The 144,179-nt window shown below is 48.1% G+C and overlaps 2 long non-coding RNA genes across 5 annotated transcripts; one reads left to right on the forward strand and one right to left on the reverse strand.

Annotated features, from left to right (window-relative positions):
- Nucleotides 1–3,608: 3,608 nt before the first annotated feature.
- Nucleotides 3,609–103,811, reverse strand: LOC144332724 (uncharacterized). 4 transcript variants are annotated; one of them, XR_013400755.1, is made up of 5 exons: nucleotides 103,674–103,811; nucleotides 39,267–39,345; nucleotides 34,824–34,949; nucleotides 12,585–12,767; nucleotides 3,609–4,641 (listed from the first exon to the last, which is right to left on the reverse strand). It is a non-coding gene; the product is annotated as an uncharacterized LOC144332724 (long non-coding RNA). The 4 variants fall into 4 exon arrangements; XR_013400754.1 differs by lacking the exon at nucleotides 103,674–103,811 and adding an exon at nucleotides 56,380–56,512; XR_013400753.1 differs by lacking the exon at nucleotides 103,674–103,811 and having other exon boundaries at nucleotides 39,267–39,404.
- LOC114676059 (uncharacterized) lies at nucleotides 45,553–49,931 on the forward strand. The gene is made up of 3 exons (XR_013400757.1): nucleotides 45,553–45,684; nucleotides 47,080–47,251; nucleotides 48,521–49,931. It is a non-coding gene; the product is annotated as an uncharacterized LOC114676059 (long non-coding RNA).
- Nucleotides 103,812–144,179: the final 40,368 nt, after the last annotated feature.

Raw genomic sequence — 144,179 nt, forward strand, 5'->3', positions numbered from 1 at the left:
TTTACAATTCATACAATGTCATACAAGGCAAGCGTGAAACCGGGACACTACCTTAATCTGAAGATGCTGGTGCTTAGTCTTCTCCTCAAGCATTTTGTTGTCATTCTGGCGTGTGTCAGCCAAGTCATATGACGGTACCGCGTGCGTGATGCCAGCTCAGTTACCTTGGAATGGGGAACCTGAGGCTGCCAGGGAGCATCCCTCCTGCCTCCAGTCCTCGGGGGTTTCTCTCTCTCTCTCCTTTCCTCTGTCCCTCCCTATCCTCCAATCTTCCTCACCACTCCTGCTCCCCTCCCTACCCTCCTCACTTACTCTACAACAGAGGTCCAGACTTTGACAAATCCCAGCTGGGCCTATTTATCGCTTGGCTGGGAAAGCAGAGGGAAAGGGGCCCAGTTACTACAAAAATAGAGAATTGAAATAGAATGTGAGCTACTTTTGCGTCTTGTTTTTTATTTTATTCTGAATATAAAAGGCAAGTGTCAAACAAAATCGGTGCTAACTGCGCCACTCAGCTCCGAGTCTGCTTTGTCGGGGCTCCGTGGGTTCCCACGCCCTGGCCTTCTCCATGAGCGTCTGGACACGCCGTGGCTGTGAAAGGAGCATTCAGTTATGGTCCTTTGAATGTTCCAGAGTCATGTTTAATAAAAATCTTCACGTTTACCCACAGCCAAGTCTTGATTTAATAACAGGTACTGCAGGTCTCTGGGTGGGGCTGAGCCTCTGTTTTAGAAGCAGCCGCACCATCCGAGGGGCAGGTCCGTGTGGGCTGGCAGGCGGCCTGGTCCTTGGAGCACAGGGTGGACCTGACCCAGTCCTGGCAGTGGGGGGCCTTGCAGTTCTAGAATGTAGTGATGCAACCTGTGGCATAAATAAAAAGCCTCATGTGCCCCCATGAGAAGCTGGGGCTTCCCCTCAGTAGTGTGGTGTGCTGTGTTTGTGATCGTGCAGATGTAAAAGGGTGAGGGAGATGTCTAAAAACTAGGCTCCCAAAGACAGCCCTTCATTTCGGGTGCTTTCATGTGTGTATGTACACCTGTTTGACGAGTGTACACCTTCACGCGTGCACCTGTTTCACGCAGGTACACCTGTTTGTGCATGTGCCTGTTTCACACTTGTGCCTGTTTCACGTGTGTGTGTGCCTGGGCATTCCCCTTGTATTGCGTCATACGTTGTATTTTACAGATTGTTTTTTTTCAGTTTGTATCGTGAGCTTGTAACGACGTGAAGAAAAGAGGGGATCCTGGCAGCCTTTGGCTCTGAGAAACGTGATGTCACGGGAACAGATGAGACAGCCCGGGTGAGGCCGGCAGAGGCCATCGTGGCCTGGGAGTCCGTGCACATCCACTGTCTGTCGCTGTGTGACAAGTGACCACAAAACTAGGGGCTTAAGGCAAAGTACACGTACGACTTTACAGCTTCTTCAGGTTGCAAATTCAGGGCAGCCTTGCTGAGCGGCTCTGGCCCAGTCCCCCGGGGTCACCGTGAAGATGCTGTCCAGGGCTGCAGCCATCTGTAGGCTCAGCTGGGCTGGAGGTTCTGCTCCAGGATGCTGTGCTGACGTGTCTGCGGGCAGAGGCCTGGTCGTCCACACCTGGCCACTCCCCGGGGCTGCCAAGTGCATTCCTGCCCAGGGCCGCTCCTTTCCCCAGAGACGTAGCAGTGCTGATCTTATGCCCAGCGTCAAGGTGGCTGGGTCAGGAGCAAAGACTTGTTTCCCCTACTCGGCGGCTACTCCTGCAGGGCTGGGAGACAGTGGAGGTCGCGCAGGAAGGTGTTCGCTGAAGACCGTGCTCTGTGACTTGACGGGTGTTCCTCCCAGGAGAGTGAAATGGAGACTGGATGCCGGAAGCAGCATCCTGCGTGACCCCATGTGTAGTGGGGTCACAGCAGAGCTAAGTCCTTCCTTTACAGATACTTTTCAGAGTCTACCCGCCTTTAGATTCTCTGATTAACGTGTCTGAGGAGGGTCCCAGGAGTCTGCCACCTGCCAGGCCAAGGAGGTTCCCTGCATGTGGCTCTCCCCTGACACCTTGAGAAACGTGACTCGAGAGAATCACCGAAGTTTCCTAAATGAGTCACCTGCTTTCTCTTCTCTTTGCTTTCATGCCCCCCCAGGGTAGGTCAGTCCTGTCCGCCACAGCGATACCTGCATGCTGGAGTTCCAAGGAGATTGTGGGTGTGTCGGGTCCCCCAGGGAGATTCGGTGACTGAGGATGCTGTCATAGCAGCCAACATGTCCCTATCGTTTTCACTTTTAATGAAGTTCAGTTACTAGGTTTTCTGAGGCACAATGATGTCCTTGTGAAAAATTGGTGATCAGGGAAGCAAGCAAGTGTGGGAAAATGATCCTGCCCTTAAATCTAAAAACCGATGAAACAGCAAAGAGCCCTGAAGAGCCCATGAACCTCCTCATGGGGCGGTGAGGAGACATCTCAGTAATGGCTTAAAAAAAAAAGTGATAATACTGAAGAAAAGGTAAACTAAATTTTGGGTCTCCTATGGGTAAAGAGATTGTGGTTTACATTTTGGATGTATGCGTTTATATACTTATTTATTTTTCTTTGTTGGATTTAGAATTAGTTGAAATAATTGTGTTTTTTTAATTTAAAAAATTGGGGTATACGAAGTCTAATCCCTTTGTGATATTTCTGTACTGTGAGACTCCACATACAAAAGTGAAGCCCAGACTGTCTGTCTCTAATGAACCAGAGAGAGGTGGTCATCTCCTGCAGGCCGGTCTGGTCTCCAGGCATCTGGCCATCCTCCCAGTCTTGGGCACACCTGCATCACTGGTGCTTCCTGCCAGACTGTGACTCTGCCCAGGTTTCAGGAGCACCCGGAACTGTTTTCCTAGGGGCTCCTGCTTTGTCCTGGCTCCTGGAAGCACAGGCTTTTGACGAAGGACTCTCCCCACTGCCAGGTAAATTGGTGATTGCCCCACAGTCTGTATTTGTCACATGGGGCACAGAGAGTCTGGGCGTGCTGTCCTGGCCCTGGAGCCAGCTCTAGGACTGCCCGGCGGCATTGCCTCCGCCCCTCATCTGGGAACAGGGCGGTGGGGAGGAGAAGGGAAGCAGGGTCTTGACCCATCTGCGTCTCGAGAACACGGGAACACATCGTCCCACTGCCTCACACCATTCACAGCCCAAGCTTGTGTGAAGTATTATTTTATAACCTCCCCTGACAATGATGTATTTTATATAAGCAGCACATAAAGTGGTAATTTAATACCCTATCGAGCAGGATTAAACAATAAGGAGCAGATATCACTGTAGAAAAGTTACTTTATCCGGGAAACATTTATCTACTGCAGGTGGATGTGAATCATGGCTTCCTCCTCGGTGGCTCCTGATGAGCCTGTGAAATTCTGTCCTGTTCACCACTGTTAGTTATAAGCTACACCTTTCCTTCTATGACGTTAGTTACAAGCTCTACCTTTCCTTCTATGATGTTTATTTCTTGCCTGTTCAGCACTGTTAGTTACAAGCTATACCTTTTCTTCTGTGATGTATATTTCTTGAAGGCATGGACTAAATCCTAATTCCACAGTATTCGATGCACATACTCAAGAGATACTTGTTTGAATGAATGGATTAATAGAAAATAGAAGTGATGACTTCACTTTATTTCATTATGTCAAACTTTGTCTACACGGAAAATTTTATGGTCCTTTGGAAAAACAGGGCCTCTGTGCGGGGTTGTTAGAGATTGTGAGAGTGCCGCAAATGGCTCTGTGGCTCTAGGCTCACAAAGGGCTTGAGGGACTTGGTGGCGCACCTGTGTTGAAAACGGAGTTCTGCAAATCCATTGGAGTGACCTGCCAGCACCAGCACACACAGCCCTCCTTCCCAGTTGATTTCTGCACAGAGGCTTCTTCTGAATGCCCCAGGTGAACGTGGGTTCAGCCAGCACTGCTGGGCTTCCACAGCAAGCCAGGGTGCTGCAGGGACGAGAGAGAAGAGGGGCAGGGCCAGGATCTTCCTGGGCCCCAGTGCCCGTGTGGGGACGCTGCCTGGCCTGGCTTTTCTGGGGGAGGTCAGGGAAATGATGGCATGGAGGGACTGTTGGTATGAGTCGCTTGCTCAAACATAGATCCCAGGTCTGTGTGGGAGGCAAATAGAAATTTATGTGGGTATCATCAGTAACATAGCAAACATGGGCTTCTTCACTAGGGTGGCTGACCCTCTTGCTCATCTGCTGAGCAAAGGCCCGGCCCGGCCTGGCCTTCTACGCCTCCACAGTGAGCTTTTCTCAAGCTCTGTCCACTCCATGGAGATGGCCGGAGCCAGGGCAGATATGGGGTGTTTTCCACTTTTTATTTATTTTTTCTTTTTTGAGATGGAGTCTTGCTCTGTCGCCCAGGCTGGAGTGCAGTGGTGTGATCTCGGCTCAGTGCAAGCTCCACCTCCCAGGTTCACGCCATTCTCCTGCCTCAGTCTCTCGAGTAGCTGGGGCCACAGGTGTCCGCCAACACACCAGGCTAATTTCTTGCGTTTTAGTAGAGTCAGGGCTTCACCGTGTTAGCCAGGATGGTCTCAATCTCCTGACCTCGTGATCCACCAGCCTCGGCCTCCCAAAGTGCTGGGATTACAGGCGTGAGCCACTGCACCCGGCCAGGTATTTGTCAGTTTTTGAAAGCTACATTTAAAGAATGAAATAGACCGAACAGAATTACTTCCTTTTGAATATTTAATACTCAGTCTACCAGAACACTTAAATATAGTTAATGTATTCAAATAATAAGAAAGAACTTTCCCTCTGTTCCAAAGAAAAAGTATAAACAACCTTTTACTTGTCAGGGATTTCACTATGTTTCTAAAAAGCCAGCAAGCACTTTTCCTGAAATAGACCCATCTCTTCCTCTGCATAGACCCTATGAACATTTTAGCTACATTTCTGCTGTATCTTAATGTGATAGATTGTAGAAAATTCCTTGCTACTGGAACTTCACGATGCTTTCCTTTGAAACATCAAATAGAAAGTATGGATAGTAAATCTCAGACTAGTTGCAATTATCAGTCTTGGTAGAGCTGCCACCCACAGCCTCTGTCAATTACAACAGAGTGTGTCTCCCCAGCAACCCGGATTAGATTGCGGACCAAGCCAGGCTCACCCAGGATTCAGTGCAACGTCTTTCAAAGCGGTAGTCACTGCCCCTGGAGGAGACTTGAGAAGTCCTCCCTTTGATGCCTGTGCATGGCTGTTCTCAGATCACAGCAGCTGCAGCAGCATCTCAGAGGATGCCAGCAGGGGTGTCCTGGGTATTGACACCACGGTAGGGGCCTGCAGTGTCTGAATGAAATGGGCTGTGAAAGTGAGCACCCTAGAGGAGTCCACAGCCACGTTTCAAAGGTGCAGTGGCCCGAGGTGAACCCCAGAGCACTGAGGAGCCTGGAGTTGACCTGTCACGACTTCGTTGAGAGAGCTGACTGAATTCCGTACCTGTGCGGGCAAAATATGGCTGTTTGCGCTTGGCCCCTTCTCAGTCCAGGGCTAGGGAGGTTGTCTGCACAGCTAGTGGGAGCTTAACTTTGTGCACACTCGGGGTTGGGTCCCACTCCTTTCTGTGAGCCCAGGGAAGATAGACATGCCGAGCTCTCCTGGAAGAGGGCCCTGACGAGTGGAAGCTGAGCTTCAAGATGGTCGGCCTTGTGGTGTGCGTGGCGGGTTCGGAGTCGGTGTGTGCTGAGTGGGGGCCCGGCTTCTGCTGTCGCTATTGGGCTCAGCAGACGCTGCGGGGGACGTGGCTCCTGTTGTACTTGGTGGTTTTCTCCTCACAGGAGTGGGTTTCCCTGCTGTGAAGGTGTCGGGGCTGTGACAGGCAGCCTGGCAGGAGGAAGACGCTCGTGGGGTTGTGCCCCGAAGCCCCCTTCCTCTTGAGGAGCATGAAGGGGGTTTGGGACCCTGCTTCCGGCTGCGCTCCCTTGCTAGGTTCTTGGCCTAGGGGGCCAGGAGAAGCTGAGTACAGGCCTGAAACCTGGACCCCTTCCACAGCCTCCGCGGCACTTGTGGTGGTATGCGGGACATGGCCCTTGGAACTCCAAGCCCTACCCTGGCATGCCCGCCCACTGGGGCGTCTTGGGCACCTGCTGTGTGCTTGGCTCCGTGGTGGGGTGGGCGGTAGCAAGGGCTGTGGGTTAGAGTGGACACGGTACGCGGATGATGAGAAGCGTCAGGGAGGCAGTGAGAGCACAGCTGAGACCTGCAAGGAGGGGACTGGCTGTGGGTGTTGGGGCTCAGGGAGCTGCCTCTACCCAGAGCCACAGTGGCCAGTGAGGGCAGAGCAGGGGACCGAGGCCCAGGGAAGCCGTGTGTATGGTTCGCATCAGGTGTGCGGGTCTGCCGGGCTGTGCAGCCCTTCTCAGTCCTGGCTGGGCCTGGGGTCCCAGAGGGAACGGAGGGTCTTCGCATCTCCCTCCTCTTGCTTCCCTGCTGCTTCCTGGTCAAGGGATGCTTCTTTATTGCAACTCTGGCAGTTATTGTGCATATTAAGAGGAGTTTCACAAAATCGTAGGGGGGGGAGGCGGACTAGGGATTCATTTTTTTTTTCTCCCCCTGATTTTACACGGAGCCTTCTACTATCCCTTAGTGTGGAGGCAGAGTGCAGATGCTCTATAGTTATCTATCCAGGAAGAGAAGAGCTGATGGGAAGTCACAGATCTGATCATTGCAATAGCACTGACATTTTTAAGTGGGAGAATGCTGATGTCTATAATAATCAGAGTAAAACTTCAGTAGCTTCAACATAAAGATTCTGAGATGATCTTAGAACCATTTCGTCCCTAGATCCTTCTGCAGTGTGGAGTGTGACATCTCTACCAGGCGCTGGTCAGTGGCCGCCTGTGGGTAACTGAATGCTTGAAGTGTAAATGAGAACTTCTAATTTTATTTAATTTTAGTCAAATTTAAATAGCTATATGGCCCGGGCACCGTGGCTCATGCGTGTATTCCCAGCAGTTTGGGAGGTCGAGGCGGGTGGATCATGTGAGGTCAGGTGTTCAAGACCAGCCTGGCCAACAAGGTGAAATCCCATCTGTACTTAAAAATACAAATAAAGTAGTCAGGCGCGGTGACAGGCGCCTGTAATTCCAGCTACTCGGGAGGCCGAGGCAGAAGAATCACTTGAACTCGAGAGGCAGAGGTTGCAGCAAGCCGAGATCGAGCCACTGCACTCCAGCCTGGGTGACAGAGGGAGACTCTGTCTTAAGAAAAAAAAAAGATTTTAAAAAACCCTACATGCCCCTAGTTGCCTCTGTAGGAGACGGCATGGTTCCAGAAGGTAGACTTTGTGTTGAGGACTCTGCAGCGTCAGGCTGGAGACAGTCTCCCTTCCTAGCAGCGTGGGCCCCTGGGCTGTTCTTCTACCAGAAGGGATGGTGGTGTCTCTGGGAGGTATCTGTAGACTCAGATCTGTGTGGATTAGTGACTTGTGTTACTCACAGATACTTAATTTTATGGGTAAATGAATACCTGGACTGGCTGCAACTTCAGGGCGAGATTCGGGAGTAGGGAGTGAAAAGTGACGACGGAACCCTGGGCTTGTCCTGCTGCCCCCAGGAACCGGTCGGGGTGCCTTCTCGTCTGAAGTCCCAGCACGTGGTCAGGGTACCCCTTGCCTCTGAAGCCCCCAGGAAGTGATCGGGGCACCAATCCCCTCTGAAGCCCCAGCACCTGGTCGGGGCACCCCTCCCTTCTGAATCCCCCAGCCACCTGGTCGGGGAGCCCCTCCCTTCTGAATCCCCCAGTACCTGGTCGGGGCGCCCCTCCCTTCTTAAGCCCCCAGACCCTCCTGGCCTGCGGTGCTGCTTCTCCAAATGCTGTCCTTGGCTGTTTTCCAGGAGTCACCTGCACCAGAGCAGGCTGCGTGTGTCATTTCTTGTCGGATCTGGGGTGTCAGTGAAGCTCATTTATCTTGTCTTCCTCCTCATGTGCCGTATCTCACCTGTTGACTGTCTGAGTTTGTGTGAGTGCGTGTTGTGCGTTCTCAGGCTGTACTCGGTGCTTAGGTGACAAGAACGTCTTAGAGTAACGGACTGTCTGCTCCAAAGGACGCTGGGCATGAATCGAGACACAGTTTACTTGTGGGGTTTAAATTTCCTGGGTGTTGGAGGCAATTAAGGGGAAACAAGGTCTAAAAAAGCCCCTGCAGATGAGGAAGGCAATAATGAAAAAAATTACTCTATACACACTTAGCAGATGATTTACTTTGTAGGTGAATTTTGCATTTCGGGAACTACTAAAGCTACTGTTTGTAGGGATTCCTTGATGAGCTTCTTGTTTTCTGTCTAGAAAGTAAAGTGGATCGGTTTTGCCTTTAATGCTGACTGACTAGAATCTACTTCCTTTTCCCCCCATTCACGTTAGGGTGGGGATTGGACTGGAAGAGCTGTAGGATCTCTTTATTTCTGATCTTAAATGAATTTTTTCTTCAATGCCCTGTTCTTTGGTTTGGGAAATGTGCTCAATTTGTACCGTGCTTTAAATGTACACAATGGTTCGAAATTGCTACTTTTCTTTAAAGTTAGATATAACATCTTAAGTAAAATGTCATCTATAAATCAGACACAGTCTGGGGCCTGGAGACCCCCCTTGTCACTTCCTTCCAGCTGTGTCTCCTTCCCTGGCCACATTGCCCCTGGCCACATCTCCTCCCCACACCACGCCGTGTCATCCGCCCACCACCTCACCTCTGGTCACAACACCTCCCTCCCGGCCACATCACCTGTGGCCTCACTGCCTGCCTCCCTCCTTCCTGGTGGCCTCCGTGGCTCCCACTGTCTGCCCTCCCGAGGGTCTATTCAAGGCTCCTTTCCCGTTTTCCACTCCTGAGTGGGTCTCGGGGCCTAAATGTTTCACAGGATGCAAGTTTCTTCCCTTCCAGCCGTGGGTCTCTGAGCGACAAGTCCAGAGAGGGCACTAAGCTCTCTCCTTACCTACCTGGGGGGCCTTAAGCCCTGACCACCGACCACCAGGGCTTTTCTGCAGTGTGTGGGGCAGACTCATGCATGAATTGGACTAAAAAGATGCTTCCAGGAATCCTTGTTTTAAGTGCACTGGAGCAGAGATGGGGAGAGGGGACCACCGGGTTTGCTCAGAATTTGGTCCTGATCACAGCCAATGAGGCAACATAAGCACCTCCTAAATGAAGCGTTCCACAGACTGATTTTACACATGACAGAAAGGCTTCACACAATGAGTGAGTTTGAGCTGCATTTGAAGGAAGAACAGGTCCCTGTAGGTGGAAATGAAAGGTAAGCGTGACCCAAGCCATCAGCAGCAGCGGCGGTGGGGTGGTGCAGACTCCCCATGGATGGTGGGCATGGCTGAAATGCAGGAGAGGGCAGGGGTGCGAAGGAACAGCAGGGCGGCAGTAAAATTCCCCTGCAGAGAGGGGACGTGACTGAGATATTATCACATGTATACAACTGAGAGATGATTTGAGGAGGATTTCTGGGAGCCTGTGGGAAGAGCACGTGGTCATCATCAGTTCTCGGGATCTCTTTTTATGAAGTGAAAATAGTCTTGCCTCTGCCAATCTTGTGAGCTGTTGTGACGATCAAATCAGATAATCTTCAGCGAGCCTTGTAAATGCTAAAGCTTATGACAGACTGTTCCAGCCCCCTTGTCTCTACCCTCCTTTCCTCCTGAGTAACGTGAACCCTGCTGGGTACCTCACTATCTGCCTGGTTTCCTCCTCCATAACGTGAGCCTTGAGTACTTGCTGGGTACCTCGCTGTGCACCTTCCTTAGTAACGTGAGCCCTGAGTATTTGCTGGGTACCTCGCTACCTGCCGTACAGCTGGCTGTAGAATTGTCAAACGCACTTGGCTGGCACATAAGCAGAAGTGCTCGCTGGGCCTTGGGAGGGCTTTGTGACATGTGGGTGCCTTCTGTTCCCTGTTAGGCTGGAGCTGCAGGAGCCCCCCTAGACCAGATAGAGGACCAAGGCTGTGGCCTCGGGGTGGGGGCTGGGGGAGCTCCCTGGGTTTATTGTGTGGGTGAGAGCAAACTTCAGTCCCGCTGTGGCATTGGGATTCAGGGTTCCTTCTGGAATGTTCTGAGTGAGAAACAGGAAGTGTGCACAGGTGCATCTTCTGTGGATTTTATGGTTATCTCTTGGGAGAGCACTGGTGCCTCTGAGCTATGAACCTGCAGAACCACTTCTTCCACTAACGGCCGCCTTTATATAAAGAATGACTTACAAAAGATGCCACTTCAGATGGAGGTATTTGCAGGTGTGGCCTGAAAAATGAACAAAATGACTTGCATCTCAAGGAAAGTACCTTACATTTTTCCCAATGATAGACATTTGAGCTTTCCAGTGAATATTAAAACATAAAAATCTTGTGTCCACCACTTTCTCATGTGACCAATGGTGATACTGATGTGGGGTTTTTTTTTTTTTTTTTTGGACGTATAATGAAATGTGGAAGCCGCTCATAACTCTGAACCAGTATTTTCTAACCAATGTGTGATTACAAAATCGTGTGCTGGTAAAAGCCATTCAAGTGCAAGACGGACCAGTCGACTTAGAAGGAATTGGGGCAGAAAGGCCCGTCGACCAGAGCACAGACTCTGTGTTGCAGACAGCCTGTACGGAAGTGCCACTTGTTACATTTGGCAGCAGAGAATACCTAAAATGATCTGAAAACACAATGAAAATACTGCTTCCTAATTGTATATCAGTATGGGGTCGGAATTTCTTCATAAACTTCAGCCATGGCTCTGCAGCCCACTGAACGCAGATGCAGGCATGAGAATCCTGCTGTCTGAGGTACAGAGATATTAGGTGTTTTCACAGCAGCACAAACTGTTGCCACGCTGCTGCTTATTTTGGAAAATGGTTTCTTCTTTAAGACTGTGTTAAGATGTAATGACTTTATCCTTGTAAAAGAAACTAAATTATGTTCTTTTTTTTTTTTTTTTTTTTTGAGACGGAGTCTTGCTCTGCCACGCAGGCCGGAGTGCGGTGGTGTGACCTCAGCTCACTTCAACCTCTGCCTCCTGAGTTCAAGCGATTCTCCTGCCTCAGCCTCCCTAGTAGCCGGTACTACAGGTGTTCAGCACCATGCCAGGCTAATTTTTGTATTTTAGTAGAGACGGTGTTTCACCATGTTGGCCAGGCCGGTCTCGAACTCCTGACCTCAAGTGATCCACCTGTCTCTGCCTCCCAAAGTGCTGGGGTTACAGGCATGAGCAGCCACCACTCCCGGCCTGATGAGAAAGCTTTTTTGTGCTCTTTAATAAAGTGCAAAGAGTTCCTGAGACCCAAAAGTTTGAAAACCACTGGCTTAAACCGACAAAATTGTCCATGATTCTTCAGTGTATCTTCTAATCTGTTGATGGAGAGAGGACAGCAAGGGTTGCTTTACTTTTTTCCTTTCACAACTCAATGGTGCTGGGACAACTGGGGTATCCACATAGAAAAGGATGGACTGGACCCTTCCTCACCCTACACACAAAGCTCAACATGGTTCCAATGTAAGGAGCTGACTGAGACCCATTCTGTCAGTCTGCTGGGTACCATAACGGACACCACAGACCGTGCGACTTAGACAATAGCATCTTATTTCCTTTTTTCTGGAGACTGGAAGCCTGGGATCAAGGTGAGGGCAGGGTTGGATTCTCTGGGGCCTCACCCCATGCTGTGTAGACAGCTTCTTCTCTGTGTCCTCACAGGTTTCTCTTACGTGTATGCAGCACTGAGGACTGTGTCTAAATTCTCTTAAAAGAACACCAGTCATACTGGATCAGGGCCTACTTTTAAGATCTTATGGGACCTAAATTGCCAAGTTAAAGGCCCTGTATGTAAATACAGTGACATTTTGGGTTTCTGGGGTTGTGACTTTAACATGGAATCTTGGGGGAGGGGGACAGTTCAGCTCATAACACCTTTAGGGGAGAATCCTGGAGAAACTGTTAGGTTGGATTAGGCAATGTTTCCTTGGCTGAGACGTCTAGAGCTATAACAAGCAACTGAAGGGAAAAAGACGGTATCAAAATTAAAAATGTTCAATTCAGAGGATACTATTAAAGTAAAATGACAACCCACAGAACAGGATACATTATCACGATAAGGACCTGATATCAAGAATATATTCAAAAACTCTTAATAAAAATCCAATTTAAAAATGGACAAAGGATTTGAATAGACACTCTCCAAAGAAAGACATATAAATGCCTTAAAAAGCACATGAGATGTTTAGCAGAATTCGTCATCTTAGAAATGGAAATCAAAACCACCGTGAAAATAACACTTCACAACCACCGTGATGGGTGGGTAAAACCCCAGTATTGGACAGTGACATGTTGGTGAATTGGGGAAAACTGAAATCTTGATATATTGCTAGTGGGAGGGGAAGTAAAATGGTGCAGTTGATTTGGAAAAGTCCGACAGTTACTCAGAAAAGCATGAAATCACCGTACGACCCAGCAATTTCACTCCTAGCCATATGCTCAAGAAAACTGAAAACATTTTTCCAAAAAGTATGTCATGCCTGAATCTTCACAGCAGCATTATTCATAGTAGTAGAAACAGTCCAGGTGTCTGTCAACCGGTCACTCACTGAGATTCCACTCACCTTAGACGTGAAAGATGTCAGCACCGAAGGTCACACCAAAGGTCATGCACTGTACGATTCTCCTCACAACAGGTGTCCAGAATGTGCAAATCCAGAGAAAAGGAAGTTGGCTGGTGATTGCCAGGGGCTGGTAGAAGGAAGGAGCCAGGTGCTGACTCTTAATGGGTTCAAGGTTTCTTTGGCCTGTGGTGAAAAAGTCCCGGAATTACATACTAGTGGTTGATGTGCAACTTTTAGAATATGCTAAAAAGACTGAATTGTATTCTTTAATATTGGGGCTTTTGTGCTTTGTAAATTGCTTTTCAATTTAAAAAGGAATTCAAGAAGTTATTTGGTGTTGATATGATAGTATCCAAAACAAGTTACTATGTAACTCACGTCCCCAGAGTTAAACTTCATTTTCTGAGGATCTTGAAGTGTTTGAGGCTAGGAGACACAACGATCCTATACTGTATGTTACACCCCATCTTACTGATTTCTATCTCACATAACCATATTCAGGAAAAACTGACATGTAAATGTGAGCTGAATGCTATGCAGAGGCACATTCCTCTTACCCGGATGATCTTTAGTGGTACAGTAAGAGATGAGATCATAGCAACGTTAGTTTAGTTAGTTTAATTTCCATGGCAACAGGAATTTGGCACATGGGATGAGTTAGATCTCTCTGCACAGCTCCTAACGGGGTTGCCCATTTCTGTGTGGTGTCTGTGTATATTCTCGCTGTGGAAATAAGTGATAGCACCTGCACAAACACTTGTCCGGAAGCGCACACGAAGCTGGTGAAGGCAGAGGACAGGCGAGAGGGAAGCATGGCTCAGCCCTGGCAAAGAAGACCGTTATTCCAAACGCAAAATATTCAGGAACACAATCCTTGGGAAGACTGGTGATGTCTTTAGACCTCACCACTATCGGGTTGTATCTGTGCAGCCAGTTACCAGAGCCGCAGAACGGCGTGTGTTGGTATTGGTGTCATCACTCAACGATTCTGACTTTTCCTGGTGCTGAGGATGACTGCATGTGGCAGAAGCAAAGTGCTAATCTAGCACAGGTCATCATATCCAAGTTCTTTTCTATGAAGGCGGGCAGGGTTAGGAACCACCCCACCCCACCCCACTCCCCAATCCTATAAGAACTGGGATCTGATGATCTGTGCTGTCGAGAGAGGCAGGGTTAGAACACCTCATTCCTCAATCCCATTGTTGAAAATAATAGTTGGATTGGGAGGGTTTTTACTCCTAAGGTTGAAGCTGTGCATTTCTGGAGCCTGGGCTGTCAGTCATGGTGGCTGGGGAATGCTGGGGCTGTGGTTGTCTGGCTGCCGGTAGCCCTGCTGGTGGGTCCTCCCTCTTTGACACCGTTCATTTCTGAAGCTTGCTTTCCCCGGTGTTGGAAGTAGCAGCACTGGAGGAATGGCCGCCTTCCTACAGCGAAGCTCTGGCAGGAGAGGAGAAGATACGGAGCGTCTGTTCAAGGACGTGACGTTCTGGGCACCGCACCATGCGTTCTGCTTCTCAGCTGTGCCTCCTGGTTGATGTTACCATCACCTGGCATTTCCCAGGAGGTAACTCGCGAATGCCACACTGATGGAACAGTGCGGCTCGAGTCCAGGGCCGCTGGAGCACATCAGCAAGGTCAGGCTGGACGCATGTGCTTGCTGACAGGAAAATGACAGGAAATGACATGTCAGTTCAGGAAAATGACGGGAAATGACATGTCAGTTCAGGAAAATGACAGGAAATGTCATGTCAGTTCAGGAAAATGACAGGAAATGTCATGTCAGTTCAGGAAAATGACAAGAAATGTGTTTGCTGACAGAAAAATGACAGGAAGACGACAGGAAAGAGGCCCATGAGGAGAGGAACCAGTAGATTCAAGGCAGTTAACCGAAGGAGCGAGCCATCACAGGCTGGGAGGACACCCCAGCCACAGTGGATGTCAGCGGTGGTGGCTGGACTCGGGGTCCGTGAATGTTGCATGATCGAACGTGTTTGGTACATTCTCAGCTCCTGCCCAGGTGCCTCCCAAGAATCAGGTGTTGTGGCTCCCCACACCCTTCCCATCTGTGTGTAGCATGACCACCACCTTCCTACCGTGTGTTTGTCCTATCACGGCTGCTGTGCCTAACGGACGCTTTGCTTTCCAGCTACTTTCCTATAACCAAAGCCCTTGAACGACTTTGCGTTTCAGAGACGACAGGGTATTAGTTTTTCATGATTGCTCTGAGGATTTCCGAAAGCAAATGTAACTTAACAGGATGGAAGATATTGGAGACAGTAATTATAGATGACTTTTCTCAGTTTTTTGATTGTGGTAAACTTACACAGCACTCTATTTTTAAGTGTATGGTTTTGTGGCATTAAGTGTGTTCACACTGTGGTGCCACGATCACCGGCATCCATCTCCAGAACTTCCTGGTCTCCCCACGCTTGAAACTCGGTCTACCCAACACCAGCTCTCCTTCCTCCCCAGCTCTGGGAAGCACTACAGGTTGCTTACAAAATAGGCTTTTTCAGTAAGAGAAGGGGCAAGGAAAAGAGCTCTAAAGACTGTCTTGAGATTTGAGGAAGTGTTTTAGGTTTTGTTGTCTGGTTCCCGGTCTAAAGGAACTATTGAAGACGTGGGAAGTCGAAGGTCTGTGATCTCAGGAAGTGCTGGACTGGGCAGCTTTCCCGCTGTGACGGGGGCACTTGCCCTCAAACCTGCCTGAGATAATCGCGTGAGCATGGTGCTGCATTGTGACAGCTCTGAACTTGGTCTCCTTGAACGTTGCCAGGTACATAAGCTTTGGCGGTTACCGTCTAGTGTCTGTGGGAGACCTAGAATTTGAACATTGTTGACTTTAGGACACACTCATTTTATAACACTCTACCTGTTCTCATCAATAGGAAATATGCTGTGTCCTTTTTTTTTTTTTTTGAGAGGGAGTCTCGCTCTGTCGCCCAGGCTGGGGTGCAGTGGCCGGATCTCAGCTCACTGCAAGCTCCGCCTCCTGGGTTTACGCCATTCTCCTGCCTCAGCCTCCCGAGTAGCTGGGACTACAGGCGCCCGCCACCTCACCCGGTTAGTTTTTTTTTTTTTTTTTTTTTTTTTTTTTTTTTTAGTAGAGATGGGGTTTCACCGTGTTAGCCAGGATGGTCTCGATCTCCTGACCTCGTGATCCGCCCGTCTTGGCCTCCCAAAGTGCTGGGATTACAGGCTTGAGCCACAGCGCCCGGCCTTTTTTTTTTTTTTTTTTTTTTGCCTTAATATTCTGTGTTGCCGTAACAGTAGTGGCAGCGGACGCTACTTCTGGTTCATGGTCATCACCAAACACAAGCTTCAGGAAACCGTGTGAAAAATAAAGGGGAAAGTGCTTTTCTGCAAAGGGCTTTTTTGAACATCTTGTTTTTTTCTGGAATATCTGTTTTGGTGTAAAACGTTTTCATATTTAGGGGTTTGTAACGTGTTTTATACTGGTTAGCTTTGAACCCCATGTTTTTGCATGTCATGGGGCTGCTTTATCCTGTTATTCTATGATATAGCAGGTTGGCAAAACTATTGCTTATTTCACTTTAAAAACCAAAGCAGCTTACAGATTGTGATTCTTGTAAGAATTTAATTGTAAAATTGATTTGTGTTCAACAAGCTTACTGGAATGGCTAGATCCGTGGACAAAAAGATAAGAACATGTCAAGTCTCTGGGCCAGGAAGGACTTCCAAATAATACAAGTGATACACGTTAATTTCTTAACAAAAGATTAGATTTAGTACATAACTGTTTAAAACCTCCATATTTTCTATTATAGCCATTCCACAGTGCCCATGGGGGTGGGCTGCAGGACTGCCTATGGAATCCAAGGTCTTTGGGCGTTGAGGTCCCTGCAATAAAATGGCATCGTGTTTGCATATGACATATGCACATCCTCCTGCAGACAGTCATGTCAGGGTTGCTCGTAACAGCTATACCATGGACATACCATGCGAGTAGTTGTTTAATGAATAATAAAGTCTGAATGCTTAGTACAAACACATTTAAAAATATGTTGATCTATGGTTGGTTGAATCCACAGGCCTGGAACCCCGGGAGAGAGTACAAACTCTAGAAGCAAAATGAACAAAGCACTTGAGGTCAGCAGTGACGGGTGTGGGATCACACTGAATCTCATGTGTTTTGCTGTCTGTGTCACTGTGTCCCGTGTAAACGGGAATCATTTGTAGCTTAAGGTAAAATAGGTAACAGGAAACACTACAGAGTGGGCACGAAGGCGCGCCCCTCATTACCCCGTGTTACAGCCAAGCGTCTGCCTCCTAGGGAAGGATTTGTTCTGTGGGGAGACTAGATGTTGATTTCCGGATGTGTGAAGGGAAACTCCCTCCGAGAAGCGTGGCTTTGGCCGGAGCACATCAGACGAGAGTTAGCGTGGCATGGAGTTTCCACAGTGGCCCTCAGGCCTGCTGCTTCTCTCCTCTCCCCACCCCTGGCCCTGACTCTTACCAAGGGAGGCAAGTTCAGCTCCAGCTGAGCCCCGCACAGGGCTGTGGGTCTCTAGGGCAGGTGCCCACCTTCGCCTGAACAGGCTGTGTCAGAGGAGGGTCTGGCTGTACTTGAGCTGTGAGAGATGCTCTCAGAGATCCAGCATCCTGAAAACCCAGGTGCTGAAGGTTCCTCCTCTTCCACCATCCTGCGGGGAAGGGGGTCTTATCCTGCTTCCCCTCAACCCGAGCTGACTTCTTGTCTGTTCTGTACACCTAGGTTTTCAGAGCAGTTATTGTTAATCATCTAGCAGACAAACAACCATAAGGTGACAGCCTGGGAGGGTAGACGGCGCTGGAAGGTAGTTTCCTGAATAACAGCGTTCAGTTTCCTGTTTTGCCATCATTTGACCCAAGGCCCCAAGATAATTGAAATATTGTCAGCCAAACACCGATTTTTTAATCTGAGTTTTTTTTTTTCTTTTTAAGTTATGGGTGCAAACTTATAACCAGGGACCTGACAAAAGAGAAAGATTTATTTGCAAAGTGAATGTCGGGGATGGTTGGCATTTGCCAACTCTGACTAGCAGGGACCCAGGCTGCTTCCGTTCTGCTGCCCGACTCCTGATCCTCCAGCTCCTGCCCCTGTTCCCACCAGCAGGAAGAGGAGCGGGAAGGTGCCTTTTCCCCTTTAAGGGGGTGAGGTGAGAGTTGCACCTGCCACTTAGCTAGTCCCTGGGGTGATTCTCCAGCATGGGTGGGAGTTGGGTTTGGAGGCCTGAGCCTCGTGAAGCTGGGGTTGCTGTTCCCTGAGCAGCAGGAAACTGGACTCTGGGAAGTGGGGTCAGAGGGTAGCATCCTCAGGAGGGGCCTAAGTGGCATTTTGTAATTCCACATGATTTCATTGATATACTCGCAGGAGAGAATGCTTCCTGTAAACCAGAAGGATCTCTGCGACACTCCTCGGTCCATAGAGTTCATTTCCCCAAGGTTATAGACACAGCCTTAGGAGGGGTTGAGGACACACTGCGGCAGCCTCAGGAGGTCCTGGACATGTGTCCAAGGTGTTTGGGGCACAACTTGGTCTTACACATTTTAGGGAGACGTGAGACATCAATACATGTGAGACGTACGTTGGTTCAGTCTAGGAAGGATGGACGGCTCGAAGCGGGGAGGGATTTCCAGGTCACAGGTAGATCAGACAAATGCATTTCTGGTGCATCTTTCCAGAGGAGGCAGTTAGATCCGCATTTATCTCCCTGTGCAGATGGGGACTTTGAGTTCTGTCCTCTGTCCATGAGGAATTTCCTTGTGGATCGGTTGTGAGGGAGGTACGTGGCTTTTTCCCCCCACCCCCAGTAGCTGTCTCTGTTAGGAAGAGCATGGGAGGCAGGTTTGCTCTAAGCTCTTCCTCACCTTGACGTCCCTTTAGCGTAGTGATTTTGGGGTCCTGAGATGTAGTTTCAACTTCATGTTTCTGAATACACTGGCACTCTAAACAGTGTTGTAGGAGGCATCTAACTTACTTAGAAGAATCTATTTGGAAACACTTGAGCACCTTCGTCCTTGAGAGAACCAAGCCTTTGTTTAGTTTGCTTTGCCCTGAGGCTGTTACGCTGCCCCGGGCTGTGTGGCCTTAGAAAGCTGTGCCCCTGTGAGCTACTGCCTGTGGAATCTGGTGAATTTGAAATTAATCCAGCAGCTACATATTTTGGAAAGCAGATTCCCTCTTAAAGTGTTGGTGATTATGATTCTAGCACTAGAATTTCAGTGTGTATTTTCCACCCTTCTTACTTTGTCTCCTCATACACTGAGATGCTGCTGCATTTGCTCTTAGGCTTCACTGAGGGAGGGTCAGTTCTGACCCTTTCTTAGATATTGACCTTGAACGGACAGAATTGAGATTCAGGAAAACTCTTGAGCTGTGAGAGTGTGCTGATATCTATGTAAGTGGGGTTCATGTGTCAAACTCAGGTTTAAGAAAAACCAATTCTAGGCTGGGCATAGTGGCTCACACCTGTCATCCCAACACCTTGGGAGGCTGAGGTGGGCAGTTCACTTTTGAGCCCAGGAATTCAAGACCAGCCTGGGCAACATAGCAAGACCCTGACTCTACAAAAAATTTAATAGGACAGGTGATGTACACCTGTGGTCCCAGCTACTCAGGAAGCTAAGGCTGGAGGATGACCCAAGCCTGGCAGGTTGAGGCTGCAGTGAACCATGATAGCACCACTGTACTTATGGTGCACTGTGCCTGAGTGGCAGAAGAACAACCACCCCCCCACACACAAAATATCAATTCATGCAGTGGCCAGTTCTGCTGGGACCACCTGTTAAGACTACTCTGGGTCTCATGGTTTGAGAAGCGTCTGTCCGGGGTCGAGAGGGAGTAGCTTGAGGGCCTAGAAGCCAGTTCTTGTGGTTGAGCGTGATTGCGGGTGTGGAGTTGGGGGCAGGGCTCTCCACGGCATGAGTGGGTAAATGGATGGGCTTCCAGGACGAGCCCCTGTGACTTTGCCTGGTTTATATCCGTCCAATACAAATCCACAGGCTCTTACTCTAGAAGCTTCTGCAGGGGCTGATGGACTGGCCTGGGGACAGAGGGTGCCCTCAGAGCCTCATGGTGCCGTCTGGTTTAGGAAGAGCACTTAGTCACCTAGATCTAGGATTTATGGCACTACAAGGGGACTCCTCACACTCGGAGCAGCACCCATCTGCATTCTAGACTTGGTTCTAGGCAAAGTATTTTGGAGCCTGTTGGTACCCTGTGTTCTGTTTATGTGTAAAACAAGTTAGAGTTATAACTAGTTAAAACCTATTTTTAAAATTTTGTCACGGAATATGGCAGTTGTGGTGGAGCCTGGCCAGAGACCCCCACACTCAGACGCTGTTGCTTGCTGGAGTTGCAGGCGTTGCCTGCATCGGCTGCCCCTCCCAGCGTGTCTGTGTTCTTGACACGGACGCCCATCGAGGCTCGGGCTGTGGGAGTCGTGCAGCCATTTGTCTCCGTGTTCCTCTGAGGTTCCGCAGACTTCACGGTCCCGTGGCAGAGCGTACGGTATCTGCTTGCATCCTGATTTCCCCAAACCCCAGGACAGACCAAGAGTTCCTTACACACAACTGCAGAGGGCCCCGTGGCGTGGATTTGCAGAGACACAGCGTTTCCCCAGCTTGGCCTTCGTCTCCAGAGTTGGCTTTAGGGTGATAGAAGCTTCCTTCAGACTGGGGGGCCTTGAAGCTTTGGTGCTAGGAATTCGGTGACCAGCACGGATGATACCCCGTTTCTCTGCATTTGTAGCAATAGTTGTTAACATGACCACGAGATGTACAGAGGAAGGAAAAAGGAGGTTTTATTTTCAGAGTAACACTCTGTGCTTTGGGAAATGTGGTCTTGGGGGAGCTGTAAGCACACGCCCCTCAGGAGGGGAGGAGGCCGCGGCATTACACGTTCCGGGGTTTGTTGGCTGTGTGTGTTCATCGGGCTCAAGGAATGTCTGAACGTTTACAGGGAAAGTGGGGTTTGTTCATCCGGTTTGTGCAATGTCTGAACACTTACAGGGAAAGTCTAGCACACATGCAGTGAGTTAACCTGTAACATCCGTGTTCGCCTTGGGGCAAGTGTAACATTTGAAATGAGGTGGACTGGGCGTGTCATGTACAAAGGTGAGCTGTTGGGCGCAGACGTTTATGCGCAGCCTCAGTCACAGCCAGGACTGGCTCAGGGTCTGCAGCCTGTGGCAGGAAAGGACACTCATGAGGCCATTCTGTCCAGTCGGGGCTGCCGGCAGGGTCCCAGGGTGGGGCTGTCTGGTCGGCCGGCATCTGGAGTCCACCCAGGTCCAGTGGGCAGCGTTCCTCTAAACCAGGCTTCTGATTGTGGAGGAGACTTCATGCTGGTTAACACACTGTACAGGAGTAATGTTGTGGGGCTTTGGGGTCCACCTTCCCTATGATGCCGGTTACATTTCTCTCCGGACCTCACAGCCACAGAGACTGCACCTCGTCTGACAGCAGGGGGTGCCATGTTGACATAGTAGTTTATTGTATTAACCTTTATTACTATTTTAATAACCTTTTTTTTTCTTTTTAAAGAGATAGGGTATTGCTGTGTTACTCAAGCCAGTCTTGAACTCCTGGCCTCAAGCAATCCTCCTACCTCGGCCTCCCAAAGTGCTGGGCTTATAGACGTGAGCCAGTGCGCCCAGCCTACAGCCATGTTTTTAAAACTCAGCAGTTTAAAAATCCTATTCCTTTTACCCCCTCAAGCAGGCTGGTTGGCCTTGTGCAAACTGGGGTGTCACGATCTTAGCCCCCCTTTTATTTTTCCCTTTGGCCTCAAATTCTGATGAGAACAGCAGTTACAAAATGGGCTTTAGGTGATTCTTCCGTTACTAAAGCCAGAATTCTCAGCAGTTAGAGATGTTTGTCCCCAGGATTCCAGAAAGCTGTTTTGAGTCAAGCCCGTAGCAAATAAGTAAGGAACTAAACTCTTCGTCCTCTGCTTAGTACCAGGGGAATGGGTTAGTTGCTGATACCCTTTGATCTGTGCTCACGTGCTGCATCTCATCACGGGAAGCAGAGTCGCCCTGTGGAATAAAGCCCGGCTCAAGGTGGCGCGTCGAGACGCTTGGGGCTGTCAGTCCCTTATACAGCGGCAGACTTGGAGACTCAGTATCGCGTGCAGAGCCCAGGCAACCGGAGTGCATCCACCTTAGAGACCACATGGATGGTCGGCAAGGTGGATGTCCGGGCATATGGCCTTGACAGGCCCACTGCGAGGTGAATTAGGAATTCGTTAGCAAAGAAATCAAACTCGCCTTTGGGTCCCAACTACTTGGAAGGTTGAGGCGGGAGGATTGCTTGAGCCAGAAGGTCAAGGCCGCGATGAGCCATGGTTTGTAATACTGCACTCTGGACTGGGTGACACAGCGAGACTCCAAGTCAAAAAAAAAAACAAAAACAAAAACAAAAAAAAACAAACCTTACTCTTCATAGCAAGAGGGAGAATTTATCAAAGTAACTGAAACAAAATCTTAGATGATGTAATTTCAGTGGCTAAGTGAGCTGTCCATCCCACGTGGCTGGCTCACAACGCAACAGAGCCAGGTGCTGCTGCAACTGCCCCCCAACCCCGATCGCTTGTGGACATTTTCTGTTTTCCCATATCTCCCTTTTGGATACGTAGCTCGCTACTTTATAGCTAAGCATCAGTAAAACAGGTTGTCTATTTTGAAAACTAACTATTTTGTCTTTTAAGGACAGAAAATGAAGCAGGTGACAATAGCATGGCAACCTGGTGAATAGATTTAGAGGAATATTTAATACTTGGCACCACTCTGATCCCTTCTTCTCTCATGCTTAGTTACAGCTACCGCCTCCTAGGACAGAACACTTTCAGCTCTGTGAGTAGGAATTAAACATGTTCTAAATCAGAAGTTTTAGTTAAGCAGTATTTTATGTGAATGCCCAGATCCTAAGTGTTCACTGTACTGGTGTGTGGTGTTGAAGAAGGAACGAGGGCTTGGGGCCACGTCTATGGTGCAGCGTCCGGGTTCCCATATGTGAGATGAGGGCCATGAGACACGGCCTGGAAGGTTCAGACTGTGGGATTGAAGGGATCTACCCACTCCTGGAAAGCCTCAAGTCTAACTTGACTTGGGCTGGTTTTAGGGAGATGCTGGCAGCGCTGTCCACACAGGTCACTGGGAGGGGCTCTGGCACCGTCCCCGTCAGGTGTCTCATGATCAGCCAGCTTGCTCATCTCAGAAGCTGCTGGTCGTGTTCTCGTTCCTGTTGTTCGTTGCGTGTTATTTAGGTTCTGTTCATGTGGGGACCTAGGAAGTTCCACAGTGGGAGGAGAGCCGCTGAGCCGCCTTCCTGCCTGGATGCCAGCCCCACGGAGGACCGTAACTGCTTGAGGTTGGCTTCTGCCCCCGGCCTCACCTGTGGACGCATTGATGCAGTGGTACTTTCTAAGCTCCTGTTGCACACAGTGCTGTTGTGTGGATCCATTAATTCAAGGCACTGCCTAATAAAATCCCAGAAGGCTGTGTGTGAAATGGAAAGCTTATTCTCAATTTTATCTGGAAATACAAAGGACCTACAATAGCCAAAATAAATTTAAAAAAGGGAAACAATGTTGGAAAACTTCACTATCTGATTTCAAAACTTTACATAAAGTCATAGTTTTTAAGGCAGTGGTATTAGCACAAAAATAGACACATACATCAAAGGAACAGAATTAAATTGAGAAATAAAGCCTTGTATTTATGGTTAATTTATTTTTGACAAAGGTCTCAAGACAATTCAGTAAGAGAAAGGTAGGTTGTTTTTTCAACAAATGTTGCTGTGGCAACTGAGTACCCACACACCAAAAAGAAAAACCGTGGGGGAAAAAGTCCCCCAAACCAAACCAAAACAAACAAAAATCCCACTTAGATCCCTACTGCACACACAAAAATTAACTCCAAATGAGTCACAGACCTAAATGAAAGAACAGTAAGACCATGAGACTACTAAAACTTCCCAAAACACAATCCATAGAAATTAGTGAAATAGACTTCATTAAAATAGAAAACTAGTAAGTTTTAAAAGATGATTATCTCCCTATAGCTAATGTAACAAATTACTTTGATCTTAGTGGCTTATAACAAGACACGAATCTATTATCCTGTTGATGGAGAAGTCAGAAGTGTAAAATCTAAGTGTCAGCAGAACTACATTCCTTCTGGAGGCTTCAAATGAGAATCCATTTCTTTACCTTTCCCAACTTCTAGAGGCCACATGTGTCCCTGACTCCTGGCCCCTCTTCATCTTTAAAGTGCATCACTCCAGTCTCCAGTTCTTTTCTCTTGTAAGGACCTTCTTGATTACAGTGGGTCTACCTACTTAAACCAGGATAAAGGTCCCATCTCAAGATCTTAAATTAATCGAATTAATCAGCTGCAAAATCCCTTTTAACCACTTCAGACAACAGGTTCATAAGTTCTGAGGAATAGGACCTGGGTATCTTGGGGGAAGGGCTTTGTTCTGTCTGCTACATAATAGATTGTTCTTTCACTGAGACACGTTACATCTGTAAAACTCTTATATTCAGATTACATAAGGCACCTGTAACCCATAAGATGACAACCAACCCATTTAAAACCTGAGCAAAAAATCTGAACATTTTGCCAACATATACAAATGGCTATGAATAGGAATTAGCACATTAAAAGCTAATAAGCACGTTAAAAATGCTTAGCATCATTCATTGTTGCAAAGTAAATACACAATGATATACCATTTCACATCAATTAGAATGGCAGAAATAAAAATAACAGTAACTATTGCTGGTGATGTGGAGAAACTGGAATGCACATATGCTGCTGGTGGAAGTGTGAAATGGTGCAGTTATTTTGTAAATAATTTGGCAGTTTTTAAAAAGCTAAACCTAAACTTACAATAAGAGTCAATCATGCTACTTGGCATCCACTTAAGATAAAGGAAATTATATGCATACACAAAGATATATACATAAATGTCGACGGCAGCTTAATACTGGAAACAACCAACTGGTAAATGAATAAACAGAATGTCATATCTATCAAATAGAATATAAATAAATAATAAGGAATAAACTACTGGTACATGGTACAGCAAGGACTTCAAAACAGGTAAAGGAGGCATAGAGAATTGTGTACATTGTATGATTTTATATCATAAAATTATAAGATCATAAAAAAACCAAAAACCATAAAATCATAGAGTAAAATATTCTATGATATTATTTTCTAGAAAATTTAGAGTGCACTGTTATGATTTCTAGGGTTCTTTTTCGTAGAGCTAACCTTTCATCTGATATCCTTTGCAATCAGCCAAGTACATTCTTTAGCACGTTTATAGTGTATTTCTGCTGATAACACATTCTCTCAGCTTTCATATTTGGGAATGTGTTGTTTCACCCCTGTTTATAAAGGAGATTTTCCCTGGATATGAGTTGACAGGCCTTTCTCCTGCTTTTAGTGCTTTAAAAAATGTCTTTCCATGGTCTTCTGGTCTCCACTGTATCTTCACAGAAGTCACGCGTTGTTCAAATGCTTCTCTGGTGTGTAACTTGTCTTTTTCTTCTGAGTCCTTTCAGGATCTCCTCTTAATCTTGGGATTTCAGTACTTTGGCTATCATGAACTTGGATGTGATTCTTGTCATACTTGTTCTGCTTGGGATTCACTGAACTTCTCGGGGCCGGACACAGGTGTTGGACATCAATCTGAGAAAACTCTGACTCCTTTTTTCAAAGGTCCCTGCTCTTCTCTCTCTTTTCCTTCTTGTATTACAAGTATATTGACATATCACAGGATCTTGAGGTTCTGTTGGCTTTTCTTTCATTTTGTTTCTCTGGGCTTCACTTTGGTTAATTCCTTTTCATCTGCCTTCGAGCCCACAGACTTCATCTTCCTTCTCCAACCTGTTAAGCCTATCAGCGCAATTTCATCTCAGTGTCATATTTTCCAGCTTTATAGTGATGTCTCATGTATACCCTATATATGCACAGCATCTCCTGTCATCGATATTGCCTACCAGACTGGTACATTTGTCACAACTGATACTTCTACAGCAAAACATCATTACCACTCCAACTCCATCATTCACATCAGGGTTCATTCTTGGTGTTGTACAATATATGGGTCTGGACAAATGTATAACATGTATCCACCATTACAGTATCATACAGAGATCACATGATACTAAAAATTCTCCTGCTCTGCCTATTCATCCCTGCCTCCCCCCGGCCCCTGGCAACCACTGATCTTCTTTACAGTCTCCATAGTCTTGCCTTTTCTAGGATGTTGTAAAGCTGGAATCATACAACAACCTTTTCAGATTGCTTCTTTCACTTAGCAATATGCCCTTTAAGTTTCCTCCGTGTCTTTTTATGGATAGCTCATTCATTTTCAGCCTCATATAATATCCCATTGTCTGGATGTACCACAGCTCACTTATACATTCACCTACTGAGGGGCATTTTGGTTGCTTCCAAGTTTTGACAACTATGAATAAGGCTGCTCTAAATATCTACTTGCAGGCTTTTTGTGTAGACATAAGTTTTCAACTCCTTTGAGCAAATGCCAAGGAGTGTAATTGCTTTATCATATGGTAAGAGTATATTTAGTTTTGTAAGAAACCACCAATCTGTCTTCCTAAAGGCTGTTCTATTTTGCATTAAGACCCGCAATGAATGAGAGAGAATTCCCACAGCTCCACATCTTCACAGGCTTTGGTGTTGATAGTGTTCTGGATTCTGGTGTAGTGATATCTTACTGTTGCTTTCATCTGCATTTCTCTATGACACATGATGTGAAGCATGATTTCATACATCGATTTGCCATCTCTATATCTTCTTAGATGAGGTATCTGTTAGTCTTTGACCCATTAATGTGATGAATTACGTTAATTGGCTTTTCAATGTTAAACCAGCTTTGGATATGTGAAATTCCATGTGGTTTTAGTGCACAATTTTTGTTAGATTTAATTTGCTAATATTTTATTGAAGATTACTGCATCTATGTTCATGAGAGATGTTCTGTAGTTTTCTTGTAATATTTTGTTATTAAAATGGTATTTGGTATTAAAATGATGCTGGCTCTATAGAATGAGTTAAGAAGTATTCCTCAGCCTCTATGTTCTGAAAGAGATTGTAGATAATTGGTATAATTTCTTCTTAGATGTTTGGTAGAATTCACCAGTGAACCCACCTGGGCCTGGCACTTCCTGTTTTGAAAGGTTATTAACCACTGATTCAATTTAACAGATACAGGTCCATACAGATCGTTTCTTCTTGTTCAAATTTTGGCAGATTCTGTCTTTAAAGAAATTGGTTCATTTCATCCACGTTATCAAATTTGTGGCCATAGAGTTGTTCATAATATTTATTGTCCTTTTAATGTCCATGGGATCTGTAGTTATGTTCCTTATTTCATTTCTGATATTGGTAATTTATCTGCTGTATTTCTTTTTCTTGTTAGAGGCTTACAGATTTTCTCTCAAAGAACCAGCTTTTGGTTTCATTGATTTTTCTCTACTGATATTCTGTTTTCAATGTATTGATTTCTGCTCTTTCATTATTTGTCTCCTGCTTAGAATTTAATTTGATGATGTTTTTCTCGTTTTCGAAGGTGGAAGCTGATTGATTTTAGATCTTGTTTTTTTTAACGTATGCATTTAAATCTATAAATTTCCCTATAAACATTACTGTCATTGCAGCTCACAAATTTTAACAAGTTTTCATTTTCATTTACTTCAAAAATTCGAAGAAATCTTCAGATTTCTTCCTTGAACAATGTAGTATGTATAAGTGTATTGTTTAATATCCTAATATATTTTCCAGTCATCTATTATTGATTTCTACTTTACTGTGGTTGAGAACACACTTGTTTGATTCCTCTTCTTTTAAATTTGTTAAGGTGTGTTTTATGGACCACAACATGGTATGTCTTGGTGAATGTTCTGTATTCTGTTGTTGTTGGAGGATATAGTCTATAAACGTCAGTTATATACAGTTGACTGAGGATGCCGATTTCAATTTTGTCCTGATTTTCTGGCTACTGAATTGGTCCATTTCTGATAAAGGGGTGTTAACCTCTCCAACTATACTAGTGGGTTAATTACTTCTCCTTGAAGTGTATCGGTTTTTGCTTTGGCATTCTGATGCTTTGTTAGCAAAAATACATTTCAGGATTGTTACATCTTCTTGGAGAATTGACCCCTTTATTACGTAATAATCATCTCTGGTAACTTTCCTTGATGTAAAGCCAACTCTGTCTGAAATTAATATCACCACTTCCATGTTTCAAAATGAGTGTTGGCCGGGTACGGTGGCTCATGCCTGTAATCCCAGCACTTTAGGAGGCCAAGGCGGGATGATCACCTGAGGTCAGGAGTTCAAGACCGGCCTGGCCAACATGGGGAAATCCCATCTGTACAAAAATAGAAAAAAAAAAAAAAAATTACCCGGGCATGACGACAAATGCCTGTAATCCCAGCTACTCGGGAGGCTGAGGGAGAATCACTTGAACCTGGGAGGCAGAGGTTGCAGTGAGATGAGATCAGGCCATTGCACACCAAAAAATTAGTGTTAACATTTATATCTTTTTCCATCCCTTTACTGTCGATCTACATGTAGGTCTTTATATCTAAAGTGGATTTCTTATAGACAATATATAGTTCGGTGCATTTGGACTGACATTGAAAGTAATGATATACAGTTGAATTAACATCTACCATATTTGTTACTATTTTCTATTTGTTGCCCTTGTTCTTTGTTTTTGTGTTTCACTCTTTTTTTTTTCCTTGTCTTAATTGAGCATTTTCTATGATTTATTTTCTTTCCTTTCTTAGCATATCAGTTCTTTTTTTTTTTAAGTGGCTGCCTTGGAATTTGCAATATAAATTTACAAGTAACCCAAGTCCAATTTCAAACGACACTACACTGGTTTCTTGATAATGCAAGCACACTATAATAACAAAATAATCCTAATTCCTAATTGCTCTGTCCCATCCCTTGGGTATCACTGCTCTCATTCATTTCACTTATATTTAAGTGTGTGTATATGACATATTTACTGTCACTATTATGAATGAACTGTTATGTTAGATCTATTAAGAAAAATGAAAGATTTTCTTCTACCTTCACTATTTCTTCTTTAATGCTTTTTGTTTTTCTATTTACTTTTTTAAACAGACAAGGTCTTTCTCTGTTGCCCAGGCTGGAGTGGAGCAGCATCATTATAGCTCACCACAGCCTTGAACGGGATCCTGGGCTCAAGAAGTGACCCATCTCAGCCTCTCAAAGTAGCTGGCACTATAGGTGTTGGCCACCACGTTTGGCTTTTTTTTAAATGAGACAGAGTCTCACTACGTTGCCCAGGCTGGTCTCAACTAAGCGGCCTCCAGCTGTACTCCCATCTTTGCCTCCCAGAGTGTTAGGATGACAGGTGTGAGCCCTGTAAACAGACTGTGCCCTTCCTTTCTTTGTGTACAGCTGAGTTACTGACCTCTACTATTTTCTCTAAAGAACTTTGACCATTTTTTGCAAGGCAGGTCTACTGGCAACAAATTTTGCAATTTTTGTCGGAGAAGGTCTTTACTTTTTCTTCACTTTTGAAAGATAATTTCACAGAGTATAGACTTCTAGGTTAATGGAATTTTTTTCCTCTCAATAGTTTAAATACTTCACTCCACTTCTTGCTTTCATGGTGTTTGAGGGGAAGTTGAATATAATTCTTATCTTTGATCTTCCATAGGGAAGGAGATTACTCCGGTTTGCTTTTTAATCTTTGATTCACCATAGTTTGAATATTTTATGCCCAAGTAGAGTTTATTTTTGTTTTGTTTTTGTCGTCGTCGTTTTTACATTTATCCTTCTTGGTGTTTCTTGAGCTTCCTGGATCTATGGTTTGGTGTCTGGCATTAATCTGAGGAAATTCAGCTATTACTGTTACAAATAGTTCTTCTGTTCCTCTTTCTTCCCCCTTGTATTACCGTTATGCATATTTTATGCCTCTGTGGAAGTCCCATAGTGCTTGGATACTCTGTTCTTTTTTGCTTTTCAGTTCTGGAGGTTGGAGTTGGGTATTTCCCTTTCCACCAGGTCAGAAGGCTCTGATAAAATCCCACCTGTTTAGTCTCTAGTTAACAAGCTTCTCTGGAAGGTAGACCTAGTGAAGAGTGCACCTACATATTGAAAAATGATTCCTATTCTCTTTCCCCTGTAGTAAGTATGAGGGGATTTTTCTCTGATGTTTACTTCAAGAACCTGGTTGAGCTTCTGATGATACAACTCACAAAAGCATGAGACCCATATGCACAGGCCTCCCGGAGGTTTTAACTCTCAGATGTGGCCACACCTCACTGCAGCAATTTGTCAATTCCAGTTCAGGTTTTCCAATCCCAGCGTGGGTTCCTTGGAGCATTGTGCTCCAATGTATGGTAATTCTCCGCTTTACCTGTCCAGCCAATCTGGGGACAGTGGCTTGCCTGTGACCTCACGTCTCTTGCAGGTTTAAGAAGAGCAGCTGATTTTTCAGTTTGCTCAGCTTTTTACCTGTGAGGAGGGAGTGACAATTCTCAAGATTATCGTGTACGGAACCTGAAATTCCCCAACTCCATTATAGTAAAAAGTGTCTTCCCTTCCTCTGGCCCAAGAATTAAAATATTTTCGTTCTTTGACACATTGTAATTTGATTCCCTAAATATTTATAATTGTAGATTTAAAAACTCGGTCTTCTGCTGGATCAGACATCTAGACAGGCACTTTCCAACAGAATTATGAGAGTCCTGTTATAGAACTTGAAACCTTCCTTGTAGCCTCATATAAATATATAAACAGGTACAATTAATTTTACTAGTATATTTTTAACTCAAAATGCTCATACTATACTTTCAATAAGAAATACAAATAGGCCGGGTGAGGTGGCTCACATCTGTATTCCCAGCACTTTGGAAGGCTGAGGCGGGTGGATCACGAGATCAGGAGATCGAGACCATCCTGGCTAACACGGTGAAACCCCGTCTCTACTAAAAATACAAAAAATTAGCCAGACGTGGCAGCGGGCAGCTACTTGGGAGGCTGAGGCAGGAGAATGGCATGAACCCGGGAGGCAGAGATTGCAGTGAGCCGAGATCGCGCCACTGCACTCTAGCCTGGGCAACAGAGCGACACTCCATCTCAAAAAAAAAAAAAAAATACAAATACAATATTTTCTATTTTTTATATTAACTGGCATGTCTTTCACGCAGCAAATCCACTTCAGACCGGGCGCACTTCATGTGCTCAGCCGCCGCATGTGGTGAGTGACAGAGACCATCCTGCATGTGTGTGCACTTTTTACTGCCTTTTTCTTGACCACGATTCTACCTCCTGTTTCTCTGTGTATGCAGTGATTATTTGCTGAGTATTACACATTGTAGGTAACATGTTGAGCACACTCAGGATCCCTAACCTTCCTCTGAAGATTTCCAGCTCTTGTTTTAGTAGGTAGCACAGGCACTGCTGGGTCATTGTGACATGGGCAGGCTTGGATTGATTCGCTGCTGGTGTGGATCTGTGGAGAGCTCCAATCCTGCACCCACTCCGATCTCCCCCTCCTGGATGTGGTAGAGTGGCCATGCTCCGCTCACACCTGAGCTCCTTCCGAGCTCTGCATTCTGGACTTGATAGGATGGCCCTGCTCCACCCACACCTGAGCTCTCGGCGCCACAGTCTGCAGGTGTTCTCCAGAGGGCAAGTGTACTGTGGGTGCGTCTCATTCATTCTCCTGCCCTCGCCCTCAGGTTCTGGCTGGCACAGCTCTTGTCACAGACTAAAAACAGCCACCTCATTCGGTTTGTGCAGTTTTACAGTTGTTTACGGCAGATGTGTGATTTGGGTCCCTGTTCTCTGATCATGGCTAGAAATTTTGGCAAATGATTCTTATATCTTTACATTTGAAAACTAAAGGCAAGTTTCACCCAAAGAATATTAGTGTTGCAACAATCCTAATGAGTGTTTCTCCAGAAACTATAATCCAGGTCAGCAGTCCGTCATTTCATAGAAGATAAACTTCAAGAACATTCTCTGAAGGGCAATGAAACTCAGTAAGATCTTACCACTGTTACCAACAACTAAGAAAAGTAGGTAGGAAATGCAGCTAAGATTTTGATCCAGTAAGTACGGTAATAAACATGCAAACTATCGCTAAGCACAAAATAGGGAGGGAGTAAAAAATTTTTATGATATTGACATTTATGATTTTACAAAACTGCCCCATGTGATATCAAGAGGACTCCTGATGGAAATTTACAAAGGATGCTTTATGGTTTATATAAAAATGTTAGTCAAATCCAAATATTTCACAAAAATAACATTTCAAATAATATTCTTTTATATTTTGTAGACATCTGCACAGTGAGGTTATTCATCACGCATGACCCAGTAACATTTCTTAGCGGTTGGATTCAATACGAGAAATAAGCAAATAACCGCATTGCTTCTTCCATTTCAAAGTCATTTCTCTTATAAAAAGTGGTGAAGAAAAATGCCCGTTGCCTTACATACTGGTTAGTGCCAAAAATTTGGTTTAAAATATTTCAAGTGGGTTATCCTTTTACGTCCATGTTGTTAGTTACACAAAGAACACACACAAATGCAATTTTTTTACCATAAGTTTTTGCAAATTATAACCATAAACTAAAGAAACAGGATTAAGCATATTATTTTTTGAGATAGGGTCTAGCTCTGTTGCCCAGGCTGGAGTGCAGTGGCATGATCATGGCTCACCGCAGCCTCAACCTCCCCCGGCCCAGGTGATTCTCCCACCCCAGCCTCCTGAGCAGCTGGGACCACAGGCACATACCACCATGCCCGGCTGATTTCTGTATTTCTTGTAGGGATGAGCTTTGGAATGTTGCCCAGCCTAGTCTCAAACGCCAGGACTCAAGCAATCTGCCTGCCTTGGCTTCCCAAAGTGCTGAGGTTACAGGCATGAGCCACCACGCCTGGCCTAATCCTTTCTAAAGAGTCTCTATTTATTTTTCTTTTCTTTTCTTTTTTTGAGACGGAGTCTCTCTCTGTTGCTCGGGTTGGAGTGCAGTGGCCGGATCTCAGCTCACTGCAAGCTCCGCCTCCCGGGTTTACGCCATTCTCCTGCCTCAGCCTCCTGTGTAGCTAAAACTACAGGCGCCCGCCACCTTGTCCAGCTAGTTTTTTGTATTTTTTAGTAGAGACGGGGTTTTACCGTGTTAGCCAGGATGGTCTCGATCTCCTGACCTCGTGATCCACCCGTCTCGGCCTCCCAAAGTGCTAGGATTACAGGCTTGAGCCACCGCGCCCGGCCTTATTGTTATATTTTTCTAATTGAGATGGGAGTCTTGCTCTGTTGCCCCGGCTGGAGTGCAGTGGTGGCATCTCAGCTGACAGCAACCTCTGCCTCCCGGGCTCAAGTGATTCTCCCACCTCAGCCTCCCAAGTAGCTGGGACTACAGGTGTACACCACCAGGCTCAGCTAATTTTTTGTACTTTTGGTGCAGACAAGATGTACAAAAGGCATTTCTGTACATTTTGCCATGTTTTCCAGGCTGGCCTTGAACCCTTGGGCTCAAGCCATACACCTGCACTGGACTCCCAAAGTGCTGGAGTTATAGGCATGAGCTACTGTGCCCAGCCCTTAATCATGTGCTGTGACTTAATATTAAAATAAAGAAAGGGAGGAGTCCAAGGGAGCACGTAGGCAGAAAGGGCTCCTTTGCCAACAACCTTGCTAGCACGGCATTCACTCCCTTGCCTGCTGGCATTGCGCTCTTTAGATGAAGAACGCTTTATGTGTAAATGAAAAACAAGAACAACGTAGGAACACCCTGTCTCTACAAAAACTTAAAACTTAGCTGGGTGTGGTGGTGAGCACCTGTGGTCCCAGCTGCTTGAGGCTGAAGTGGGAGGACCGCTTGAGCCCAGGTGGTCACAGCTGCATTGAGCCAAGAGCTGCCATCATGATGCTGAATTCCAACCTTGGTGAGAGAGCAAGACATTGTCTCAAAACAAAAAGCAACGAAAACCCAAAATGATGTACTGTAAGTTCTGTCCTATAAATTCCACTACCTTCATTTGTAAAGGTACATAAAGGTGAAACTCAGGAGCTGCTTGCTGTAATGTGGACATATGCTTGATCTCAGCTCTGATCTGAAGCACATCCTTCTGTCTCACTGCTTCCCAAGTCTAAGCTAAACTTCAAAAGTAAAAATACTCCCCAAAATGTTGTACATTTTCAACTATTCATATTGTACCTTAAGTTTCTCTTGTATTGGAGGAAAAACACGGTGTCATTTAAAGTGATATGTAGCTTCAAAGTGGGATGTAAGGTGATTCAAGTCCTTTGAGAAGACAAGCTTGTAACAATGACATGAATAATGTTGGAATAAAAATCACAGAAACTAAACATCAAATAACGTAGGTTCAATCTGTGTCTTTAACAAGTATCCGGATAACTAAACTTTCTGCTTTCCTTGGGTGTGAAGATCATGAAATGTAGTTTATAATTATTTGGGTAGAGAAAATAGAGAATTTGGGTAGTTATGTAAAATTCAAGATTAAAGAAAAGCAGTATTATATAGCAGAAATATAAATTGGCTATTACCTTTAGTAATTTAGATCAGGGGTTGGCAGGTCTGTGCATCAAATCTGGTTCACTGTGCTTGTAAATATAGTTTTATTGGTACTCAGCCATAGGCACTTGCTATCACCCATGGCTGAGGGCAGAGTTAAGTGGTTGTAAGAGACCTTATGACCTGCAGGAACTAAAATACCAGCTGGCACCTTGCAGGCAAAGTTTATGACCTGATTCGGGTAGCTGCTTAAACTGTCCAATTCGCTTGTTCTAAAACAATCCAACAATACAGCACACTTATCTGAAGATTTGAGAACACGCATGCACCAGCCTAATCAGAAGAAAAGTCCAATTCCACCCAGAGGGCTACAACAAACTCTTCCCTTTTCCATACAAGGAATTAAATGAATAAAACTGTGTGAGATTTTACTGGTATGTATCATATGCACGAGTCTTGATGAAAAGTTAAAAACGTGTATTTATACAGATACATAATGTTACTTTTCCTTCCACGTTTAACTCATACACTGTTTTTGGAATTCTGGTTCACAAAATCTGCATTTCTGCACCATGATTTTGAAGGCAAAAACTCGAATGCTGAGCCAGTGGTCAATTCTGAGGCGCCCAGCATGTTCAGGAGGCAGTGTCAAGGAGCGTATCCCTTACCTGGAGGGGTGTAGGCATCCATGGAGGTCTGCACGACCAGGGACCTGCGTTTGGAAGGCATAGGCACCGCCATCTTCCACTCTTTGTGTTTGGCCAGAGCTGCCTGGACAGCTTCCGTGTGGACGTCTGAAACGGAGAGAGCTCAATCACTCAGGGCTCAGCTGAGGTCCCAGTGGCCAAGCTGTACCCTCCTCTCTGTCCCCGCAGCACGGTTCATCCACCTTCTCAAACTCACCAACAGATGGGTAGGTGAGGAAAGAAAATCAGTGTTTACAATTCCAGTAAAGACATTAAAATTTATTCACAGACTTTTAATTATTCATTTTATTACTGCAGAATCCATGTCCACAAGCAAACACTGGCTGTAAACTGCGCTGAGATTTTTCTTTTTAGGGTGAATGGACCTTGATCTTTGGAGATTCTTTGTAGGTCACACGTTTGAGCCTCCAAATCCTTTCACTGTACCACTGAGAGGCGTGCACACGCCTCGCACCCCAACTCACACAGCCACAGTCGCAGCTCAGCTCAATACCAGCCATGGGCCAGGACTGTGTTGGCTATGGATAAGGTATGGCTGTGTCCCCACCCAAATTTCAACTTGAATTGTACCTCCCAGAATTCCCATGTGTTGTGGGAGCGACCTAGGGAGAGGTAATTGAATCACTGGGGCCCATCTTTCCTGTGCTATTCTTGTGATAGTGAATAAGTCTCATGAGATCTCAAGGTTTATCAGGGGTTTCCGCTTTTGCTTCTACCTCGTTTTCTCTTGCTGCTGACATGTAAGAAGTGCCTTTCGCTTCCCACCATGATTCTGAGGCCTCCCCACTATGCGGAACTGCAAGGCCAACTAAATCTTTTTCTTCCCAGTCCCGGGCATGTCTTTATCGGCAGCGTGAAAAGAGACTAAAACAACCATTAACACATTTTGTGGCTATTAACCCATTACATTAATTCCACACATTCACTGAATGCCTTCTCTGTAAGTCCCTACGGGCTGGGGACGCAGTGGTGATAAGGCAGACAGTCTCATGGCATCTCACGCAGGCCACTTCTTAAGGGACGAGACAAGTGATACATGGGCTAGAGAATTAAAGCAGAGACAGATGCAGCGGCAACTCCAAACTGTGAAGCCAGGGAAGAACCCTCTTAACACAGAATCAGAACAACGGGAATGAAACATACCGGCTGTCAAGATGAGAATCTTTGAGACACAGGCAAAAACCCGCTCAAAGGCCCTAAATTGTCAGTGAGAACGGTGTTAGCAGCATAAAACCACCACCAAAAATGGCCAGCGTGAGTGAAGACGGGTTGGGGCAGTTTTCTCTGAAGCTGCGAGAATAATCCCATGAAAGGGAATTGGACGTGGCTTTCTGGCTTAAACCCCCCAAGCTGCCACCTGAGACAGGACCCAGACCCTCAGCATCACGCCCACAAGCAGCTCATCACACTGCTTGGTCTTGGTCAGCCTTTGTGCACACTTCTCTCCCTAACTAAAGAGCCTGGTCATCTGGCCACTATTTCTAATTCCCAGGTCAAAAACCACTATGTGACTGACTTGGCTCATGGCCAAAAACTGAAGGGATCAATGAAGTGACAGTCCACTCACTTCCACAAATCGCTTTTTGTTTTGCATATTCTCCCTTTTAAACTTTTTGGATGTAATTTCAAACACACAGAAAATCTGCAAGACCAGCGTAGCGAATTCCCACCCAACTTACCAGGCTCAACTTAGGCCCAAATGCTCCTATCTTACATCACTGCTTTCCCCCCTCCCCCATGAATTTTCTAAGTCAAATGAAAATAAATTTCAGATACTATGTCCTTCCATACCTAAATGTTTCAACGTATTTCCTCAACACAAGGATATGCTCTCACATTCATTTTCCTCAAGATCGGGAAATTTAACTGTCATATACAAAGTTCACTTTCAAATGGTGTCAACTGTCTCCATAATTTTTTTACTTTGTCCTCCTATTTGAAGATCCAATCCAGGATCATGAATTGATTTGTCATGTGATTTTTACCCGTCCAGAATCCAAGTTTCTCAGCTTTTGTGTTTCTTGAAATTGGAAATGTTAAAGGATACAGGTCAGTTATTTTACAGCTTGTCCTTTATTTTGGTAACTTCCGGACTAGACTCAAGAGTATGCATTTTAGCAGGGACACCGCAGACGTCTGTCCTGTGTGGCAATGTTAACATCGGCAACTCAGTGAAGGTGGTGCTTACGTGCCTCCAAAGCAAAGATGCTACTTCTCGCGTTGAAATTAAGATTTGGGAGGAGACACCCTGACACTATGTGCATATTCTGTTTTCCATCAATTCTTCACTACTAGTTTTAGCATCCACTGATTTCCTGTCATTCCTTCTAAATCATTAGATCTTCCATATTCACTGAAAAATAATTATTCTATCTTTCAGCATTCATTTACCTATGTCCATATGTACTCATGGAGTCTGGCTTGGTGGGTGATGATTCATAGTTACAATGGTTTGTTCTGTTGCTCAACTGGTCCCAGATTTGACACCGGATTCCCCAGCCCTTAGACCAGGGCTCCTTCTAGTGAAGAACCGTGTTTGGAAGCTAAGAGTGGGCACCGGGTGCTGCTGGGCATTGCCAGCAAGTAGAACACACAACACGCATGTACACGCATATGCACCCACACCCATCCACAGGCACTTCTATCCCTGTCTACATCTGTCGGGAGCCACCAGCTTATACTGGTACCTCCTGCTGCAACCGAATCCCACGTGATCCATTCCAGGCTTTGGCCTTTTCTTATTTCTACCTCTTACCAAGAAAGAAACCTGGGTCCTGTAACACTCAATATATTCACTGATTTATTAAACTTATTTGCTTAAGCCTGGAGATACAGAAATGCTTTCAGAATTGCTATCTAATACCACTGTGAAAAATCTATCGAGTTCAGTGCTCATTTGTAATTATTTTTTCATTGTTTTTTTGGAAGGGAGAGAGTACAAAGTATACACAGTGAAATGTTCAGATCTTGAGTCCACTTGGCGCATTACGATAAATGGAAATTTATTACCCGAATCAAATCTTTTGCGTCAAAGTTCCCACAAGTCCCCTCCCAGCCCTCAAGAGACAGCCACTGTTCATTCTCGAGGAGTGTTCTTGGTGCTCTTCCGTCGCCCGAGACTCGCATAGATTCTCCATCGTCACATGGACTCCACGGCGTGGTGTTCACTCTCTGCTCAATTCAAGGCTCCTGGAACTCATCCCCGTTGTCTGTTTTGGTTTCAGTATTTTGTACGTTTTTCCTGATGGGAACTAGGACAATGTATGAATATATCAGAATTTGCTCATGTTTCTCCAGATGAGAGAGATTTATGTTGTTTCCAGTTCTTGGCTCTGACAATTTACTCTGGAGATAATGTGCATTCTTTTACAAGGACACACATTTTCAGCTCTCCTTGGTGAACGTCTACAGCGTACCTGCTGGGCCATATGGTAAGTGTACATATTTTAAAGAAACTGCCACAGTTTGCTGAAGTGGCTGTGCCATTTTAAGTCTCCATCAGTCTGAGATCCAGTCTGTCTTATCTTCACCAGCACCTGCTACTGTCCTCCCTTCTCCAGTCTTGTGAAGGGGAACCTTGTGGGTTTAAGTTGTACTTACCCAATGACTCCCTGGTGAGCACCTTTCACGGGCCACTGGGCATCTGTATACATCTGTTGCGAAGTGTCCATCTTGCATGCTTGCAAAATTCACACCATTTCTGGTTGTTTGTACATTTCCTAAAATATTCTAAATAAGGCCCTATGTCTTCTGTACATCGAGCATCTCCCTGCTTCCAAGTCTTTATGCCTTTTAGTTCTCCTGACTCACTTCACGGACGAGGGCCCCAGTGCGCACCATGCGAACCTGAACCACTGAGAATGGCCATGCTCCCGACACCCCTGACTATGGGCAGAGCTCCCCCGGCTGCCACCACCGAGGAGGGGGGTCAGCTCTGGTTTTTCAGGAGTGGCCTTTATCAAATGGAGAAAGTTCCCTTCTGTTCCTGATGTGGTAGGAAATTCGTATAAGGACTATTAAATTTCAACAGATGTTTTTCAGTGTCTACCGAGAGGATAAAATAAATGGGTTTTCTGCTTTATTTTTTGTTAATGTGGTGAATTACATTGATTTTTGAATGCTAAGCCAAAATGTACAATGCAAAACTACAGATCATGAGAACAAACTCTAAGTGTTCATGGTATTCTTATATCCCTTTTACATATTTCTGGGTTTGATTTAGTAAGAATTTGTTCAAAGCTTTGGCATCTGTATGTCAACAAGAGTGAAAGACGTGAGATTTTGCCTCGCATGCAAACTAACAAAGGGAGCCAGCACCAGCCCAATGCACTGACGGAGCCGGGACATTTCCGGGCCAGAAACAAAGGGCTTGTCACACACAGTGGGGCAGCAGGACCCACTCACCCCTGTCGATATTCAGGATCACACTGTGGGGCAGCGGGACCCACTCGCCCCCGTCAATACTCAGCAACGTCCTGTATCCCTGTACAAAGACAAGATGTTATTTAGGCAAAACAAAATTAATGATCATGTAAAGAACCGCTTACATTTTTCTCTTCTGAGAAAATTTGTCTTTAGCAACCATGGCTCTCAAGGCACTCACTTGCACATTATACATAATACTGCTTGTGGCCAAAGTCATGGTACCTTCCTATTCTTAAATAATTTACCAAGAGTTCTGAAAGGCGAGTATTTTAAAGAGAAAAGTGGTATGTGGGTTACCCAGGCTAAGGAGTGAGTTAGCCGGACAATTCTTGTGAAATATGTGCTTTTTCTAATTAGAAAATCTGAGAACAAGGTAACAGTGTGAGTCTGTTATCTCCACGAAGGAGTGAAATGGGTGCTGGGAAATTGAAGGAGCTTCAGAACGGGAATCTCACAACCTCAAATGGGGAGACCGGCAATTGGGAAAGCAGTCGCTCTGATTCATGGAGTTTTCGGAGATTCACGTCCACTCCGTGCTGCATTTGAGCGACTTTTCTTCTTGTGATGTGGACACGACAGAAGAGAGGTCCCACGTGGACATTCGGCATTTGTGAGGGTCTGGCACCATGACTCACTTCCATAGATTTAACATGTTTATGTATAAATTACAATGGCTCAACTGTATAAAAACTGATAGCAGTTATAGATCAATTCCCTCATTTCTCACTTGGGCCACACTTCCTGTTTCTGCAAGAACATATCGCTTGGCTAGAAGACACGAGGTTGACATTGAAAGGAAAAAGGACCTTGTATAAAAATGATGCAGAGAATTCTTCTCAAAGGCCACTGGGACACACACTTTGTTGGTGACCAGCTGTCTACCGGCACGGCAGCGAGACAGAGCTCCATGCGTGAGCAGTCACAGCTCCCGTGACCCACACCAAGACCCCCAGGGTGACGACAGGCCAACCAGCAGCCTTGGAATGTACACTTCCTTCCTGAAATAGCTTCCCGAGAGACAACAAACAGTGATAATTGCAGGCATTTCTATGACTGGGAAGCAAGAAACCCTCCCAATCCTGTTCCTTCTACACCACATCCAGAACAGGCGTACACCCGGTGTAGAAAGCTCCCAAGGCCTGAACAGATCATTCGAATCTAATTCAGACTGACCTAATCTCTGCAGTGCAGTCCTACAAACAGACTTTCCAAAAGTTACCAAACCACTACCTCAAACCTCATGCTTTCTCTGCTTCGAAAGAGGACATGCGGCTCGGTTTATACAGCCACCAGCACACACACAGGGTATTATCTTATTGCCCTTCAGTGCCAAGAAGAATCCTGTGGTCTCTCACAGTAAAAACAAAACCACAGCCACCACAACCCAGCTTTTCAAGTTGCAGGGAGTTTTACAGTCTCTTTCTATGTCGTCTTCCTTTTTGCCCCAAACTGGATATTCTTTTTACTTTCTCCTTATTTCCTGAATATAATTTGATGAATATAATCAAAGTGCTTGTGTTAGAAGCAACTTTACTTAAAAAGAATTGAAAGAACTACATCAAAATATTAAGAGTAGCCATTTCAGGGTGACAAGAGAACAATATATTGTTTTTGTTCATTATTTTCAACATTTGCAAAGTTTTTTGCCTTGAGTGTAGTCACTTTTGCAATCAGAGGTTACAGTGCTTGATGGAATGAGGCCATGAAGCACACACACCACCGAGTTTCTAACACAGAGCAATCTGTGAGGAAGGATGGAGACACAGGAAAGGTTCATTTTAAAGCAATGCAGGTGTTTTCTTTACAAAGGCAAAAGACATTTTTTAAAGTGTTTGCATCATACACAAGTCTGCTAAATTTGGTCAAAAAACAGAGAAAACAGTAACAGAAGAACAGTTTAGCCCACAAGGAGACCAGCACACCCAGCTTGAGGCCACTCCAGATGAGGAGTGGAGAGTGGTTTCCTCACAGCTGACCCACAGGATCGGGTAACACAAGCAGAAGGGAAACATGGGGACCACAGAGACATCAGACTGTGGACTTCATAGCAAGAGACAGCAACACAAACTAGCGGAGTAATTAAAAACTATGGTAAAAAGAGGTCCACATTCTATTTTAACCTGAAATCAGTGGCACGGGGACCACCACACCACCCTGCAGTTGCCTCCTCCCTCCCCCACACACAGCAGCCTCCTGGGACAACATCCTACTTCCAACTTGCAGTTGCCTCCCATCCCACCCCCCCACAGTGGCCCCCTACAACATCATCCTACTTCCACCCTGCAGCTGCCTCCCATCCCCAACACACAGCATCCTCCTGGGACAACCTCCTACTTGCTGCCCACAGCCTGGAGCCCCCAAAGCATGGAGGGGCTTAGCGAGCCACACAGCATTCCCCCTTCACACCTGGGAAGTCAGCCCCTCACTGAAGTGGGTCCTGCGCCCACCAGCTGTGCACGATCAGAGGTGTGAGGTTACGGACCTGGTCACCAACTGTGCAGAGAGGCGTGAGGTCATGGACCTAGTCGCCCGTTGTGCACGATCAGAGGTGTGCAAGGTTCCAGACCTGGTCACCCACTATGCACAATCAGAGGTGTGAGGTGATGGACCCGGTCACTCGCTGGGTATGAATAGAGGTGTGGGTGGTTAGTGACCTGGTCACCAGCTCTGCACAATCAGAGCCATGCGAAGTTGCAGACCTGGTCACCAGCTGCACCCAATCAGAAGCTTTTGAGGTTAGGGACCTGGTCACCTGCTGTGCACAGAAGTGTGAGGTTATGGACCTCGTCACCCGCTGTGCATGATCAGAGGTGGGACAGGTTAGGGACCATGTGCGTGGTGATGGACCTGATCAGCAGCCAAGACACCTGACATTTCCAGTGTCATCCCGGCTTCTTTCAAAACTGGAAAAGTCTTCAGATATTTCCCAAAAGCTCGTCCATCTTTGAAAACGATATGCATGTGCACAGGTGATACCGATGACTGAAGATTGAAGGTTAGAGCATTCCAGCCCCATGCCCATGTCCCATCCCATCTGCGAAAACTCCCTCTCTGAAGCTCCCTGAACCCTGTGGCAGGCCTGAGACTCAGGTCCAGTGTCCTGTCAGTTATACTGAACAAAATGTAATTCAACACTGGCCATGGGCCCTGTGCTTTAAAAACCACATATAAATCTCCCAAAGAACTACAATCTATGAAAGCTTTCATGGCTAGTATTTTAGGAAGACTGATCAGTCTTGACCTAAATCAAAGCCGACACTGCCCAAATTCACTCTGACCCCAGTTTCGTGCACAGGCAGCCATCGCCTGGCCGTCAGGGTGACCAGCAGCCTGGGCACAGACAGGACCAGCGCCGGTCCCTCTATGCACCTTAAGGGGGCTTCTGAGCTGCTGTCCATGATCAGTGATGGTGACGCCCAGAGCAGCTTTCCGGGAAAGCAGTAAACCTTTCAGGTCCTCACCTCACGAGGATGGCCATGTATAAATCAACCGCCTTTGTTACTGCCCTGCCATTCTCAAAGAGGGGATGGGTTAAACTTCTTTATCCACATGCCCAACACAAGGCACACCTGCCCCAGCACGAGGCTCATCTACTTACTCCCGGGAAACTCACACAACCCACAATCAGAGGCCGCACACAATCAGAGACCGCGCACAATCTGAGACCACACACAATCAGAGGCTGCACAGAGACCACACACAATCAGAGACCACACACAGAGACCCACACAATCAGAGGCCACAATCAGAGACTATACACAATCACAGGCTGTGCACAATCAGAGGCCATGCACAATCTCTGCAACCTCATCAGAAACTGTTTCTGACCATTCACTTGAGGCCACCAAGTTTAAATAAGAGGCCCAGGTTTTAAAAGACAGCAGGAGTTCTCTGAAGGCAGACTCCGTGCATTCCACCATCAGCACCATTTGTGCCTGTCACGGTCAGGAAGAACCACAACCATGTCTCGGTGCCCTTGCAGTGCAGGGCGCTGCGTTTCTCCCCCTTTCCAAACCCGCGGCGGCTCCTGGCAACCCAGCGCCTCTGCTCAGCCACGCGCCCCCAAGGCCTTCCTCCCTCACCCCACAGGGGAGCTCCCGCAGCCGGGCTATCTGGCTCATCACTCCAATTCAGTCACTTACGCCCTCATTCCAGGCTGAAAATCTCTTCTGAAAATATCCAAATCTTACCCACGTCAGGCTCCATTTTTTCCCCAGAGCTCCTCATCCCCTCCAGAGCAGCAGCTGTGGTGCCCGTGCAGCCGGGGCCTGTGGGCAGATCCGTGGGCTCAGAGTGCCCAGCCCCTCAGGCCCTCTGTGTGTCCCCTTACTCCCTGCTCCCTGGCGTTAATGTCCTCCGTCTTCGATTTCCTGATAGGCAAAAGGGGGTTAATTCTAAGAGTGCTAACCGAACTGGATCACTTAACACCATGTCGGGCCCAGAATACCCCTTGATCAATGACAGATATTGCTGCGCTGTTACCATTGCGCTGGGTCCAGGTTTCCTGTGAGCCCTTTAGGCTCCTTGCCGTAAAGGACACTCAATGGTCCTGTCCAAGCCTGTCTGTGGCAGATGGACAGGTGAGTGGCCGATGCACACGTGTGATGCTGAATGGGATCGTGCAAAGCTGGCCCTGCGTATTTTGGTCAACGTAAGAAAAAAGTCGCCCATGCTTGCTTGCTGCCGCCCTGCGGTGTCCAGAAGGAGCCGCTTAAAGGCAACTGCGCCGCACCTACCTTCTTGGAAGGAGACGGCAAGTCCAGATTGGCTGGAGCTGGGAAGTTGTGCGCTACAGATCAGGGCTGCGTAACCCAGGGAAGGCATCACTCGAAACACGTGCTGGAGGGCGGCCAATCCGACCCGACCGTCCACCTCCAGGGTCAGCCATGGGGCTCCACTTGATGTGTCATCCTGATCACCCCTCACAGAGCAAATGAGCCTTTGACTTCAGCCTGTCCTAGGTACAACACCGACTCCCACCTCCCACGTCCTGAACCAGCCTGTTCCGGGGATTGCTGTGGAGGTAGAGGAGCAGGCCCAAGACATCTAGTGGCATTTCCTGGCAAGGACACTCACCATGCTCGACCATAAAACTCGGGTCAACTGGTTTTTCGGAGGGACTGTAATTTACTTGTGGCACGCATGGATACTGATTGACCCAGGGAGGGGCACGGAGGAGGCTGAAGGAAAACCCATGGTGACTGCGCCAGGCATTCCCGCACACACCGACATCTTCAGACTGGGGCGGCGTCCTAGTCTTACAATCAAACCGAAAGCCCAGAGAAACTAGGGACCTTGTCCAAGACCAGCAACAGGTATGTGGGCAGCTGGGATTCAACTAAGTCCTTTCCTGGATCCATCCGCGCTGCTCCCTGCCCCCACTCCCACCACCCCGCCATGGCCCCCGATAGACACAGCAGGTCTGAACATCAGGCACCCCGCACGCAGAGTACGGAGCAGAGCCGGCTTCCGCAGTGGGATCTCACACACATCCCACTCCCCTTCTTGCCGAATGCCTCGGGACTCTGTGCGGTCAAGTCTGCAGATGTGGCCTCACTCTGCTCTAGGAGATCTGGGTGGCCGGCAGCGTTTTGCAGTGCTCCTCCAGACAGGGCTCGTCGGCTGATCCATGAGACACAGGACACCTGAGAGAAGGGCCGACAAACCCCACAAAGTCGCTCCCAACATGGAGAGGACAGGACCACAGCGGGGCTCTCGCAGTCCACGCTTTGGACAGGTCTTGCTGCAAACTGTGGTGCTCGTCAGGCGCGAGGAAGTTTCCCAGGGCAGGAGCTCTAAGTGACACAGCAAAAGCGACACAGGCGATGCAGCAGGATGTACTTCAGCTCAGGGCTCAGGAACCACGGGGTGCAGCGTGGCCTGCAGCAAACCAGACACATCAGAAGCCAATGTCCCACCTTTTACATTCAGTGACATTGAACGGAGGGAGTTATCTGTAGCAATCATCTTCCTGGGGGACCCGTACAGCACGCATGACCACCGACACTGACCACGAGTCCTTCCTAGGTCCTGGGGGCTACCCCACTTTACACGCACGGTTCCATGCACAAATCTACGCGTGGCAGTTGTTAGGCCCAGCTTAGAGATGAGGAAAACGCTGCTGGAAAAGCTAAGTGAGAAAATCAGACTTCAGCACACCTGCCATCTCCAAGACCACTACTACTCTATGTGCTAGGGTCTCAAGGGTTGGGTGTGTGGCATTTTAAGTGACTAATTGTAGGTGGTTTTCTTCTCTCCTACACCTGTTTAGCCTGAACGTGCACGTACATGCTCTGCTGCAGGTGCACTGCCGTATGTAGACCAGCAATGCTCTTTCCTGCCTCGGGTTCTCGTCACTGCCTTCCGGAAAATCTCACCTGCTTTACAGCCAAGCCAGGTAGGCCTGGTCAGCCGCACAGTGAAACTCCTGCAGTGTCAGAGCTAAGTGCTGGCTGAGACTTTAACGGCGAAGACAGTGGAGTAATGGGGATAAACTGAGCAAAACTGTATTGTAACGCAGATGAACGTCTAGAAGCAAAAGAAACTGACACCCCTGAGAGCAGGCGACTGTCTCTTACTATGATGTTAATAGCAGCTTGCTGTTTCCAGTGTCTCCGTGTGCCAGGGTTTCCAGTCAGCGTTTGTGTTTATCTGCTCTTGGGCTACCTGATCAAACCTCTGCAGAGATCAGGGATATCTAAATTGACCCAGTATCTGCAGGCTGGCTGCTCAGAGGCCGTGGTGTGGAACGGCCAGGACATCGCTTAGTCATACGGGGCACAAGCACGTCACTTGCCACTCCTGTCTTTCTGTTTCATCAAACCCTCTTTTCTCCTGAATATTGACCATAGCAAAGTCATTAGCCTTTGAGATGCATTTGAAACATCAACTTGCTTTGTTCAAGAGGTTTAAGACACACGTAAGTCTTTCTTGCCATGCTCAACACACACAGCCGGCCGTTTCTGAAGTCAGTGTTTCTGGAACAAAAGCCTCGGCCTGCCCCAGTGAACATTCACACTGAGCACACTGTCGCAAGGCTGCTTGGCCAACCAGCAGGGGGCAGGAGAGAGCTGCAGGGGCCACGTGGGGTCCCTGCAAAGGCGCCTCACTCCCTCAAATCAAGAGCGGTGCCTCCTGCCAATCCAGCGGCTTCCTCCAAGGGGAAGAGGCCTCTTCAGCTGCTACTGCACTGATTTCAGACGGCTCAGCCAATGGGGCAACAGATTCAACAGAGTTCTATGTTGTTTAAGGAAAACTTCTGTTACCAGGCAACCTTAGTACCATATTCAACGTAAAATAACCAACAACATTGTTTCCAAAACAACATGCTACTAGTGCCTTATCCTTCAATGCTGCTTAAACACGGAAAAGTATGAGGAAAAAAGAGCATGGCACTTACTTCTTAAAAAATAACACCTCTTCCAGGTTCATTTTACCCCTATCATAAAGACTTAGAACTGTGGATTCCCTACAGGAATGTGGAGTGGGGTTGGATCCCCACACTGACCCAGACTCACCCCAGGTCAGTCATCCCCCCACTACGGGGTTCACACCTCTCCAGGCCCTGTCACCTCATCAAGGAAAGGTGGTGTCTCTGAGCTCTCTTCGCAGGAAGCACCCGAACGGGAGCTAGAGACACAGACACACCCACAACTACTTTGAAATCCTAAACATATTTAAGGACTTCATTATTAGCTTTTTAAAACTGTAAGAACAAAGTGACCCTGGTTTTAACCTCTCTGCCACAATAACACCGTGTACATCTGTCTTTTGCTATTTGTTCCTTCTCCAGCAGCTGCTGCCTGGCTGGCCGACTGCAGAAGAACAGCCTCTGGTACTCCCGGGAAGCCCTCGGTAAAAGCGTGAACACCACGATCACGTCTCAGGACGCTGCACATGTTAGGGTCGCCCACAGACCGCCATTCCCAGTGCCTAGAAGGCACTGAACGGGCCTCCTGCTCTTTGTAAATGTCAACTTTCCTAAGCTAAGTTTTCTTGAAAATTTTTAACTGCAGTCCACACGTACTTCTTTGTGTCTTGTTTTTATCCTAGAGGAATACTTTTATGGAAAATTAAGCTTGCAAGGTTGAAGGATTTTCTGAAAGTCGACTCCTAATCCTGGAAGAAAAAAAAAATGGGCCAAATGTGGTGCTCACGCCTGTAATCCCAGCAGTTTCGGAGGTTGAGGCCAGGAGATTGCTTGAGCCCAGGAGCTCGAGACCAGCCTGGAAAACATGGCAAAACCCTGTCTCTACTAAAAATACCAATAATAATAATAATAATAAAGCTGGGCATGGTGACGTGTGTCTAGTCACAGCAACTCAGGAAGCTGAGGTGGGAAGATCACCTGAGCCCAGGAGGTGAAGGCTGCAGTCAGCCCAGATTTGCATCACTGCACTCCAGCTTGGGCGACAGAGTGAGACACCATCTCGAAAAAACAAAAAGCAAAAACAACTGTATAAATCATTATAGAAGGGAGCTGGCCAGGCGCAGTGGCTCACGCCTGTAATCCCAGCAATTTGGGAGGTCGAGGTGGGCAGATCACCTGAGGTCAGGAGTTTGAGACCAGCCTGGACACTATGGCAAAACCCCATCTCTAATAAAAATACAAAAATTAGCGGAGCATGGTGGTGGGTACCTGTAATCCCAACTACTGGGGAGGCTGAGGCAGGAGAATCACTTCAACCCCGGAGGCGGAAGTTGCAGTGGGCCGAGATTGCGTCACTGCACTCCAGCCTGGGCAACAAGAGCGAGAGTCCACTTCAAAAAATAAAAATAAAAGTGAAGGGAGCTTATGTTTTTTATTTAAGGGAAGGGAGAAGAACATTCAGTATTTATACCTCTCAAGCACACATCTCCAGTGGTGTCCTAAAGTATTCAAGATACACATTCCTACAAATATAGCTCAAAACTACTCACCAAGTTACATGCTAAAAGCACATGCATTGTAAGAATGCTACATTATATTTTTTGAGCATCTGTATCCAATATTTTAGCATACTGGCAGTTTTCCCTTCAGGTGCTGTATGCCTAAATTATTACATGTTTAGTCATTCATTTTAGAATTTATGACTATTATGCTTTAGGCAATAAACATAAGCTACTAAATTAATGACTTAGGGGAAAAGTTACTAAGTTAACTTGGAAGTTAAACTTTGCAAACTGAATTTGTTGGACCTCATTCAAGCTAGATGATCAGTTTTTTAAATTGTTTCCTGTGTGTTTCCCTCCAGGATGGAAATAGCTTCACTCTCATCCACTGTGCACACTGCAGCCCACGCCTCTCGTCCACCGCGCCACACTGCAGCCTGCAATTCACCCTGTACCAGGCTTTCCACACCGTACCTGAAAGTCACTAAGTATAACCAAGAAGGAAATGAAAAGCAGATAAATGACCTCCACCCCTACATCCAGCATGCAAATGTTAAACATTCATCAAAGTAAAACCAAAATCCCACGTTAGCTCACGATTGTAACTGGTAGAGTTATGTGCATGGCAATTTAAAAAGTCTAGTTAAGTAAAAACCTAATTGAGACTCTCAAGAAAGACATCTGCAAAGATTGACAGTGAGGAGAGGACTTCACTCTGCATCCAGCCTGTTCTGGAAGCCACGGCCAAATATCAGGTTGTATAGATCCGAAAAGCAGGAAAAAACAAGTGTTGAAAGGTGTACAGTCTCAGCAATGTACAAATTCGATGTAGGATGCTCAGAAACCTTGAATTTCCAATCAGGAAACAGCAACATGAGCAAGTTTCCCAGCAGTGCCCACTTTCTACCTACGGCACGTGTAACAGTTACGCTGGCCACCTCCGGGGGGACAGAGGCTTCCTGGTCACATTCGCTCTGGCAGCCACACAGCTGGCCCCGCCAAACACCTGTCTAATACTGAGGAACCACTCTCTCCCTGGGCTTTGCTCACTCTAGCCAGGAGAGCATATTTACAGAGTACTTTACTGAGTCCTCGTTCAATGCGTCAAGCTTGTTGAAGGCAGGGCAACCCCATTCCTGGCCCAATTAAGTGAACTGACCAGAGCAAATGCCTCCAGTTGGACGGCACTCAGTCACAACAGCAGTGGCCACTGTTCACAGGGCGCTGGCTTCGTGCCGAGAACAGTTACAAGCGTCTTCTCTCTGTCCGAGGAATGTGCACTGCAACCCTGTGGGGCCGTTTGCAACGTCCACCAGAGTTCTGAGGCAGCCAAGTCCAGGCTGTCCGTGGGCCTTGCCACGTGGCTGTCCACGTCCCCTGCAGATCAGACCTCACTGCAGGGACCACGGGTTCCAGGGCTGCCTTGAGGCACATGCTCCCTTCACCACCTCCTCCTGGCCCCTGACATCAACCCTCACCACTGCTGCCAACACTTGATTTTCTCATGGCTCCTGAGGGGCCTGTTCTGCCCTTCCCTGCTCCCTGCGTCTGGCTTGGAGGGTACCCACATCAACGCCAACGCTCACGTAATCACCAACCTTTCCACGGGGCTTGATGACTAGGAGTCTCAATATCAGAAAGTCAGATTCCTGTGCTTGTTGGAGAATTTCTTCCCATTGTACAAGTGAAGGAGATAAAATTCTAGGTGCCTGCAATAACCTGATTTCCACAACGAAGCAACTTCAGTAGTAGCACAAAAAAAAAAAAAAAAAGCTTTTTTTTTTTTAAACTTCTTTTATACAAGCTAAATACAATTTAATTTTTACATCCACGTTCTCATCAGCTCCCACCTGGTGAGCAGGCAAATAGTAATTTTCAAAGAAACAAATTGTTGCATAATTTTAACACTTAGCATTATCACTATTAAGCAAGAAGTATCCCAAAAATACATGATGATCTTGCTCTCACGTTCAAAAATTGATTGTCACACAGTGAAATAACACTTAATGCAAAGGAAAGTTTCTTTTCAGGTATCTGTCCTGGAAAAGAAAAAAAAAAGATTTCTGGCAAAGAGATAAACATTAATTATGTAACAATCCAAAATGCCTCTGGGAAAAATGATGTCATCCAATTAGTTCTTTGAAGTGTTACAAATGCAGCTGAGTTTTAATAGTAATTTCTCCATAATTATCAAAAGAGTCTTTAAAAATCTTAGTGCTGAAATAACTATAAATGGATATAATACGCAAAGCAGAAGAGTTAACATTTGGGGTAGATTTTGGCCCATATTTTTAACATATGCATAGTTATTCACCTAGTTGAAGCTTATCCCTCTCCTCCTAGGCTCTTCAAGACTGATTTTCAAACATAGACTGGCTTTTGGTACATGAAGGCAGCTTTAAAAGATGTCAGGATCAGGCCGGGCACAGTGGCTCAAGCCTGTAATCCCAGTATTTTAGGAGGGCAAGGTGGGCCGATCATTTGAGGCAAGGAGTTCGAGACCAGCCTGACCAATATGGCAAAACCCAGCCTATATTAAATATTTTTGTAATTAGCCAAGCGTGGTGGCACACACCTATAATCCCAGCTACTTGGGAGGCTGAGGCAGGGAGAACTGCTTGAAGCCAGGAGGCGGAGGTTGCAGTGAGCCAAGATCGCACCACTGCACTCCAGCTTGGGCGACAAAGAGAGACGGTCTCAAACTAGAACTTAGCCCTCAGGAAAAGCATTGAGCACCCCCCACCCAAACCAACCCAAGGAATCACATGGCAATTGTTATCATCTGATTTCGACAAATAAAGTTCTGTTCTCCCCTCTGAACACAATGGTAAACACCTGCCATCAGCCCACAGAAACTCCCAGGACCCAGTAACACTGGACTAGCAAGATCAATGGGCCACGTATGCAGGGTTCAGCAGCAGAAAGTGATGGCACCGAGAATGGTGTGTGCTCAAACCAGATTCCTTGCTGTCGGGGTGAAGGGGCTTCCCGGGAAAATCTAGTCCAGTGGGATGGTTTCCACGTCCACCATGAGGAGGAAATGGGGGGTTTCCTGAGGGCACTGACAGGACCTGGGTCTCTGCCCCTTTGTCCTCTGTCCTGTTATGGGATGAGGGTGGGCTGAAGGCAGGTTTCCCCTACATCTTCCGGGCAGGAGAGATGGAGCTGACAAGTGGACGACGATTTTTCCAAAACATTCCCATGTTTATAACCTGTTATCAACCTGTTTTCCCTGGAGATCAGTGAAGCAGCATCATTGACTCTCTTCCATTAGGGACAACCCGGTGTTACGGGAGGCAGGAGACGACATGCGAGCTGGTCTGAGTCAGTCACTTGTGTCTGGTCCCCAGCGTGCTCATCTATCAAATGGGCGGCCCCACAGACCAGTGACTTTGAACCAGAGTTCCATGGAGGTTGCCAAAGAACAGGGAGGGGGAAGAGGGGCAAGAGGGGGAAGAGGAGGAAGAGGAGGGAGGAGGAAAGGGAGGAAGGAAGGAAGAAGGGGAGGGAGGAAGGAAGGAAGAAGGGGAGGAAGGAAGGAAGAAGGGGAGGGAGGAAGGAAGAAGGGGAGGGAGGAAGGAAGGAAGAAGGGGAGGAAGGAAGGAAGAAGGGGAGAGGAAGGAAGGAAGAAGGGGAGAGGAAGGAAGGAAGAAGGGGAGAGGAAGGAAGGAAGAAGGGAAGGGGAAGGAAGAAGGAGAGGGGGCGGAAGAGGAGTGTGGAGGGAGGAGTGTGGAGGGAGGAGTGTGGAGGGAGCACTGTGGAGGGAGCAGTGTGGAAGGAGGAGCAGAAGGGGGGGTTCTCTGAGGAGGAGGGCCAAGTTTTTGAGGTGTCTTGGAGTCAGAGGTGGCAGTGGCTTGGGCTCTAGGCCCTCTGTTGCATAGTTTTAGGCTTTAACTATTTATATTTGTGGACTCTTTAAAAGATTTAATTTGAAGGAAACCGGAGTTGGGGATACCTTGCTTCTAAAACACAATTTCTCAAGCCTGAGACTAAGTGCTAGGCATTGCTCATTCTGTTACAATCATTTCCTCCTATTTAAAATCAGCCACACACCCCCAATCTCCCTTCAGGGCAAACACCTTTTCCGAGGATCTCAAACAGCAGAGCAAGCGGCCCGTGACCCCAGCCGTGGGCACGAGGAGCGAAGAGGAGACGTGTGGAGAGGGCTGCTGATGACATGAGAGGTAGAGGCCCGGCACCTCCCTGCAGGGGCTGTGCTCCTCCAGGCCTAAAGGACATCCTCGCCTCTGGGGTGAACAAGCAGCACAAACTATCAACACTTATTCCAAAAGAATTTCTTTCTTTTGGAAGAAAGTTCAACGAAAATTCAAACGAAGTTAATACAGTTACCCCAACACAACACTGCAGCAGCCCAGAAACAGGAGGGCCATTGAGCCTGAGGTGGGCGGTTCCAATAGCAGGACAGCGACGTTGGCATTAGGGCTTTTCGGCAAAGAAAAAAAAAAAAAAAGACACAAAAGGTAACATGGGCCACCCATTATTTCCTGCCAGTGGAAAGACACCCACAGGCCCCCAGATGCCAACGGCCCCTTGGGAACGAGCTCACGCAGCACTTCAGGTCTTCGCACGAGCAGGCACGTGGTGTCCTCAGTACCCCCGCCTGTGACACACACACCACACTTGACTCCCATACCTGAGGGTCCAGGGGAATGGCGGGAAGTTCTCGGGGGACCGGGCATCCTGTGAGGGCACTGCATGACTATGTACCTCAGAGGGGTCCCCGGGCAGCTGCTCTCTCTCTCCAAAGGATGAACTGGATCCTGACCACACCCAGATTGTGCTGGCCTCCAAGCCGAGCGCCAACATCTCACATCCAAAGGGATGCACAGATGTCTGCTGCACGTGGAGCCCAAGTCCCTCGCAGAGCTCAGGACGAACCCAGTGTCCAGGCCTGGGGCCGTCACCAGCCAGGAGAGGTGTCTGGGGCACTTCCCAGCGATGGCCACAAGAAGAAACAACTCAGGACAAAGCCAGTGTCCAGGCCCAGGGCCGTCACCAGCCAGGAGAGGCGTCCGGGGCATTTCCCAGCGATGGCCATGGGAAGTAACAACTCAGGCCCATCAGGGCTTCCTCACTATGCGGGTGTTAGAAGTAGAGACAGAGGTCCAGGTCTAGTGGCACAAACAGCGACGGATCCATGGAAATGCGGGCGTGGCCCCTCCATCCCAACAGCCTGCATGGCTACTCCATTCTGCTCCCATCACACTCATCCCCACACAGCCAAGCCCCTTCTCCTTTCCCCCACTGGATTCATCAAATCAAACCTCGCTGTCCTTGGCAAATGTACCATTAATTTACTTACTGCTCAGTAAAAAAGCACACTTCCAGTTAACATGACACCCCCGCTACGATAGAACAGCCTTAATTCAGACATGACGCAGAGGAACAGAGGGAGGAGGGGTCGAGGGCCGTCCTGGAATCGGCAGCTGTTTTCTGGGGAAAGTCTCCCTCCCACCCGAGCCCGACACTCGAGCCACACTATCCCCATGGTGTCTGAAAACTCCATGACGACAGGGTCACTCTGACCCCTTCACACCCACAACGCCAAAGAGGAGCAGGTGTTCAGGAAAAGTCTCCTGCTAGTGCTGAAGACAGGAATAATCCCTCGTGGTGCCCAGAATGTCAGGAGAAAACAAGGCACCATGTGGACGCCTTCCAGGTGAATTCTGGAATGACTCTGCCGAATGCCAGTCATCCTTTTACAGAACAAAACCAATACCGGAAAACATGTGTCGCCAGCAGAGAGATGGTCCTTTTGATGGCTTACAAACACACCTACGTTACACTGAATTTATCTCAAGCCACCCTCTCTGTGCTAATGTAAAAAGTCTCCTTTATTAACCAGTAGCCTTTTTCATCTGGTGCTTTATTAACAAGCAAGACGGTCCTGTAACACTCAGGCATTGTTGAAAACGTCAAATGGAAGCCTAGAATCCTCTTCCGTGCAGCTTCACTGCAAAGTATTTTGACGTGAGCCAAATCATGCTATTCCTACATCTCCACAGGAAACTCAAGGCTTCATCAAGGAAACGCAGCATCATTTCTGCTAGGCACAGAAATTGGTGGGGTGGGCATGGGGTTGAGGGAACATTACATAGAAAGCACAACGCGATAATCACCTGCATGAGAGCCACACTGGCCGGCAAGCCCCGGTCGTCTCGGTCTCTACACAGTCACAGACGTGAGGCCTGGAGGGCAGACACCTGGCACTGCTGACTACCCCAAGGTCGTGGCCTCTGCCCCTTCTCTGCTGCTCATCAGTTCCAAGCTTCTGGCAACACCGCCTGCTGCCCCCACTGCCTCATCGACTCTTCGTGAAAAGCAAATGTTGCCAGGATAGCTTATGAGTACATTTGCCAGGAAAGCAGCTCCGATTGATGCTGAAACCCCGTTCTCACACCCCTGGCAGCTCCCTTGCCCCCGATGTGTACATGCTTGCAGCTCTGACCTTGCTCAGTGTCCACACAGGCTCTGTCCACTGGAGAGCCAAAGGCAGACTCAATGTTGAGTCAGAAATACACAAAGAGGGTGACGGTTACAAACTGCCTGCTTGCCCCTCAAAACACAGGTTGAAATCCTCAGCCTCAATGTGATGCTGTCAGGTGGTCTTTGGGAGGTAATGAGTTCCCGAGGCTGGAGACCCTTGAATGGGATTTGTGCCTCAGAAAGGGACCCAGCAAATCCCTCACCCTCCCATTGTGTCAGGGCCAGAGAGAAGGTGTGTGCCAACCAGGAAAGAGCCCACACCAGAATTCACCCGTGCGGCACCCTGATCCTGCCTTCCAGCCGCTAGAACTGTGAGAAACAAATTCCTGTTGTTCATAAGCCGCTCAGTCAATGGTGTTTCGTTACAGCAGCCTGAGCTGCCTGAGATGACGATGCTCACCGCCCTACAGAAACGGCTACTCCCCTCTCCCAGAAAGAGGGGTTTAATTAAAATCCCTGTCTCTCCTCGCGGCCACCACAGATCTCACTCCCCCACCCTGTAAGCCAGCAATTGTTAGGATTAAAGGAAAATGAGGATCGTTTTAGACCAGCCCCTCCATATCGGTCTGAAGCCTGTAACTTTGCCCACTTCCACGGTGGCCGTGTCACTGCATTGCCCATGTCAGCTCTGTGTCTGCACTGGGTCCCAGGCTCTGCACAGACTCCTCTAGCTGCCCATCAGCACAGCCATTTCCCCTTCTGCTTTGCAGGTTGTCCTTCAATATCCAACCCCCACCCCTCTGCAACCCAAGGCCTTCCGATCCAGGCATTCGGGGTGGGCTCAGCCATGTACTGCCGTCCTTGACTCAAGTAAACCAGGCCCAAGGCGTTGGCACCAATGATCTACTGGCTGTGGGGTCTGCACAGCTACTAGCTGCCCCAGCCACACCAGGGCCCGGGAGGGGAGGCAGAGGAACCTGTGAAGTTGCCAACAGCCATATGGGAACAGGGGCCCCTGGGATGAGGATGCCATGGAAGGAAATTCAGAGAAAGAAAGAGCCCCAAGGCTGGACGGGTCATGCCCAAAGCCTACACTGCTGAATTTTCCAGGTTTCTGAACTCAATCGCTGACCCACACAGCACATGTTTCCTGAGTGCTGACCCCGCGTGCCATTGGATACGGCAATAAAGTAGGACCCCCACCTCCCCCTTCCCCGACACATACACAGGGCCTCCGTCCTGGCGGGAATTCAGGCCTGGGGGCCCAGTTGGCACCGCGAGCCAGGGAAGGGGGACATTTCAGACGGATAGTGGGTGCAGCCTTGCCAAAGCCCAGCAGTCACCTGCACTGCCACAGCCAGGCTGAGTCCAGATCAGCCGCACAGAAACCTGACCCTCTCAAGGGCACGCCTGAGCTCATTAGGGACAGACACCGTCTCCTGCTTATCTCCAACACTTTCTCTGCATGTCTAGTTACATACGGACGACGCAGTCTCGGAAGCACAGCTGTGACTCTGGAGACAGATCCCAGGCCTCCCCCTGCTCCTCTCCGTGGTGCCATTGATGGGGAGGGGCCGGTATGGCCGCGAGGTCCCATACCCACAGCCACCCTGCCACGGAGACGCAGGCCTTCGACGATTATTTCTGCCAAAGAACCCTGCTGCGTCTTGGAGCACACCATGGTGGGCGGGAAGCTCCACCCGGAGAAACAGCGATGCTTCTCCCCAGAGCCAACGGAGGGCACCCCCCACCCTGCATTCAGCAGATTACTTACATTCTGGAAAACATCTGGGTTAATAGGGAACAGTAAAATGAAAAGGACACACTAGAAAGGTTAGAAGGCTGTGTGAAGTCTCAGGAGGTCCAAAGGTTTCTTAACCAAGACTGCTGCGGTCAACGAGCTTACAGGGAAAGTTTCCACACGGGCCTTCAACAAGCAACGCTCAGCAGGGAGGAGCCACGTTCTGGGCAGAACCTCAGAACAAGAACATCGGACACCACAAAGTCACATCAGAGCCAACAGCAACTGAAATACAGCGCTCTCCTAAGACGTGTGCGTCACCTGCAGAAAGTCACCACACATTAAGATGGGGGAAGAAAAGGATAAGGTTAGAAACAAATTTGAAGTAATTTCTGCATACGTAAAATTTCTACATCCACTGGCTTTCTTTCTGGGAGTAACAACTTTTACATGAGATGCACATCCCCGTTGGAAGGAGTTTGGGTTTTCCGTGGGCAGAGTCAAGGGCTCTCCAAGAAATGTGAACCTTTTCTCACTCACTGAGCCGCGTGCCCTGAGGCCGTCCTGGCCTGTCTGAGCACCTCCCTGGCTCTGCCTCCAGCCAGCTCCTTCCAGCACTCACCCCACTGCTCCCAGAGCCTGCACTGGCCCAGGATCTCCTCTTCTGCTGCTGTCAATCTTCCACTTTAGGGTAAATAAGTTGGAAACTAGAAAGTTATAAGACCCCTTAGCTTTTTAAAAATTTGTCTTCTCAGAAAACAATACTAATTCTACTTCCATGGTTTAATATGTTGCCCCCATCTGCATGTTCATGGATATGTGTTTTTATATATTTTTTAATCAGTACTTATAAAAGCATGCACTGTTGCTACATTCAGTTCAATTACATTTGATGTAAGAAGTTTTCATTTCAGTGAATTCAGGCACTCAAAATTTAAGCCCTCTGACATCTATTAATCAAATGGGAAAATGACAGGTAGATATTACAAAAATCAAGAGAAGTGTTTAATGTAAATCCTGCACTTTCAAATATTTCCACAAATGTAATGTATACATTAGTACATAACCTTGAGCATTTTCACAACTCTTTGCACTCAAATTCCATTCTTAACTTTTATAGATAAATCGACATCCATATGTGATTTTAAGCAGCTCAAACATCAGCTCTTAAAAACAATCAGAAATGTTGCGGGCAAATCCCACCGAGCAGCAAATAACGGAACTGTACCCAACAACCCAGGTACCTCCCCTGAGGCATCTGGAACTTGAGCATTACAAGCAGCCTTTGGTTTCTGAGGCACCCGAGAGTGGGGACTCCCAACTCCCCAAGTCTAAGAAGGCCTCAGCGATAAGGAAAACTGGTCAAAAAGTCATCCCTGCCGGCTCCCTGCACCACGGGCTCCTCCCTGCCCGCCCTCAGCCACGTGCTTACAAGATCTCACTTCCTCTCTGTCCCGCAAAGCCTGACTCCTGATTCCAGCCCTGTCGCTTACTGGGATGTGGCCATGGACGTCAACTGCACCTGTAAGGGGAGAAGCTGGTCAGGATACAGGATCCTGGCCATCCTGGCAGTGCTCAAGCTGATACTGTAACTTGGTAGTGAGTTACTCAATGCAAAGGTTTAACTTTGAAAAATTTAGATACGTGTATTCTAAAAGGGAAATTCTGAACGTAGAACACAGGCCACACCCTCACACTGATGTTGTCTGGCCAGCACTTTTTTGTTTGCCTTTTCAATAGACGTTTTTAAAAGCAGTTTTCGGTTCATAGCAAAATCAAGAGGAAAGTACAGAGAGTCCTCACATATCCTTTCCCAGCACAGGCACAGCCTCCATCATTCTCCTGCCCTCACCAGACCAGCATGTCTCTACGACCGACAGACCCGCATCAACACGGCACCACCACCCACAGTCCACAGCTCACACGAGGACTCGGCCTGCTGCTGCTCACTCTGTGGGTTTCACAGACGTGGAACGGCATGGATCCCCCATGAAAGCCCCACCTGGAGTTGCTGCCCCACCCTACACACCCCCTATGCTCCTCCCATTCATCTCTCCCCTCCCCAACCCCTGACAGCCGCTGATTGTTTTAGTTTCCACAGCTTTGCCTTTTCCAGACTGTCCTGTGGTTGGACTCAGACAGCAGGCAGCCTTTCCAGATTGGAGTCTCACTTAGCAACATGCGTTTATGATCCTTCTGTGTCTTTTCATGGCTTAGGGGTCCAGTTCTTTTTAGTGCTGAATAATATCCCAGTATCTGACATACCACAGTTTATCCATTCACCTACTGAAGGGCATCTTGGTTGCTTTCTGGTTTTGGCAATTATAAAGCTGCTGTCAATGTCTGTGTGCACATTTCCGCATGGAAGTAAACTTTCAGCTCTTCCGAGTAAACGTCCAGGACTGTGATTGCTTCTGTGGTCGGAGAGCTTAGTTCCACGGAAAACCGCCATGCTGCCTCCCACAGGAGCTGCCCCACTTCCCCCAGCGATGAGTGAGGGTCCTGATGCCCACACACCCACCAGCACGTGGTGGTGTCAGAGTTCAGGTTTTGGCCAGGCCGATGGGTGCACAGTGACGCCTCGCCCTATGACATAAGACGCGGGCCATCTTTCCACGTGTAGATTTGTCATCTGTGTATCTTCTTTGTTGGGGTATCTGTCCAGGTCTTTGGTCCATTTTTAATCAGGTTGTTCATTTTCTTGTTGAGTTTTGAGAGTTCTTTGCACGGTTCGGATAACAGCCTTTCTCAGACGAGTCTTTTACAGATGCGTTCTCCCCGTCTGTGGCCTCCCCTCTCATGCTCCTGAGACACTGTTTTTTATTTTAAAAAACACTTCAGACAGAAGATGGACCTCCCAGCCCACCACGGTTCTCAGTTTGGCCGTGGTCACCACCCTCCCAGCCATGGTTCCCACCTTTTCACGATCTGCTGGTCCTATAGGCATCAACCCACACCAAGTCCCTAACATATCTCCAATGATTGCAACGTCAAAGCTGGCAGTTTGCAGGTAGGAAGGAGCTGATGGAGGCTGGAGCAGAATGTGAAGGCCAGCGGATTCATCCCTCGGGGACAGGCAGGCCTCTCAAATATCCCCCTGGGTCACCTCCCAAATGAAGTACCTGCTTTGGCCGTGAGCAGGAAGCGGGACCTGGCCCAGATCTCAGCATATTTGACCTGGCACGGCATTTACAGGTGAGCCTCCATAACCGGAAACTCGACTCTCTGGGGAGAATGCATTTTCATTATCAAGGCTTTTAGGCTTTTAATTAAGAAACCAAAGAGCAGTGACTGGAGTGAGGATGCAGGGACTCTGGGTGACCCACACGCTCGTTTCCACCTGGCACGAAGGACCCTGGAGTGAGGGTGCAGTGCCTGCTCTGAGTCACCAGCACATTCATCATTTCTACATAAAGAACCCTGTGAGCCTGTCCCAGGACTTTTTAGCCTAGACCTAAAAATTCACAGCTCAGGAAACCTTCATCATTTTAGGAACCTGAGGGGTGGGCCAGGGGGATCTCACAGAGTGTGGTGCTGTCTATGGGGTCAGCAAAGTACAGCTGGGGCTTCCCGCAAGCACTTCAGGGAGGCCGTGCACTGGCCCGAGGCTGGTTCCGCCTCCTATCCTCGGTTCTCATGCCCAACCGTGAGGGGAGCCCCCCGCTTCAGGAGCGGTCCCTGGCTCCAGGCCCTAACGTCCATGTCCAGGCCCCTGGTAGGGCAGCTTCTACCCCAGGGAGGCTGGGACTGGAGACAGCCTGGAGCTCTAGGCAATCCTGGCAACCACATGTTTCCCGAAGTGGCTGCAGACAAACTCCTGCTTCCAAAACCTGGCACGGGCTGTGTGAGGCCTGGAACGCGGGAGGCGCGTTTCGCAGGGTCCCTGCTCACATACAAAAGCAAGGCTAAGAGCAGATAAATTATTTAATTACCCTCTCATGGTTATCAAGTCAAGTCATAGTCTCTTAGACTTATGTGTGACTAGAAGTATACACATTATGGAAGTGTATATAAATGTGAATACAGATATGCTTATTTTCCTTTTATATACCTTACATGTATGTGTATACGTGCATATGTATAAAACATGGAAGAAAAAACCATACTTAAGATTTCAAATCTCAGTCAAAAAGATCTCAGAAGCAAATTATTATTCTTTAACAAAGATGTAACATTTTACATTCTTACAAACAAAATGTTCTCTATTAGCATTTTATTTTAAAAACTAAGAATGCATTGCACTCTCTCAGTTTCAATTTTTAACTCAGCTCACAAAGGTCCCTGTACAAAGACCTCCGTGCCACGGCAAGGATGGCGGTGGTCACACCTGTGTCCATTTATCCTCTCTACATCTAGCTCCTCTCCCTGAGGCAACAGCACCTCCGAAGTCACAGCCTGGCCTCCCATCTCTCCCCCGTCCCGGGCTTTTTGGCATGTTGCTCTGCTGCACACACCTCAGCAAATACTGCTGATTAGCCAGAATCGCCCAGAAATCTCTTAACCTTGATTCTGGCTGCTTTTGTAATTTGTAATATCTGTACTTCTGGTGTGATTTGAGAAACAACAAATTTTAAAATTAGAGAAGATGTGGTTTTTATTCTCTCCTTTCTACTTGCAACCTTGAAAATTCAAGTAGCAGCAAGGGTTTGTTGAAAGTAACTTCCACCAAATAGAACCTATTACAAAGGTACTACAGAGTGTCAAATAACTACATAGATGTAAAATAGACATGCAGACACAGATATAAAATCCAATGGTTAAACCAAATTGAGAAATGCTTGCCAGTTTGATAGGACTTCTAAAACTTGACATAAATGTTGGCTGAGGGATACAAGATGTTATGAGATGAGTGAGATGCTTGGCCTAGAACCACAGGCTCTCTCCTCTTTACAGCAGAAAATCCATAAGGAAGTCAAATCTGAAAGAACCAGGTACCATTGAATGGCATACTCAGCCATCCTTCCCCATTCCTGGGCCAGGTGCGGTGAGTGCAGCCAGTCGTTCACCAACATCCATCATCCATCCTCCAGGCTACGGCTACACTTTACTCCCAGGCTCCCTGCCATTATGTAACTTAGGTAAATCACGGCCACTCTCACCTTAAGCCTCCCCTGCCAGCATGGCAATCGCCCAGTCCCAACCACAGCAAGGACAGCCATGTCCCTGGGAATGCAGAGCAGGGGTCGGGAAGAAACCTGGATCTCTGAATACCTCATGGAGCAGTCACCAGCCTGGAACATCCTCCCTGACGGCTTTGCAAGAGAGAAGAACTCCTTGGTTCCTCAAGCTACAATACTGCAGAGTCTCAGGTCACAGCATCCTTACCTACCCTCGTCAGGAACCGTTCATGCTCATCAAGACATGAGAACAAAACTGCAGGGGCACAGTCACACTCGACACAGACCACCTGCTGCTCACATTCATCGTATTAACACCAAAAGGCCACCCTGGTGGATATCCTGGATGTGGACACTTGGCGGCTTTTTGCTGGAGACGCGCTTTGTGCATTTATCGCACGACCATCTTGGCCTCAGGAGGGGCTGTGCAGATGGCAGCTGTGCACGTCACAGGGAGTCTCACTTGCTGGACTCTCAGCCAGCTCCCACTATCAGTGCCCGCAGAGTCCTCTCCTCCGGGAGCACGTGCTTGGACGCCACAGTGGCCTGTGGATCCACACAACAGCACTGTGTGCCCCAGGAGCTTAGAAAGTACCACTGCATCAATGCCTCCACAGGTGAGGCCGGGGGCAGAAGCCAACCTCAAGCAGTTACGGTCCTCCGTGGGGCTGGCGTCCAGGCAGGAAGGCGGCTCAGCGGCTCTCCTCTCACTGTGAAACTTCCTAGGTCCCCACATGAACAGAACCCTAAATAACACGCAACAACAACAGGAACGAGAACACGACCAGCAGCTTCTGAGATGAGCAAGCTGGCTGATCATGAGACACCTGACGGGGACGGTGCCAGAGCCCCTCCCGGTAACCTGTGAGGACAGCGCTGCCAGCATCTCCCTAAAACCAGCCCAAGTCAAGTTAGACTTGAGGCTTTCCAGGACTGGGTAGATCCATTCAATCCCACAGTCTGAACCTTCCAGGCCGTGTCTCATGGCCCTCATCTCACATATGGGAACCCGGACGCTGCACCATAAACGCAGCCCCAAGCCCTCGTTCCTTCTTCAACACCACACACCAGTACAGTGAACACTTAGGATCTGGGCATTCACGTAAAATACTGCTTAACTAAAACTTCTGATTTAGAATATGTTTAATTCCTACTCACAGAGCTGAAAGTGTTTTGTCATAGAAGGCGGTAGCTGTAACTAAGCATGAGAGAAGAAGGGTTCAGAGTGGTGCCAAGTATTAAATATTCCTCTAAATCTATTCACCAGGTTGCCATGCTATTGTCACCTGCTTCATTTTCTGTCCTTAAAAGACATAATAGTTACTTTTCAAAATAGACAACCTGTTTTACTGATGCTTAGCTATAAAGTAGCGAGCTATGTATCCAAAAGGGAGATATGGGGAAACAGAAAATGTCCACAAGCGATCGGGTGGGGAGGGGCGCAGTTGCAGCAGCACCTGGCTCTGTTGCGTTGTGAGCCAGCCACGTGGGATGGACAGCTCACTTAGCCACTGAAATTATATCATCTAAGATTTTGTTGCAGTTACTTTGACAAATTCTCCCTCCTGCTATGAAGAGTAAGGTTTGAGGGGTTTTTTTGTGTTTTTTTTTTTTGACTTGGAGTCTCGCTATGTCACCCAGGCCGGAGTGCAGTATTACAACCATGGCTCATCGCGGCCTTGACCTTCTGGCTCAAGCAATCCTCCCGCCTCAGCCTTCCAAGCAGCTGGGACCCAAAGGCGAGTTTGATTTCTTTGCTAACGAATTCCTAATTCACCTCGCAGTGGGCCTGTCAAGGCCATATGCCCGGACATCCACCTTGCCGACCGTCCATGTGGTCTCTAAGGTGGATGCACTCCGGTTGCCTGGGCTCTGCACGCGATACTGAGTCTCCAAGTCTGCCGCTGTATAAGGGACTGACAGCCCCAAGCGTCTCGACGCGCCACCTTGAGCCGGGCTTTATTCCACAGGGCGACTCTGCTTCCCGTGATGAGATGCAGCACGTGAGCACAGATCAAAGGGTATCAGCAACTAACCCATTCCCCTGGTACTAAGCAGAGGACCAAGAGTTTAGTTCCTTACTTATTTACTACGGGCTTGATTCAAAGCACAGCTTTCTGGGATCCTGGGGACAAACATCTCCAACTGGTGAGAATTCTGGCTTTAGTAACAGAAGAATCACCTAATGCCCATTTTGTAACTGCTGTTCTCATCAGAACTTGAGGCCAAAGCGAAAAATAAAAGGGGAGGCTAAGATCGTGACACCCCAGTTTGCACAAGGCCAACCAGCCTGCTTGAGGGGGTGAAAGGAGTGGGATTTTTAAACTGCTGAGTTTTAAAAACATGGCTGTAGGCTGGGTGCACTGGCTCACGTCTATAAGCCCAGCACTTTGGGAGGCCGAGGTGGGAGGATTGCTTGAGGCCAGGAGTTCAAGACTGGCTTGAGTAACACAGCAATACCCTATATCTCTTGAAAAAGAAAAAAAATGTTATTAAAATAGTAATAAAAAGTTTAATGCAATAAATTACTATATCAACATGGCACCCCCAGCTGTCAGATGAGGTACAATCTCTGTGGCTATGATGAGATCTGGAGAGAAATGTAACTGGCATCATAGGGAAGGTCAACCCCAAAGCCCCACGGCACTACTCCTGTACAGTGTGTTAACCAGCATGAAGTCTCCTCCACAATCAGAAGCCTGGTTTAGAGGAACGCTGTCCACGGGACCTGGGTGGACTCCAGACGCTGGCTGACCAGACAACCCCCCCCCCCGGGACCCTGCCGGCAGCCCCAACTGGACAGAATGACCTCGTGAATGTCCTTTCCCGCCACAAGCTGCAGACCCTGAGCCAGTCCTGGCTGTGACTGAGGCTGCGCATAAACGTCTGCGCCCAACAGCTCACCTTTGTACATGACACGCCCAGTCCACCTCATTTCAAATGTTACGCTCGCCCCAAGGCGAACATGGATGTTACAGGTTAACTCACTGCATGTGTGCTAGACTTTCCCTGTAAGTGTTCAGACATTGCACGAACCGGATGAACAAACCCCACTTTCCCTGTAAACGTTCAGACATTCCTTGAGCCCGATGAACACACACAGCCAACAAACCCCGGAACGTGTAACGCCGCGGCCTCCTCTCCTCCTGAGGGGCGTGTGCTTACAGCTCCCCCAAGACCACATTTCCCAAAGCACAGAGTGTTACTCTGAAAATAAAACCTCCTTTTTCCTTCCTCTGTACATCTCGTGGTCATGTTAACAACTATTGCTACAAATGCAGAGAAATGGGGTATCATCCGTGCTGGTCACCGAATTCCTAGCACCAAAGCTTCAGGGCCCCCCAGTCTGAAGGAAGCTTCTATCGCTCTAAAGCCAACTCTGGAGATGAAGGCCAAGCTGGGGAAAGGCTGTGTCACCGCAAATCCACACCACGGGGCCCTCTGCAGTTGTGTGTAACGAACTCTTGGCCTGTCCTGGGGTTTGGGGAAATCAGGATGCAAGCAGATACCGTACGCTCTGCCATGGGACCGTGAAGTCTGCGGAACCTCAGAGGAACACGGAGACAAACGATGGCACGATTCTCACAGGCCGAGCCTCGATGGGCGCCTGTGTCAAGAACACAGACACGCTGGGAGGGACAGCCGATGCAGTCAATGCCTGCAGCCCCAGCACACGGCAGCGTCTAAGTGTGGGGGTCTCTGGCCAGGCTCCACCACAATTGCCATATTCTGTGGCAAAACTTTAAAAATAGGTTTTAACTAGTTATAACTCTAACTTGTTTTACACATAAACAGAACACAGGGTACCAATAGGCTCCAAAATACTTCACCTAGAACCAAGTCTAGAATGCAGATGGCTGCTGCTCCGAGTGTGACGAGTCCCCTTGTAGTGTCATAAATCCTAGATCTAGGTGACTAAGTGCTCTTCCTAAACCAGACAGCACCCTGAGGCTCTGAGGGCACCCTCTGTCCCCAGGCCAGTCCATCAGCCCCGGCAGAAGCTTCTAGAGTAAGAGCCTGTGGATTTGTATTGGACGGATGCAAACCAGGCAAAGTCACAGGGGCTCGTTCTGGAAGCCCATCCGTTTACCCACTCATGCCATGGAGAGCCGCTCCCCCAACTCCACACCCGCATGTGGTTCATGCTGAACCACAGCAACTGGCTTTTAGGCCTTCAAGCCACTCCTTCTCACCGCTGGACAGACCCTTCTCACACCGTGAGGCCCAGAGTAGCCTTAACAGGTGGTCCCAGCAGAACTGGCCACTGCGTGAATTGATACTTTGTGTGTGGGGGGGTGGTTGTTCTTCTGTCACTCAGGCACAGTGCACCATAAGTACAGTGGTGCTATCATGGTTCACTGCAGCCTCAACCTGCCAGGCCTGGGTGAACCTCCAGCCTCAGCTTCCGAGTAGCTGGGACCACAGGTATACATCACCACTCCTGTTTAATTTTTTGTAGAGTCAGGGTCTTGCTATGTTCCTCAGGCTGGTCTCGAATTCCTGGGCTCAAAAGCGAACTTCCCACCTCAGCCTCCCAAGGTGCTGGGATGACAGGTGTGAGTCACTATGCCCAGCCTAGAATTGGTTTTTCTTAAACCTGAGTTTGACACATGAACCCCACTTACATAGATATCAGCGCACACTCACAGCTCGAGAGTTTTTCTGAATCTCGATTCTGTCCGTTCAAGGTCAGTATCTAAGAAAGGGTCAGAAATGACCCTCCCTCCGTGAAGCCTAAGGGCAAATGCAACAGTATCTCAGTGTATGAGGAGACAAAGTAAGAAGGTGGAAAATACACACTGAAATTCTAGTGCTAGAATCATAATCACCAACACTTTAAGAGGCAAACTGCTTTCCAAAACATGTAGCTGCTGGATTAACTTCAAAGTCACCAGATTCCACAGGCAGTAGCTCACAGGGGCACAGCTTTCTAAGGCCGCACAGCCCGGGGCAGCGTAACAGCCTCGGGGCAAAGCAAACTAAACAAAGGCTTGGTTCTCTCAAGGAGGAATGTGCTCAAGTCCTTCCAAATAGATTCTTCTTCTAAGTAAGTTAGATACCTCCTACAATACTGTTTCGAGTGCCAGTGTGTTCAGAAACATGAAGTTGAAACTACATCTCAGGACCCCAAAATCACTACGCTAAAGCGACGTCAAGGTGAGGAAGAGCTTAGAGCAAACCTGCCTCCCATGCTCTTCCGAACAGAGACAGCTACTGGGGGGAGGGGAAAAAAAAGCCACGTACCTCCCTCACAACGGATGCACAAGGAAATTCCTCATGGACAGAGGAGAGAATTCAAAGTCCCCATCTGCACACGGAGATAAATGCGGATCTGGCTGCTTCCTCTGGAAAGGTACACCAGAAACGCATTTGTCTGATCTACCTGTGACCTGGAAATCCCTCCCCGCTTGGAGCCGAGCCTCCCTTCCTGGACCGAACCAGCGTACATCTCATATATATTGATGTCTCACGTCTCCCTAAAATGTGTAAGACCAAGTTGTGTCCCAAACACCTTGGACACATGTCCAGGACTTCCTGAGGCTGTTGCAGTGTGTCCTCAACCCCGGCTGAGGCTGTGTCTTTAACCTTGGGAAAATGAACTCTCTATGGGCCGAGAACCGTCTCAGAGATCCTTCTGGTTTACAGGAAGCATTCTCTCCTGCGAGTATATCAATGAAATCATGTGGAATTACAAAATGCCACTTTAGTAAAGGCCAAAGGAATTAGGATTCGATGTGCTTAAAAAACAACACAAAAATAACGTTCTATTTGTCAATGGACCATGAAGCCCACACCCCCTTTTGCAGTGAAGATGTCAAACGGGACGAGAGGCCCCTCCTGAGGATGCTACCCTCTGACCCCACTTCCCAGAGTCCAGTTTCCTGCTGCTCAGGGAACAGCAACCCCAGCTTCACGGGGCTCAGGCCTCCAAACCCAACTCCCACCCATGCTGGAGAATCACCCCAGGGACTAGCTAAGTGGCAGGTGCAACTCTCACCTCATCCCCTTAAAGGGGAAAAGGCACCTTCCCGCTCCTCTTCCTGCTGGTGGGAACAGGGGCAGGAGCTGGAGGGTCAGGAGTCGGGCGGCAGAACGGAAGCAGCCTGGGTCCCTGCTAGTCAGAGTTGGCAAATGCCAACCATCCCCGACATTCACTTTGCAAATAAATCCTTCTCTTTTGTCAGGTCCCTGGTTATAAGTTTGCACCCATAACTTAAAAAGAAAAAAAAAAACCTCAGGTAAAAAATCGGTGTTTGGCTGACGGTATTTCAATTATCTTGGGGCCTTGGGTCAAATGACGGCAAAACAGGAAACTGAACGCTATTATTCAGGAAACTACCTTCCAGCGCCGTCTACCCTCCCAGGCTGTCACCTTATGGTTGTTTGTCTGCTAGATGATTAACAATAACTGCTCTGAAAACCTAGGTGTACAGAACAGACAAGAAGTCAGCCTGGGTTGAGGGGAAGCAGGATAAGACCCCCTTCCCCGCAGGATGGTGGAAGAGGAGGAACCTTCAGCACCTGGGTTTTCAGGATGCTGGATCTCTGAGAGCATCTCTCACAGCTCAAGTACAGCCAGACCCTCCTCTGACACAGCCTGTTCAGGCGAAGGTGGGCACCTGCCCTAGAGACCCACAGCCCTGTGCGGGGCTCAGCTGGAGCTGAACTTGCCTCCCTTGGTTAAGAGTCAGGGCCAGGGGTGGGGAGAGGAGAGAAGCAGCAGGCCTGAGAGGCACTGTGGAAACTCCATGCCGCGCTAACTCTCATCTGATGTGCTCTGGCCAAAGCCACGCTTCTCGGAGGGAGTTTCCCTTCACACATCCGGAAATCATCAACATCTAGTCTCCCCACAGAACAGATCCTTCCCCAGGAGGCAGATGCTTGGCTGTAACACGGGGTAATGAGGGGCGCGCCTTCGTGCCCATTCTGTAGTGTTTCCTGTTACCTATTTTACCTTAAGCTACAAATGATTCCCGTTTACACGGGACACAGTGACACAGACAGCAAAACACATGAGATTCAGTGTGATCCCACACCCGTCACTGCTGACCTCAAGTGCTTTGTTCGTTTTGCTTCTAGAGTTTGTACTCTCTCCCGGGGTTCCAGGCCTGTGGATTCAACCAACCATAGATCAAGATTTTTTTTTAATGTGTTTGTACTAAGCATTCAGACTTTATTATTCATTAAACAACTACTCGCATGGCATGTGCATGGTATAGCTGTTACGAGCAACCCTGACATGACTGTCTGCAGGAGGATGTGCGTATGTCATATACAAACACGATGCCATTTTATTGCAGGGACCTGAGTGCCCACAGACCTTGGATTCCATAGGCAGTCCTGCAGCCCACCCCCATGGGCACTGTGGAATGGCTATAATAGAAAATGTAGAGGTTTTAACCAGTTATATACTAAATCTAATCTTTTGTTAAGAAATTAATGTGTATCACTTGTATTATTTGGAAGTCCTTCCTGGCCCAGAGACTTGACATGTTCTTATCTTTTTGTCCACGGATCTAGCCAATCCAGTAAGCTTATTGAACACAAATCAATTTTATAATTAAATTCTTACAGGAATCACACTCAATCTGTAAGCTGCTTTGGTTTTTAAAGTGAAATAACCAATAGTTTTGCAAACCAGCTATATCATAGAATAGGATAAAGCAGCCCCATGACATGCAAAAACATGGGGTTTCAAAGCTAACCAGTATAAAACACGTTACAAACCCCTAAATATGAAAACGTTTTACACCACAACAGATATTCCAGAAAAAAACAGGATGTTCAAAAAAGCCCTTTGCAGAAAAGCACTTTCCCCTTCATTTTTCACACGGTTTCCAGAAGCTTGTGTTTGGCGATGACCATGAACCAGAACTAGCGTCCGCTGCAACTACTGCCACCGCAACACAGAATATTAAGGCATTTAAAAAAAGGACACAGCATATTTCCTATTGTTGAGAGCAGGAGAGTGTTATAAAAATGAGAGTGTTCTAAAGTCAACAATGTTCAAATTCTAGGTCTCCCGCAGACACTAGACGGTAACCGCCAAAGCTTATGTACTTGGCAACGTTCAAGGAGATCAAGTTCAGAGCTGTCACAACGCAGCACCATCCTCACGCGATTATCTCAGGCGGGTTTGAGGGCAAGTGCCCCCGTCACAGTGGGAAAGCTGCCCAGCCCAGCACTTCCTGAGATCACAGACCTTCACCTTCCCACGTCTTCAATAGTTCCTTTACACCGGGAACCAGAACAAAACCTAAAACACTTCCTCAAATCTCAAGACAGTCTTTAGAGCTCTTTTCCTTGCCCCTTCTCTTACTGAAAAAGCCTATTTTGTAAGCAACCTGTAGTGCTTCCCAGAGCTGGGGCGGAAGGAGAGCTGGTGTTGGGTAGACCGAGTTTCAAGCGTGGGGAGACCAGGAAGTTCTGGAGATGGATGCCGGTGATCGTGGCACCACAGTGTGAACACACTTAATGCCTCCAAACCATACACTTAAAAATAGAGTGCTATGTAATTTTACCGCCATCAACACACTGAGAAAACTCATCTATAATTACTGTCATTTCCAATATCTTGCACCCTGTAAGTTGCATTTGCTTTTGGAAATCCTCAGAGCAATCTTGAAAGACTAATACCCTAATCATCTCTGAAACGCAGGCAAAGTCGTTCAAGGGTTTGGTTATAGGAAAGTAGCTGGAAAGCAAAGCGCCCGTTAGACATGGCAGCCGTGGTAGCACAAACACATGGTAGGAAGATGGTCATGCTACACACAGATGGGAAGGGTGTGGGGAGCCACAGCACCGGATACTCGGGAGGCACCTGGGCAGGAGCTGAGAATGTACCAAACGCGTTCGATCATGCAACATTCACGGACCGTGAGTCCAGCCACCGCCACTGACATCCACTGTGGCCGGGGTGTCCTCTGCCACAGAGATACACACCCTGCCAAGGATAGTGTACAGATTAAACGTCAAAGCACAGACATGCTCAGGTCCCGCTGTTCACATAGAAGCAAACACAACACATTTCCCAGACCCCAGCAGCATGACTCTCCACTTGACTGCAACCCGGTCCCATTTATTCTCGAACCCATCTCTCCCGGACCCCACAGCATGACTCTCCACCTGACTGCACCCCATCCTGTGCATCCTTGCATCTGTGTCTCGGCCCTCACTCACTCCCTCACTTCCTCGTTGGGTCAGGAACCAAAAGTCCACTGTGTCCCTGGTGCACTGAGCTTTGTCAGGGGCCTCTGGGCCGCATGCTGGGACACGCAACTAGGAACTCCCAGTGCACACGTTGGTCTCCTGCAAGACGCTTGGCTCTTATGTGCGGGAGCCGGGAGCCGGCACCCACCCCTACAATTGACTGCACTCTTAGAAAAGTCACAGAAGGCCCCTCACCAACCCAGCAGCACCCTGAGGCCACATCCCACTTGCCTGCTGGCTCCTGAGCCTCCCACCCTGTGATGACTCGCTCCTTCAGTTCCCCGCCTTGAATCCACTGGTTCCTCTCCTCATGGGCCTCTTTCCTGTCGTCTTCCTGTCATTTTCCTGTCAGCAAGCACATTTCCTGTCATTTCCCTGAAATGACGTATTTCCTGTCATTTTCCTGTCAGCAAGCACATGTATCCAGCCTGACCTTGCTGATGTGCTCCAGCTGGCCCTGGACGTGAACCGCGCTGCTGCGGCTTTCCATCAGTGTGACATCTGCGAGTTACCTCCTGGGAAATGCCAGGTGATGGTAACATCAACCAAGAGGCACCGCTGAGAAGCAGAACGCATGGTGCGGTGCCCAGAACGTCACGTCCTTGAACAGACGCTCCATGTCTTCTCCTCTTCTGCCAGAGCTTCACTGTAGGAAGGCGGCCATTCTTCCAGTGCTGCTACTTCCAACACCGGGGAAAGCAAGCTTCAGAAATGAACAGTGTCAAAGAGGCAGGACCCACCAGCGGCCGGACGACCGCAGCCCCAGCATTCCCCAGCCACCATGGCTGACAGCCCAGGCTCCAGAAATGCACAGCTTCAACCTTAGGAGAAAAAACCCTCCCAAGCCAACTATTATTTTCAACAATGGGATTGGGGAGTGGGGCGTTCTAACCCTGCCTCTCTCAACAGCACAGATCATCAGATCCCAGTTCTTATAGGATTGGGGAGTGTGGGGGGGGGGCTGGTTCTAATCCTGCCCCCCTTCATAAAAAAGAACTGGGATCTGATGATCTGTGCTAGGTCAGTACTTTGCTTCCGCCACATGCAGTCATCCTCAGCACCAGGAAAAGTCAGAAGCATTGAGTGATGATACCAATACCAACACGTGCGGTTCTGACAGCTCCGGTAACTCGCTGCACAGATACAACACAACAGCAGTGAGATCCACGGACATCAGCAGTCTTCCCAACGACTGTGTTCCTGAATCTTCTGCGTTCGGAATAACGGTCTTCTTTGCCAGGGCTGAGCCATGCTTCCCTGTTGCCTGTCCTCTGCCTTCACCAGCTTCGTGCACGTTTCCGGGCAAGTGTTTGTGCAGGTGCTATCACTTATTTCCACAGCGAGAATATACACAGACACCATACAGAAATGGGCAACCCCATTAGGAGCTGTGCAGAGAGCTCTAACTCATCAGATGTGCCAAATTTCTGTTGCCATAGAAATTTAACTAAACTAACGTTGCTATGACCTCATCTCTTACTGTGCCACTAAAGATCATCCGGGTAAGAGGAGTGTGCCTCTGCATAGCATTCAGCTCACGTTTACATGTCGGTTTTCCCTGAATATGGTTATGTGAGATAGAAATCAGTAAGATGGGGTGTAACATCTAGTGTAGGATCGTTGTGTCTCCTAGGCTCACACACTTCCTTTAAGATCCTCAGAATATGAAGTTTAACTCTGTCGACGTGAGTTACATAGTAACTTCTTTTGGATACTCTCTCTTTCACCATCTAAATATCAACACCAAAGAAGTTCTTGAGTTCCTTTTTAAATTGAAAGGAATTTACAAACCATAAAAGCCCCAATATTAAAGGATACAATTCAGTCTTTTTAGCACATTCTCAAAGCTGCACATCAACCACTAGTATGTAATTCTGGGACTTTTTCACCATGGGCCAAAGAAACCTTGAACCCATTAAGAGTCAGCACCTGCTCCTTCCTTCCGCCAGCACCTGGCAATCGCCAGCCGACTTCCGTTTCTCTGGATTTGCCCATTCTGGACATCTGTTGTGAGAAGAATCGTACAGTGCATGACCTTTGGCGTGACCTTCGGTGCTGACATCTTTCACGTCCAAGGTGAGTGGAATCTCACAGTGAGTGACCTGTTGACAGACACCTGGACTGTTTCTACTACTACAAATAATGCTGCTATGAAGATTCTTGCATAAGATTTTTTTTTTTTTGTAAAAATGTTTTCAATTTTCTTGGGCATATGCCTAGGAGTGAAATTCCTGGGTCGTATGGTGATTTCATGCATAACTTTTCTGAGGAACTGCCAGACTTTTCCAAATCAACTGTACCATTTTACTTCCCTTCCCACTAGCAATATATCAAGATTTCAGTTTTCCCAAATTCACCACCAAGTCACTGTCCAATACTGGGATTTTACCCATCCAGTGGTTGTGAAGTGGTATCTCAGTGGTTTTGATTTCCATTTCTAAGATGACGAATTCTGCTAAACATCTCACGTGCTTTTTAAGGCATTTATATGTCTTTCTCTGGAGAATGTCTATTCAAATCCTTTTTCCATTTTTAAATTGGATTTTTATTAAGAGCTTTAAAATATATTCTTGATATCAGGTCCTTATCGTGATAATGTATCCTGTTCTGTGGGTTGTCTTTTTACTTTAATAGTATCCTCTGAAATGAACATTTTTAATTTTGATACCGTCTTTTTCCCTTCAGTTGCTTGTTATAGCTTTAGACGTCTCAGCCAAGGAAACATTGCCTAATCCAACCTAACAGTTTCTCGAGGATTCTCCCCTGAAGGTGTCATGGGCTGAACTGTCCCATTCCCCGCCTCCCAAGATTCCCATGTTAAAGTCACAACCCCAGAAACTTAAAATGTCACTGTATTTAGATACAGGGCCTTAGCTTGGTAATTTAGGTCCCATAAGATCTTAAAAGTAGGGCCTGATCCAGTATGACTGGTGTTCTTTTAAGAGAATTTAGACACAGTCCTTAGTGCTCCATGCACATAAGAGAAACCTGTGAAGACACAGAGAAGACGCCATCTACACAGCATGGGGTGAGGCCCCAGAGAATCCAACCTTGCCCGCACCTTGATCCCAGGCTTCCAGTCTCCAGGAAAAAGGAAATAACATGCTATTGTCTAAGTCGCACGGTCTGTGGTGTCCGTTATGGTACCCAGCAGACTGACAGAATGGGTCTCAGTCAGCTCCTTACGTTGGATTCATGTTGAGCTTTGCTTGTACGGTGAGGAAGGGTCCAGTCCATCCTTTTCCATGTGGATACCCAAGTTGTCCCGGCACCACTGAGTTGTGAAAGGCAAAAAGTAAAGCATCCCTTACCGTCCTTTCTCCATCAACAGATTAGAAGATACACTGAAGAATCGTGGACAATTTTGTCAGTTTAAGCCAGTGGTTTTCAAACTTTTGGGTCTCAGGAACCCTTTGCACTTTATTAAAGAGCACAAAAAAGCTTTCTCATCAAGCCGGGAGTGGTGGCTGCTCATGCCTGTAATCCCAGCACTTTGGGAGGCAGAGGCAGGTGGATCACTTGAGGTCAGGAGTTCGAGACCGGCCTGGCCAACATGGTGAAACCCCGTCTCTACTAAAAATACAAAAATTAGCCTGGCATGGTGCCGAACACCTGTAGTACCAGCTACTAGGGAGGCTGAGGCAGGAGAATCATTTGAACTCAGGAGGCAGAGGTTGAAGTGAGCTGAGGTCACACCACCGCACTCCGGCCTGCGTGGCAGAGCAAGACTCCGTCTCAAAAAAAAAAAAAAAAAAAAAAGTAACAATTTAGTTTATTTTACAAGGGTAAAGTCATTACATCTTAACACAGTCTTAAAGAAGAAACCATTTTCCAAAATAAGCAGCAGCGTGGCAACAGTTTGTGCTGCTGTGAAAACACCTAACATCTCTGCACCTCAGACAGCAGGGTTCTCATGCCTGCATCTGCGTTCAGTGGGCTGCAGAACCGTGACTGAAGTTAATGAAGAAAGTCCAACCCCATACTGATACACAATTAGGAAGCGGTATTTTCACTGTGTTTTCAGATCACTTTAGTTATTCTCTGCTGCCAAATGTAACAAGTGGCACTTCCGTACAGGCTGTCTGCAACACAGTCTGTGCTCTGCTTGTTGGACCTTTCTGCCCCAATTCCTTCTAAGTCGACTGGTCCGTCTTGCACTTGAATGGCTTTTACCAGCACACGATTTTGTAATCACACATTGGTTAGATAACACTGATTCAGAGTTATGAGCAGCTTCCACATTTCGTTATATGTAAAAAACCAAACCAAACCAAACCAAACCAAACCGCATCAATATCATTAATCACATGAGAAAGTGGTAGACACAAGATTTTTATATTTTAATATTCGCTGGAAAGCTCAAATGTCTATCATTGGGAATAATGTAAGGTACTTTCCTTGAGATGAAAGTCATTCTGTTCATTTTTCAGGCCACACCTGCAAATACCTCCATCTGAAGTGGCATCTTTTGTAAGTCATTCTTTATATAAAGGCGGCCGTTAGTGGAAGAAGTGGTTCTGCAGGTTCATAGTTCAGAGGCACCAGTGCTCTCCCAAGAGATAACCATAAAATCCGCAGAAGACGCACCTGTGCACACTTCCTGTTTCTCACTCAGAACATTCCAGAAGGAACCCTGAATCCCAATGCCACAGCGGGACTGAAGTTTGCTCTCACCCACACAATACACCCAGGGAGATCCCCCAGCCCCCACCCCGAGGCCCCAGCCTTGGTCCTCTGTCTGGTCTAGGAGGGCTCCTGCAGCTCCAGCCTAACAGGGAACAGAAGGCACCCACATGTCAGAAAGCCCTCCCAAGGCCCAGCGAGCACTTCTGTTTATGTGCCAGTCAAGTGCGTTTGACAATTCTACAGCCAGCTGTATGGCAGGCAGCGAGGTATCCAGCAAATACTCAGGGCTCACGTTACTGAGGAAGGAAGGTGGACAGCGAGGTACCCAGCAAGTACTCAAGGCTCACGTTATGGAGGAGAAAGCCAGGCAGATAGTGAGGTACCCAGCAGGGTTCACGTTACCGAATAGGAAAGGAGGGTGGAGACAAGCGGGCTGGAACAGTCTGTCATAACCTTTAGCATTTACAAGGCTCACTGAAGATTATCTGATTTGATCTTAACAGCTCACAAGATAGGCAGAGGCATGACTGTTTTCACTTCATAAAAAGAGATCCCGAGAACTGATGATGACCACGTGCTCTTCCCATAGGCTCCCAGAAATCATCCTCAGATCATCTCTCAGTTGTATACATGTGGTAATATCTCAGTCACGTCCCCTCTCTGCAGGGGAATTTTACTGCCGCCCTGCTGTTCCTTCGCACCCCTGCCCTCTCCTGCATTTCAGCCATGCCCACCATCCATGGGGAGTCTGCACCACCCCACCCCCGCTGCTGCTGATGGCTTGGGTCACCCTTATCTTTCATTTCCACCTACAGGGACCTGTTCTTCCTTCAAATGCAGCTCAAACTCACTCGTTGTGTGAAGCCTTTTCCAGCCATCACAACCGTCATGTGTAAAATCAGTGTGTGGAATGCTTCATTTAGGAGGTGCTTATGTTGCCTCATTGGCTGTGAGCAGGGCCCAATTCTGAGCAAACCCGGTGGTCCCCTCTCCCCATCTCTGCTCCAGTGCACTTAAAACAAGGATTCCTAGAAGCACCTTTTTTGTCCAATTCACGCATGAGTCTGCCCACACCCTGCAGAAAAGCCCTGGTGGTCGGCGGTCAGGGCTCGGGACCTCGAGGTGGGTAAGGAGAGCTTAGTGCCCTCTCTGGACTTGTCGCTCAGAGACCCGCGGCTGGAAGGGAAGAAACTTGCATCCTGTGAAACGTCCAGGCCCTGAGACCCACTCAGGAGTGGAAAACGGGGAAGGAGCCTTGAACAGACCCACGGGAGGGTAGACAGCAGGAGTCACAGAGGCTACCAGGGAGAGAGGGAGGCAGGCAGTGAGGCCAGAGGTGTTGTGGCCGGGAGGGAGTTGATGTGACCAGAGGTGACGTGGTGGGGGGATGACACGGCGTGGTGGGGGGATGACACGGCGTGGTGGGGGGAGGAGATGTGGCCAGGGGCAACGTGGCCAGAGAAGGAGACACGGCTGGAAGGAAGTGACAAGAGGGGTCTCCAGACCTCAGACTGTGCCTCAATTATGGATGACATTTCAATTAAGATGTTGTATCTAACTTTAACGAAAAGTAGCAATTTAGAACCATTGTGTACATTTAAAGCACGGTACAAATAGAGCCCGTTTTCCAAACCAAAGAACAGTGCATTGAAGGAAAAAGTAATAGCTCACCGAAAACAAAACAAAACAAAACAAAACAAACAAAAAAACTAATTAAAGAAAAAATTCATTTAAGATCAGAAATAAAGAGATCCTACAGCTCTTCTAGTCCAATCCCCACCCTAACGTGAATGGGGGGAAAAAGGAAGTAGATTCTAGTCAGTCAGAATTAAAGGCAAAACCGACCCACTTTACTTTCTACTTGACAGAAAACAAGAAGCTCATCAAGGAATCCCTACAAACAATAGCTTTAGTAGTTCCCAAAATGCAAAATTCACCTACAAATTAAACCAACTGCTAAGTGTGTATAGAGTAATTTCTTTCATTATTGCCTTCCTCATCCCCAGGGGCTTTTTTAGACCTTGTTTCCCCCTAATTGCCTCCAACACCAAGGAAATTTAAACCCCACAAGTAAACCGTGTCTCGATTCATTCACAGCGTCCTTTGGAGCAGGCAGTCCCTTGCTCTAAGACGTTCTTGTCACCTAAGCACCAAGCACAGCCTGAGAACGCACAACACGCACTCACACAAACTCAGACAGACAACAGGTGAGATATGGCACGTGAGGAGGAAGACAAGATAAAGGAGCTTCACCGTCACCCCAGATCCGACAAGAAGTGACACACGCAGCCTGTTCGGGTACAGGTGATTCCTAGAAAACAGCCAAGGGCAGAATTTGGAGAAGCAGCACCGCAGTCCAGGAAGGTCTGGGGGCTTTAGAAGGGAGGGGCGCCCCGACCAGGTGCTGGGGGATTCAGAAGGGAGGGGCGCCCCGACCAGGTACTGGGGGATTCAGAAGGGAGGGGTGCCCCGACCAGGTGCTGGGGGATTCAGAAGGGAGGGGCTCCCCGACCATGTGCTGGGGGATTCAGAAGGGAGGGGTGCCCCGACCAGGTACTGGGGCTTCAGAGGGGATTGGTGCCCCGATCACTTCCGGGGGGGTTCAGAGGGGAGGGGTACCCTGACCACGTGCTGGGACTTCAGACGAGAAGGCGCCCCGACCGGTTCCTGGGGATGGCAGGACAAGCCCAGGGTTCCGTCGTCACTTTTCACTCCCTACTCCCGAATCTCGCCCTGAAGTTGCAGCCAGTCCAGGTATTCATTTACCCATAAAATTAAGTATCTGTGAGTAACGCAAGTCACTAATCCACACAGATCTGAGTCCACAAATACCTCCCAGAGACGCCACCATCCCTTCTGGTAGAAGAGCAGCCCAGCGGCCCACGCTGCTAGGAAGGGAGACTGTCTCCAGCCTGACGCTGCAGAGTCCTCAACACAAAGTCTACCTCTGGAACCATGCCGTCTCCTATAGAAGCAACTAGGGGCATGCAGGGTTTTTTAAAATCTTTTTTTCTTAAGACAGAGTCTCCCTCTGTCACCCAGGCTGGAGTGCAGTGGCTCGATCTCGGCTTGCTGTAACCTCTGCCTCTCGAGTTCAAGTGATTCTTCTGCCTCGGCCTCCCGAGTAGCTGGAATTACAGGCGCCTGTCACCACGCCCAACTAATTTTTTATATATTTAAGTACAGATGGGATTTCACCTTGTTGGTCAGGCTGGTCTTGAACACCTGACTTCACATGATCCACCCTCCTCGACCTCCCAAACTGCTGGGAACACACGCATGAGCCACGGTGCCCGGCCCATATAGCTATTTAAATTTGACTAAAATTAAATAAAATTAGAAGTTCTCATTTACACTTCAAGCATTCAGTTACCCACAGGCGGCCACTGACCAGTGGCTGGTAGAGATGTCACACTCCACACTGTAGAAGGATCTAGGGACGAAATGGCTCTAAGATCATCTCGACATCTTTATGTTGAAGCTACTGAAGTTTTACTCTGATTATTATAGACATCAGCATTTTCCCACTTTAAAATGTCAGAGCTATTGCAATGATCAGCTCTGTGGCTTCCCAGCAGCTCTTCTCTTCCTGGACAGAGAACTGTAGAGCATCTGCACTCTGCCTCCACACTAAGGGATAGTAGAAGCCTCCGTATAAAATCAGGGGGAGAAAAAAAAATGAATCCCTAGTCCGCCTCTCCCCCTATGATTTTGTGAAACTCCTCTTAATATGCAGAATAACTGCCAGAGTTGCAATAAAGAAGCATACCTTGACCAGGAAGCAGCAGGGAAGCAAGAGGAGGGAGATGCAAAGACCCTCCGTTCCCTCTGGGACCCCAGGCCCAGCCAGGACTGAGAAGGGCCGCACAGCCCGGCAGACCCGCACACCTGATGCGAACCATACACACGACTTCCCTGGGCCTCGGTCCCCTGCTCTGCCCTCACTGGCCACTGTGGCTCTGGGTAGAGGCAGCTCCCTGAGCCCCAACACCCACAGCCAGTCCCCTCCTTGCAAGTCTCAGCTGTGCTTTGACTGCCTCCCTGATGCTTCTCATCATCATCTGCGTACCGTGTCCCCTCTACCCCACAGCCCTTGCTACCGCCCACCCCACCACGGAGCCTAGCACACAGCAGGTGCCCGAGACGCCCCAATGGGCGGGCATGCCAGGGTAGGGCTTGGAGTTCCAAGGGCCATGTCCCGCATACCACCACAAGTGCCGCGGAGGCTGTGGAAGGGGTCCAGGTTTCAGCCCTGCACTCAGCTTCTCCTGGCCCCCGAGGCCAAGAACCTAGCAAGGGAGCGCAGCGGGAAGCTGGGTCCCAAACCCACTTCCTGCTCCTCAAGAGGAAGGGGGCCTCGGGGCACAACCCCACGAGCACCTTTCCTCCTGCCAGGCTGCCTGTCACAGCACCAACACCTTCACCGCAGGGAAACCCACCTCTGTGAGGAGAAAACCAAGTACCACAGGAGCCACGTCCCCCGCAGCGTCTGCTGAGCCCAATAGCGACAGCAGCAGCCGGGTCCCCACTCAGCACACACCGACTCGGAACCCGCCACGTACACCACAACACCGACCATCTTGAAGCTCAGCTTCGACTCATCAGGGCTCTCTTCCAGGAGAGCTCGGCATGTCTATCTTCCCTGGGCTCACAGAAAGAAGAGTGACTCAGCCCCGAGTGTGAACAGAGTCAAGCTCCCACTAGCTGTACAGACAACCTCCCTTGCCCTGTCCTGGGGAGGAGCCAAGCGCAAATAGCCATCTTTTGCCCACATAGGTACGGAATTCAGTCAGTTCTCTCAATGGAGTTGTGACAGGTCAACTCCAGGCTCCTCAGTGCTCTGGGGTTCACCTCGGGCCACTGCACCTTTGAAACGTGGCTGTGGACTCCTCTAGGGTGCACAGTGTCACGGCCATTTCATTCAGATACTGCAGGCCCCTGCCGTGGAGTCAGTACCCAGGACACCCCTGCCGGCATTCTCCGAGATGCTGCTGCAGCTGCTGTGATCTGAGAACAGCCATGCACAGGCATCAAAGGGAGGGCTTCTCAAATCTTTTCCAGGAGCAGTGGCTACAGCTTTGGAAGACGTTGCACTGAATCCTGGGTGATCGTGGCTTGGTCTGCAATCTAAACTTAGTTGCTGGGGAGACACACTCTGTTGTAATTGACAGAGGCTGTTGGTGGCAGCTCTACCAAGACCAAGAATGGCAACTAATCTGAGATTTACTATCCATACTTTCTATTTGATGTTTAAAAGGAAAGCATCGTGAAGTTCCAGTAGCAAGGAATTTTCTATAATCTATCACACATCAAGATATAGCAGAAATGTAGCTAAAATGTTCATAGGATCTATGCAGAGGAAGAGACGGGTCTATTTCAGGAAAAGTGCTTGCTGGCTTTTAAGAAACATAGTGAAATCCCTGCCAAGTAAAAGATTGTTTATACTTTTGCTTTGGAAACGGAGGGAAAGTTCTTTCTTATTATTTGAATACATTAACTGTATTTAAGTGTTCTGGTAGATTAAGTATTAAACATTCAAAAGGAAGTAATTCTGTTCAGTCTATTTCATTCTTTAAATGAAGCTTTCAAAAACCGACAAATACCTGGCCGGGTGTGGTGGCTCATGCCTGTAATCCCAGCACTTTGGCAGGCCGAGGCGGGTGGATCACAAGGTCAGGAGATTGAGACCATCCTGGCTAAAACGGTGAAGCCTCGTCTCTACTAAAAACGCAAAAACCTAGCCTGGTGTGGTGGCAGACACCTGTGGTCCCAGCTACTCGAGAGGGTGAGGCAGGAGAATGGCATGACCTGGGAGGCGGAGCTTGCACTGAGCCGAGATCACACCACTGTACTCCAGCCTGGGCAACAGAGCAAGACTCTGTCTCGAAAAAGAAAACAAAAAGTGGCAAACACCCCATTGTCTGCCCTGGCTGCGGCCATCTCCACGGAGTGGACAGAGCTTGGGAAAAGCTCACTGTGGAGGCCCAGAAGGCCGGGCCTGGCCTTTGCTCAGCAGATGAGCAAGAGGGTCAGCCACCCTAGGGAAGAAGCCCATATTTGCTATGTTACTGATGATATCCACATAAATTTCTATTTTGCCTCTCACACAGAACTGGGATCTATGTTTGAGCAAGCAGCTCATGCCAACAGTCCCTCCATGCCATCATTTCCCTGACCTCCCACAGAAGAGCCAGGCCAGGCAGCGTCCCCACACGGGGACTGGGTCCCAGGAAGATCCTGGTCCTACCCCTCTTCTCTCTCATCCCTGCAGCACCCTGGCTTGCTGTGGAAGCCCAGCAGTGCTGGCTAAACCCACGTTCACCTGGGGCATTCAGGAGAAGCCTCTGTGCAGAAATCAATTGGGAAGTAGGATTGTGTGTGCTGGCAGGTCACTCGAATGGATTTGCAGAACTCAGTTTTCAACACAGGTGCCGCCACCAAGTCCCTGAAGACCTTTGTGGGCCTAGAGCCACAGAGCCATTTGAGGCACTCTCACAATCTCTAACAACCCTGCACAGAGGCCCTGTTTATCCAAAGGACCATAAAATTTTCCATGTAAACAAAGTTTGACATAATGAATTAAAAGTGAAGTTACCACTTCTATTTTCCATTAATCCATTCATTCAAACAAGTATCTCTTGAGCGTGTTCATCAAATACTGTGGAATTAGGATTTAGTCCATGCCTTCAAGAAATATACAGCACAGAAGAAAAGGTATAGCTTGTAACTAACAGTGGTGAATAGGCAAGAAATACACATCGCAGAAGGAAAAGTATAGCTTATAACTGCAACAGTGGTGAACAGGCAAGAAATAAACATCATAGAAGGAAAGGTAGAGCTTGTAACTAACGTCATAGAAGGAAAGGTGTAGCTTATAACTAACAGTGGCGAACAGGACAGAATCTCATAGGCTCGTCAGGAGCCACCGAGGAGGAAGCCATGATTCGCATCCACCTGCAGTAGATAAATGTTTCCCGGATAAAGTAACTTTTCTACAGTGATATCTGCTCCTTATTGTTTAATCCTCCTCGATAGGGTATTAAATTACCACTTTATGTGCTGCTTATATAAAATACATCATTGTCAGGGGAGGTTATAAAATAATACTTCACACAAGCTTGGGCTGTGAATGGTGCGAGGCAATGGGACGATGTGTTCCCGTGTTCTCGAGACGCAGAACGGGCAAGACCCTGCTTCCCTTCTCCTCCCCACCGCCCTGTTCCCAGATGAGGGGCGGAGGCAAGGCCGCCGGGCAGTCCTAGAGCTGGCTCCAGGGCCACGACACCACGCCCAGACTCTCTGTGCCCCATGCAAGAAACACAGACTGTGGGGCAATCACCAATTTACCTAGCAGTGGGGAGAGTCCTTCATCAAAAGCCTGTGCTTCCAGGAGCCAGGACAAAGCAGGAGCCCCTAGGAAAACAGTTCCGGGTGCTCCTGAAACCTGGGCAGAGTCACAGTCTGGCAGGAAGCACCAGTGATGCAGGTGTGCCCAAGACTGGGAGGATGGCCAGGTGCCTGGAGACCAGACCGGCCTGTAGGAGATGACCACCTCTCTCTGGTTCATTAGAGACAGACAGTCTGGGCTTCACTTTTGTATGTGGAGTCTCACAGTACAGAAATGTCACAAAGAGATTAGACTTCGTATACCCCAATTTTTTAAATTAAAAAAACACAATTATTTCAACTAATTCTAAATCCAACAAAGAAAAATAAGTATATAAATGCATGCCTCCAAAATGTAAACCACAATCTCTTTACCCATAGGAGACCCAAAATTTAGTGTACTTTTTCTTCAGTATGATCTCATTTTTTTTAAAGCCATTACTGAGGTGTCTCCTCACTGCCCCATGAGGAGGTTCATGGGCTCTTCAGGGCTCTTTGCTGTTTCATCTTTTAGATTTAAGGGCAGGATCATTTTCCCACACTTGCTTGCTTCCCTGATCACCAATTTTTCACAAGGACATCATTGTACCTCAGAAAACCTAGTAACTGAACTTCATTAAAAGTGAAAACGATAGGGACATGTTGGCTGCTATGACAGCATCCTCAGTCACCGAATCTCCCTGGGGGACCCGACACACCCCCAATCTCCTTGGAACCCCAGCATGCAGGTATCGCTGCGGCTGACAGGACTGACCCACCCTGGGGGAGGCATAAAAGCAAAGGGAAGAGAAGGCAGGTGACTCATTTAGGAAACTCAGGTGATCCTCTCGAGTCACGTTTCTCAGGGTGTCAGGGGACCAGCTACATGTAGGGAACCTCCTTGGCCTGGCAGGTGGCAGACTCCTGGGACCCTCCTCAGACATGTTAATCAGAGAATCTAAAGACGGGCAAACTCTGAAAAGTATCTGTAAAGGAAGGACTTAGCTCTGCTGTGAGCCCACTACACGTGGGGTCACGCAGGATGCCGCTCCCAGCGTCCAGTCTCCATTTCACCCTCCTGGGAGGAACACCCGTCAAGTCACAGAGCACGGTCTTCAGCGAACACCTTCCTGCGCGACCTCCACTGTCGTCCAGCCCTGCAGGAGTAGCCGCCGAGTAGGGGAAACAAGTCTTTGCTCCTGACCCGGCCACCTTGACGCTGGGCATAAGACCAGCACTGCTACGTCTCTGGGGAAAGGAGCGGCCCTGGGCAGGAATGCACTTGGCAGCCCCAGGGAGGGACCAGGTGTGGAGGACCAGGCCTCTGCCCGCAGACACGTCAGCACAGCATCCTGGAGCAGAACCTCCAGCCCAGCTGAGCCTACAGATGGCTGCAGCCCTGGACAGCATCTTCACAGTGACCCGGGGGACTGGGCCAGAGCCGCTCAGCAAGGCTGCCCTGAATTTGCAACCTGAAGAAGCTGTACAGTCGTACGCGTACTTTGCCTTAAGCCCCTAGTTTTGTGGTCACTTGTCACACAGCGACAGACAGTGGATGTGCACGGACTCCCAGGCCACGATGGCCTCTGCCGGCCTCACCCGGGCTGTCTCATCTGTTCCCGTGACATCACGTTTCTCAGAGCCAAAGGCTGCCAGGATCCCCTCTTTTCTTCACGACGTCGTTACAAGCTCACGATACAAACTGAAAAAAAAAACAATCTGTAAAATACAACGTATGACGCAATACAAAGGGAATGCCCAGGCACACACACACGCGAAACAGGCACAAGTGTGAAACAGGCACATGCACAAACAGGTGTACATGCGTGAAACAGGTGCACGCGTGAAGGTGTACACTCGTCAAAAAGGTGTACATACACACGTGAAAGCACCCGACATGAAGGGCTGTCTTTGGGAGCCTAGTTTTTAGACATCTCCCTCACCCTTTTACACCTGCACGATCACAAACACAGCACACCACACTACTGAGGGGAAGCCCCAGCTTCTCATGGGGGCACATGAGGCTTTTTATTTATGCCACAGGTTGCATCACTACATCCTAGAACTGCAAGGCCCCCCACTGCCAGGACTGGGTCAGGTCCACCCTGTGCTCCAAGGACCAGGCCGCCTGCCAGCCCACACAGACCTGCCCCTCGGATGGTGCGGCTGCTTCTAAAACAGAGGCTCAGGCCCACCCAGAGACCTGCAGTACCTGTTATTAAATCAAGACTTGGCTGTGGGTAAACGTGAAGATTTTTATTAAACATGACTCTGCAACATTCAAAGGACCATAACTGAATGCTCCTTTCACAGCCACGGCGTGTCCAGACACTCATAGAGAAGGCCAGGGCGTGGGAACCCACGGAGCCCCGACAAGGCAGACTTGGAGCTGTGTGGCGCAGTTAGCACCCTTTTTATGCTGATACTTGCCTTTCATATTCAGATTAAAATAAAAAATACGCAAAAGTAGTTCACATTCTATTTCAATTCTCTATTTTTGTAGTAACTGGGCCCCTTTCCCTCTGGTTTCCCAGCCCAGTGATAAATAGGCCCAGCTGGGATTTGTCAAAGTCTGGACCTCTGTTGTAGAGTAAGTGAGGGGGGTAGGGAGGGGAGCAGGAGTGGAAAGGAGAAGTGGGGGATAGGGAGGGACAGAGGGAAGGAGGGAGAGAAACCGCCGAAGGCTGGAGGTAGGAGGGTTGCTCCCTGGCAGCCTCAGGCTCCCTGTTCCAAGGTAACTGAGCTGGCATCACGCATGCGGTGCCATCATATGACTTGGCTGACACACGCCAGAATTACAACAAAATGCTTCAGAAGACTAAGCACCAGCACCTTCAGATTAGGGTAGAGTCCCGGTTTCACGCTTGCCTTGTGTGACATTCTATAAATTGTAAAGATAACGCATTTTCTTACCAGCCATGCTGTTCCCCAAATACTAACTATAATAAAGACCAGACAGCATCTGAGTACTGAGCGTGTGTCAAGCCCCGTGAGGAAGGCATCATTTACTTTGCTAGAGAAAGAAACAGGCTCTGAGAGAAACTTCCTGAGGCCAGGCAGCTGTCTCCAAACCCACCCCGCGCCTCCTGACCCTGAACGTGGAGGACCCAAGTCATTTACGTGAATAATTTACCTACATGCATGTGAGATTGAGATTCAGCCCCCAGATCTAATCATCTCTATGCAGGAATGTGTCAGGAAGGTATACAATTCTATGAGTTTGAGCTGGGGGAACAAAGGCAGGCACCCTCGACACACATGTGGTGCGGAGGTACGCGCCCAGCACAGGGGCGGACAGGAGCAGGTCCAGCCCTGCCCAGTCACACGCCCACCCTGCCATGCCAGTGCAGGGGCCGCCACCGCGTCTCGGGGAAAAGCAGCTTCTCCTGCACAGGAATCTACCCTTCAAAGTGTGTTGCTGAGAAGGTTTGGACCAACATCTCAGAAATCAGACACCGTGTAACACGCTTATCTATACAGGCTGCCTATGTCAGGGAATCACCAATAATTCCCATCTCGCCATCAATTATTTCTGGTAAATACTGATTATTCTAAGTTAACTGAGGCAACACAAGAACAATATAATGGAAATGTCAGAGTCAATCAGCTCCACCTGCTGAAGAGCTGGGACTAATGATGAAACCTAAGGAATCCTGGAGAACGCAGCAGGACCCCAGACGCCGCGGACCACCCCAGCCTCCTTCCACAGGAGAGTTAGTCGTGGGGCAAAGGAACAGCTTTCAAGGAATCTCAGAGGTTCTCAAGGTCTTGAAAGTTGAACGGGAATTAAATATTTGCATCTGAGTCACACGAGCACATTAAAAGTAAAATTTCCTCTTTCCACTAGAATTATGAGCTTGCGGCGGCGACACTGGCTGTATCTCATGCTCGTGAGATGTTTGGGGGCAGCCGTGCGTCTCTGGTGAATCATTTATAATCATGAAAGAAGTGCTTGGGCCCTCGATCCAGGACCACAGACCCCACCAACAGGGGTCTAAACAGGACAAGCCTCGGCCTGGAAAGGCTGGTGTCCGTGGGGGCTGGGAGGAGCACCAGGAAAACTCAGGGGCAAGCCCCACGAAAGCTCGGCATGTCCTACCCCATGCAGTCGGCATCAGCCACAGGCATCTTTTGTTCTTTTTTGTTCAGGAAGGAACATATTAAAAAGCCCGGGGCCCAGGGCCTGGACTCCTCAAAGCTCTCCACAGAGCCGGGTTAATTGGCACCTTCCCTCATGTTCAAGTCAACTATATATGGCTGCTGAGGGTATCTCAGAGCAGGTGCAACACTGAGCTTTCTTGCTGTCTGGGGAAAGCAGGAATTCCAGGCCTCTGCCTTAATACCTCCCCAGAGGCTCTGGCCCAGGTGAGCTCAACTTCTCCCAGGTAAGGAGCACAGACCAGCTTCCCCCATGCCCCTCAGGTCACACACGAGCGGTGCAGACCCTTGCACCTTGGCACGAGCCCTCGCAACCCACCCTAGAGGCAGCAGCCCAGCCCTGTGGCCCTGGCCTGGCAGGAGGCAGCTGCTGGGGCCCCTGCTCAGGGTTCAGCACAGCGAGGTCCAGCCACAGCAGGGGAGACATCCACCACCCGGCCATTCATCTTTAACCTAAAACAGACACAGGAATGCGGCAAAGGGTTCCTTCCCCTGACAAACCCATCCTTCCTATTCTCATCTCTCCCTCCTTCCCCAGTACTGCACCCAAGGCCACCCAGCACTGTGCCCAAGGCCTGACTCCCAGTTCACAGGGAATCCAAGACAATTATGATTTTGAGAAACTGGGAGCTACATAGAAAATGAGTCCGTAAAGCCATTGTCCACTGATCCTCCACTCCACACAGCGGAGAACCGTCCTCAGGATAAAACCCACGGGGCGGGGAAGACGCGATCAAGGCGGGCAGGACCGCGGAGCCACAAACCTGGTGGTTCAGGCAACAACGCCACGTGAACACAAACCTAAAGTGCTCCACAGCTGGAAGACAAAACACAGGAGACAGAAACGCTGACCGTTTAAAAGAAAAAGAAAAAGAAAAAAGCCTCACTCTTAAGAGTCCATCAAGATTTAAGTTCTCAAGTCACAATGTATCAGCACAGACTTCTCATAATGCCTGAAACTTGGCACAGTAAACACGTGAATCAGTTCTCCCAAGTCCATCGTTTTCTTTGATGAGCCTCTTGAGTCTCAGGCTGGTTTCAAAGTAAGCCCTTCTCTGTTTGTTGATGATTTAATAATTAACATACATGAAAACACATTGACTTCCAACTTAATCTGCTAACAAAATATTAATTACCACACTGGCTGTCATCCACAGAAAAAAACACAATCACCTTCTGGTTGTAAAAACATTAGAATTCGAAGCCACTTTGGCCATCTGAACAGCCCCGGCTTTTGACAAGGGCATTCCAAAGCTAATCTGAAAAACTAGTCCAGGCCATGATCTCTGGGGGGTCGGACTTGCCTCATCACCCTACCTCCCTTCTGGAATTAGACAGAACTTAGACGTTTAGTCTGATGGGAAACATTTACAATCTATTCTCTCCGAAGCTACCTGGAGGATTTCCTCCACATGACAAAGCCTTGGTCTCCACAACCCCTTATCTGACAACTCTCTTAACCAACTGTCAATCAGGAAATTTTCAAATCTACCTATGACCTGGACACCCCTGCTTCCAGTTGTCCCACCTTTCCAGACCAAACCCATGTACATCTTACATTTATTTGATCGATTGTCTCATGTCTCCCTAAAAGCTATAAAACCAGGCTGGGCTCTGACCACCTCGGGAATACGTTCGTAGGATCTCCTGAGGGTAATATCAAGGGCCATGGTAACTCATTTGGCTCAGAATAAATCTCCAAATGCTTCACAGAGTTTGACTCTTTACTGACATGGTACCTTTCATGGGTATTCATCTGGGGGACTCACAATCAACCAGAGGCAGCAGTTGCCCACTGTGCAAAAGTCTCTGCAGGACTGAGCCTCTGGCACGGGGACTCCAACCCCTGAAGCAGCAGCTCTCCCACGTCCCATGGCCTGATAGACCTGCACCTCCCGGGCTTCTCATTTCAGAGTCTCAGCAACAAATCTACCAAACGTGATCAACATCACAGAATATTCCTCGAGGCTTTTGGCTGTTGTTTCTCCCCAAGTTTACTCTAGAACCAGAATGGCAACACTCGGAACAGGATGGTTCTCAGTCACCGACCCTCCTGGTAAATACACTGTCTCCAAGGCCCTTTCCCGCCAGTCACAGCTTCCTTCATGTCAGGCTCGAAGGCCACCTCCCCAAGAAGGAAACCTCTTCAATCCAGCAACCACAGCTCCTGTTCCCATCTAGAGCTTGTCTGCCAGGAAGGGAAGACTCCTCATTCCAGAGACAGCAGGTGCCACAAACTCAGGGTTGTAGCCACTGCGAAGGCAAACACTCATGAAATTAATAGACTTTTTCCTCCTTGGATACTGACGTTTCCTCTTCTGGAGGTCAGCCAAGGCCATCTGCACGAGTCACGAGCGTGATGGCTCCAGCCCCTCCTTCGGTGTCAGCAGTGTGGCTCCGCTCTGAGACCCCCTGCACCAGCCGGGCCATGCACCTGTTCCCACGACTGCTGTCAGCAGACTACAGTGATTCTAAAATAATCAGCAAATTGAGGTTCCGAAGGATGCATTTTAAAGAAAAATGTGTAAGTTTTACTGCATGAAATCAGCTACATCTTTTGCTACTCCAGAGGCTTTTTGTTTTGCTTTCCTCAAGGTTCTCTACAATGATCCTGACAGTCAAGGTTCCCAGTTACAGGCAGAGGGTTGGGCAGGCCGCGTCTGCTGTGTAACACATACAGAGGATCCACATCATAGGATTTTCCCTGTTCACCAACATCATCAGGACAAACTTTAAGCAATAATAATCTCCCTGTCTGGAAAACTGAGCTCACTTGAGAACTAATGCAACAAATGTGTTTGACAAAGTTGCAGGTGGACTTTTAGTGAATAAATCACTATTTCAAGGAGGATAAAGGCTCACTATTCAAAGGTATGTTTTTGTCAAGTTTTGTAATTTCAGCTTCATGCATTTAAATCATGAAGTGAGGCTTGTACCTCATACATTACAGAATCTCGACAAAATAGACAAAATTCCAATTCTGTACATTCTCTCTCATTCTTTTCCATATGCATACGGATGGTGGTAATTTAAGTTGGCATTCCAACAGGATTTCTAAATTAAACTGTCTTCTACTTTAAACACTACGTGTTAAACATTACACATTCCATTGTTCAACATTTATAGCAGGGTCTGTATGGCCCGTTTTAAATATTTCTTCCTCACTAAAAGCAAGCGTTTAAACAATAAATGATCTACTCTAAAATATTCTAGAGACAGAGATACATTTGGAGAGTGGACACACTTAACACAGAAATCCGCAACATCAAACAGGCACAACCGGCAGTGAGGGTGGAAAGGGCGCCATGTGAGTGCCCCTAAAAACACACACAAGCCTGGCTGCTTAAAAGGAATGAATATAGCTCAACACTCCCATGTGAACATTGATGTGTCTACTGCCTTACAGAATCCTCCTAGCTGAGCTGCAGGAATCTTCTTTGGAACCTTTTCTCACCTACACTGCCTACAGGTGCCCACTGGGCTCCCTGGGCATTATCGTGTCTTTGTTTAGAATATCACAGTATTAGGAGATCTGTTAAATCCCAAGTCAGAGCCTTATCATAACTCAGACACCATCCCTCAGGGCTTGTGGGCCAACTTCGGCTAATGCAGGCTGCTCCACAGTGCCCTGCAGATGGGCTTGGTACATCCACACGATTTTAAGATTTGGGGCTGCCGTTTTCTGCAGTCCCAGACGCGGACTTACATATTCATCATGACTGAAGGCAGCACGTATTTTTATGTTCCTTCTGTAACGGTAATAATCATGGCAACATTTCCCCGATCCTTAAGAAAGCCTCCTAACAGTAGATGCATTCCACCCCCTTCCTTAAAATTAATAGAATTTACCAAAGTAGGTGAAATCAGTCTTCATGAGAAAGTGAGAAATCAGTGTTCACACAATGGCATAGTAGCTGGGCATAGAGTATACGTCAACATCCCAAACTAAGCACCCATCACAGTTCTTCCCAACTCGCAGGAAAGCTAGAAAAATTAGAAGGCTTAAAACATAATTATAAATGAAAATAACAAGAAACCAAAGTTTCTGAGGAGCATTTGTTAGCCAAACAAGGAAAGCCATTAACCAGTGCTGATTACATTGCATTTGATTACATTGCATTTGATTACAGCAGCCAAAGACGTGTCCAGAGGAAGAGACTTTTAAACATTAGTCTTTCAGTAAGAATGGTTGCTTAACAAGTTCAGACTACTGGGCTACACCAATCATCAATTAAAAAGCAAGGCAAACGAGTGAGAGTCATTTTCCTTAATCCTTAACGTGTCAAAAATTACCACATTGGTCAAGCTGGTCTCCAACTCCTGACCTCAGGTGATCCACCCACCCCGGCCTCCCAAAGGGCTGGGATTACAGGCATGAGCCACCATGCCTGGCTGAGAACTGTTTGACAGAGGCTGAGGGGAGGCTCCTGTCCCTTCCTGGGACATCCACATCCCACCTAGTTTCCCATACCGACTGTGACACTCGAAGCATCACAGCAAGGGCAGCTGCATCCCCACAGTTCTCTGCACTAACACCACAGCTGCGCGCGCAGCCATAGCCCTGGAGCTGCCACTCAGCCTTATCATGCTGGCACAAGCACAGCAGAAACTAACACGACCCCAAGAGGGAGGAGTGGGGACCCAGGGGAGTGAACCAGGAGGGAGGAAAGTGGCCCAGGGGAGTAGGGAGGAGTGGGGGCCCTGGGGAGTGAACTATGAGGGAGGAGTGGGGGCTCAGGGGAATGAAGAAGAAGGGAGGCATGGGGGCCCAGGACAGTGAACCAACAGGGAGGCGTGGGGTCCCAGGACAGTGAACCAGGAGAGAGGCGTGGGGACACAGGAGAGTGAACCAGGAGGGAGGAGGGTGGAGTTCGGCCCAGCGAGTGAAACAGGAGGCAGGAGTTCGGCCCAGGGAGTGAACCAGGAGGGAGGAGTGTGATCCAGGGAGTGAACCAGGAGGGAGGAGTGTGATCCAGGGAGTGAACCAGGAGGGAGGAGTGTGATCCAGGGAGTGAACCAGGAGGGAGGAGTGTGGTCCAAGGAGTGAACCAGGAGCGACGTGTGTGGTCCAGGGAGTGAACCAGGGAGGAGGAGGGAGGAATGTGGTCCGGGGAATGAACCAGGAGGGAGGAGTGCAGTCCATGGGAGTAGGGAAGAGTCTGGTCCAGGGGAGTCAACAAGGAGCCTTTGGGGGTAGCAAGTTCACACACCACAAATACCTCCCAATCCATCCGCGTGCAGGGAGCGGCCGGAAACCACGCAGGAGCTACAGCGCTTTCTCCTCACAGAAGAGGAGTAAGGATATCGAATCATGCATGACATCAGAGCTAAAGTTCTACCACGGTGGGGAGACGCTTCACAGACCCAAATGGGTGCAAAACAAAACCAATCATACAAGATCAGTGGATGGAACGGGATCAGAAATTTAAGCCTGTAACAAGCTTTCAGAAAAAACTTCACTTGATCTGCAAGATGACTGCAGCTCTGCTTGATCATTTCTGCAAATGTCTAACTCGCGATGAGCCATCTCAGAGCCGTTCAAGAGGAGTAACAAAATCAAAACGCCAAGGCATCCTCCGTATTTTAGATAGCCTGCAACAGTATGGAAATGAGCAGCGGTGCCAGAGCTTTCAAGTTTGTTTGAAGTAAATTCCAGCATGAGGGCAGCATCTTTCTGGCTGAAGCAATGAGGTAGGCTCCTGCTCACCGCATGGGAGACCAGCTTTCAGCTAAGCTGCTGTCAAGGGTCTGCAAACCACGATCCCCGACCAAGCCTTGGCCAGGGAACCAGAAGTGATTTTTACACTTTGAAGTTTTCACAAAAGAAATATATGCAGAGACTTCTGTGGCCCTCAAAGCATAACACGTTGCCTACTCTGCCCTTTACAGGAGCTTCTAGCTTTGCTGTCAGTTACAAAGTGTTTCTATAAAATAATGTCACTGATTTTCAAGCATGCCAGCAAAAGTCACACTTCTCAACAACCCTCAATGGAGATGCACCATCCTGTGTTTCACACAGATTTTAGATTTTTAAAAGCCAAAATAAGGGAGGTAATTCAGCTAAGTATTATAGTAACACAATTTGAGATACTTAATGATGTGTGACAACAGAATACTTGGCATTCCTGTGAGGCAATAAACTAGCTCAAACACAAAATAACAAATCAAAGCATGTTTTGGCCTCTCAAAGTGATCAGTGAAATTGGAAATAACATTCAGTTAAATGACACTAAAAAAAAAAAAAAAAAAAAAAGCACAAACAAAACAAATACTACTATACCATCACTCCTTAAATTTATTTAACTACTGCTGCCAAATAAAATGGAGAGACTTCTTACTGCAGGGTAATAATCGGCCATTGTCATCATGAAATAGACCGCTGTGCAGGCTCAGGCCCTCCAGCCCACAAAGGCAGGGGGAGGGAGGAGAAACGATGGCCAGAAACAAAGGGACAGGGCAACCATGACCTAGTCAGCAATTGTACCCTCCCACCTTTCTTCTGGACTTACAATTTTGGAGCCATCTGGGTTTACCTTCCTATGTCCATAAGTCAGCCAGTTCTCGAAGCCAGAAATCTACAATGCTTCTGGCAGCCAAGTCCTCTCGGCCTTCCCCCCATGTTTTAGGGCCTCATCAGCTCACCCCTGGATAGTATCAATGGCCTCGGAGCTCCAGTCAACCTTGCACTCCACAGACTCAAGTATGCCAAGAGCCACTCCAGGCTGCCACTGCCATGACCAAAGGCTTTCAGAGACAGTCGCCAGCACTGCACAAATCCATGTGGCTTCACCAGGCGCAAAGCGGCTCCAGCATTCCATCCAGTCTGTCGCTGCTACCATAGCTGTGAGTCTAGGATGTGTCAGGAAGGGAAGGAAGACACCATGTACATCATCTCATTTAAGCTTCAGTGTCACAAGGTGGATTTTGTCGTGCCCGTTTTATGGATCAGGAAAGTTTTAAGGAGGGCAAGCACAGGGCCCTGCTGACACAAGAGCAAGACCCGCAGAGGCCTGGGCATGACCCCCGCCCCACGCTCCCTGGGTCCTGATATCCAGTCCTCCCCCGTGGGAGCCTGATCCTGGGTCTGCCTGAATTGCTACCATTCCTAAGACACGACTCACGTCTGCCCACCTCCTCCTTTATCTGTTTCCCGTAGCCCAGAGGCTTGTGTGCTCTTCCATCCAGACAGACATCACACTTCAGCACCTGCATCTGACATCACTTCAGCCAAAAGCTTCTCTCAAACCTCCCCCCACACCTGCCGGTCACACAGGTCTGCACCCATCACCTTTCTCACACGAATTCTCACATATTCCTGTGTAGCACCATCCAACTGATGATAGTCTGAGAGGAGGAAGCTTTGTAGATAAGTCCACGTTCTACTTTGCTCCCAGCCCTCCGTCTTGCGTCTTGCATGAGGCAACCGATTAACAGCAATTTCATTTCAGCACAACATTTCCATTTGAAGAAACGCAGAGCATAGGGCTCTGGTCATAATTAAAAGCTTGTTTCATTTGTCATTTGAAATTCCATGTACTGCTGCAACAGCAGCACCCCCTCCTCGCCAGGCTCTGCCCTAAGGACATCTTTCCTGGCAGTGAGAGCCCCGCAGGTTTCCCAGCGCCTCGGGCTGTGGCTTCCACGCTGGGCCGGCACTGACAGGACCGGAATGGTGCCCCCAACAACTACAGGATTGGAAGCTGGTCGACTGCTCTGTAGAATGGAGACATGTTAGTAATCCCCGACATTTCCACTGACAGGCTGCTCAGGTAAACTGGGAAAAATCCACAAACTAGAAAGAATCCATGGGGAGGAGCACTTCTCTCTCCAACCTGGCAGCAAACGGTGGCTGTGCAGACGATCTCTTCAGGAAAACTATCGACTGTATCTCAGGTCAACAACAGCCCCGCTGAGGGCCAAAAAATCAGCTCCCCCTGGCCCTCACTTCCTAAGGGTCAGCCCTCCCAGGCCACCTCTCCTGGAAGATCAGCTCTGACGCACCCACGACGGTCAGGAACCGGCTCTGGGACACATTTCCCAGGCTCCTGCCCACCGCCCTCTCTCTTCTTCCTCCTCCATCTCCCTCTTCACTCCCATCCGCCCTCCCCCTTTCGCTTCCCTTCTCTCCTTTCCTCTCCCTCCCTCATGTCCTTTCAGCCCTCACCTTCCTCACTGCACTTCCCTATGCAACTCAGCGGACGCATTCTCAGGTCAGTAGAGTTTTCTTTCACTCTGTTTTTATTGCAATGATCATTCTTAATGAACAGAAACCTGTTTCGGACCATGGGGATGCCACCTCCTGACCAACTGCTGCCCCGCGGCTCCGTGTCCACTCAGTGACCTCACGGCGCAGGTACCCAACAGTATGGCTGTGACCAGGGGTAGCAACATGGGACATGACAGAGGTATCCCAGCCAAGAGGCCCTGCAAAGCCTCCCCGGCAAACCGGAGCAAGGCCCAGGGCGGTAGGGAGAGCGCCGTGCTCACGATGTAGGCAGTTCAGCTTCCACAAACTGTCCATCGACTGCAACTTACTTTGTTTCCATGGTTACAGAAGAACCATAAGCATTCTGAAATATGTTCTTGGTTTCATGTGTTGCGAAATCTAAGCAACATTATAAGAAAAATCACTGAATTCTGCCTGAGGCTCTAGGGGTGTTTTCCTCTCTGAAAGGAGCCCCTTCCAGGACTTGGGATTGAGTGACAGCCTTCAAAATCACGGTTATCCTGGTGGTAACAGGGAACTCCTCAGCCCGCCAGGAGCTGGGGCCCTCGACAGCCCCCATGGCTCCAGATGCCAGTGTTCTAAGGATCACACGTGTGCAGATAGCAAAGCTTGATGCACACACGCCAGGTGCTAACAAGCCCCAAACGTCTCACTCATACTTGCTAACCACATCGCTTCTCTCAGCCTCCACGGCGTTTCACACTCTGCCTTTATATAGAGATGAACCATGCGTCCTGAGCGCTACAAAGATTCAACTCCTTCCGGGCAGAGGGGTGCATCTTTCCATCACGGGGTCCTCACTCCAGCTGGCACAGGATTTGCAGAGTGGGCGAGTCTAATGTTGATGACACTTTCTCAATATTCCCTTCACACCCCTCCAAAAACAAGAGTGCTGCCAGCTTCTTACCGACGTTGTAATGAGCAAAATATTTTTCTCTTATTTGTCACTTTTTAACGTAATACTAGTGAAGAATGTGACTCTGCATGTACACTGTAAGCACCCACACCGTGAACATTCTGCTCTCCTGTGACTGTATTCACAGGTCACAAGGACAAAACTTCTCCATAGTAGCCTATATATATATATATATATTTATATATATATTTATATATATATATTTTTTAACATGACTTCCACTCATCTGAAAGTCACAGATGTAGCTTTTCCTTCATAAAAAGATCCAAATGATACACAAACCAGGTTTAATAAACACATTGGTCCAGGTGGGAAAATGACCCCTCAGTCTCCCTCCCCTCAAAGACCAGGGCAGCCAGGAAACTGCGCTCTCCAGTAAATGACAGCCGGCAGGATTCCCTAAATAAGCAGCCGGAAGATTCCCATCTCGCAGAGCACACCTTTCAAGACTCAAGATGCCCCCGCTCCCTGAATATCCGACGAAGAACAGGGCTACCCAACGGAGGACTGAGGCAGTAAACAAACATGTATTTGGCCGGGGGCGGCGGTTTATGCTTGTAATCCCAGAACTTTGGGAGAAGGAGGCAGGCAGATCACAAGGTCAGGCGATCGAGACCATCCTGGCTAACACGATGAAACCCCCGTCTCTACCAAAAATACAAAAAATTAGCCAGGCGTGCTGGCGGGCACCTGTAGTCCCACGTACTCGGGAGGCTGAGGCAGAAGAATGGCGTGAAGCCAGGAGGCGGAGTTTGCAGAGAGCTAAGATCACACCACTGCACTCCAGCCTCGGCGACAGAGCAAGACTCCGTCTGAAAAAAATAAAATAAAATAAATAAAATTTTAAAAGTTTTCAGCAAATAGCATCATCGACCCACAAATGAGAGGTACCGTTTTCATTCTAGGAGGGAAACACTACAAAACACGTATACTTTAGCCCTGTAAGTGAATTCTTCGGGCATTCCTGTGTCCGCTATCAAATGCAGCACATCACCTCAAAAGGCAAAGTTCTATAAGTCACATCCAAGGAAGGGAAAAATCATTCTAAGTTTTAGCCATCCAGTAAGAACCTGATCCAGAGAAGCCTACTTGTTCCAGACTCTAAGCGGCAATATATTGCTACAATGTAATGAAAACAAAGGGATAATTAAGAAAATTTCAATGCTAATAAAAGGCAAAAACATAATTAGATTTATTCTACTCTAGACAGAGCAGCCGGGCAGTTCACCCATACGTTATGAACGTTGCTGTTTTTCAGACAGGGTCCCAACTCTGTCAAGGCTTGACAGCAGGGGCGTGATCTCCACTCACTGCAAGGTCCGCCTCCCAGGCTCAAGCGATTCTCTTCAGCCTCTGGAGTAGCCGGGACTACAGGTGTGCAGCCATCATGCCCAGCTAATTTGTGTGTTTTCCGTAGAGATGGGATTTCACCAGGTTGCCCAGGCTGGTTCCCTGGGTCTCGAGTTCCGAGGCTCAAGCAATCCGCCCGCCTCGGCCTCCCAAAGCGCTGGGATTACAGGCGTGAGCCATCACGCCTGGCCCTTTTTTTTTTCTTTCCTTTTTAAGCGATTAATGTGCTTCAGAGTCTTGTAGGCATTTAAAAAAAAAAAAAAGAAAAGAACAAGCAAATTCTGTAAGGGAAAGAAACCATTAACATGTTTTACACACCTCAAAACTCAAAACAGAAATACTAAGAATAAAATGTATTTTATTCACAGAGGCATTCTTAAAGTTCTGTAAAAGTGACACCATGGACACCACCACATCACAGACGAGTGTGGCAGGACTGCTCAGATTCAGAACACAGTCTAAACAGTCCTCCTGCCACTTTCCTCAGTGGGAACACTTTATTCTGTCTTTTATTCAAATTAAGTATCTTGCAAGGGAGTTGAAGAAAACTGCAGAGCAGATTTTAAAACTTCAATGCTTTTCTCAATTTTCGTCACATTCTGATGCATTTTTACCTACTACACGGCCAATAAGTTTAAAGCTTTTTGCATCGATAAAGACAATGCTCCTTGTAGCAATAGGCTTTTTCTTTTCTATACAAAGATCTATAACTTAAGCTAGTAAACTGGGCATTTCACAAAGATTTTGCACAATTCCTAGCACAGATTTTAGCAAAATAAAACCATTATCTTTCTGCAATTAAATAACCAAACATAGGAAACTGCACAGTTAAAATAACCATTCCATTATTTTATATAAACACAAATGATAAAGGAGAGTATGCTTTGGAAAACAGTGTTTCCATAAGCTAATGATGAAGCAGAAGACAGTTCCTCAGCCTCATATGACATTTGACAACCGAAGTACTCTGGCCCAAGCCCAGCCCGGTTAAATGGAGGGGAAGTAAACATGTGACCGACCGTGGTGGGGCACTGTGATAGCCACAGTCCAGGAAAGAACAGCTGACATGTTTCTTCTTCATGGGAAAACTGAAACATACTCGAGACACCTTAATTCTTTAAAACACAGTCTGCCCCAGTAACTAACCTTAAGCTCCCATTGATAAAGATTGCGATAACCAGAGGTGTTTATCCAGGCCCTCGAAAATCACGGACATGGTACATACACAACATTTTCCAACACTCAATGCTGCCAGTATGTTAAATGCGCTGTGATACCGGAGGTCTTGTGCAGGACCAGAAGCATCGCAGCCTGGTTACCTTCCTGGTGTTCAATGCTTTGTATGTGCAAAGTCTGCTGTTACAATTTACTGGGCTTAATGTCATTCAGTTTGTCACAGAAGAGAGCTATGACATTTACTTAATTCCACACACAGATTCTCAAGTTCATCTTCCACCAATGACTGCCCTGTCCACAAGACAGCGGAGGGAAGACCCAGGAAAGGCCTGGGAGATGCCAGGTGCTCACAAACTGGTGTCAGTCTGCTGGTTCTGGCTTAAAGGAAAACAGACATAGAAGAAACTAAAAGGACTCACTACATCTAATATCACAATGTTCTCAACTTTACCTTAGCCAAAAATAAAAGCGGAAGAGCAAAACTACTCCAGGGCATGATTCCAGGGCTAATCTGAAACATGAAATATTTAGAAGACAAAGCTTATTGTGAGTGCAATTAATATACACATAAAACACTGGTTTCGCAAAACCCAGTCTTTGCGATTGCTTTTATAAAAAGTAAAATTCTCATGAGGATCACATACACTAACTGATTTTCAAATGAAGGGACTGGTAAACTTCAGGGCATATGATTTCTGCCACACACGAGGGGAGCAGTGAGAGAGAAGAGCTAGGATCAAGTGTGCTGAAGCTGTCCTAGGACTGAAATTCAGTTTCTGCCAAAACAAAAACACAGGAGGCTGTCAACTTCGATAGCAAGCTCTGCTTGAGAGCGTCAAGATGTTAAAACTGCAAAGGGGCTTCTCCCTGCTATAGGCACGCGTGATCCTTGCAAAAACATAGCTCAGCATCATCAAAAATCAGGAAAGAACACAAGCTTTCCAGACACGAAATCCAAGAGCAGAAGGGAGCAGAGTCCAAGCTTGCTCGGCAGAACTGTTCCCGGACAACAGCACAGAGGACGTCACAGGGAGGGCAGGGCAAGCAACAGCAGCTTCCGTGATGCCGCAAGCAGGGCCTGAGCCAGGAGAGCAGTCTCCTCCAACCTGACAAGGAGGCGCGAGGAGCCACAGAGAAGTCAATTCAGGGTCTTTTTCAGAAAGGGGCAACAATGAGAAAATCTGGTCTTACCCAACCACCCCCCATCCACGGTAACAGCTAAACTCGCACGTGCGTCTGTCACCTTCCCCACCCCCTCTTGCAGATGCTCTTCCTGCACCCGGGTGCCTGTCTCCGTGCTGCTCCTGAGGCCACACCTGTTGCCATCCAGTAGTGACCACGAATTCACCTTTGTCCGGGCGAAGCAAACGCAGAGTTCACACACTCTTGTACAGGTTTGCTGGCCGAGAATCTAACCGAGCTGTCCAATTCCAGATGTGCTGGTACCAAGGAGAACGCTCGATGTCCGGCATTTATAAACGGTATCAGTGGGTTCTCCTGGGACTCCCAGGCAGCCGAACGAGGGAGGGAGCTGTTGCCCTGTTGCCCCGAGCCAAAGCAGCGCTGCGAGGCAAACACCACAGGCCACATCACACTCGAGCACCGACTCTTGACAGTTGCTCGTTTGTGTGTTCAGAGTTCAGGGTACAGGCGACAGACAGGCCTGATCTCAGCCATGGGACAGCAGTGATTGCCCACAAGTCCCGTATCTAAGCCCCGACTTGCCCATCGGCCTTCCTTCAGGAACAATGCCCACCTCACAGTGCTGCCATGAACGCTAAGTCAGCACGTATATACACAACCAGATTCATTGCAATTGTGCTTTCTACCCCAAGTTAATACAACCAGGTGCTATCATCGAGACTGAATAACCAATATTAGAACAGAAGGTCAGGCCAGCGATGGTGGCTCAGACCTGTAATCCCAGCACTTTGGGAAGCTGAGGTGGGTGGATCACTTGAGGTCAGGAGTTGCAGACCAGCTTGGCCAACATGGCAAAACCCCATCTCTACTAAAAATAATTTATCCAGACATGGTGGCACACACCCTGTAACCCCAGCTACTAGGGAGGCTGAGGCATAAGAATCGCTTGAACCTGTGACGTAGAGGTTGCAGTGAATGGAGATTGTACTCCTGGGCTCCACCCTTCCAGCCTGGGTGACAGAGCAAGATTCTAATAAAACAATAAAAGGTCAAGATGAGAACTGATTGCCAAGGTCCGCAGTCCATATACTTAAAACATAAAATTCATTAGCTAGTACTTGATCAAGTTGCTGCTTTCTTCATTACAATCTTGTATATCCTTCTAACACGGCTCAAAATGTTTACATTTGAACACACCTCGAGTATAACAAAAAATAAAGTGCCTGTATTTCACAAACGAGCAATTTCCAGTAAGGCTGCATCCTGCTCTAGTTAATCCTTTGACAATGTAAAACTGAGCCATCCTGACATAGCACTGACACATGGTGCAAGAAGAATGACCTCCAATTAAATCGCTAGATTTAGAGAACACGTAAATATAGTTTATCACTAATTCACTAGCCATTAGCAAGATTTTAAAGGAAGAAAAATTATCAGGACTGTAACTAGGAATAAAGGCAAAAATAAACATGAAGAAATTAGTCACGTTTAAATCAATACCCTTTCTGTGAGGCCGTAACAAAGTATACACAGCAGGGGCACAAACTGTCATGCTAAACTGTCACCAAGCTCTCTATGAAGGTAGTAAGAGCGTCCCAAGTCGCAGAGCCTCGTCTTCCTATTTAAACCCTAAACAGCCAACACCACTCAGCATGCAGTGAGAGCTCTGAAAGCTCAGAGGAATGCATGATGGGATGAAGGGCCCTAGCCCTGCCATCACCCTGCTGCTTATTAAAAATATAAAACAAACCCCTGCCTTCAAGGTGCCCAGATCTAACTAGTACAAGGTTTTGCTTTTAACAAGTTAACTACGAATGATGAAGACTCTCAACAGCTGTGCGAAATGTAAGGCAACCTCATAAGAGGAACTTGGCTGAGACTAAACCCAGAGATGGTTTTTTTAACCACAGAAGAGGAAAGAACTGAAGAACCTTACAGAAAGTTGACAGCAATTTCTATTTCTCTATGGTACAACCTGGAATTTACCTTTGAGACAGACTGCCCTTCTGTTCTGAAAAATCAGATTATTCTTGCAATCCTCCATCAGGACTGAAATTCCCAAAGGCATGGAAAACCAAGTACTAATTTTAACCACCCCCCCCAAAAAAAAAACTACCTATGATCTTAGATGTGAGATTTAGTATTCTCAAATTCCAAATTTGGAAATATTTTGCACAAAGTCCTTATTTTCCCTGTTTACTTGAAAGCTCTCTATTCTTTTGTCCTAAACATCTTCCTTCTCATCCTTCCAAACAATATCTGAAGATGAACTTACATATCGTTTTCAATGTTACAAAGAAGATACTACATTTGTCATGAACTGTTTATATTCACAGCTCTAGGAGGGATTTTGCTACATCGTGAGGAATAACACGAGGCAGTTAATACGCCACGAATAAAGAACAGTAGAAAGTGGACACATTTCCTGATGAGTGCCGATTTCTCATTGAGCTGCTGACAAAGTTATAATACAGAAAGCTAGACAGCTGCTCTGTTAGTTCTACCTCACTTAAGTGACCGAGTCATTGTTGTTTCGGTTCCCTCTCTCGTCTGGGGATGAGACACACCTCACAGAGCTGTTTATGATTTCAGGAACACACACATCAATGAAGTGACTGTTCCTAAATCGTTGCAAAGGGTAGAGTAACCTGCCAAATTTCAACTAGGTTGTAACAAACAACTGTTTTCATCCTACACGCTCCGGTGCCAGCGAGATGGTGCGTTCTTGGATCCCTGCGGGAGCCCTATTCCTGGTGCCATAGAGCGCACACACACATTTACATCCACATAATGTACGTATATGGCACACTGTAACACGTGTACCTGCATAGAGCGTACACACATCCGAATACGTGGAGTGTACATAAGTGCACTACGTGCGTACAGAGTGCACACACATCCAGATCCATGTAGGGTACATGCATAGAGTGTACACACATCCAAATATATATAGTGTACAAACAAGTTCACTACGTGTGTACAAGCATAGAGCATACACACATCCATATAGCAAATGTACATAGGTATGCTAACATGTATGTACATGCAGAGCATGCACACACGTCTATATGCATACAGTGTACACAGGTATACTATAACCTGTATGTACATGCATATGGCATACACATGCATATCCGTATGTACACAGGTATGCTATTTGCTATATGTATACACATGCATATAACATACATTCTTATCCAATGTACGTAGGTGCACTACAGCATGCATACACATGTGCAGTGTACACATATGCACATGTATACAATGTACATCAGTACACTAACGTATAAAACGTATACACATATGCAATAGTGTACGTACATATGCAGCATGTATACGTATTATTGTGTACATATCCAGAAGTTTATTCAGTGTGCATAGTGTACATGCATGCTTGTGTGCACATATGTATATATACATCTGCAGAAATAATGTGCACATACCCACATGGTGCACGTACACAGGTATGTATGTGGCATTAAATACATGCATGTATGTACACATGTAGAACAGATAGGTGTCCAACTAGTGTGCATATAATCATCCCCGTAGATACACACATATACACATGTACATGCATGCCTACAGCATGCACGTGTGTAGGACACAAATGTAGTGTACATACCTATACACTGTAAATACATGCAGTGGAAATACACGTAGTATGTGTACACCACATACACACATGTACATTTATACAGTACGCATACACCAAGACCCAGAACGGGTCATGAGTATTAACGTGGCGCAAACGCTTCCAGTTCTACCTCAGTGAATTTTTTTCAAACTATAATAGAACTCATATAAAAAGGGTTTTAAGGAAATCAATACAGCTAGTGACAAAAAGAGTGGGAAGGGCACAACCACTTTCCCTCAGAGTTCTGGGCCTGACCGTGGAAGTTCAGAGGTTTCCTAATGCAGTACACATCAGAACTGACTCACAATGAAGCACTCCTTAAAAATTAAAAATGTGTCCTCATGTTTTGGCCTTTGAGACAAAGCCTCTTAGTTAATCGAGTTCTGACTGAATTTGACTCACAGTACTCTGGCAGATTCTTCATTTTCTGGTGAGACAGACGAATGTCCCAGGGTGAGGGCAATGCCAGCCGTTTCAGGGTCAGCTTTTCGAGGAGCGATGTCTGGCAGAACACAATCCAACACCATAGTAGGATCCCCCACCCAGCCACTTAGACGCTTTCTGGTACTTACTCTGTCTGCTTGTTTCCCTTTCTTGAATTCAGCTGGGGGGAGAAAAAAAACCAAAAAAATCAAAACCAAAAACAAACAGCCCATGTGTTTGTGTGTCTGAAAAGTGAATACATCCACATCCAACTTTCTAAATGATACACGGCAGGTGTTGATGGTCACCAACCAGTGGCCACTGTTGACAAAATACAAAGTCATCTGCAAACATGAACGAGTTTCTAGGAATACAAAAGTCAAGGGAATTTACTTCACATATTAAAGCTCTCAAGGGTGCTCATCAAAAATATATTTAGAGGTTTTCCTTTCAAGTTATTTTTGAAGATTTTTAAGTTGCAATACTTAAAAGCCTCTGGGAAAAGAAAGGATACAGGTATCTGGAAGATTTATACTAAATGATTTTCATGTCTTTTTGATAAATAAGGTCAGCCTTGAAGTAATGGGTTCCACTACCCTGAGGCTGTGGATGGAATCCACACCACCACCAGACAATTGAATAAACAGCAAGGCTGCACACACAGGACACAGGCAGTGAGCCAGCCTGACTAGTTGTCAGCTTCTGGGTCAGTTCTACCCAGTTCTGCCCAGGCCCCACTGGAGATGAAAACCTGCCCTTTAGAAGCCTTCAAACCCCACCTTTCAAAATCTAATCCTCTTCAACTGAGGCCCAAGTCCAAAAATCTGACATCTTAGCCCGCGTTAGGCCAGCTGTCCCCCAGCCTTTCTGGCACCAGGGATGGGTTTCATGGAAGACAGTTTTTCTGGGGGGTGGTTTTGAATTGCAACTGTTCCACCTCAGGTCAGGCAGCGGATCCTCATAAGGAGCACCTCCGAGATCTCTCACAAGCAGTTTACGATAGGGTCCCAGCGCCTAGCAGAACACACAGCTAATGATAGGGTCACAACACCTAGGAGAACATGCGGCTTATGATAGGGCTCCAGCACCTAGGAGAACAGGCGGCTTAGGAGAGGGTCCCAGCACCTAGGAGAACAGGTATTAAATGAGTTGGCAAAGCCAAAATCCACCGGATCTACCACTCCAAAGCAAACATACACCACTGCCCAATATTGATGTGAGCCAAAAACAGGGAAGTCCTGAGGGCCCACACTGACCACAGCCAGACACCACTTCTGCAAGAAGCAAGCACGCACCTAGAGATCACCAGTGATGACCCAGGAGAGCAGCTTTGAGCAGAGACAAAGGTGAAGGAGAGGCACATGGGCCAGGGTGCTGGGTGTGCCCGTCTTTGTGACCTCACTGAGATTGCTTACCTCTGGCCCTTGGTGTCCCTTCCTGTGGAGGTAGCAGCCCCCAAATCCCTGCCTCCCTTCAGCACTGACTGAGGCGGCCCTGAAGTCTCCCCAGGACTGAGACTGTTTCTAAATCCTGTTAACTGCACACCCACATGAAAAACAAAAAACAAAATATCAAGTATGCAGACAGGAAAATAAAAATACATGAATCCTCCCTTATTCAACAGGCATTTAAAAAGTAACAGGAAAATTGTGATAGTCTTTAAACAACCACCAGCTATCACGTCCTCTTGAAATGTTTTAGCTAATCAGGAACATCTTTACCAAGCACTTGTGTGTTCAGGAAATCAGTTGACAGGTCCCAGATAACCTCGGAGCCTGCGACCTGACCCCCACTCACGCACATCACCTCTCCAGAGGAACGTGTCCTGGACACCTTTCAAATGGTGAGGAACAGGAACAAGGGTAGCTTTCCCTCAACACCACAAAACAAGCTCGACCCCGAGGAGCCCGGAGAACAGCGACGTTTGTTTAGATGCTTTCCCACTGTCCTTGTCAGAGCAAACATTCCCATCCCACACCGCCCAGTGTTTAACTCTCCCTGGGATACCAGCAGCCGTCAACCCTCAACAAGCTGGAAACAGAGGCCAAGCTGATAGGAGGCCTCTCTCCATTCCTTACTGAATTCGCTCAGGACACGGATGTTCCCAAACACATATGGCCCCGAGTATTCCACACCTGGGGAACATTCAAACAGCAGACTCTGCAAAGACGTTCCCCTAAAGAGAAACTCAGTTTCTAACTTCCCTTAGGGAAAAACAGGAGACCCAGAACTTTCCAGAAAATCAAGTGTGAGAGGAAGCCACTCACCTCTGGCACTTCCTAAACCTGCCTTCCCGCGGGTGCTCAGGGATGTCCCCGCGACAGCCCCGTCCACCCAGGACGGCAGCAGGTCTCAGGCAGCCAGCACCTGGGCAGCTGGCGAAGCAACCCCAGGGTGAAAACGCCATCCCAGGCACCACTTCCCGGAGCCCCTCAGCAAGAAAAACAGAGGTGGGACAGAACCGAGGGCTGACTCGAGGCTGGGGAGCCACAGACCCGCACAGCTCAATCATCGGACATGCTCTTCTGTGGACAGAGCCCAGGGAGAGGCCAGCACAGAGACCCTCGTGCCGGCTCCACGGGCCAGCGTCCTCCAGGGCTGCAAGTTTGTGATCACAGCTTCAGAATTTGGTTCCAGAATCTTCCGGAATCAAACACGCACCAAACTGTAAAGCTGCCAGGACAGCAGGGCCCAGGAGCAGGCTCAGGGGAGGACCACTTAGAAACCCCACACACAGCATACACGTGTGCATGCTTACTCCACACATGCCACCGCTTCACCCAATAGTATACACGCAAACGCATGTATGTACTCCATACACACCCTCAAATACACTCACCAAATATGATGCGTGTACACACTCCACACACACCCTCAAATACATACGACACACATGAACATGCTCACTCCACCCACACCTGCTAAATACACTCAACCACACATGCACAAACGTGACACACGTGCACACTCATTCCGGACGTCACACCCCTCACCAAGTACACAGGTGCACACACCTCCAAGTTCAGAACCTGTAGACTCCACAAGCTTTGGTTTCCCCCACTGTTTCTCTCATCACATGAGATCCACACACAGGTGTCATTTACTGACATCTAACACCCGGGGAGGCCCTTAGACAGAACTGCAGTCACAAGTCGGCTTCATTCAGGCATTCATCACCAGCCTCCTGAAGCCACCTCCTGTCCCCACGGGGAGCGGGGGCCGAGACCGGAGACGTCACTGGGCTTACAGATCCCCAGGCTGGCAACCCAGCGAAATGAGGAGGGCTGGGCCACGGCCCTGGAGGGAGACAGGTACTGGCTCAAGGATGCGGAACATGAGTCCTCATTTCCAGACAGTGTCACCTACGACAGCGTCAGGTGAAAGCCAGTGGTTTGGCATTCCTGGGATAGACAGTTCTGGAAATACAAGGGAAGCTTTTTACTCCTCCCCTCTGAACACATGAGGTCCACGGTCCTCTCACATCTAACACTGGGAATCCGAATCGGTGACTCCTTGTCCACCTGAGGACCACCCAAGAGGATCCACACACCTGCTACAACAGCAGCACCGCACCTGGTCTGCAGGGGAGCAAAGCAAATCCCACCTTTATGACTAAAACTGGATTACCCTGACACTGGCAGCCTGCAGTGTGTGTATCGTCAAGCCCCCACGTCTGTGCCACCTGCAAGAGGAACACAAGCCCTTAGTCCCAGGTTCTCAGGACGGCCTGTGAGGTGGATGCTGGCACCTTCCCATCTCCCAGGGGAGAGGAGAGAAGGCAACGGTCAGGGCTTGCATATCAGGAGGGTCGGGATTCAAACCCCATCTGCCTCACAAAGCAGCCCTTACCATTCAAGTGACTTCTATCATCAGCCTTAAAATGTACCACAGTTACCAGCAATTCTGAGTGCTGTTCCTTGGGACATCATAAGCAAACATTTTGTTAGAAAGGTTTTGCCAAATCTGCTTTCAAAATCCTATGGTATGAAATGACTAATGAAAATTTGAGCTATGAAATAAAGCACATAGTTAAATGAATCCCAAAATGACTATCGCGAAGGAAGTTTTAACTTGAAGTGAAAAATATCCTCCAAATGACATCAGCCAGAATTATCTTCAATCATTACTGATCCCATATGCTTCAGGAATTATACAGCATCATCTCAGATATGAACTTAAAACCATTAGCTGAATGCACATTTCAGCACAACCAAAGTTCTGCTATAATAAGCAGCACAGGCGTCTCTGGAGAGGATTTTAATTGGGACTACAAACGATGTGCACGATCGTGGTAAGAGGTTTCATGCTGGCTGTTCTCCAAGGTGCGACACAGAGAAACACCACTAACCTCAAAGACACCTGCTGCTTTGTAATGAGATGAGAGACGATGTGGACGGACTACTGTAAATATTCGAAAAGGAGAAACAATGCAAGGAAAGAATCGTATCAGTTACCCTTTACATTCTTGGAAAAAAACTATTTTTCTTTTGGGATGATTTTAAAAGAAAATGACATTTCTGGATTTTTTTTAACTTTTCTTTCTGAGACAGGGTCTTGGCTCTGTCGCCAAGATTGGAGTACAGTGGAGCAATAGCAGCTCTCTGTAGCCTTAAGTGATCTTCCCACCTCAGCCTCCAGAGTACCAGGGACCACAGGCACGCACCACCACACTCAGCTAACTTCTGTTATACAGATGGGGTCTTGCTATGATGTCCAGGCTGGTCTTCAACCCCTTGGCCTCAAGTGATCCTCCTGTCTTGACCTCACAAAGATTTAGCCTAAGCGACCATGTCTTATCGGAAAACAGACATTAGAGCAAATGCATTTCTGTAAGATTTTCTACCTCTTTTCACTGGGGAAAAAGGTAACTTGCCTCCAAGGGTCGGAGACAAAGACGTTACTGCAGACAAGAGCGCTGTGCATCCCGGGAACCGCTACACCACGGGGCACGGCCGTGCACACTGGACGCAGGAGTAACAAACGAGGCTAGCACAGGCCGATGCTGGCCCTCTTTCCAGAAGCAGGCCTATCCTTCCTCCTCTCCTCAGCCCCCTCTCCCTTCAGGCCTCAGTGGCTGCTGACAGGGGAGAGGCCACAACTAGAGGAGGCTCTCAACTCCACCAGGGACAGGAGTCCCGGACGCTGGGGACTCAACTGCTGTCCTCCGCATACACCTCCTTCTGGTCCAGCCTTCTCAGGAGCCAGGCGTGGCCACTTTGACCCTCTTTCCCTTATGTGGCTCCTACAAAAAACCAGTTCAGTGAGCCCAGGCTGCCTCACACTCCAGGGATACCTGGCACAGGCCCCCTCCATGTCCTTATCCAAGCTCCTGGGGCCAGAAGGGTCTTGCAATATTTCACTTTCCAGTTGACCATCCCCAGCCTGAAATCCAAAGTGCTCTAAAGAGCATTTCCTTCGAGTGTCATGAGGAAGCTCAGAATGTTTCAGGTTTTGGAGCATTTTGGAGTAGGGACTCTCAGCCTTAATTTGAACCTCTTCAAGGAAGCCACACACTGAAGCCCCCGATGTCCACCCTACACAATCCCAGCACACCATCTGAAGTCCTCAGCAACAGATTTTCTTTCTTCAAAAATAACCACAAGTCACAAACTCACACGCAAACACAGAAGGGGGTTGTGGACACCCACACAGATGATGAAATTTAACTGTCACATTTTTACCTAGGTAATTTAAAGTCATTCCTCAAAACACACCTGTTTTACTGAGTTGCATTTTAAGGTGAACACACACAAATCATTTCAGGGAAACAAACGTCACTTTGGGCTGCGTGTGGTTTCTTGACTCCCGTGAATAACTCAGCGTTCACCCTCACTTCTGGATAAGGGAGACGATGCAAAGAAAACTGTTAAAACAAAGACATGAAAACAAGTTTAAGAAGGGTTTGAAAGGTTCCTCCTGTCCTCCTGGAGGGGAGACGAGGATGCCTGGAAAGCTCACGGGGGACAGGAGCACAGCCTCCTCGGTGTGTCATGGACGCTGCCTCGCCAAGGGGAGAGGATGATGCCTGGAAGGCTCACAGGGGTGGAAGCACAGCCTCCTCAGTGCTTTCTACACTCAGCAGCTTCAGAAATTCCTGCAGAAGCAGAACACATCATGAGAACTGAGACTGGAACACCCCAAAGAAAGGGACGAGGGGTCAAAAAAAGCATTCGATCATTACCAAGGAGCGCGGGCATGAAGCCGCTTCAAAGACCGTGTGAGAAGTCACTCATAGGCGTTTCAGAAAACAAGGGTAGCGCGAGATTGCTCGATCAGCTCAAACAGGCTGCCATCCCTCAGGCCATGAAGTCCCTGAGATGAGCCTCTCACTGAGCAGAAGTCACTCGCATCTCTGCCAGAGAAAGTACTACAAGCTGACACATAACCTCATGAAACCTAGGCTTCAGCCGGTCGACAATAGTGAGTCTGACATGGTACATCCCTCCAGTTAAAGACCCCAGGGGTTCATCAGACAACCTCGAAGGGCTGTGTCTGTCCAGCTCCTTCTCCAAGTTCTGGATGATTTTTCCTAATGCACTATAAGCAGCATGTTCCAATAGAGATGTAATTAACTGGATGGGTGTCCTCTTAATTTTGAAATTAGAAACACACTTGGACAGGCATGGTGGCTCATGCCTGTGATCTCAGTACTTTGGGTGGCTGAGACAGCTGGACTGCTTAAGTCCAGGAGTTCAAGTCCAGCCTGGGCAACATTGCAAAACTCCATCTCTACAAAAAATACAAAACTAACTCAGGCATGGGGACACGTGGAACATGTGCCTGTGGGTCCTGGCTACTCAGGAGACTGAGGCAGGAGGATCGCTTGAGCCTGGGAGGTTGAGGCTGTAGTAAGCTGTGCTCACACCACTGCCTGGGCAACAAAAAGGTTTTTTTGCCTGTCTCAAAAACACCAAAGAGAAAAAGAATTATATACCGGACTAGGCCAAAATAAAAGAGGCCTTCGCTGCCTACATAAAGGGCTTTCAGAATTCACTTCCATCCTTAGGAAAGGGGGCCAACACCAGGCTGTCTCCCTTAAGATGCCCTGTCTCATATGGGAAAAAAAATCAAGAGAAATCAAATAAAGGCCATAAAATACATCAGTTTCAACACTAAAATTTGATAGTACGCTTTAAATTGAAGATGAGTTAAGTCACATTTCCAAACCTCTGAAAGCACGGTTGCTGGGAGGGAATGGTTTGCAACACACAAACGCAGCTCTGTAGAAGTGCCCAGGCTGGATGAAGGCTCAAACGTCAGTGCAAGGAGAAAGTCTGAACAAACTCTCTCCTGCCCTGCTGCTGTCCTCTTCCAAAACACACTGTTTATCTGTCAGTTTAGAACAAGGCCTAGGGAGGTGGGAGGCAGGCCTGGGAGGGTCACCTAGCATCCAAGCTCCTCACCCACACAACGGCACGAGGCTGAGCTGAGCAGTACACACAAACACAACTAATTCTCCCCAAAAAGAAGACGGAAGGCAGCACACTGCCATGCCAGGCACCCTGCAGATGAGAAGATTGAGGGGAGCCAGAGGTACCTTTAATCTTGCTTGCATGGTGGAGGGAGAGGAATAATGCCACTCACTTGAATGTTGCACAATTCTTTCTAGCACTGAGTGGCAGAAAACAAAAATTATAGATGCTTCCTCAGATAAATGTTTCTGAAGAACTGAACATAAATTACGTTCAGGAAATAGCATTATGAATGCCTCAAGTGCTTCTGTTTTCAATAATCCCAGAGTAATTCTATAAACCCGGGAATCAGTCTCACCCAACTCCAGGATCATGGCCCAGGTGACGTGGGCACACATATCCTGAAGCTCCAATACTCAACTAAAGTGGGGCGAGTGAAAATGATCCTGGGTATAATTTACACGGACACAGGAAGGTGGCTGAGCCCCAAACCCCTAAACCAGGAAGACCAGTGTCCTTCAGGGGCCTCACCTCTGTCCTTTCGCAGCCTCTGGGAACCACCACTCTGCTCTCTACTGACACAAGCGCCCCTCCCAAGGTACAACACCAGGAAGATCATCATTCAAAACTGAGGAACGTGGCAGAACAAAGCTGTCAGGAGATTTTAATCACCAACACCACTTGTTACATGACCCAAAGATGATTAAAATCCCAGGCCCTTCAAGACTGAATGCTATCTATACTTAAATGCATTTCATCACCATATTGGGGGGTTATTCCTTTGTTTTGCTGCAAATATATCCAACTGCTCTAAAAGGAAAAGGCAATTTGTTAACGAAGCTTCTTGGAGTGTCTCAACAGGCCTCGAGGTAGGATAAAAGGCAGGACTTCCTGGCAGAAACGCTCAGCTCTGAGGTCAGGTGGAGTTCTTGAGCACCAACCAAGGCAAAATAAGGTCGAAGACCACACCACACTTTCCTCAATCACATCTTCATTCCACCTTTCCTTCTATTTCTCACGACTTCACTGGGAGAAATTGTGCTGAAAGAAAATGGAAACACAGACATACATAGGAGACCCTACGGATGCTGAGAATGGGTGCAGCCATCACAGTCCGAATGTCCTTTCAGGGCCATCTGACCTGGCTGGGATCCAAGTATCCAAGGGCAGGATTGTATGTCAGACCCGTGAAGCCAGGATTACAGCCACTGAACGGCAGTTTTCCATCCCACGGAAACCGGCCTTGCTAGGGGCTTCCTCGGGGACCACCGACCTCAAGCCACCACCCGTCAACTACTTCAACTAACCTACATCATGGCAGAGGCCTCCCTAGGCAGACTAGCCCTGTCCAAGTTCTGCTTCATGGCAAACCCTCCAGACAAACGTCCTTGGCCTCCTCCGGGAGGCTGTGCTCGGAAGTTGCCCTCATTTACTTCTGCGGCTCTGAGACATTTAACTAAAGCCCAACACATTTCCTCCTGTTCACATAGTATTGAGTTAAAAGACTTTTATGAGTAAACTTTCACTGGGAAAAATACCATTTCAGGAGCCCCAGTGACCACAATGAAAATGTTTTTACCTTCCCTTACGTGACATCGGCAACGCCAGGTCCAGGAAACGTTCTGGATCTCAGATAATGGCAAATCCACTCATAGTAAGTCTTGGTCTTGTTTCACAAGCTATCAAATGCTGCCCAGAAACAGGAAAAACCCCACAACGTGGCAAGGAGGGGCGACCAGCGTGAGTTCTAAGGCCAGACCACCCGGGTCTGCTGACAGCGTGGTGAGGGGAAAACAGTGCAGGGTCTAAGGCCAGACCGCCCGAGTCCCGCTGACAGTGTGGCTTCAGGAGTTTCCTAAACCCTCTGCTCTCCAAGTTTCATGTCAGAAAAATGCAGTGATAACCGTGTCCACCTCGTTTAAATATGTATATATATATACACACACATATATATATACTCCAAACCTACAGCCCTATAAAGGTCATTAATCCTAGTTATCCTCAAGGCATTGAGCGATCAATAATGAGCCATCCCCCTGCTGCTGACCTGCCACAGCCCCAGCCTCCGGAAACCCCTCATCGACACCAGCCACACAGGATGAGGCCAGGGAAGGAGCAGGACTGTGTCTTGGGAACTTAAACTCTGGAAGCTGAGTTAAATCAGTGCCGCTCAAATCTTGTCACCAACTATCTTGTTAAATTGGGAGATTCCATCTCTGGGGATCTTGAAGGAACCTGAGGCTCTACATTGAGTGAGGTGAGCACTCGTGCTGCAATGAGACGGCAGGGAAAGCAACCGAATCTGGGGTCGCAGCTGCCTGAGGCTTGCGTCCCACCGGGAAAGTGGCACCAGGGCCCTCAGGACAGTGGCAGAGGTCCCAGGAGGCAAGTCCCGGCGCAGAGACTCATGGACCCAAAGATTGCTCCAGGACCAGGAGGGGCTGCTGCGCTGACAGCCACCAGGCAGGCAGCCTTCGAGCTCCTCCAGCTGCCATCCTGCAGGCAGGGAGGACAGTGCCCAGACCACCCTGGGGCTCCCCCCAGCCTGCCAGGCTGGTACTCTTACTCCAGCCACTGACAAGAGTCCCCATGTTGCAAGCTAGGTTGAAACAGTGCCTCAGGCCTCGGGGCACATGCACCCCCCTGCAGGGCCGGGATGGCTATTCCCACACATCCCCAACTCACAGCAAAACTTAAAAATGAAAGTCGGAAGATACACAGCCAGGAAACCAATACTCAAGAAGCAACTCCAGGGTGACTCTTCCTAGAGCTATTGCTATTGAACATCTTTAAAAACATTTCCAGGGTGACTTCCTAGAGCTATTGCTGTTGAAAATCTTTAAAATTCTTCATTTCAAAATTAGCTTTTATTACACTGTCTTCCCTATTCTACCAAGACTCTAGAAAACAAAACCATTACAATTTCCAATTCTATCTCATAGCAAGTTAGAAATACACGTTTCCTCAAAGGATTCTACGTGTTTCCTTGGCAATATCCTTTCCATGCCCCGTACTACTGCCCACAACAGAGAAGGCTTTTCCAACCCAACCCAACCCAACCCAATGGCCCTGAGACAGGCCCCTAACGAGTCGTCTACAAACTCTTGAGACAGGCTTGCCCTGACAAATCATCTGCAAACTCCATCTTCCATTAAAAACAGTACCGAAAATGAGCATATTACCACTTTTTAAAAATTACTGTAAAGTGGACAGTGTTCAGTTCTGTGAAGTTCGGCACAAATATTCCCATAATCATCATCACACAAGCAGAACAGTCCAACAGCCCCAAACCCACTCACGGGGCCTCATAAGCATACCCTCCCATTCTCAGCAACCACCCTCTCCGTGTCCTCCCATGACTCAGGTCTATCTTTTGCGAGCGTTGTGGCAAAACACTCGCAAAATCACAATTTCCTGGGCATTGTGCTTGGAGGTGCACCCAGGGTGTCCTGTGATCAACAGCCAGGCCTCGGGGCTGCTGGGTATTTATTATTCCACATATGGCTGTGGCACATTGTAACCTGTTTTGGACAACTATAGACAGCGCTATTAACATCTGGGCACAGTTTTTCTTAAACATCAGATTCTGTTTCTCTAGGGTAAATACCCAGGATTGGGGTCACTGGGACCCACGTTTGTGTGAGTTCAGTTTTGTAAGAAACCGCCAAGCTCTCTGCACTGTGCTGAACCCCAGCATCGCACAGGAGTCCCGACTGCCGGTCCTCACCAGCACCTGGGGCTGTCGGAAGACCTTAGTCAGGCGCTCCAGCAGGGGTGTGAACAAATTCACTGCGGCTTCGGTGCACATCTGGGTGCAACCAGTCATGCTGAAGGTCATTTCAGATGCTTTCGGGCCATCCTCCCGTCCTTCTCAGCGAAGCATCTGTTCAGGTCTCTTCCGCTTTTAAGTCAGGTGGTTTGTTCTCTGTCATGAGCCGTGGGAGTCCTGTGCATTCTGGATACGAGTCCTTTGCCGGCTGCATGGTTCGTAGACATCTTCTCCCCATCTGTCGAAAATGTGTCTCTTCAATTCCCTAGGGGTGTCTTTTATATTAGAAGTTTAATTTTGATGAGTCTTACCTACTTGTTTTCTTCCTTGATTATGGATCATGGTATGGCTAAGAGCTCTCACCCTAGGTCTCGACAATTTCCCTTTCTTCTGCAGGTTTTGTAGTTTGGTATTTTACATTCAGGGCTATGGTCCACCTTAATTTTCATACAGGAATTTCTCCCTGTTTTCACTCTTTTGCATACGGCTGTCCCATAATTCCAGCACCATTTGTTGAAAAGACTCGAACTCCACTGAACTGCTTTTGCATCTTTGGATCTGTTCTGGACTCCACTCTGTCAGCTGACCCGTGTGTGTGCATCCTGAGCATAATTTATGACTTTAGTGGCTGTCTCTGTGAAAAAAAGTAACTCTGTCTGGAAGCAAAAACTACATTAGAAGTGCTCTAAATAAGATTCTTCCTGTTGTCAGGAGAGCAAAGCCACTGCCCTAAGCAGAGGTGAGGCCTCAACAGCTCCCAGGCACAACCTTAACACACAATGGGGAAGGGAATTCATTTCAAGGGCCACAACATGAGACCAGCATAGCCATGAAAACTGCAATAATTTCACAACAGAATGAAATTCATAAAGAATTGCTCAGAAGCGTGTGATAAGTTACATAAATCACTGTTCCTTAAATTCTGACGGTTGACTAGAACAGATACAGCTTCACGGTACAGTTCAAACAGGAGAAAGGTAAGTAGGGGTGGTTTCCACACCACACAGGGCCTGCAGGAAAGGGACACTTTTCCTCTAAACGGGAGATCCCGGGAGTGATGTGATAAGCCATGGTGAGAGTCACAGAACTGTGCAAGCCGGAGTCGCGGCCTTTGCCCCACCACGGAACCTGTGTCCATGAACGATGAGGCTCAAATGTCAGGCCGGGGCAACCGAGGCAGTTATCAGGGGACAAGAAAACGAGCGCACGGTGGAGGCAAAGGTCTGAAATCGCGCGGCAACTTCGAGTCAAGTGGGACAAACTGACTCAAAATACAGGTTCGAAAAACCACCACAGAGAGCTGTTCCTCGGCTCTGGAAAGGCTAAGTGACTAATGCCCACACTGAGCATCTGCTCCCAGAGACGACCCTGGTGACCTAAGGCCCAGCTCCTCCGAACCCGCGCCGAACCTCAGTGAGGAACTTTGTTGGTATCTTACGGCACATTGACATGTTCCCTTAAAATCTGGTATTTCATCAACAATGCAGGCGCCAGCTTTGATTCATACACATTTCGATTAAACAAGATAATTTACACCCTGACCGTGCCAGGTAAGAGGTTTACTACAATCTTTAAACAGAGCCAGAGGCTACAGTCTGCTCCTACACAACACCATGTCTCTACAAGTTCCATGGGTTTTTACTTTCCATGTCTTCACTTGCCTAGTGCTAGAAAGCAGATTAAAAACAGAAGGAACCCAGAAACACTATTGAATGAGACTCAAATATCTTGCAGTCATCATCGTGATGAGATGTTTATTAAACAGAAATGTTCTCCCCTGTAGAAAGCAGCACACATCAACACGCACTGATAACTGTCGCCAGCATTCCAGATCATCTTCCCTTCCATGGCCACAGTGCAGGGCAATGGACCACGCACACCTGCAGACCCACGGAAAGCGGGGTGACACGGCCGATTCTTGTAGCAAGCAGGCCAGGGTGCACTCAAAGTGCATCTCTTTCCAGAGGTCCGCCATGGAAAGTTACACATTTATTCCACGAGTTAATGGCACTGCACCAAACATTTCTGTAAGATTCTCTAAGCAAGCATTTCCTTCTGCCTAAAATGGCCCGACACAAACTGAAAAAGCTCTTGGAGCTGCCAAAGACTTCAATATCCCCTTAACTATTGTCATGCACATCCATATGAAGAGACCACCAAACAGGGTTTGTGAGCGCAACATGGCTGTTTATTTCACCTGGGTGCAGGCGGGCTGAGTCCAAAGAGTCAGCGAAGGGAGCTAAGTGTGGGGCCGTTTTATAGGATTTGGTTAGGTAAAGGAATATTACAGTCAAATGGGGGTTGTTCTCTGGCGGGCAGGAGTGGGGATCACAAGGTGCTCAGTGGGGGAGCTTTTTGAGCGAAGATGAGCCAGGAAAAGGAATTTCACACACACACACACAAAATCATCGCTTAAGGCAAGGACCGGCCATTTTCACTTATTTCTGGTAGAATGTTATCAGTTAAGTCCAGGCAGGGCATTTGCACTTTTGTGACTCTTCAGTTACTTCAGGCCATCTGGGCGTATATACGTGAAAGTCACAGGCGACGCAATGGCTTGGCTTGGGCTCAGAGGCCTAACAACCATAGTCTTTACTTTTAAGGTGTGGGGTAAGATCATATAATCCCCAACTAAGCTCCTGATGCTGTGTGTGGCATCTAGCAACAGCACGTTCCATTCCTGGATTACATTTCACTCAAGAGTCCACAGTGAGAACGATTTCTGGTGAATGAAACACCAGGCAGGAGGGTGATTCCGCTGGGCAGCTCTTCACACACAGCCCAGGAGCTGAGGGGAGAGGAAGAGGCCCACGCACGTCCACCGTGCTCACGCCCCCTTGGAATGCGCCCCACTCCTAGAGACCCGGACCCAAGGGAAATCTGACCTGAAAATGGGCAAACCCTCACTTTGGCAGAGGGACAGGGACTCGGGGCCACAACTTGACCTCAGAGCAACACAAGTGCAGACACAGCACCCCAGGACACCCTCTCCACCCAAATTCAAGAAGGAAAACCAACGCCCCGCCCCCTTGCGGAAACCCCCGGCTGCTGGAGCAGACGCCTGCCGGCGTGTGCAGCCTCTCCTGTCCCACGTTCCGGGCTCAGCACCTGTGCCTCAGCCCTGGCACTGCTCGCCACACCCACAGGTGTGCCAGGAGGGGCAGGTCCTAAGGTCTCCACTGCACCAAAGCCTGCAAGGCAAAGGGGCAGCTCCCTCCAGCAGGAGTCCAGAAGCACACACTGCACCAGCGTCAAGGCATGAGAATTCTCCCCTCGGTCTCCGAGTCTCCAGTCTGTTGCCCGCCACGGTCTTCTGCCAACGGTGAGGCCCAAGCTGGGCGGCACATTTGGTTCTCACCATTTCCCTTGTCAAATCAATACTGCAAACATATCCAATTCATCCTGTCACTAAAAATGAAATAATCCGCCATCTCCATCACAGATGATGCAATCAGGTTTTCATTACCGGGTTTTTGTTTTGTTTAGTTTTTTGTTTTTTTTCTATTTTGAGATGGAGTTTCTGCTCTGTCGCCCAGGGTGGAGTGCAGTGGTGCGATCTCGGCTCACCGCAACCTCTGCCTCCCGGGTACAAGTGATTCTCCTGCCTCAGCCTCCCAAATAGCTGGGATTACAGGTGCCTGCCACCATGCCCGGCTAATTTTCATATTTTCAGTACAGACGGGGTTTCACCATGTTGACCAGGCTGGTCTCGAACTCCTAACCTCAGGGGATCCACCTGCCTCCTTCTCTCAAAGTGCTGGAATTACAGGCATAAGCCACCACTCCCGACCATTACTGGTGTAATTTCTAAGCCACTCTCTCTCACACCCACTCCCTTTTTTTTTTTTTTTTTTTTTTTTTTTTTTTTTTTTTTTTAAAGAACCAGCTTTATGCCTATATTTTTTCCAAGAGAACCAGTTACCCCATTTCAAGTACAAATAAGACATGGTGTTTAAAAACCAAAAATGCCCATTTGCACAGAAGTCTCCAAATACCCAGTCGATTTAAGCCTTGAGAATAAGATCAAGCTGTTGGCTGAATACAACTTCCCTTTCCATCTGTCTGCCTGTGAGTCAGACACAAGGACGAAGCCACGAGCTAGGGACATAAAGGCAGGAACCACCAAGGTAGCCGAGACTCCAAATAAAAGCTGGAAGGACCAACACAAATGCACCACACCCTGCATGCCCCTCCTCCTCTCCTTCCTTTTCAGAATTTCCAGAGGATGAAACAGGGACCTTCTCAGACGTCCCACGGTGCAGGCGGCCAGAGGGGAAGGCGGCGGCAGCCTGAATGAGGCGACCGGGAAATCACATTCCACAAACAGAAATTCTCCATGTGCTTTACATCCTCTGTCTCTGAAGAACTATGCCAGTCTAACAGTGGCTAGAAAACCGCATTCAAGTGTCATTTCCCATTTCAAGCAAAGAAAACAGTGGTGGGGCATGAGGGAAAAACATAGCCATGTGTTCTGGGCTATTAAATAAGGTTTTTTCTGTTATAAACGTATAATTTTACATTCTCAGATTTCTGTATAATTGATATGCTTCCTAATTAGCAGACATAGTAATAAAAAGTGAATTCCAAGTGTAAGATCGGAGGAACCGTTCACATGGCTTCAGGTTCTGCTACTGGGTTTCAACTTAAGAAAATGGTTCTGTGTGTTGGTAACAAGGCCTGAGAGTCTGTGTGAGAGTCAGTGTGGCTGTAATCAGGGTTCGTGTTGGTTCCCTAGCAGAGGATGTTACACTGTTACATTATCTTCTACAAAAAATCCTGAAAAAAATGAAGGCTGAATAGACATACACACCTTCCCAAAATAATCCAAATGTCCACCGATATGAAAAACAGATGAATTACGGCTTCCATCGTGGAATATTCTTCAGCAGTGAAAACAAACTATAGCCACAGGTGCCAACTAGGATAAAGAAAACCTTTTAAACACGCTTCAAGTGAACTGACTAGGCAGAATTCCTTGATTACAGGCATCTGCTCCAAAAGGGTACTGTTATTAATCCTGTGATGTAGAATGATAGTTAGCAACCCTGTTTCGGGGCACATCTAGAAAAAAGCAAAATAATGACTATACAATTTTAAATTCTTTGTAAATTATAACTATTACTATGAAAATTCTAAAAATGTGAAAATCTTCCCAACTGTTATTGGACACGCTTCAAAATAAATACCCTGGCATTGCTTGCCACACCCACAGTTGTGCCAAAATAAATGAAAATATAGCCCAAGGTAGTAGAATTGAAACCTGAAGATGTACGAGCCGTCCCTGCCTCGCTATCTATACATCGTGTAGAAATTTAAGAGCAGGTAGTGACACTGCAATGCAAGGCTCAAACCAACTGGGTATTTGGAAACTTCTATGCAAAGTGGCATTTTCGGTTTTTAAACACAGTGTTATTTGTACTTCAAACAGGTAACTGTTTGGTTCCCTTGGAAAAAATATAGCCATAAACCTGGTTTTTTTAAAAAAATACGGGAGTGGGTATGAGAGAGAGTAGCTTAGAAATTTTAAAAGTATCAGCAGGGAGCAGTGGCTCATGCCTGTCATCCCAGCACTTTGAGAGGCAGGCCCAAGGGGCCTTTGAGGACACCGGTCTCCTCTGCTGCCTGCCTGCTGGACTGACCCCCCAGGACATTCACTGGGTTTCCACCCCTGTCTCATTTAACATCCCAAGGGTGGTCTTCATCCTCGTCTGGGGCTCAGCTCTGCCCCAATTTCCTAAATCTCTGCCTTCAGAGCCTGAAAACACCCACGCCCAGGGTCACCCTAAGTCCACGTTTACCCCAGAGAGTCCCCATTTTATGTTTTCCAGGCATCACCTTAGTGATAATTTATCCTGTAAATTCCAACTGCCTTCACACCTCACCCCTGCTGTCTCCCAGCAGACCCCACTCAGATGCACATGCCCCAGACCCACACCAAGGTCTGTACACGCTGCCCTGCTCTACCCATGTGGGGACCACCTCTCTTTCTTGAGGAATCAGCTGGCGATCATCTCCTTGTGGAGGGCTGCCTTGACTTCCAACTCTCTCCAGCAAAGGCAGAAGCCATCCTCGGTACTTCCCCAAAACTCAGGCCAAGTATGAAGATGGCGCAGATGCTAGCTGTGCCTGGGATGCCAAGGGCAGGGTCCACAGATGCTCTGCACATGGCCCGGGGCACCGCCTGAACACAGCAAGTGCTGAAGAAATAAAACTGACATGCACTGACCTCTGATAGGGCCTCCTTCACCATCCACATCTGTCTCCCCACTGGACAGTAAAATCCACAAGACACAGAGGGCTTGTCTCACTCATCTTCAAACTCCCAGGGTCACCCTGGCAGGTAAAGGGGACTCAAATGTCTTCTGAAGGAAGCAGCTGGTTAGCTGCCGAGTTAAAGGGCCTCTGAAATTCAGAGCTCTGCAAAGGAGTCCAGCACACTTTATTATGAATGACTCCAACCACGGCAGAAGTGGCCGTGAAACCAGTGCTAACCAATTCAGGGTTTGTTCACTGTTTCTCAGTTCATTATCACAACGCATTCTCACAGAGCAGCTGCGCACAGATCCTCAGACGTCTACACAGAGTGGGACGATGGCGCCAAGTCACGTCAACGTCCTGTTGCAGACTGGGAGACACCGGTCAGACACGGACCCAGGCAGAGCACAGACCTCGCGTTAAATCGGCTCCGTGTAAACAGCACTCCCTGCCAGGCCCTTTCCTATCTGCACAGCTTCTACAAATTCAACTCTCGCACCTGACACCTAAGAATACTGCATACCCCCATGTGAATCCCCTACTCACCTCCCAAAATGACCCGGCATGGCCGAGTACAAAAAATTTCAACATAGGCCGGGCGCGGTGGCTCAAGCCTGTAATACCAGCACTTTGGGAGGCTGAGACGGGTGGATCACGAGGTCAGGAGATCAAGACCATCCTGGCTAACACAGTGAAACCCCGTCTCTACTAAAAAAATACAAAAATCTAGCCGGGCGGGTGGCGGGCGCCTGTAGTCCCAGCTACTCGGGAGGCTGAGGCAGGAGAATGGCGTAAACCCGGGAGGCGGAGCTTGCAGTGAGCTGAGATCCGGCCACTGCACTCCAGCCTGGGTGACAGAGCGAGACTCCGTCTCAACAAAACAAAACAAAACAAAAAAAATTTCAACATAAGGGAACTGGAGGGCATGTGGGGCTTTCTCGAGTCCCTGCTGCCTCCTGATGGGAGGGCCCAATGCTTCACACCCCTAGTGAAGGGCAGGTCTCTTCGGCCCCCAGGCTTTGACCTGGAGCTTAAATCAGCATTAACTAATTTCACTTTCCAGGACCAACAGCCAGAGAAGGGAGAGGAGATGGAACACGCCCTCACCTCAGATCTGCTGCAAGCACACACTTCTCAGATGCGTCCCAAGGTGCACAGCGTGTCCGATGCCTGTTTCACATCCACCGACCTGCAGGTCTTCTATGTGGCATCAGCCTCCTGGGCACTGGGAACAAGAGGTATAATGGCAAGTCCCTTCTGCAGCAAAGCTGAGGCAAAGGGACCCAACACATTGGAACTGACCTTTTTCTGACAGTCTCAAAACAGAAGGAAAATACTGTACAGTCAACTCCCCCTCACGCAGGTTTATTTACCTGTGACTCAGAGGCCATGACAGAGAATTTCAGGTTCTTACCGATTCCTATTTTCCCCATCCAGGAAGCCTTTGTTTTTAATATCGTACGAACTTGCCATTTTGTAGGCCAAAAACAGCAAATATTGGCAGTTTCCTACAGTTCAACTGAATAAAATATGATCATGGCCTTTTGTGAAACCATGAAGAAAAGGTGGATATCTCAATATGTGTTTCCAGACTGGCTTTGTTCCTGAAGCGGTAACTCTGTTCACTCAGGATATTAGACACTGAAGAATAAGCATCAATATCCCACCAAGAAAACCAAAGGAATGAAATAATTTTGCATCCACCTTGGAGCCTTTTTAGGACAAGGCAGGACACAAACTTCTAAAAAGCTGCAATTGTCCCTCTGTATACACAGGGACATGGATTCCAGAACATGCCCCGAGTTTACCTAAATCTACGTATCCACAGGACCCCACGGCCACCCTATGGAACCACATGTAGGAAACGTCGGCCCTCCACAAAGACAGGTTTTTTCAGTAAGGGTTTGGTTGGAAAAAAAATTAACATAAGTGATCCTTCGAAGCTCAAAACCCATGTTGTTCAGGGTCAGCTGCATTTATTACTTGTGTCATATCTGAGGCCTGAAAGCCATCATTCTCGATACCTTAATGTGACGGTTAACAAACTAACTGTTCCGATTAGAAAGAGGAAAAAGCTTATTTTTAAGCTGACAATGAGAGTGGATGCGGCTACGGTGAACGGAGAACAGACCTAAGCAAGCACCAAGGCTGGGGTGACTGCCTGTGCTCAGACCCACCAGGGCCTGTTCTTCCACCTCCCTCTGCTGAAAGGGATAACCGCTTCTCCCCCACGACTAAAGGGCCTTTTTAAAATATTCACACGAGAAGTGCTATGAAAAGCTGAAAGGTCACAGATAACATTTTTAAAAATAAACATTAACGTAAGCACTTAACAAGCCCATTACGATTTAAAGGAAAAAAAAAAAACGGTATTAAGTTCCTGGGTGCAGGGGCTCATGGCCGTAATCCCAGCACTTTGGGTGGCCGAGGTGGGTGCATCACCTGAGGTCAAGAGTTTAAGACCAGCCTGGCCAACATGGTGAAACCCCTTCTCTAACGAAAATACGAAAATTAGCCAGGCATGGTGGCGGAAGCCTGTAGCCCCAGTTACTTGGGAGGCTGAGGGAGGAGAATCACTTGAACCCGGGAGGGAGAGTTTGCAATGAGCCAAGATCGTGCCATTGCACGTCAGCCTGGGCGTTGAGTGTGAAACTCCATCCCAAAAAGAAAAAAATATATAAAGTTTTCCTTCCAATGAACCTATCATTCAGCCACCGAGGTATCCTATAGCTACTTATTCAGCCATGAGATACACCACAGGCGATATAGGCGAACAGGACACAGTTCTTCCCTGAAAGAAGGCTGCACCCTCAACAGAAAGGAGGCACATACTCCGAATGGAATCGGCATAGGGAACAGATGCTGCTGCATGTGGAACTGGCTGCACAGAGCACCCACTCAAGTGTCTGAGAAACAAGGAGCCTTTGGTGCCATCACATTCCATACTTGAGCTGGGGCAGTGGGGAGCCTGTCATCACCAAGGACAAAAAGCCCCAGAACCACACAACGAGCTTACAAACTCACCGAGGCGATGACTGAGCAATGTGTGTGGAGTGATGCGAACACACAGATGTCAGGGCCACGCGCGGCGTTGGTTTTGTGCATCAACCTGAGCGTGCCCGGGGTGCCCAGATGGCTGGTTCTGCATTATTTCTGTGTGAGATGCATGTTTGCCTCTGGACTGAGTGGAGACCCATCCTCGCCGGCGTGGGGGGCACCACCCTATCCACCCAGGGCCCGAGTAAAACAGCAAGGCGGGGAAAACTGGGTTCACTCCACCTGTCTGGCTGATGGGCCAGTGACATCTGTCTTCTGCAGCCCGTGCTTCTGGGTCTCAGCTCCTCAGACCACGGTGGGATCCGCACCCTCCGCTTCTCAAGTCTTCAAGCCACACCCTCCCAGGACTCTAGCTTGCAGCCTGTGGGTCCTGGGGCTTCTTGGACTCTGTAGCCCCTGCAGCAAGCCTCGCCCTGGAGACACACGCACACCCGGCTGGCTGTCTCTCTGGAAGCCCTGACTAAAAGCCGCCCCTAAAAGTGGTCTTCAGAATTTCTTTCTAGCCCTAAGATCCCAGCGCCCCTCCTACAATTCTAGGCGGAAAGGTGAACGGAGACCAATGGACAGAGGTGTGTGCGAGGACACGCCAGGCAGCAGCACTGGGCAGGAGGGCACTAACGCTCACTAAGCAAAGAATCAATGTTGCTTGCCACAAAAATGAGAGCAGTAAAGATTTCTTCAAACAGAAATGAGTTTGTATCATGATTTGCTCTTAATACATAAGAAAGCATAAAAGTAGGCCTATTAACAATTACATAAGTCTTTAGAGGCCCTTGAACTACTTCTGCCCCGAGTCCTTCCCTTGCTATTGATGGAAATATGGGAGAAACCAGGAGGTCTGAGCGTGGACCTGGCCGTGCTCCCAGGGGCCGAGGAAAGCACCCATCTGTCCAGTCTTCCCTCCACCCCGCGGGGTTCCCTCTTACCCAGACTCTTGGGCTGACGCGGCTCATGCACTCAACAGCGCCATCATTAAACGTTTAGCTTCGCATCACGAGGGCCTCCTCTGGCCTCTTCTGACCACTCCTGAACCTCCAGTCAGCATTAGTCTGCAGGACACGCGTGGACAAAGTTGATGGATCACGGCCTCCAACGAGGAAGGTGCCAGGCAAGGAGTCGGAGAGCCGGGGATGGAGCAGCCCTCACCCAGGGAGGCGAAGGCCAACAGCGGCCACCACCGAGGACCTCCCTTCCCACCCTGAGGGCAGCTCACCCAGGGAAGCGAAGGCTGACGCCGGCCACCACTGAGGGCCTCGAGGGCTCTCCCCACCCCGAAGGCGGCTGCGATCACATTTTCCCATCGCACCAAGAGACCCCTGTATTGAGCACAAACCTTTCCAACCTTCGAATCAATAAGGAATCACAACACAGACATTCCCTCAATCCAAATGGCCAGCCCACAAAACAGACATGCAATCATACACATTTCCTGTGGGAAAATCAGTCAGTCTCTGGGGCCTCGCGCCGGGGGTGGGGGAGCATCATGGGGAGACGCCCCAGCCCCAGCCTGGCTCCTCCCTCTATAGCTCCTTTTCCCTCCTCTTCCCCCCGCCCCTTCCCACCCCCTCCTAGCCTCAGAGGCTCCTTCCTCAAATTCTTTCCCCTTGATGAAGTCATTCATGCCCAAAATACAAGGTAAAGTCATGGGGGCTCAAGAGAAAATCCATACCGTGGCTCGCGTTTTAGATTCTCATAAGTTTGAGAATAACCAAGCAAGAATCTTTGGCATCTGAATGGTCTGAAGGATTCTGAGCTCAATGTCCTGCACTGGCCCGGAGTAGATCATGGGTGTCTCGGACATCTTCACAACTCTACACCAGTTATTTTGAAACACACCAGCAGAATAGAACCATGTGAATAGCTGCTTCTCAGTTAAAAGTAGGAAAAGACTCCAAAAGCTGCCCTCAAGGAACATCCTTCCCATGAGGAGTTTTCTGCATCGGGCCCTTCAGGCACAGGCAAGGCCCCTGGGCCCAACTCCCTCATCCCTGCGTCATAAAGCAGCAAAGACAGTGGGGAATAAAGCAAGTGAAGGAGTCAGTCCCGCACAAAACGGGCTCCAGAAGCCACAGCTACTCTCCCAGTGTGGGAGCCAAGTTCAGAGACCTGGAAACACCAGCATTCCCAGGGAGGAGGGCAGAACAATGCCATTTCCCCCTAGTTTAGGGAGACACCACCCCACGTCCTCTGGCCTTAAAAGAGGAGAGACTTCACATAAATGATTTCAATGACTCCACCACACACAGAAAGTGGGCTGAGGGCTAACACAACCATATAAATGCCTGGCAAAAACACACTAAATGAACACACAGATAAGCAAGGTTCTCCTGTTATCCACCAAATATTCAGAAACAAATCCAGTAAGCAATCTCTTTGCAATCAAAAGACCAATTCAGAGGTGCAGATTAAAAATAAACATACAACTGAACCCTTAATACACCAAGAACCAAATTCCACGGAAGTGTTATCACATCACCACCTCCCAGCTGAAGGAAGCAGCACTGGCCACTGACCAGCTGTTCACTCGTGGGTCAGTGAACGAAAGGCAGTGCTGTCCAGGACAACGATGAGATGTTAACCTGAAAAGGGCAAAATTGCAGAGGCTGGAGGGACCTTCCAGGTAACCCGGCCCCCTCGGTGGACAGAGGACCCCCGTGGGGCCACAGAGCCCAGAGCTCCAGTGTGTTCGGGGCAAGCACTCAACTGCAACCCTGATGATGTCCGAACGCCTTCTGCCCTTCTGTGTCTCTGCCCCACTAACAAGGAATCCGTGAATGCTAAGGAAATGTAACGCATTTTACAATACATGTAGATTTTTAGCAAATTAAAGATAAACAGTGACAAACTTTGAGAATTAACTAAAATATAGTTCAGTGAATGCCCAAACTCAAAGCTAGTCTCCAAGAGGTGATAAGCTGTGTGTGGTGGTTAACGCCTGTAAATCCCAGCAGTTGGGGAGGCTGAGGCAGGAGAATCACTTGAGCCTAGAAAGTTGGGGTTGCAGTGAGCTGTCATTGCACTACTGCACCCAGCCTGAGAAACAGAGTGAGACTGTCAAAAACAAACAAACAAAAACAAATTAAAGGAGTTCAAATGAACTCGCCCATACCCTTTAAATTTTCATTTGGGTACATGGGGTGATCTAGTTCCTTTTTCCCTTGCAATACATGAATAATCTAATAATTAAATATAATCTAACAATTACATGGGAAAATTTAATTATTTTCCCATTTCATTATTCCCTATCTCAGGGAAAAAGTTAAATGTATTCCCTATTTCAGGGAAAAAGCTAAAAATCATTTTAAACCTTCCTTCCACAAAACAGTATACTCAGTCATCTCTATCTGCTTGATCATGTGGAATTCAGCTTCACATGTCTACAATACGGTTTTTGTTAAACAGCGTTTATGTAGACAGGCGAGAGAAAGAAACACTTGGTCTACGTAGAAGCAGCAGAAGACACGTTTTAACAGAAAAGGGAGAAGATACCACCGTGTGAATCTGGAAATTCTGTTCTCATCTTGTCCACACACACAGATAACACCCAAGCACGTGCCTAGTGTCCAACAGGAGCACAGAAAGGACAGGGATCCCTCCAGTTGTTTAATGACCAGCCCCACTTGTCACCGCCACATAACAAAATCCGCACGGCAACTTCAGCACGTTTCATTCACGATTCCACGGAAATCAGGCTGAAGAACATACAGATGTTTTGCCCACATTTAAAAATCCAAGTGTGGGACTCAGAAATAAAACACATTATGGGTTCACTTAACTTTTCCAAATTTTTACTTGGAGAAACCTATAAAGTTCTTGTCAGTTACATCCTTAAGGTTTTCAATAATTTTTCAATGCAAAGGTCGGGCAAGACTTGTAAAGAGGTACACACATACGGCCCGGTGTGGTGGCTCACACCTATAATCCCAGCACTTTGGGAGGCCGAGGTGGGCAGATCACGAGGTCAGGAAACCGAGACCATCCTGGCTAACACGGTGAAACCCCCTCTCTACTAAAAATACAAACAATTAGCCAGGCGTGGTGGCGGGTGCCTGTAGTCCCAGCTACTTGGGAGGCTGAGGCTGGAGAATTGCATGAACCCGGGAGGCAGAGCTTGCAGTGAGCTGAGATCTCACCACCGCACTCCAGCCTGGGTGACAGAGGGAAACTGTCTCAAAAAAAAAAAAAAAAAAAAAACAAAGGAGGTACACACATACATGCCATGTTCTTCTCTCAAAGAGACGGGCCCTTTTTTAAGATTTCAGAAGTAAATGTGGTTGTTACCCTGCTTTTGAGAGGATGGGCTGTGTCTTAAGCATGAACAGACTTTCCTCCATGCACCAAGGATGCACCATGGGGGCAGTGCTGCCGCCGCCTCCCCAGTCTCTGCTCAGGGTGGGACTATACACCGTTAACAGGCCAAGTGCTCAGAAGGAGGCTTCCAGGACTTGCTGTAGGCATTCATTAGCAGGGCAGGCAGTGCCTCGTGCTGGTGGGCATCCAGCAGTAAGGGAGTCTTGCACTTCACTCCCTGGGCCCAGCCCCAGACAGAGGGGAAAGAGACACCTGTATCGTAACTCATGTGTATTTATAGACACACAGAGACTCTGCAGTGCAAGGTGCAGAACTAGAAGGAATCATGGAAATAAGAGGGAAGACATTTGGTTAAGACTGGCAGAGCCACCTCAAGCCTCAGCACTTCCTGCCGGAGCCCTCACTGACCAGACTCCTCCAGGGTCACTGCCACTGCCTTGCCCAGCTCATGACAGGACAGACAGTGACAGAACCTCAGAACAACCTCCCCCTCCTTCCTCACCAACCCAGGGGATGAGCTGTTCATGAGTGTCCCAAAGCCTGAACGCGGGAACACAGAGCTTCCTATTGCTGCTGCAACAAATTACCACAAATGCAAATCTTTTCTCAGCCCTGAAAGTCAGGAGTCCCAGGGCTGAAGTCAAGGGGTCAGAAGCTTATATTCCTGCCTGGAGTCTCCCAATTCATAGAGGCCACAATGGAGTTTGGCTCACAGCCCCACACCCCTCCTACCACTGCCCCGGCCTCAGCCCTGCACCCCTCAGGCCCCTGCCCCACCCTTGGCCCCATGCCCCTCCGGCCCCATGCCCCAACCTCGCCCTCAGCCCCACAGCCCTCTGGCCTCTATCTCATCCTCAGGTCTCCTCCTCTGAGATGGACGACTGGACCCTAGACGGAGGGATGAACATTCTGAACAGAATCAACGTAACTCAACATTTGAGTCGGAGAGGCCAAGCAATAAGACTTTCAAAAAAGCAACCAGAAAGTATGTACTGTGCCGGTAGTTCACAGCTGAGCGTGGCATCATGAGTACGAGCGTGCGGCCACGCACACCAGGCCCAAGTTTAAGATCAAATATAAGCAGCTTTCCACTGTAGTATTTAACTAGATCTTATTACAAAATAGCCTCCTGATTGCAGTTTTTATCCAAAAAGTTCTCTGTAATTAAAGAAATTAATTTTCCCCTAAAAGACATTTCTCTATCTATCGTCCCATATAAACTAAATGGGCATATTAAAGAAAAAAGACAAAGATTTGATTTAGGGGGTTTGCCTACGACTTGGATAAGCATGATTTTCTTCTGGCCAAGCAGGGAGCAGCTGGACCAGACTGGAGGGAAGGAAAAACAAATTTCCACTCTGACCTCAGTTGGGCACCAGAGTCTTCCCTGTCAGAATGTGGTGTGGTGCTTCCCACACACCAGCCTCTGACGAAACTCAGCCCAAGGGTGTGGGAAAAGGCCATCTACTTCTGAAAAATCTATAAAGCGCAGACACTTCAAAAGCTTCAGAAGACTGTAAAGCGCCAAGGAGACCACTACACCCTTGGAGTTTACAGAAAATGGTCAGCATCACACGTACCTGAGGTCCAGGGTCAGCTCCCGGCTGCCGCGACACCGTGAACACAGCCCTGGCTTCCCCTCTGATGCAGAGAGCTGGTCACTCTGTTGGCAGCACTCAGAGCTCCGAACATTCTAGATGAAAGCAACGTGTTCCTTTTAAAATGTGGAACTGGGGCAGCACAACCGAAGCTCTACGACTATGTCAACTGCTGGGTTTCAGGGTAGCATTAGGAAATCGTGAGAATCCAAATCTCAATTTCATACAGATTCCAGATTCACTGCAGGTTCCAGAATTTCCTGAAACATTCTTCCAATTTATCACTCAGGATTCCCTTGCCAAAGCTAATAAAGTCTACATTCCTTAAAGAAAAGCCACCATAAGCACCACCACAAATAAGAGCAACTGACGCCTGCCCTTTGCACCAAACCTATATACTGTTACTCACACAAGACTGTACTGAAGGCAGCTCTCAGCTGAAGCCGAATCCGTGAGACTTCATTATCCCCATTTTGGATCAAATGTGAAGACTGTCAGCAAACCAGGGCCCCAGTGTGAAGTAGAGAACAGATCCTCTGATGCCTGCCTGAACATTTCATTCCCACCTCTGGCTTGCACATTGGACACCCTCAGAGCTACTGAGTCACCCACATTTGCAGGTCATTTATCCAGCCACCAGGATAACATAATTATGCGATAAAAATGCCTTCTCAGGGCTTTGTCATACTCAACAAGGAAGCTCAGAAGGCTAGGTAAGCCCAAGAAAGGGGGAAGCGTCCTCCAAACAGACAAAAACCAAGGAAAACCATGCAGAGACTCTTTCAAGAGAGAGCAGAAACAGAGCCTGCTGTAGCCTTTCAGGCCCTGCTGGCCACAGCCCTGCTTTAGGTGGCACCATTTCAACGGATGCATCCTGCTGGGCCCATTTGAAAGGTCCCGCTTGCGAGACACTCACCCCCACTTCCAGCTCCTGCAAGACCTGCTGCAGCCCCACTCCACCCTGGGGGCCGACTGTGCAAGTCTTCCTGGCGAGACCCTTCAGAGCCTGCACAGCATCTGAGACTGGGAAGCACTAAGGATCCAGAAACGCACAAATCCGTTCTCCTCGTGCTGCTTTCTGGGTTCCAAGTTGTCTTAAGAACCAGTCCTGCATAAACCCCGGGCTGGGGAGCCAGCCACAGCCCAGCAGCACCCAGCTCATGCGCTCCACTCACCCCACAGAGGACCACGGAGGCCCCAGCACGCTCTGTCCGCGGGGCAAGACACCAGAAACAGCCACAGTTCAGGGTTCTGCCACCCGCCCCGCTGCCATAATTACCTGCTGTGATCCGAATTCTCATTGGTTCGGTAGGTGATCCCACAGCTCCGTTGCCCTAATTACCTGCTGTGATCTGAAATTGCATTGGTTGGGAAGGGGATCTCACTGCTCAAGCACTCCCTGCTGCCTCCTTGCAAACAACATAAAAAATCCAAAACCCCTCTTAAAGAACGTTCACTATAACCTCAAAACAAGACCCATCACGAGACCAGGGAAGATACACATGCACATCTGACAGCTGGTGGGCGTCAGTGACCGATGCCACGGCTTCCGTGTGGCATGTGAAGCGGGAGGCCTATCACGGTGACTCAGGCTGGGGTCTGAATAGGGGTCTTCCAAGCAACTAGGCAACCAGGACGCACACCCCAAAACCCAAGTCCCTGCACTCACGTACCTGGCAGAAATGCTGCGTGGCCATCGACACCAGTTGTGAACCAAGACCGATCTGTGTCCTGTGGCCCTCACAACGTCCATACATGCCTGGGCCCAGCACAGGCATGCAGGGCACCCTGCTCGCCTCCAGTGGGGTTCTCTCCTGCCAAGGGGGATGGCCCTGAAGTCCATTGAGATTTCCAAAGCTCTACAAAGTCGCCCTTCCTCTTGCTTGTTCAGAAGACCTAAAGCCCTGAAGACACCAGTGAGAATTGACCTAGCCTCTTAAGGCAGCTCAAACACCTAAACACAGGAACACTGGACCTCTCTGCCCTCAGGAGCAGCCAATAACCCACTGGGCTAAGCAGAAGGCACAGATGTCACATCCAGAAGCCAGTGGCGCTCAAGTTTGCATTCCAGGAGCCGCCCTTGTGAGTCCCTCCAAGGCTTCCAAGTCCCACTTGATTGTTTTCATCGTATCTCTACAACATCAGAGACATTATATCTCATGGTATCTATGAGGTCCTCTTTACTTTTATGAGCATATATGCTCCCTGACTTACCATGGGATGAAACTGTTCCAATAAACCCAGCGTAAGCTGAAAATATCCTAAATAGAAAGTGCATTTGACATAATAGTTTCAACTTACAATGAGTTCATCCAGAGGCAGCCCATCTCGGGCCAAACAATGCACTGAGTGTGACTAGTTCACACCATCACAAGGTTGAAAAAAAAATCACAAATGTAACCATTGGGAGCCAGGGACCATCTGTATTGTGGCTCTTGTCATCAGAGACAACAGAAACCTCTTCTTAGACAAGAATCACAATTTATAATCCTCAAAATGTTAAACTTAGTTTAACAATCTAGAGGTTCAAACAAAGCCAAAGGAGGCCCATAAGACCGTTTGTGTCATTCGCTAAGACACACAACTCTGTAATAACCCTCACCACAGCCCCTCAGGGTGGGTCCCAGAGGCGGCTGAGGCTTGTGGCTATGGACACTAACGAAACCAAAATCAGAGTACGCAGGTGCAGTCAAGTCATATGACTTCTCCACTAGCATATGCACAAATGTTCATCAGCAAATCTCATCTTTGCTTTACCACCCTCCTATGACCTAAAAAGGAGTCCACCACACACACACCTCACTTCAAAAACATAATTAGTACTTGCATTCAATTCTGGGCATTCGGAATAGACCTAATGGGTGATTAAATCTCTCCTCCAACCCATTGCTTAGTCTTCTTACAGGATGAAGGATTTTGCATAACACAAGTCAACATATAAAAGATCTGGTATAGAAACAGACTTTCAAGTGGTCCTCATTATAGTGATTCAACTAATATACAAAGGACCCAACACACAGCACAGTGTATATTAGAAGAATGATTTGTTTACCTAAAAATCCTAATATCTACACAGAAAAAATACCCTATACACATTTTATCATCCTTTACCAGTATAGTCATACAAAGGAGTATCACAAAAGCAAAAGAACGCATTTGGTTTGACTCACAGTTCTAAATTTAATATAAAATTGCTAAAACCACCAAGACAAACACGACTATGAAATATTTAACGATCTTCACCTAAATTCAAGTCATGATTCAACCACCAACACCTCTGCTCTCCTTATGGGAACTTTCCAAAAGTAAATTCTGGAATTAACAGGACAAAATTTTCTGGTGATAGAAATTAGGAAGAAATTGGTTGAAGGCGGTTCCTTGGCTGTCAAACTTTTTCTCAATCATATTTTGTAAAATAAAAGCATCAAACAGATCTTTACATTAACTTGCAATCTATCAAGCAATACTGGAGCAAGCTTTAAATATTAGCCACATTCTGTCAGGGCTGACTAACATTAAATCAGTATCAGCCTCATGTCTTGCAGCATCCACAGCTCATCTTCTTAAAACCACTTAAGATTTCATAATTAACTCAATTAAACAATGTAAGTCATCTCCTTGATCTTTGACATGAAGGGGTAATTTTCCCCCAAAATAGTACCTCTTTCCTTGACATGATTTAATCTGTGGTTAGAGTATTTAACAGGATTTCTTTCCTTCTTAGAAAATAAAATATACACCTTTCCAATATAGAAAAACTCTAACTGATAATGCTATAGCTTAACCAGGTCAAAAGCATTTTTTTTTAAGTTAAAAAAATAACCTAACTGCATCTTTGGACCTTATGTGAGGTAGTGTCCAGGGTCACTGGGACCCCTGCTTGGCCAGTGTAGCTGGGTACCAATTAAAGACAGAAACCCAAGCATTCACTCAAAGCCCCTTCCCAGCTGTTCATCCTAGTGGAAGAAGCCGTGGGTACAAATGAATGTGGCATTCTACGGAGGGCTTTGGGGATAGGCTGCTTGAGAACATCAAAGTGGCTCACGTCCCCTGAGTATAAAGCCAGTGACTGCTCTCAGCTTCAGTGCAGCACCATCCACACCAGCCAACGTCCGGGATCACCTGAGTGCCCGTCAACAGGGGATGAAGGGAACGTGGCCTGTACATACACAGGAGCAATACTCCACCACACAGCGGAGAGCCCTGTCATCCGCAACAGTATGGATGGAGCTGGAGGACATTACGTCAAACAAACCAGCCAAGCAAAGAAACAGAGCACGTTCTCACTCTTAAGCAGGAGCTGAGAGCAGATCTCATGGAGGCCAAGAGTAGGTGGTCAACAGGGCCCAGCAGAGCCCACTCATAAGCAGGATGGGCAGAGGCTAGTAACAGGCACAAATACACAGCGTAATGGGAGCACAAGACCTACTATTGATATATCAGCAGGGGGGTGGCAGTGGGTCATCTACTGTGTATTTCAAAACAGCTAGGAGAGAATAACTTGAACATTACCAGCATAAGGAAAAGAAAATATTTAAAGTGAAAGACATCCCAAGTACACAGATTTCATCAATATTGGGATGAATCAAGATATCACATGCACTCTGAAAATATGTACATATATTATGTATCAACAGAAACAAAAACCAATGACAGAACCATTTGCAAAGCATGTGCAGAAGAATGGGAAGCACGACATGGTGTGGCTCTGTGTCCCCACCCAAATCTCATGCTGAACTGTAACCCTGTGTTGGAGGTGGGCCCTGGTGGGAGGTGATTGACTCATGGGGGTGGTTTCTAATGGTTTAGCACAATCCCCCAAGTGCTGTCCTCATGATAGTTCTCCCAAGATCTGGTTGTTTGGAGGTACATGGCACCTTCCCCTTCACTCTCTCTCCCCTTCCAGCCATATGAAGACATGCCAGCCTCCCCTTCACCTTCCACTCTGATTGTAAGTTTCCCCAGATGTAGAAGCCTGTACAACCCACAGAACTGTATGCCGATTAAACTTTTTCCTTATTACCCAGCCTCAGATAGTTCTTTATAGCAGTGGAAGAACAGTATAGTCCTCAGGACCAGCAATGTTTTCCTTCTACCCAGTGGCCAACAAGGTCCCACACCGTAGCTGGTTTTCCAAAGCCTTTGCCAGAATGCTGAGGCTGTTTTGGGGATACTAACTTTCCCCATCTCTGGTAAACCAGATGGGGCATCCTATTTGCCTCTTACCACCTTTCTCAGAGAAACTCCACCTCTCAAACAGCCTCGGCCAGGGGCCTCCTTCAGCAGCAGCAAAGCTGAGTACTCCTTGCACTTCCCTTCTTCTGAACAAGTAAACATCTTAAGCTTGTTTTTCCATCTTCCCAGCTCATTGAAAAAAAATCTTATGCTTTCTATTTTCCTAACACACACACACACACACACACGGAAGAGAAGTGCTGTGAGGGCAGGGGCTCTTGTTTTCCCGGATCTGAGCCTGGCCCTCAAACACTAGCCGAATTCATACCAACACGATATCCAGAGGCAGAAATGCAAATATCCCCACGATTTCAAGTACCCTAAGGATCTAACAGGCCTAGTGGCCCATGTAACTATGGTTTGTGCTGGGCCATTCAACTGGTGTCCAAATCCCTGTCCAAGTGAGCTCTTTAATTTTGGGACTTTTCAGACAGTTTTTTTTGTTGTTGTTCTATTTCTTTTTTATTAAAGCAATCTATTACAGTTACAATCAAGAATATCCCAGGCCGAGTGTGGTGGCTCATGCCTGTAATCCCAGCACTTTGAGAGACCAAGGTGAGCGAATCACCTGAGGTCAGGAGTTCTGGCCAACATGTTGAAACCCTGTCTCTACTAATACAAAAATGAACCAGCCATGGTGGCAGGCACTTATAATCCCAGCTACTCAGGAGGCTGAGGCAGGAGAATGGCGTGAACCAAGAGGTGAGGCTGCAGTGAGCCAAGATCACACCACTGCATTCAAGCCTGGGCAACACAGCAAGACTGTCTCAAAAAATTAAAAATAAACCAATACTCCCAGTTAGTTCTTCACCAATGTCAGATACATCAGTTTAAAGAAAAATATGAAAGCATGTTTTTAAATTTCAGTGTTGAATTTAACCATATCTTTTAAGAAGATATGAAGATAGAAGTTCCTCAAGGATCGGGGGAGAAAAAAGCAGTTAAGAAAATCTTAAAACCTCTGGAGAAAAACAAGTATGGGTTAAGACCTCAAGGCAAAACTTTTTCTTTGCACTTTGATTTCAAAAGAACAGAGATGCCCAAAATATGAACCCTCCCATCTGCATTTTATATTCCTCTGTGTCCTTTGAAAGGCTGGAGATGGGTTTCCAGGTTCCAAAGTGCCTGGCCATAGCTCATATCAGGCAGCATCTTTCACAGCCATTTACTCCTCTGACTGTGCCTGGAGAGCTCTGTGGCCCAATTTACAAAAAAAAGGTCCTAATTTACTCACGTTCATCACTTTGAGCAGAGTCTCAAGAAATGAGACAAATATTGACACTCCACAGAAGCAAGTACTCTCTTCCGAAAAGTCAAGTGTCAGGTTCCCATGAGCCAGGCAGCTTGCTTACAGAAAGCACTGGCTGACTTGCTGGTTTAATGTTAAATGCATTTAAAATGTTAAGTGATCAAACGCCCCTCCTAGTGGGTGTGCGCATTGAGCTGGCTGCAGTAGTGATGCAGACCATGTTCTTTCCTTTGGTTTTGCTTCAAGCAGAGCACCCCACACCCAGGAAGAGGCCAAAGGACGGCATCGAGGTCTAGGACAGATCTAAGGAGAGCTGCAGGCTAACTGCCTCATCTGCAAATAGTCTCTCATTTCAGAGAAAATCACCGAACAGAGTTCATAACACGTGAATTTTTAAAATTCATATTTCTAATTTCATCCCATTAGAACTTTTGAACCTCCGCCTCCCACCTAGAGAACGTCAGCTCAAGCCGATCACAGCGCAGTGCGATTTTCTATAAATAATGTGCACGCCTGCATCTGAGCTGAGCTATGAATGTCTGGAATGTGCCTGCCAGGCCCAGGAGGAACTGCAGCAAGTGTGGGGACACAAGCCGCTGAAGAATCTGATTTGGAGGGAACTGGAGGCAACTAAAACTAGGTCCACTGATTTTTCTTGGTAAGGTTTGACCAGGCAAACTGTTATCACTGTTGTTAATTCATGGTAAATGGGATGGGGACTTAACAGTAAGTAATTAGAGCAATTACGGAATTTGCTACTCAATTACATGGCACAGATTCCTGAGAATGGAAGAACTGTTGCCCAGGAATAGAGTTCAAGAGGTCCTCCACTTGCTCCAGGAAACATGGAATTTCCACGCACCCCTGCTTTGGTCCCTGGCCACCACCATCCTGATCTCGGCCATCTGATGGCATCACTCCCCACAGCTGGAAACACCTGACACCTCTTGTCACCCTCCCATCTGCCCTGCCTTCCTCCAGTCCGGGATATTCAGGGATGCCCACATACAGGACCAGGAAACCAGGGTTATCCCAAACCAGTGCCTGCATTCAAAGTCCTCCACGGCAGCACAATCACCAATGGCCAATACTCCCAGAACCTTCCACCTCAAAACGGGAGCACATCTGGATTCAAGTTGACAATGCTGCATTCTCTTTGCCATGTACACATGGAGGCATGTCAGGTTCCACTTAAAGGTATCAGGTTCCACGCTGGCCAGGAGCCCAAACCTAGTCACTCTGCGTGACCTCAATTCACCATCCACAGAGAAGCCTGCAGTTTTCCTCTGGTGCACGGTATGGATGGTGGATGCATTTCCCCTGAAGACTAGGAGACAGGAGCCTGGCCAAGGAGGCCAGTCGCCCCAGCCCCTGCAACACCCAGACGTGCCCCTCTGCTGTCTGCACACAGTACCCAAGTCTGGCAGTGCTGGCTCTGTGGTGGGATCCATCTGGGCCTGCAGAGGACCCGAGGCACAGGAACCATGCAGCTTGGCTCCAGCCAGAGGCCTAAGGGATCCCCCACGAGGCTCTCCAGCCTAGGTGCCCTCACCACAGGCAGAGCCATGCAAGAGAATTGCCTGCTGAACTGGAAACACTTCAATCTGCTCAGCCAACACAGAAAGACAACAGCCATCTACAGCTGCTGAGCCCTGAAACGTGGCCACTGGGCCTGAAGGGTTGAATCTGGAATTTAATCTGTGAAGTTCTTTTCAAATGTGTTTAGCTATGTAATCAAATCTTTATTCTAATTAAATTTAAAGGAGCCTCTGGCTATGGGCTCCCTTGTCGGGCATCACAGCTCCAGGGAGTAAGAATGGGAGAGACAGGCCCAGAGCCTCTCTGCATTCTCCACGCTAATTCAACATGTCATCATAAGGAAAGGCACTCCAGCAGGAGAGGTGTACACGGGAAGAACTGGGTTGGCCCTGACAAGCATGACCCCCATGGCATCACAGCTGCCTCAGGCAACAGGTAAAAGACAATGATGCCCACCTGGACAGGCCAACGGATGTGATGATGCACCCCCAAGCCCTAGTCCCACAGCAGCCAGAGACCACCCGCTGCTCGTCCCGGGTGAAACACAAGCCCTGGTCCCACAGCAGCCAGAGACCACCCACTGCTCATCGCGGGTGAAACGGGCAGAGCTACCCGAGCCCTGAAAAGCAGGAAGAATTAAGGAGGTGATTCCCATGACATACGTGACACTCCTCGGAGACAGACACAGGCTTCGCTGCAAAAGTGCAGAGGACGGTGCAGTCCCTAGGCGGGCTGCTTCTTCCAACGATCAGGAAGAAACCAGATCCATTTCCTTGTAGGAGAATCATTTGTACCGTGATTAGACAGAAGACAGAAGGTGGCTGATGTTATCAAATCATCAAGCACCTCTCAGCTGCTTCTCCAAGGAAGGCCTGGAAACTTGCAGCCACCCGCGTAGGGGCCGCAGTGTTAATGGAGACACGGGTGACTGAGGTCTGGCTTCCTCAGGGAAGCTACATTTGAACTTTCACCACTGAGGAATCGGTCATTTACAGTCATTCACCCTCAATGCAGAAGAGGGCTCAAGACACTGCACCAGACTTCAACACTCAGGGTTAGGGTCAGGGTCAAATTCACAAGTTTTACAAAATGTATTTCCTTGGGATGCCAGAAGAGATGCAGCTTCACACCCCCGACCTCCATGGTTTGCTTAGCCCCTTCACCAGTGGATCTCACCAACAGATGACACATCCACGCCTCATCCATGGCAACACAGAAAACCACTTGGAAGACAGCCACTCCCACCAAGCTTCCTGTCTTTGGTGTTTAAAATCTGCATCTCATACATGAGATTACACTCCTCCGAACAACGACATTGCAACTGTCATTTCACTCAAAAGGGCTTTAGGAAATGACACGCGGTCCAGACGCCAGAGGTCGCCGGCCGCCTTACTCTAGCCTAATTCCTTTGTGCCTGTATGGAGGCTTCACAGATACAGCCCATTAATGACCGTATGAGAAGCTCAGGGCATAGATGAAATCAGTGCTGAATTTTTCCATTTATCACCCTTTTGTTTTGTCCAGAAGACAGCTGAGAAAGGCGGGGGCAGATCATCTCCTCCAGTGTAATGACTCCAGCCACTTCTCTTCACCCCAGGTCACCACTCAGTCACACACTTTTGAGAAGCCAAAGCAGTTCTGTTCCCTTCACTCTGGGTTCCAAGCACTAAATTCCTCCGTTTTATCAATTAGATTATCAAGCAGCCGTTTGTAATCTGGACTGCAATCTGATACAAAATTTAAAGCTAATTTAGGTTGCAGTAATAGTTCCTATTTACATTATAGATAAGGCATGAATGAAAACTTTAATCTGTTCATAGGACCAACTTTGTAAACAAACCAATTATTCAAGCAATGATTGTCTACAGTTAGATGCAAATTATTTTGCTCATAAAAGATTTTCCAGTAGGGATTTTTAAATCCATGGTCTGTCTTTCCTGAGCCTGTCTGCACCTTCCCCTGAGTGCACAGCAGGACTTCTCAGGGCATCCCATCAGCAGGCGCACTGAAGAGAATAAGCCCGCAGCCCCCAGCCCAGGAATCAAGTCCGAGCCCCAGCAGCCCCTCGTCCAGCCGGGGCTTCCTCACCAGCACTGCACCCAGAGGTCTTCCAGGTTTAATGCCATGTGTGCGTGGAAAGTAGAGTGCTAGAAGGAACACAATAGACATTCAACAATGCAAATTACCCCCTGGAACAGCCCAGCAACCCTCTGTACCTTCCCCAAAGTACCCATGCCAGGCAGGCGTAGAGTCTAATGGGGTGCCTAGGAATCAGCATTTAACACGATTCTGATGAATAAAAAAGTTTGAGAGGTCGGTCAGCAAGAGGCTGCCGTGGCCTCCACTCATTTGCAGGCTCTGAAGAGACACAGATTCAGGTAACAGGCCAGACAGGACAGGACAAGTATGGGGAGGTTGAGGGCAAATTCCATGGACCACCAACCACCCCGCCATCCCCACTGAGACTCCGTGATTTACGGAGTGACAAAGCCAGGGAGAAAAGATGCCCGCACCACATGAGGGACTGAGATTTCACCTAAAGCACGCAGCATGTGGCTGAGGGCCAAGGTTGGGCAAGCCAGGAGCACAGAATGGGGTTCACAGGCCCAGAGGTGCCCCCCACACCCAGACCCCGTGCAGACCTCCTAAGCACTGCCTGTGTCTCCTGCCTGGTTAATTTCCTCCCCCCCTTCTACTGTGTTGGTTTCTCAGCCGCCATCCACCACCACACACCCGGTCTACAAGCTTGGTGGACTCAAAAGAGTAGGGGGTAAGATCTGGACTCTGGGGCCAACGTCCTGCCTGAGACATTAGTTCCAACCCACCTAGCTGTGATGTGAGCCCCCGAGATTTCTCAAATGTGAGATGGGAAGGTAACTGAACCCACTCACCAGGACGGCTGTGCAGACAGATTACATATAGCCACACCTCGGCGTCCAGCACACGTGGGACCCCAGTCGTGTTGCCCCTGATGGGAATCCCTCTATGCCCCCTTGGCTACCAGAGCCAACTCCCAGCAGCAGCTGTGCAGGGTGCATCCTCTATTCCCACTCCACTCACCTCCCATCGCTCCACGCAGTGACCTGCCATGCAGCGGCCAACAGCAAATCCGGCCCCACTGGATAATGGACCACCACCCCCCCCCTCACTTTGGGGCGTCTTCCACTTGCAGTTCCGAAGCAGGCCGAGAAACCGCCCTCAAGGGCAGTCACCTGTTCCTCATTGCATGTAATGACCTGCCACGCAGGACCACCAGCAAACCCAGCTCTACCATCCAGGCTCCTGTGGATAACCGAACCCCCACCCCCCACCTTGGAGCGTCTTCCACTTGCGGTTCTGAAGGGGGCCGAGAAACCTCCCTCAAGGGCACTCACCTGTTTCTTATTGCACGTAATGGCCTGCCAAGCAGGGCCACCAGCAAACACGGTCCACCGTCCAGGTTCTGGTGGGTAACTGCCTCCCACCCCGCTTCCTCCTGGGGTGTCTGGGAGGCTCAGAAACTGCCCTCCAAGCACTCATCTGTTCCTTATTGCACTAATACTTCATTTACAGAAATCCACTTTGACTTCCAGCACTGCAGGTGTGACAATTTAGGACTCCTGCTTGCAAGCTCCAAGAGCTTGAGGTCACGTCCACCTCACCTGCATCCCAGAGACCCAGCACTGTCCCACTGTTTAAAATTCCAAAATACTCCTTCAAAATGCTACTGGCATTTGGTTTGCGCATAAAATGCCAAAAACCTTCAAGTGAAACAAATATCTTCAACAGTTTGATATAATGACATTTGAGTTACAAATCTGCCAAATTGTAAAGCCTCATGCATTTATAACATTTATGGTCAAATGGTTCATTAATATAAATTACGAGAATCTCCAAGAAACAGGTTTTTTTCTGGCATTAGATGACCAAAGGAAAACTGGGTTCTGGCTGGCTTTCAGGCCTGTAGAGGCAGACATATCTGCTGACACAATCAAGCTCCTTCCCACTGATGTGGCCTCATCCCAGGCCCCTCATCCGGATGCCCGCAGGCCCCTGGAGGAGCAAGCTGACCTGTCCACATTTCTCAAATGCACAGCTGTTGCTCACACTGCAGATGGAGCTCAAGGCACGAGCAGGCCACCACGCTAAAAATACCACGCAGCGTCCACGCCAGGTGACGGTGGTTTTCACTCCATCCCAAAGCCCCATGTATGAGTTTACAGCCATGACTACTAAATAGATTTTTAGACCCTCAAGACATACTTTGTTTACTTTTATGCAACAAAGTTAAAAGACTATCACTCAGATATAGGCTCTGAAACTGTGGAATAATTATTTGGGAACAGAGCCTCTGCCAGATCAGGATAAGCACTTGGGACAACACCCCGTGACCTCGGTCCACACAAACCCATCCAGACCAGAGGCCTCCCGCACTGTAATTTCTGTGGATTTCTGTAAACGAGGTATTACTGCAATAAGGAATAGATGAGTGCCCTTGGAGGGCAGTTTCTGAGCCTCCCAGCCACACGGCCACATTAAGGCTGAAGCCGCACCACCTCCAGAAACACTGTCCCTCGCCGAGGTGTGCCTGGCTTCTCCCTTTTTCCAGAACTTAACAAAACCTGAAAGGACAGGTCTGTGTAGAAAAACACAAGCTACTTGCGATTCCTCTTCCCAGTTCAGGCTGTAGGAAGCTCGTCTCGGCCCTCACCGTGTTCTGACTGTGGCTTGGTTCCCATAAGAAATAAAGTCAGAATTCTAGTCCCTGTCTCCTGGGCAGTGTGGCAGGCATACATACCTTCAGTTACATGAGGAAAGGCGTGGCGAGCCCCCTTCCTTCAGTAAAACTGCACAGTTCCCAGAACCCTGATGCCATCCCCCTCACACCACTGTGAACACCTGGACAGAGCACATTTTAATGCGTGCACCTTTGTGGGCTAGTTTTCTATTTCTCCACTAAATCACCCCAAATTTAGCGCCCTAAACACTGACTTATTTTCTCACATTTCTGGAAGCTGGAGTCCAAAACAGGTCCCACCAGCTAACGTCGAGGTGTCGGCAGGGCTGGCTCTGGGGAAGCGACCGTCTCCTTGCCTCCCGCAGCCTCTAGAGGCTTCTGCATCCCCTGGTCCATATGGCACCTACTGTCTTCAGGACCCACAGCAGCCCTGACGGCCCCTCAACTGGAAGACGCAGAATGTCAGGAGCCCAGGCTCTAGTGCTAAGGCCAAACCTCCCCACCCTGCGGGTTCCTCACACACTCCCTTGCGAGTTAATATAGATTCCACTTTAACTAGTGTCACCTGTGTAAGGGGTAATTGCCCAGCTGTGAACTGGTTAATCTCACCCATACAGACCCGGGGAATAAACTCACAGGCCATGGACCACTCCACAAGCAATGAGTGACCACCTGCTCGGGGACCTCCATGGCCCAGCAGAGCACTCTGGTGCCTCCCCGTGGACTCAGAGTCTGCAGCGCCAGAGGGCCCTGGATAAAAAAGACAGCTCTCATGTCGGGAGACACCCACCCATGGTTGGGTTCCCGGTACTTTAAGTAGCCCTGGTGGACAAGCTGCGCCCCGTGCAACTCCATCACAAGAATAATGGCTGCACGTGGTGAGTGCACGGGTGGCCACCCCTCAGTTCAGCTGGCTGTGTTAAGCACATCACCACCGTGACGTCAAATCAGACTCATCTGCTGGCACAGTCCAGGCATCGACCCCCAAGAACATTCTGGATCGCAATTCACAGTAGTGATTGTGATCAGGGCCACACGTGGCTAAATGTATTTACAGGAGGACGCCACAGCCGATCTAGCTGGACTGAGAGCATTTCCCACTGTACATTCTTACAACACCATTTTATTTGCGCTTTATTAAACTTTTATGGCTTTCTTCTGCATATCTACTTGATGGGAGTGTTTCTTGTTCTTATGACTGCAGTGATATTTCAGGCTACAACTATCAATGTGTAAAATTAGTTTGGAAGGCACCTTATCATTAAACATTTCACAAGCAAGCAGTCAGAGGCACCTAACCCGGAGGCCTGTTTTCTTCTCTGAGCCAAACCTACCTTGGACTC

This window comes from Macaca mulatta, chromosome 11, assembly GCF_049350105.2.
Source record: "Macaca mulatta isolate MMU2019108-1 chromosome 11, T2T-MMU8v2.0, whole genome shotgun sequence".
NCBI lineage: Eukaryota > Metazoa > Chordata > Mammalia > Primates > Cercopithecidae > Macaca > Macaca mulatta.